Here is a 141,575-nt window from a genome sequence, read left to right as displayed (position 1 = left end):
GGGAGCACGTTATGCATAACTCTCTTTCAAACCCACCCGGAAAAGAATGTAGCAGACACCAGGCTGGCAAATCGTAAGCTTTAGGATATCGGTGAAAGAGAAGTAAAAAAAATAATCCCTTGTGGCAGTCTGCCTTGCACGTGGTGGTGCTTTTCCTTGGCTGGAAGTGCGGGCTGGGACATGGGGACAAGGCTGGCTCAGGCAGCCCTAGGCAGGGACTGACGGCCCCGAGCTTAGGTGGGATCATGGGTGGGGGTACGAGGTGGGGCTGCTTGGGGCCATTGATGCCCTTCAGTGCCACCAGGGCCCTGGCACTTGTGACGTTGGTGTATTCTCCAGTGGAGCCACCACGGGGGCTTTGGAAATGTCCATCCCTGCGGCCGTCTCCTCTGCTTGGGGCTTTGCCAGTGGGTTGCGGCATGAGGTTGGATGTGCTCAGGGAGGACAGTGGTGGGCCCGATCCTGCTGTGTCAAACACACCCATGGAGCTGGAAGACCTTCACAGGATAATGCTGGAGGGCACTGGGTGATGCTGGACCTGCTCCTTCCAGGTTCTGCTTGCAAGAGGAGCTGGGTACTGAGACTTTACAGGTCTGGAAGAAGGAGACAGGTTATAACCACCCTGACAAAAATAACCCCCAAAGCCATCAAAATCCCTGTGCAGGCACAAGGGCTTTCACCCAGGGATCATTCCTGCTCCAAAACCAGTCACCAGCTCCAAGCACAGCCGGCTCTAGCTCACATAAGGCTTTTCTCTCCATGTTGTCCCTGCTCCAGCAGAGATTTTGAGTCCCTGACTCAGCCGGGATTGCAGGATGCTCAGGGGGGTGGTTTCAGTGGGGGACCCCAGGGCATTCCAGCTCTGCTGGCCCATCCCTGGGGATGTGACATGGGAGCAGACCCTGGTTCAGGCTCCATCCCTGGCTCCCTGGAGCAGTTCCCACCTGAAGGCTGTCATTCCAGATGTCCGTTTGATTCAGGATGCTGTTTTACCAGTTTCTCTGCTCCCACTCTCCCTCCCTCCCTCTTTCCCTTTTGTGTATATAATTATTCCCCAGCACTCCAAGACAGGGCTGTATTATGTGAGGGGAAAATGATTATTAAAATCTTTGATTGAAATCACACACTGGAAGTAGAAATCAGGCAGGAGGTAGGCAGGGAAGGCGCTTCCGCCAAGCGCTTGCCACGCTGCCTGCCCTCCCACGCGCCTCCTGCCAACCCTGCCCTCTTCCCAGGGATAAGGATAATGCCACAGGGAAGAAAATACCCCAGGAGATCTTGGCCATCTCACTGCAAGGCTGAGCTCCTTCCCAACCTTGTGTGGGATTAGTGCTGGGGGTCAGAAACCATCCATGGGTTATATTCGGAGGTGGGAAACAAACACAAGTATCTGTGCAAGTGTCCCTATGTGCAAACCCTCCAAAATCCCACGGGAAGGGTCCTATCGCCCCTGCATTTCCTGACATGGGAGCAGTGGGGTCCCACCACCAAGGGAAGCAGCACCGAGGGGTCCCCTCCAAGCCTTAGGCAGGAATAAAATCCTCCCTGCAATCCTTTATGATTATAAATACCTTAATAATGTTGTAATCAATAGGTGATTAGCTGGGAACGCTTGGGAAAGTTCACGGCGAGAAGGCAGCTTATTATTCTAATAATAACATGTTTTAGAGATCTGTGCGATGATTTTGAACTATTTAGCAGCTGATGATCTAGCAAATGATCCCGAGATCCACGGCACGCTCATTTATAAGCATCAGCTCAGGGAAGAGAGGCCCCTGTAACCCAGCTTCACTTTGCAAGCTCTAATTAATCATTTATTCCTTATTAAATATTTACTCACCTTGCCTGTGCTGGGAAATGGTTTGGGAGATGCAGGAAGGTCCCTGCTCCCGGAGTGTTTGGCTGTGGGGTCGTGGGGTGGCTCTTTTCCCCCATGGAGGGAGGAACTGATGTTCAAGGAAATGGTGTCAAATGCCTTCGGGATGATTTGATGCTTTGGGAATAGGGTTGGGGATTTTTTGCATGGGCTACATGGTCCCGTTGCACATCCCCTCCATGCATGAGCTGGTAGCAAAGCACAGCGCAGGGCCAGGCGGGTCAGATCCAGCAGCTGCCTAACATGGGAAAATCCCTGGACCCCAACATGTGCTGCTGCAGGTGCGCAGCGGGGCGCTGGGGATCCAGCCAGCAGCTGAGGGAATGTCGGGTCTGGGGAGGATGCACGAAAATCCTCACTCTTCTCCCAACCCGGCTGGGGATGAGATGTTTGGCTCTGGGTGGAGAAAACAGTTGCATCTTGCAGGAGGGCAGCTGAGGGGACACACACTGGTTTCCCTCCAACATTGAGGCAAAGACAACCCTAGGCAGCGCAGTGCCCCATCCCCCCACTTTGATCTTCCCCCCCTCGCCCCCCCCTTCACCCAACAGTACCTGCCCCGAGCACCGATCCGCTTCGCCCATCTGCTTCAAAGGCCGCGCTGGGATGAAGGGGCTGTTAGATTGCACCACTTTGATCCCAGCATCTTCCAGCTCCTTCCCCAGCCTCGGGAATATGCATTACCAATTACTGGCCACGAAGCCTTTGATGTCCCCATCCTTCGCCTCTCCAGCATCTTCTCGAGCTTCCAGGAGGTTTCACTCCTCGATAGGAAACAGCATGGCCAAAATGTGGAATCTGGAGCCACCAATCCCAACCCGGAGCCAGGGATCTCGGTGCTTCATTTGCAGCCAATAACCAAAAATCTCATTAAAAAACAACGATGTTCCAGATGTTCAACATCTGCCTTAGCTGGGGAGGTAAACATCTAATTTGGGGCACCCAGGCTTTTATCTGAAAAGCTTCTGGCTGCCAGCAAACTCCACGGGTGTGGGTGACCATCTGCGGAGCAAGGGGAGCACCCAGCACTCCCAGCTGGGCTGAATGGTGGGAGCTGGTTTTTCAGGTGGGGGTGAACTGGTCAGTACCGTGGTTTAGCACATCCTTGCTCAGTGCCCACGTGGATGTGGGCCCATCCCACTGCATCACTTCAGTTCATCCACTGGCTGCTCAAAGCTCATCCCTTCAGGCAAGAGCTGAGAACCCTTGGCCACCCAGCACTTGCTTTCAGGGCACCTGGGCACAGCAGGATGAGGCCCCTCAGTGACACCCCACACGAGGTCAAGGGGAATTATTTTTGCTCCCTGTTTCCCTGCTGCCAGGTATTCCTGGTTTGAGCAGTGATGCTCTGCTGTCACCAAAAAGGTGGCTTCTTCGCACCAGGGTCAGACCTAAAGGTGAGGGAGGATGGGGACACGTCCTCTCTTGGTCACCCCTGTGGCACCTCCAGCACATGCTGAGGACACCCCAACCCTCCTCACCTGCTTATAGAGGGACAGAGCCATCCCCAGTTCATGGGAATGATGATGGCAGCATCACCCCACACCACCCGATCCCAGGTCTGGTCCATCCCTCCCACTCTTACCCCGGCTCCCTCTGCCAGCAGTGATGGCCTCAGCTAAAAAAAGCTTTGACAACCTGCCTCGGGAAAGAAAAAAGTCCAAATCCTACTTTACATTGAAATCCTCAGCGGGGTACCAAATGTCACATAGGTATTTAACACCCCATCATCCCCCCGCACCACCACCACCCGTTTAAAATAGAAAGCATTCCTAAAAATAGCCCGGAGGGAGCCACCGCTGATGTGACACTAATCCCCATGTGCTGCGATGGGGACGAGGACCGGGATGGGGATGTGCCTCCTGCTGGCACCAAGCAAGCCCAAACTGCAGCAGGTCCCTTTAATGAGGATGAGGGAGAAGAAGAGCAGGGACCCTGGGTGACAGAGACCCAACTTGAAGGCCAGGGAAATGCTGGCCCTGAACCCTGTGCTGTAATCACCGAGTCTTTGTGAAAACAGAGGTGATCTCATTTTAGCTGAGGGTTTCAGCAGAATCATTTGCTGCCTTATTAAAAAATAATAATAGCCGGGTGTTTCCCAAAGACAGCTCTTTTCCTACCCTTTTCCCTAATTCTTTCTTGTCACTGAGAAAGAAGAGCTCACATCTTATTTTTTCCTCTTTTCCTTGAGTTCCGCCCTTTCTCCCCAGCCAAAGAAAGAAAAAAAAAAAAAGAAAAAAAGAAAAAGTGGGGGGGAGGGGGTGTCTGGTGGTGCATTAGGAGCAGACAAAAGCATTTTTTCTAATTTCAAGACTTTCTCACGGATGCTGATGCAGATGCTTCCAGCTCACCTTCTGCACCCTTCAAAGCCAAAGCTCAAAGGATGGATGGGTCCCTGCCCACCCTCCCTGGAGGCCTCACGTGGGCAGAGAAGCAGGAGCAATAAGCAGGAGATCATGGGCAAGGAGCTTAGGCAAAGCCCATTGCCTTCTGCTGCCTGAGGTGAGAAGCGCCCAGCTCACCATCCCTGGCACTCCTCTGGGGACCCAAAGTCCCTCCAGGAGACAGGGACACAACGTAGGCACAAGGTCTATCCTGCAAGCAGGACCAGAGCTGGGCTTCAAGGGGTCCATCCAGAGACAAACAGCCCGGGGGGGGGGGGGGGGGGGGGGGGGGGGGGGCACCGCATGGAGCTAGGGACACACTGTCAGGCAGCACAACTCAGAAAGCAGCTTGCATCTCAGGACTGAGCTGATATGGGCTCCTGGGCCATGGGTGGGGTGGGGGTCCCAGGTGGGGCTGATCAGGGCTGTTAAGCTGTATTAGTGTCCATCCCTGTCTGCTCAGGTCTGATGGTGGGAGCACTCGTTTCTCATTCAGCTCTTTTTCTCTGGAAAGTTGTTTTTTGTAGTTAACGTGTCCAACATGCTCCTGGGCAGCAATCCCCAGCCCTTCCACCTGCATTTTCCTGGTGACACGATCTGGTCCCATCTCAGAAAGGGTCTCCTCATTCACAGGTGTCCCTGGTTGCTCTGCTCCATGTTTGCATTGGGCAGCAAGTGTGCACATCCAACCCCACCACCCTCACCCAAATCCCATCAGACCCCTGTGCCCCTTGGAGTTGTGCCCCCATGGAGGTGACACTATTTTGTCCTCCAGAGTTGCCCATCCTGATTGTCCCCAAGTTGTCACACAGCATTTGGTGGCCCAAGAAATGGTCCTGTCTGCAGCCAGAGCCTGGAGATGTCCCACAGGGATCTGCAGCTGATTTAAAAAGGAGGGTGCTGAGTGCCCGTGGCTGGAACCCCCTCAACAAGCAAGTGGGGGTTGGGGTCCCTCATCCTTGGTGTTGTCTCCTCAGGAGCTTGGCAGGAGAGCTGGATGGGCAGGGTTGTCAAAGAAGTGAAATTTGGAGCTTGGATATGGGAATTTTATTAAAATTAGGACAGCAGAATGTAACAGAGCAACTTTGGCTGCTGGCAGCATAATCATCCCCGCGGGCTCCTGGTTTCAGATGCCCAGACACACTAAATTACCCTTAACTCTGCCCACGCGTCCTCACCCACAAGGGCTTTGTGAGGAGCCTGCTCTGCTGAGCTCTAGTTTATGGTGCCTTTAGTGATTTATAGCGGTGACCCACACCTCTGCACACCAGCATCCAGCAAAGGGATGCAGAGACCAAGGGCAACCTAGCACCGTGACAGCAGCTTTGAAGTGCCCCCCCTCGGTCACCCCATAAGGATGGGATGAGGTGTCCGGGCCTGAGGACTCAGTTTCCCCCAACAAAATGGAACTCAAAAAAATGGAGTTCTAGAATAACAGCAGCATAAAAATGACAGAGAAGTGCCGTGCTTAATTATGCTCGGTGGCTGAGGAGGTCCAGCACCCGTTGATGACCCGTGGGACTGGTGGAGATATGGCAGGTCTTTCCAGTGGCATGAGGAGAAGGGAAGGAAACATGTCTGGCAGGATGTTGCCCATTGATTTTTCTTCTCTCCCTCGTTTTGGGAAATTTGTGGCCGATTTCCACGAGGAAAGGACATGTGGAAGAGCAGTGGAAGGAAAAACAGGTAGAAAATGGCAATAATGAAAAATAACCAGGAAAAACCATTTATGCATGGAAAAACCACCTGGAAAAAAACAAGCAAAGGGGAGATTTTTGCTCCCAAATGCTCTATGTGCAGGATGCGGGGGCCAGGGGGAGGTGGAAAGGACACAGCCCCGGGGTGCCACAGGCACCCATGGCCACAGATGCCCATGCTGAGGCGGGGGGGAGTGGCACAAAATGCATCAGTTGTACAAGGGGTATTGAGGGGTTCCCCATAGCCCCCCCCCGCCCCGTGTCTGCCGCTGCCCACCTCCTGCTTGGCAGCACCGGGGCCGGTCAGGCCCTCTGCCAGCTCCCCCAGAGAGGGGGGGAGGCAAGCCAGCAACCCTGCCAAAAATACACACTTCCAACTGCTGCGGAGTTGAATTTTTGCATCGTGCTCTGCCTCCCACATAAAATAAAGCCACACACACCCCCGCACACGTATATACACGCAGAAACATCAGCCAAGAAATACCACAGGGAAACAGTGATGACTCCAGCTGGATGCCACAGCAATGGGTGCTTGGGTGGGATTGGGGTACCCTGGGCAGGATTAGTGCTGTGCTTGGTGCTGGGCAGCTGTTTTGCTGGATGGGATTAAAGACTTGAAGGTGGGTGATGAGCCTCTTGGATCTGAAACCTCAGCAAGGTCATTAGAAGTAGAACATAGGAGGAAGGAGACCCTTCCTCCCTTCCTTCCACCCCTGCCAGTGGCTTGAACATCAGCTAGGACATTACATTTCTTATTTTTAACTTTTTTAAGGGCTTGTTTTATTCATGCTCCATGTGGTGTCCATCCCCTGCAGTGTGCCGGGGCCATGACCCTGTCCCCAAGCCACCCCGGGTCTTGACATACTCAACACTTTGGAGGAGATGAAGGATTGGGGACCAAGCCCATCAGCATCCCAGTCAGGGCAAAGATGTCCCCACAGACCCTGCACCTGCTTGTGTAGTTTGTCCCATGACCACGGGACATTTTCCACCCCCTGCCTCAGTTTACCCACCTGTGGAGCTGCCTTTTCCAGGGGGAGGAGGTGGCGGTTGATGGTGGGTCCCCATGGCCAAGTGCAAGGGACCAAAGGACACCATGTGCATGGGGATTTGGGGTGGCATTCATGGCCCCAGGGGACAAGGCAGACCCCAGGGCCACCCTGGGGAAGGCCCATCCTGCTGCATCGAGCACCCAGGGGCACCCAAGGCTTCACCACCTGCTTGGGACCTGTGGGTGCCGTGCCGCCGGGTGGGCTTTTGCCCCTGCCAAGGGGCTGCCAGAGCAGTTCCGTTGAGCCGAGCCCTCCCAGCTCATCACACTGGTAGTGCTGGGGGAAGTGGCAGTTATTTAGGGATGTGGTGTTATTGCGGAGCAAAAGCAGGAGAGCCCTGCCCAGCAGCTCCTCTGCCCGTCCATCCATCCGTCTGCCCGCAGGTGGTGAGCCAGATCGACCGGCTGACCTCCGACTTCGAGTTCGAGCTGGAGCCGGACGACTGGACAACGGCAACGGCCAGCAGCACCTCCAGCAGCGAGAAGGGGGGGGGCACCTTTGAGCTGGGACCCCTCGATTTCACCACCTCCGACATCCTCTCCGACAGCTGGGAATTCTGCTCCTTCCTGGATGCTTCCACCCCCTCCGACCCAGGCGATGGTCCCGAGCCCCACCGGCCGCAGCCGCAGCCCCCACCAGCTCGCCAGCTGGATTACCGGCTGATGAACGGGGGGATCCCCATCACCAACGGTCCCCGGGGAGGGGGGACCCCGGATTCATCCAGCGAGGAAGCCTTCAGCACGCCGGCCAGCCAGAAGGTCTCACATCACCGGCCGGCTGGCACGCGGGAACGGGTCCGGTTCAGCGACAAGGTGCTTTACCACGCTCTGTGCTGCGATGACGACCGGGACGGTGACAGCACGGCATCCCCCGGGGATGATGGCCCTGAGGAGCCCGGGCGTAAGGTGCTGGCGGGGCCACCCTCAAAGCATCCTTCCATGAGTGGCGGTGGGGGGGGCGGGGGCGGACCCCCAGCACGGCGGCTGATGAGGAACAGCAGCACCCAGACCGTAGCCGATAAAAGCACCCAGACGGTGCTGCCTTATATCCCGGCCAAGCAGAAAATTAAAAATAAAAACTGACGCTGGCTCCACCACACGGATTTGGGGAGGGTGGGTGGATGGGGGGATTCCTGGGGAGGGACAGAAAAGAAAATATATAAATATATATAAATATATATTTAAATAAATCAATACTAATAATAAAATCAACATGAAAAGGTGGCAAGAAGACAAATGTCCGAACTACCTACCCGTCATTTTTGAGGCTCAGGGAATTTTAAACTGTTGTTTTTTTTTTTTTTTTTTTTGTGGACAGACGCTTCAGATCAATAAACCGTCCATCATGGAGAAATAATAATAACATATATATATTATATGTATATATGTACCAATAGAGGGAAGCCTATATGAAGGGGAGAACCAGTGCCTCTGAGGTTGTGGCTGGGAGATGGATGGGGACATGGGGATGCTGGAGAGGGGAGGTGGCTGGACCAGACAGGACAAATGTCCCTCCCTGGGACATTTGATTCCTGTTTGGCTTAAAAAGATCTGGTGTGATCTGGTTTGTCATATCTGATGTCTGAGTGGAGCGGGGATGTCACCAGGATTGTCACTCCCTTGGCCAGCATGTGGCCCCTGAGGGCTGGAGAGGGGCTTGGAGGGAGCCAAAGCACACCAGTGCCAAGGAGCTGGGGTGGGGACCTGCTCCCACCCCCCAGTTTCCAACCTTTATACCAGGTCCAGGGGAAACATTAGTGACCTCCAAGTCTTGCAATCACCTTAAAATGATGCAGGAAATGTCTCCAGCTTTTCTGTAGGTACCCACATCTGGTTTTGCATTTCAAAAGCCTCAGCCCCGATTTGGGTGTAAAAAAAAATTAAGGAATCTGAACCTCCAAATCCACCCTTGGCATTTTTGCAGCTTCCAGGTTTTGCCGAAGCCTTCAGCATCCAAAGGGGTTGGTGCAGCACCTGGTCCTGGAGGCAAACACCCCTGTGTCCTCCCCATCGGCTTTTCTTCCCACAGAGATGCATTTGCACCGCCAGCCCCCAAGCATCCCTGGCATGACAGTGTGTTTTTCCAAGCCTGGCAGCCAAACAACACCGCCTTGACTCCTTTATTTTCAATCCAGGTCAGAGATGCTCTGTTTCAAGCCTTTTCCCACAGTCACCCTGAGTGCCTGCCCGGAGGCAGGACCCTTGCTGCCTCCCAGCATCACTACCATGGGCAAGGGATGCTCATGAAAAATGCCCACCAAAGAGGAAGTGGCAGTGATCAAAACACTCTGAATCCAACCCAAATCATAGTAGGAGAAAAGTCTTTCACCCAAATCATGGGTGAATTACTTTTTTTTTTTTTTTTTTTTTTTTTTTTTTAGTTTTTAGGACCCAAGGGACATGGCATCACCTGGGTGATCAGCGTAGGATTCCACCATGTGCAGAGCCTGGGAGGGTTCAGTGCTTCTGATCCAGACAGCATCCATCCGGGTCCCCACTGCGATAACCCAGCTCTGGACAAAGCTGGGAGAAGGAAGAGCTCTGCAGAAGGGACTATGGGGGGGGAAGATGGTGTTGATGATGCTGATGCATCATCTTCCTCTGCATCTCTCCCTACCCCAAGGCTGGGACCCCAAGGGGAGCACCAACCCCTGGTTTTTCACAAGGGATGGGATGTCCCCATCCCACATCCCAAAGAGGGGGCAGCCAGACTCACCCAGTACCAGCACTGAGGGATGTGGGATGGGACAACTCCTCTCCACTCCCTCCATTACCCTGCATGTCAACAGCTGGTTATTATTTATTTTTATGAGCTTTTTACAGCCTGGCCCCATTGTAAAAGCATGATTAATAGATGTAGCTTTGTTCCTTAATAACTCCTCCCAAAGGATGCCAGGAAGAGCACAAAGCAAAAATTCAGAGCAGCGGGAGCTGCATGAGGAGATGCTTTTCAGCTGATCCGGATTTGGGGCACCTGCAATGCCTGCAGCCCCAGAATGAACTGCAAAAGCAGCCAGAGGGAAAACTGAGGCACGGCTTGGGGATGCAAAGCTCCGGCTCCTGCACAGCTCAGGGCAAAGCCGCTCACCTTGGGGCCAGGGATTTAAAGCCAATTGCTGTAGCCAGGGCCATACGGACAAGGGGTAATAGCTTCTTCCCTCACATTTCTATTAAGAATGAGTTTACAGCCGTGCGAGCTTTATTTCCTACTCTCCGATAAATCCAAGTGGCGGCAGCAGTAAGCACTGTATGAACCTTGCGGGCCCACGGATAGAAAACCTCCATAAACCAGGGGTAAACAGAGATGGGGGCAATTCCTCCACTCCCCTCTGCTCAGGGTAAGGGGTAATAAACCCCAGCACTGATATATGGAGAACCACGGATGCTGCCCTTGCTGCTCCTCCGCACACCCAGAGGGGTTTTGCTATTATTATTTAGGGGGAAAATCTGCTGGTTTGGGGGTTTTTTAGTGTAAAATTCAAGAGGATGGGAATAATTATTGACACAAATACAGAGAAACCCTTCATACTAGTAAAAGCGGCTTTGTTACATCAGTAACAAAGTTATTAATTATGTTATTAATTGTACCACCAACGGAATTATTAATGATGTTGAATTAATGGATTTTGTTCTTGCAGGGACAAGATCCAGCTCATCAGGGTTAGCCCACGGCTGCGGGGAGGGTGATGGGGAATAGAGCTGGAGCTGGCCTGGGAAAGCACCTCATCTTTCTCTTGACATTATGTAGTGAAAAATTAACAAGGCTTTCCCCCACAGCATCCCAGCAATGTCCCTGTCCCCCCACCCCAAACCCCTCTCTGGACCCCAAAACCTGTTTAGCAACACCTGGAGTGGCAACCAGAGAGCCACCAGAGCTGGCAGAGGGCTTGTGTTTCCTCCAAGAAGCAATTAAAAGAAACCATCAGCAAATAAAAAGAGGACACAGCCCTGCCAGCAGCCCAGAACGGCTGGTGCCTCTGCCACGCACCCTGCTGATCTTTGGCTGGGAAGGATGCTCAGCGGCTGCTCCGGCCGGGGCCAGGGTTCGTGAGGTTTAAAGCAGAATTTTGACTTCACATTCGAATCCTCCAGCTCTTACCCTCCCCACAGCTCCTGTTTGAGTTGACCTGAATTACAAGAGGCTCTGCTGGGGTTTGTGTTTTAAAGAAACTCCTCCGAGCTCACCCAATCCCTCTGGCTCACTAAATCCAGCTGGGAAGTTTCCCCCCAGATGAAGACATCTTGCTACATCTTGCTTCATCGAGGGCTGAAAATAGACCCCGAGTGCCTGGAGACTTCACTTCTGAGCTCGCTGACATGAAAGGCAGCCATCAAAGTGGGTAACGGGATATTATCCAGCCTAAGGAAAAGCTCTGGCTCCAGGTCGGGCTTTGGGAAGACCAGTCCTGCAGGGGATGGGATGTGCTCAGGAGCCCAAACTGCACCTGCAGGTCGCTGTGCCCCCCCCCAGCTGCCCCAGGAAGCCAAAATCCATGTCCCCATACACAGATGCATCTTCTTTGCTCAAATCTATTACAATCTGCTCCCAGAGGACTGCGGCAACCTCTCCCCCCGCAGAGATGGGCTTTATTTCACATAGCCCTGGCTCAGACCAGGCTACAACCAGCCCCCTTGTAGCTCATCAGCCAGTAAAAGCATCCCTGGGCTTTGGTTGCCCCCCCTCGCCCCCCGCACTGCTTGGGGCTGGTTGCTCACTGCGGCTGGAAGACAAATGCTTTGTTTTCAAAGGGAGAGGCTATGCCTCCTGCCTCTGCTAATGTACAGCATCTTGTCTTATTTGTTCCTCACTGTTCCACAGCTGAGTTACTGCAAGCGATGTACCAGCGCTTCATACGATGCTGCTTCTTTATAGCTGCAGGAGGAGTGCTCCTTCATCCTCAATTTCCAGCTTTCAGGAGTTAAATCCATCTTGTGTCCTGCAAGGGGACCTTGAAGGCCCTTCCCACCTCACCTTCATCCCTCTGGCCAGGGTGCTCCACTCCATGGGGAGAAAAGGAGCATCTCCCCCAAAAGCTACAGTCCCCACGGGCCAGTGCAGCTCAGCTGCATCTTCCCAGCTTGATTTTGCTCCATGGTGCAGTGAGCAGGGGGTCGCATCCTCCCTGCCTCTGCTTATCTCCAGCCTCGAAGCCAGATAACTTGCTGGCGGCGCTTATCTCTTTGCAAGAAAAGGCTGCATGGGGAGGAGGCAAGGAGCTCTGCACCAAGGAGAGCAAACCCAGCTGCTCACAGCACCCTGAAACTCTGCCCATCCCAAGTGCAAACCCAGCCCCCCTTCCCCGGGGTGTTACTGCAGCATCCTGCAGCATCCCACATCCTTCACCTTCCTGGCCCTAGCCCAGGACATCTCCACTGGAGGAGAAAGACAGGTTCAGGGGCACCCCTGAACCAAGGGTCAGGGCACTCAGTGGCTCAGCGCTGGGTTATGGATTCACCCCAATGCAATTTGGCAATAAAACCCCAACCAGGGCAGCTCCCCTTCTTGTGCTCCTCTCTGGGCTCTGCCAGGCGAGCCCTGACGGCAGCCGCGGGATGGAGATGTATAAGCCGAGCCTGGCCAGACATGGGCCTGAAACAGGTGCTCATGGCCATGGAATGCTAATTAATCCTCATTTGTGCCTGGCGCTTGCCAGCCTGTAATTTCACAGCTTGCTGGAGGCCTCCATACCACAGGATGGCTGCCAGTCACTCCTTGGCCTGGGCAGATTCCCCATGCTTATGGACAGAGCGGTGGGCTCCAAACTTTTCCAGGGCTGATAACCCAAGGATGGAGTAGTGTTGGCTGGACACCTGAAGAAAACCTCCTCTGCCAGGAAAGAGTTGGGGAACTGGGATGGATACTCAGCTGTGGGGCAGGAGCTGTCACCCCATTCCAATAAGGGGGAATGAGGGGCTGCTGGTGTCAACAGGGAGCTCAGAGCATCAGACAAGGTGGTGAGGATGAGGTAAGTCCAAGGCAAGGTGGGAATAAGTTTGTGGTCAATGGTTGGAGAGCAGCATCCCTGCAGCACAGCTTGAGCAGGGACCGATAAACCCAGGCTGAGCTTAAAAGGGCTCCTGGGGCCGTGCATAGGGTGCTGGTTGGGGTCCTAGGTGAGGCTTCCCAGGCCATTTAATGTCCCCAGGGTGGTGGGAGGCCAGACTCAAGGTAAGGGTCTCTGCCTGACATGCTGAGCTGTGCTGCAGCTCTACCACCTCCTCCAGCCCAGCAAAACCCTCTTCTCCAGTGGCCACCACTCCAGGAGCTCAACCCTCCAGTACCTGGATATGGCCCTTGCCATGCCAATGGGAAACATATATTTATTTATTATGTCATCTCACCTTATCAAATGCATTTGGCCGGGTGCTGGCTGGGTGCTCTCCCACCACTGGGTGGCAGTGGGCACACACACGTACACGCATGCACATGCACATGCACACGCGTGCCCCACGCAGGGGCTGCCTCCGTCCTCGCTCCCCTTTTGGAGAGCGGTGCCAGGCACCGAGGCCACACTGGCCCCACGTCACATCACCTCTGTGGGTAAATGTTGTCATCACCCCATGCTTGGTGGCCGCTGAGGACATGGGGACCGGGCAGCCGCAGCCTGGCTGCATCCTGCTCTCAGGAGGAGAGCATCCACCCCAAAATGCAGCCAGAAAGGGCAAATTCGAGACCAAAAGTACTTCTTACCTCCATACCCGGAAGGCAGCAGAAATCTGGGTCTTGTCTTGACCCTGGGACAAGGGGTGCTTTGCTGGAGCACCCCCTGTTTGCAGAGCAGCACCCCCCCCAGGAAAGCCCCAGGCCCCCCAGAGCCGTCGGGTCCAGCTGAGCCTGCCGCAATACAGCCGCGCTGAAGGAGCCCTGGAGGTACTTGTAAGACAAGGGATGACATGCTTGATGGGACTTCTTAATTAGATCTTGCTAAACCAAAATGTACCGGGGCTCCCCTGGCAGAACAGCGTCAGACAAAACATTAATCACGCTCCAAATAAATAATTAAAATGTTGGGGCTTTTAGAAGGGGAAAAAAAAAAAAAAAAGAGAAAAAACAGGAAAAATCAAAAGCATCGGTGCCAGCCCATAATAAGTAACATTGTGGCTGGGTCCAGCAATTCCCTGGCCTCAGGGAGGAGTGGAGCTGTGTCCCCAAGACCACTTGAGCCAGGTGGGACCCAACATGTTCATTGAAGTCGGTGCCCAGAGTCCCAGGAGGTGTCAGGATGAGGTTTGGGACCTTGTAACCTTATGCCTGGAGTTGTGAGATTATATTCCTAACTCAGCTTTGCATTAGTACGTGTCTTTTCACAACTAACACTGATGGACTAAGCAATGGATTAAAAAAAAAATTATTTCCCCACTGGTTGGCTCGTGCAGTGCCCTGAGACATCATCCACCTTTGGGTGGTGCTGGACGATGCCCAGAACTTGGGCTCTGGCAGGTGCCTGGTGCAGCGCGGGAAAATCTGTTCACCCAGCACTTAGGAAACACTTTAGGGAGAAAACAACACAAAAAAAGGCTTGAAAAAAGAAAGCTCTCCCTCCCCATCCCCCCTTAGCCATAGTGGAAATGATTACTCAGTGTAAGCAACACAAAGCTTAAATTATGCATGGAGTCATTTGCATCAAAGAGCACGACTGAGGCAGAGCCGGTCCCATCCCTCCCAGCTCCCCGGCCATGAGGCAGGATGGCAGGATGGCTCCTTGGGACTGAGCATCCCCCATCCCAGCATCAGCCTTGGCCCAAGCCACTGGGGCAAGTTTATGGAGGAAAGAAGATGAAAAAGAAGTGTGAGGGGCTGCAGAGCAATGTTTTCCCCTGCATGGCCATCAAAGCCACTTGGGTACCAACCTTCAGAAATGTGTCACCTGTGCTCTGCTTTCTTCTTCTGTACCTTTCCTACAACGTATTTATTAAAAAACAAGCTGCATTTACTAAAAAGCAAAGCCAGGGCTGTGGTGGGATGGAGCTGCTCCCCTTGCTGCGCCAATGATCCAGCAGCTGATGATGGATTTAATGCAATGACAATATTTTTAGGTTCTGGGTTTCCCCCCTGTAAGACTGCAATACTTCAGGGAAACGGGGTGTTTTCTGCCAAGGACTGGGCAACCACACAGCCCTTGGACGTGGTCACCAAGAGATGATGCTCCTCACCCAGAAGTGGATGGGAATAAATCCTCACTGTCGGGCAGCATCCCTGACCTTCCTCCCCCTTCTCCTCCTCCCAGCTCTTCCCCAGCACATCACCTGGGTGCAAAGCTCACTGGGAAGGAAGGACTCCACCAAAACCTTCTTTATTACATTAATATTTGCCAGTAATGAAGCTACCTAGCACTGAGAGTTCCAATCAAATTAGGAAAGCTATAATGAACAAGAAGCAGTGCATTAATTCATTAGCAGGGAATTACACTAAATTATCTCAGCAAATACAGCAAAACTTTAATTTACCGGCGGTGTTTTCAAATGGCTTTTGCTCCTTCGTCTCCATTTACACCATGGCGTATTTTTTTCTGGCAGCAAAAACACGAGAAGTGAATTAACTCCAGTTCCTTGGGGAAATGCTTTTGTCTCTTGGATGCAAATAAATACCTGTAAGAGATACCACAAATTTTCCTTTTCAGCTGCTTCTCTAAGTCTGCACAGAGAAAATGGATATTATTTACAATAAACAACTTAAGTGCTCTGAAAACACTGTTGCAAAGGTCACTGCCTGTAAAAGCTCCACCAGCAGCAGCCCAGGGTTTAGAATAACGTGCTGCTTTGCTGATCATCACAGAAAGGGGAAAAGGAGAAGAAAACAGTATAGCAATTTTCTTGAACATATGCAGGCAGCATCCAAGGTTTAGAATAATCTTCTGCTTTGCTGATCACCACAGAAAGTGAAAAAGGAGGGGGAAAAAATGTGCAGCAATTTCCTTGACCATGTACATTAATAATGTACATCATTGGGAAATTAGCCCTGATACTCAACTGCCAGTTCGTACATGCTTAATGCATAAATTTGGGCGGCAAAGTTTAATGGCCTCTAATGTCTGCATGCAGAGGGCTGAGAAAGGCCACAACTCATGTCACGTCCTCAGCCTGACACGACTCAGGAAATAAATCCCTGGACACTTCACATCCAAGCACATCACACCTGGGCGGTGCAAGGGGCAGCCCCCCCCCCCCCCAAACGTCAGCAATGGAAATGCCCCTCTCACATCCCCTCTTCCCAAACCTCTTGGCTTTAAGAAGAAAAAATGAAAGATAACTTTTTCAAAACACCAGAAGGTGTTTTTCCTGGTTTTTTTCAGTACAGGGAATATTTACTTCTTTTTGATGAGCCCCCTGTGTGTTCACAGGACTCCGGGAGCTGCTGGTGCTACCTGTGCAATAGGAGAGCATGGCTAAAGCTACCGAGCTGGGGTCAAAGTGCAGCCAAAAAAGCAAGGTGAGATCCAGAGGGCATTTTGGGGCAGAAGTAGCATCCTTGGGACGTCAGGGAGCTTATGCACAGGGGTAAAATGAGGGTAGAAAGGAGCCCCTTACACACAGGGCATGGGTATCAGCAGCCTCCTATTTAAATAGCCAGGTTGACAGTGATACACATGAAACATTTAAGGGAAGAGGGCTCTTGGATTGGGGCAGGGGAGGGGGTGGGGTGGGGAGGGAAATATAACCAACTAATAAATAAGGCTGGGAAGTCCCCGGCCTGGCAGCTGTGCCTGCCTGTGGCTGCAGGGCTCCGTGAACCAGGTTGTGTTTGTGTTTAATTGCAAGGCAGCATCTCAGGGGTAACAGTGGAGGCTACTTCCCTTCAAAACTGGAAAATAGCCCCCTGCAATGACACCCTGGCCGCAGCGCCCCAGAATTTTCAATCAGGTTTGGAAATTTTGGCTGCCGCTTTTTTTTTTTTTTTTTTTTTTTTTTTAAGCTATCTACATTATGGACCAGGAGTCTTTTGTAGAACAGTCCCTCCTGCTGTAGGATGGCTGGCAGCGCTGTGAAGGGGACAGTCCCATGGAATGAACTGAAGCACCTCGAGTCTTGCCACATCAAATACCCTCCTTAAAAATAAACTGCAGCCCTTGGAGCTGGAGGAAAAGGATCAGAGAGAAGGATGCCTGGCTGCACAAATTCTGTGGGTGCTGTAAGAAGACATTAAGGAATGGCTGCGGTGAACACCTCCTTTCCCCTCAGTTTTCCCTTTCCCTGGTTGCTGCTGTATCTCTAAAGAAGGTCACCTCCAGCCCACCCTCAGATGCCACAGCAGCACAAAAATCTTGTGCACCCCTCCCTGGTCACCCAAGCGCCTGCATCCAGGCTGGTCCAGCACTGCTGCTGTCTCTCCAAGATCAGTCCCGTGGGGATGTGGCCAGGCCACCCACCAAGGCACAGGCAACAGGACCCCCAAATCCACCCAGACCCCCTGCAGGCTTGCAAAGGTGAGCTGTTACAAGCCTCAGCTCACTTCTTGGGAAAGTCTTCCATGAATTATTTGGCCCTGTCTTTAATTGTTCTTACTGTCTAGTAACAGATGGGCCATGCCCAGAGAGGGACAGGGCAGAGCAGCTCCTGCTGCACAGAAAGGAGGCAGGCATTGATGTTCGTGCCACTTCCATGGGACAGTGCAAATTTGCAAATGAAAATACCAGGCAGCTCACTTTTACCCTGAAACTCCTGTGAGCACCACTCGATTGCTCTCCTATGTGGTAAATTATTTTTCTTTTCCTTAATTGCCTTGAAGGCCACGTATAGCATATCACCAACATCTCCATATAATGGGACACTTACAGCAAGCTGGAGACACATGTGAATAACCACGATGCATCCTTGGTCATATTATTAATTCCCACAAATTGATTGTTCTGCCAGCATCTTACAGCTTTCTAATTATGTCTTTACTCAGATGCTCATGTGTGTGAAAGGAATGAATGCTAATAAAGTCCAGAAGCAGTAGTTACAGGACTGGGGTTGATGAGGCTCACAGGTGGGGCAGAGCAGGCAAGTTGGCATCCCCACCAGCACATGCCATGCACTTTCTCTCTTCATCCATCAAGGAATTGCACAGGGCTGTGTTAAACCAGGCAGGAAAAGTGAACCAGCAATATCACCTACTACAACTCCAGCAAGAGGTCTCAGTGCCCTTGAGGACAGTAGAGCAGCATCTGTCCCTGCCCAACTCTTAAGAGCATTCAGTGGCAAATTCCTGCCTGGTCCCATAACCTGATAACACTCCCTCATGCTCCATGAGACACCTTTCCTTCCCTGGCTCCTTAATCCACCTACAGCCATCCCAGTTTTGGGAACCTTAGCTCAGGGCTGGATATCTGGGAATCATTTCTCCACTGAGACCATCTCCTCAACCCTCCTATCAAGTTTTTCCTGGTATATAAGGGAAAAAACAGATTGCTTTAGGATTAATAATTTATTAAAGAATGAATAGCCGTTTCAAGGTACAATACTAAATTCCACAGATACGTTGGTTACCACGGGGGAAGCCAGTGTTATAAGTACAACAGTAGCTGATGTGCAGCCCCTCCTGGGCTGGGAAAGGGGTTGGCAGGAGGGGAGGACAGCCCAGAGCACAGCATCTCCCAGCACAAATCCTTCCTGCTGAAAATAGGCCTGGAAGGAGGATCTGAGCACAGGCTGGGGGAATCAGTGCTCATAGGACCAGATCCAACAAGGCTCATAGCCCAAGTCAGGCTCCTCTCCCCTGGGATGCCCACCGCTTGGGCTGCTGCTGGCATCACAGGCACAGGTCAACAAAAGGCAAAGAGGGTTCAGGCTTTGGGCACAAATTACCTGCCAGCTCACTAATGAAGGTTTGGCTTTTTTGACTGTGATGGAGAGAAAACAACTCAAGAGGGCATTTCCAACACTGGCCAGACTGAATGTATGGGTCAACAAGCATCACACGCAGCCCTGCGTTTGGCACAGCTCAGAGCAATGCCTTTGCATACTGGCATGAGCCCAGCAGCTCCTCAAGTGCTCCCTGCACATAGCATTTCTGGGAAACCACCATGGCAAAGGAGGACTTCCATGCCTTAACTCAGAAAACCCAGCCACATTTCCTCCACGCATCCTAGCCTGGATACTGAAGTCCTTGGAGGAGAGAGGAGACATCCCATAGCTGATGCCTGCCTCCTTAGAGCCTGTACCACAGGGGATCACAAGTCCATACCTTGAATTAACAAGAAATAACCACAAAAGTTGACTTGTTTATTAAGCTCCCTATGGGTCCGGAAAGGGTGGTGGCACTGGAAGCACCTGCCCAGCATGGGACTGGGCTGTGATAGCTGCAAGAACTTGCAGGAGAGATGTAGTACCCAGAGAAGCACAGGTCTCCATCAGACCCCTGTGGCACAGGACAACAGCGACGGGAACAGCAGAACCTGCTCGGGGGCAGATTTCTTTAGAGGGTGGGAAGAGAATGGCTTTGTAAGTGAATAAGCCTTGAGACAGATTGTTAGAAGATGACCATGTACGTGGGACTGCCTGTGAAGGACAACCTCCAGCTCCCACCCAGAGGACACTGCTGGGTCTCCCTGCCCTTGGGAGGAGCACCAACACCCTTTGGGAAGGGTAGCACCACAGCCTGGCCACACACTCAGCCCAGCCTCACCGTGCATGTCACGCTGTCAAGGTAAAAATTAAGAAAAAAGGAGGTTTTAATCTTCTGTAGCTCCTTCAGGAAGGAGCTTGTGCATAAAACATGAAGGCTGACAGCCTGATCTGGGAAGATTTCAGCCAAAAAAAAGCTTACATGGCTGCCTCATTTTTCCACCTGATTATTTCAGCTCAGCTGCTTAATTCATTGAAAACAGAAGCAGGAAACATTTGCCCTAGGCACATCATCCCTGGGCTTTCAAACCGAGCTTGCCCGGGGAGGGGGGTCCTGCTCCACACCCTGCCAAGCCCACGGGTGCCAAGCTGATTTCTCAGTCAGGGAAGGGCCATTTGCAGCACTGTAGCTGCACACAGGCTTTGTTGGAGTCCGTTGCAAGAAGAATCAGCATGGCTAGATTGCAGCCTAATGGCATGGGGATTGCAGCCCAAGGGCTTCAGGGCAGAAGCGCTGCTTCCAGCCTTCAGCTGCCAAACTTTGGTAATGTCTTTAACAGCATTAGTTTTCAGAGGACACAAGCAAAAGCAAAGCACCAAACATCTGAGAATTGGGGCTGCTGGCATTGCTTAAGGTCAGCCGTACTGCTTTTCCCCCTTTTTACTCTTTATCTATGGCCAAGTGCAGTTTCCTTCGCTCAGAAAAAGCGGTTGCAAACATCAGGTCTTTAACTTCTCCCAGGTTATAGAAAGTAAGAACATGAGGCATAAGGTCACTCATAGAGTAACATGCTGGGGGATTCTCCCTGCAAAGCCCACAAGGGGTACCAGCACCAGCCAAGGCACATTCATGCTTTGAGGAGTCCGAGCCCACTGCTGTGCTCACCCAGGGGTGCGGGGTCCCACACCACACAAACAAAGGTGATTAGCCCACCCAGTGCAGAGCTATGATCTTTATACCAGGTAATGCCTCAAAGCACATGGCCCTCCAGCCACAGGGTAATGAAATCCTGCAGCCTCCAGGTTGGTCTGGAGGTGACCACTGCTCCCTGGGGCACATGGCTGCAAGTGGCACACAGCCCCAGGTAAGCAAGCCAGGGAGACAACTTTTGAGAAATACTTGTGCTACTCAAGCTCCCGAGAAGTGCAACTGATGTTCAACTTGCCACATCAGGAGTCAAGACACCAAGAGCCCATACCCAACTGGAATTCCACCAGGCAGAAGACATCCCAAGCCTTCAGCAGCCTAAGCCAAGAGGTCAGGATAAGCCTATGTATGTAGGAGGGAAAGCCACAGAGCGAGAAGAGCAATTTAACACAGCTTTAAGGCCCACCTCATGCCTATTGACTCTCAACTTAAGCATGATGAGGACTCCTGTGCCCTATAGCACAACTCCCCCAGCACAGCAGGGACAGAGCCCCCGAGGCTGCTGCAAGGGGAGGTGATAATTTAGGCAGGCCTACTGGCTGAGGACACCCACACTATACTTAAAAAAAAAAAATAGATGTTTGGGGTGGGTGGACCAGTAGCTTTCCCTATTTGTCCTTATTCCCTTGATTAGGCACTGGTTCCAACTCCCCACCCAGCCATTGGCCCCTGCTCTCCATACAGCTAGAAACAGCATCCATCTTCAGCCCATGCTCACCTCCAACACCAAGCTTTTCCCAGTTCTCCCAGCAGCAGAAGCCATACTCAGCCCCAGCACCCACAAAAACCCCAGAGCTAGAGCAGCTGTGTGTCCTTCAGGAGGTAGTGCCTCCTCACCCAGGCAGGAACAAGCCCAAGACAGACCTGTGTTATCATGTCCTCCAGCATCACCCCCACTAAGAAGGGGTGAACAGGACTTCCTGAGCCAGGAATCCATTTAGCATTTGCTCACAGCATCAATTCTTTCCTCATTTACCTGGAAGCAGGAGCCATACGTTGTTTGCAGCCAGGATTTCAGATTCCTTGCTGTCAGGCACAGCATTGCATGCCAGGCGTACGACAGGAGCCTTGACAGCAGTGCTGCACATTGGGAAAGTCCTCCTGCAGGGAGCCACCTTCCATCCCCAGGTGCCATGGCTTGGGAGATGCTCCGCATCTTTGGTCACACCACCAGCAGCTTCCCAAGGAGCTGTGGCCACCCCAAGAGATGGCTTAGTTGGGAGATTGTGCACAAACACAGCTCAAACTCCCATCCAAGCAGACCAGAGCGAAGGCCTACCACTGTCCCTCCTCCCCACTGAGGGCACAAAGGGAGGACAGACACGTTTCTCTTTATTAGGACTGGGAGTTACAAGGACACCCCAGGAGGGCAGCTACATTTTTCTGCACAGAAGAAACAGCCCCAGAGCAGTTAAGCTCAGCACAGTGGCTGCTGCAAGCATGGCAGCTTGGACCAGCACAGGAAGCCCTTCAGCAGCACCTGGAAGAGACAAGAGCCACTTACCACACATTTAACATCTTTCCACCATCTGTCAGTGAACAACCTTGCAGGCAGCTGTGGAAGAAGTCCCCCAGACTGCCTTTTGGTGATTATATCAGAAGGTCTGTCCGGGTGTGAAGTCATGGGGGATTCACAACCAGATCAACCTGGAGTCACCTTCAATTGAGACCTGAAGACAGTCAAAGACCCCATCACATACCATGTGATGTCTTCCCTGCTGTTGCAAAACCTCCTGAGGAGCTCCATAATCCCTGAGCTGGATCAAGGATCAGTAGCGGCCCAACTGAGACTTCAGCCTCTGCTGTCTTTGAGGACCCACCTAAGAAGAGATGGACATGAGTAGAGTTCACAGGGGGAGGTAATTCCTGCTTAGTCCAGATTTCAAGGCTTACAGAAAGGTGGACTCTGCAAAAGCAGCTTTCTAGTAGTTTTAGATATAAGGACACAAACACAAGGACATTGGAGAAGAGGTGGACTTGCCCTTAAGACGAGATGCATTCGCTCAAGACCCTCCAGCATCTTTGCCATCCCAACCTGGAGGGCCACCCTGCCCTGCAGGTACATCTTGGGCACAGAGCCCTACCTTGCTTGGAAGGGACGTCTCTCTTCAAGCGCCTCCCTGACCACCTGGCCAGAGGATTAATTCTTTGTGAGTATCTTCCATACAATGGACAGTTGCCTGTCTCACAGCAGCTGCAGATGTCTCCAGTACCCTCCACAGGAGCCCACCTGAAACAGAATTATCTGTAAACCCTCTTCTCCAGGCTGCTCCCCTCTCTACATGCACCAGCTACTCACAGGCTGCTGGCTTTGTTGAAGGAACAAGCTTTGTTCAATGGATTTGGGGCTTGGTCAGCTGGGGAGACCTTCAAGTGGCAGGTGATGTAGATCTGGAAGGGAAATTAAACCAGCATCCAAGGTTTATTACATCTCTTAATGCAGAACAGCTTCTGAACACACTGTGGGAGGAGGGGTGGGCACCACATCTCACCAAATTTCTGTCATCTCCTGCAAACTTGAATGCATCAACCATGAACTGCAGTGTTTCCTGCCTTGGCCTTGGAGAGATAAAGGCTGAAGTGGTGTCATCTGATCTCCCATCCACCAAGCACCTGGACGAGGGTCAGGAGTCAGGGACACCCCAGGCAGCTACAGCAGCAGCTCCCAGAGAGCACCACACCCCTTACCCGCTGAGGTCAATCAAGGCATACTGGGGAGAGGACCTCCTGCCTGGACTCAGAGTAGCAACACACTCATCCACAAAGAGCCTTAGAGGTACATGGTTCCCAGAAGCAACATCAGCCTGGAGGTGCAGGCTTTCCCCCAGCTGGAAGCCATTGGAGAGTCTCTCAGCACTCCAGTCATCTGGAAGGTAGACCCAACACTACAGGTCACTTTGGAGAAAAGCACACAGCCCTCCCTTGCACGTGGGACCTCTTCACTGAGCCAAAACCCCATGGGTCCCTTCTGCAAGATTTGCTTTCAGCTCAGACTGTGGCTCCATCTGGGCTCTCAGCCTGTGGCCAGAAGCTGGCAGGAGCAGGGACCAGAGGGAAACAGGGCTGCACCCACCATTCATGAGGCGCAGGGAGAACATCAACTTCTCCTCTGCCGACAAGGTGGACTGCAAGGGAGCCCACGTGGGCTGGACAGCATTGCTGCTCACATTGCTCTTTCTAAATAAAGAAAAGAGCATTAACAAAGATGCCACCATCACCTCAGGTCCGTAGGAGGAGAGCAGAGCCCCCATTTGCTTACCTGGGATAGTGACACTCTATGGGAACCACAGCTGGGCTGGTCCTTACAACAACCAGGTTGGCAGAAGGAGTAGGCTTGTAGGACAAGCTTGTTTTGTAGATCAAGGATTCTGCTGTCACCTGAAAGAAAGATTCAGGAGAGCTGATGAGTCAGTAAAACAAGTCAACCAGAAGCTCAGCACGATCAGATACCCAGCACTGATTATGCTGGGACACACAAGTCCATCAGCTGGAAAGGCACAGGCTGCCCTCCACATTCCCAATCCAGTGCATATAGGATATCAGGAAGCTTTGTACTGGCATCCCAACAAGGTGCCAGACCTGCAGGAGGTCAGTATCAAGGACTTTGGCACACCAGCAAGTACCCACACCAGGTGGTCAGGGGCTGGAGGACAGTAGGTCTGCAAACCTCCTCCCCAAGGTGAGCTAGAGCACACCAGCTCCAGGCAGCCCTTCTCTCCTGCCAAGGTGGTCGTGAAGTTCCCTGCAAGTCCCTTTCTCTGCTTCCTCAGCAAGTCAGTGCAGTTTCAAGCTGTGCCCAGTTCTTCCATGGACAGATGCAACTGGCTGCACATGTACAAATCATAAAACCACTACAAAGCCTTGCTCGCTGCAGAGCATGCACCTCATCTAGGGCTTGAGGATGGTACCCATACCACAAAGCCTAGCTCTGCCCTGGTCACCCCACTCCTCACCAGGCAGCTGCTGCAGCTAGATGAGCCCCTCACCCCAAACCCTGATGTCACCTTCACCAGGTCACTCCTAGGACCGAGAGCCTTCCCAAGATGAATGAGGCAGCATGACAGCACATTGCTCTTTAGCTGTTAGCGCTGCCCACAGTAATTCCCATTTACCCATCCAGCACTGCTCAAAGCCCATAGAAGCTCCATTCTCTACAAGGGATGGAGCAGCCCCTCACCCCACCTCACCTGCAAGGTGCTGCCACACTCGTGCAGTCCAGCCACAAAGGTCACGGTGCCCTCAGCAGCACTCGGGGCCACAGGCAGGCAGCCAGCCGAGCCCAGGGTCAGCTCCACAGCCCTGACCAGCCGCCCCGTACCAAAGAGGTCCCTGTGCACCGTGACCACCACCTGCGCCTCCTGGCACTGCACAGCCACGGGGTGCAGCGGGGCCACAGCCTGGAGCTGGGACACATCCACCCATGCCCAGGGGGAGGGCTGGGAGAAGGAAGGCACACGGGGCCGGCTCCAAGCAGAGTCCCCCCAGACCCTCAAGACCCCCGGGTCCCTTTGAGGGAAACCCCAGGGGCTATAAGATGCTGCTTCAGCCAGCACCCAGCAGACTAGAGCAACACCCAGGCTGCCTCCCAACCCCATCCTGACCCCAACAAAACCAACTCATACCAAAGCTGCTGCTCAGCAGCCTTTTATACCAGCCCAGGTGGGGCACACCTGGGGGCTGCAGGCAGGCCCCCACCCAGCAAGGAGCAGCTCAGGGTAATGGGACCCAGCTGGGACTGTCCCTCCCTCTCCAGGCGCTGAGGGTGATTTCCCTGGACCTGATACCTGGGAATTGCCCTGGAGCAGTTTGTCCCGTGTCCCTCTGTCTTGCTGTTTGGGGTGACGCCAGCTGTGGCCACCTCGGTGGCCAACTGGCCACAAGCCCTCTGCTTTGTCCCTTGTACCTCTGCCTATGTCCTCTTTTCTGTATGAGATGGAGCCAACTTTGGCCACCAACATGGCAGGGGAGCAGCCGGGCTGCCCCAAGCATTTCTCCCCTGGTCTTCCCCACGTCAGCAGCATCAGCAGTTCCCCAAAACTCAGGTACTGAAGCATCATTTGAGGTGGCACATTCAGAAATGCAGAGGACTTTAACTGCAAAATCCACCTGGGCTCTGGCCCGAGCGTGTTGGCAATCTGTCCGTGCTCAATTTCATGGATATCTGTGCTGGGTAATTGTATATTGAGTAATGAAGGCATCATAACTGGCCTATTTGCATAGAAAGCAGAGGTACAAAAGCTGATCTTCCCATAATAGCAGCTGATAAGTGAATGGCAGGCATAATCAAGAGATTAATTGGCCCTCGTGTGTTAATTATGTTAATTGGTATAGCTGCTCATGTGTATAGTACGATGACTAATGGCTCTACATCGCCAAGCTGGATGAAGAGGTCGGGGGTCACTCAAAGCTGCTTGCTGCAGTGGCAGGGCCTGGTGAGTGGGGTCCCCTTGACATGGGGGTGATGCCCTAGGCATACCCGTTCTTCAGTGGTGTGGCTGAACAGTCTGGGAGGGTTTTTTTAGCCTGAGTGATTGTATTCATGGCATGTTTCTAATGGTGCTTTACATGGGTGTCCAGGGAAATGGGGTTTATTGACTGAAGCATCTTCCACCTGGTCTGCTAAGGTCTGTGGGATGGGTTTGGGGTGGGGTGACCTGCACTGTTTGCTTGTATGGGAGACTGCAGCTATGAGCTGGATGAGCAAAGCTCCCACCAAGACCATGGGGGTGCACCCAGATTCCTGGTGGGATCCCCTTTCTTTGCTGGCCCATGCATTAGGCATTGGCTGCTGTTTCCCCAAAGCATGAATAATGCTACACACGCACACCATCCTTTTCTGGCATGATCTCCATGTCCCAGCCTTGCCCCTGGTATTTTTATGAATGATGAATAAATGATACAACAAGAAAAACCTCTCTGGCGGCTCAGCCTTCTTTATTAATTCAGCAAGCAGCAGGTTATCTCCAAATCCAGCTCATCCCTGTGCTAGGTTGGTGTCTTTTACCCCGCAAGCCAGGTTTGCTCGGGGTGTCCCCTGCCGCCAAAAGCAGGCAGGAGGATAGGAGGTGATGCTTGTGCTTCCCGCAGCCACACCACCCGGGCTGGCAGTGGGACAAGACACTGAAGGTCCAGGGGTTGCTTCACGCAGCCTCCTGCAAACCAGCTCCGTGGGGAACCAGGTCTGCACGGATGGGTGCCTGCACCCCACACACCCCTGTTCCTCTTCCAAAGGGAGGGACGCAGCTCACCTAGACACCCAAGGATCCACGTAAGCCTGAGGCCCATGCTTCGTGCTAACACAGCCTGAAGTTGCTCTGCTCAAAGGTGGGTTTCTCACACCTTGCAATAGCTCCGGCCAGACGTTGGCAGGTCAAAGCACTGGGAGTGGGACGGTGGGAAATAAATTCAGGCATCTGGGATGAAACGGGAATGGGAGATTCACTGGCCATAAAGGCCTGAACCTATTGGGTGAGGAACAGCTTTTGTTCTTGTTTGGGCGTAAAAGAGATCAACAGGCAGCAACCCACCCCCATCCACCATCCCCAGCTCTCACAGTGCAGCAACTGCCGCATCCATCACCGTAACCTGTATTTAATAGTGCTGAAGGAATAGCCCTTTCCATCTGCACAGTCCCCTGACTACAGATTTCCTCTAGGAATGAAGGACATTGGGGGCCATCTCCTTTTTGCCGCAGTGGCCTCTCCTTCCCTGAGCTAACAGGAGCTCAGGGTCTTCACTGAGCCCCTGCTAGACAAGGAGGGCCAATAGTTGCGTATGCCCCATCCATGCTCCTTGGAAAGCCTTCAGAGGAGCATGGATGAGTCCCACAGTCCCACAGTGGAGGTCTTTGATGCATACTGTAGGAAGCAATATTACATCCTCCCTTTGCGATGGGTCTTCTCCTGAATTTTCCATTTTCATACACAACTTCACCACCTGAGATGAGAAAAATAATTTCTATTGGGCATGGAAAATAACTGCGCTGTCAGCACTTTTTTCCTAGATGGCTCATCTGAAGGCATCTGTTTATTTACCAGGGTGCTTTTTCACTGGAGTGTTAAATACTGTATTAGTAGGGGAAATGAATACTTCTCCAGCACTGTTTAAGCAACGTCTCCTTCCCTGAGACACCACATGCTTCTCTAAGGCTCATTAAACAACACCAACCTCTCTCCACCAGCCCCAAGAAAATGATGCTATTGCTGAGCCTCCAGGCACGGGCTCAGATCCGGCTTGCAAAAGCATTGCCGGGGCGTGTGTGTGTGTGTGTGTGTCTCACCCACCATGAATAATGATGGTGAAATGACATTGAAATGCCACCCGATAGTAAAATAACATTGAAACGTCACCCCAATTCCCTCGTTCCCACGCCACGCTTCAGCTGCGCGTCCCAAAGAGAAACAAACCCCGCTTGACTAATGCAGAAAAAGAGCGGAACTGAGTTTGAAAATTATATTGCTCATTAATTTTCCTGGCTGGAGACAACTTCTTAATGCCAGGTAGGGTTTTTTTAAACAACATCACTGTTTCGTTTCAAATCTCTCTTAAATGACTTCTGAGTCACTGCGATAAATACTCCCTGTGCTTTCTTTCTGCTTCAGATGCCTTATAACCGCTGATGGATAAATTGCTCAAGTTACCCAGGATAAATCATGCAGGATAGCCAAATCTGTAATTAAAATGTCTTTCAACCCCTCTGTTAACTCTGACTTAGCGGGACCAGATGCATTGCGGCTCTGGGGAATAATCTGTTTGGGATTGGGCTCTGAAAATGGGTCCTGGGAGGGGGAAGCTGGCTCTGGAAGTGCCAACTCCACGCAGTTCCCTTGCGAATACCATGGCGCTCTTCATCCCCCCTCAAAAGGATTTGGGCATCAGGATCGATGGCACAAGTCTGAGAGTTTTTCAAGGCCTTTTTTTGCTGAAAAGGAGCTTTTGAGTGCACTGGTGCTTTGCACAGGCTCCAGCTTGCTCACGGAAAGTAAACTCCCTGAGCAGAGCTGGCACAGAGCTGGATGTTTTCTCCATCCCAGTTGTTGCACCAGGAGGAAACAAAAGGGGGTGGGGGGTGGGGAAACCCCACCTAGTTGTTCACAGTAAATCCTAGATTTTTAAATCAAATTATATGTTTTTTGGATGTTGCTGCCCAGGAAAAGCTGCCAGCAGAGGTAGAAAGTGATTTTTAATTCCCTCTGCCTAAGTACCAGCTCTCCTGCAGGCTCACAGCCCTGGCCTCGGGCTTTGTTCCTCACCTTCAGCAGCTAAGTGGCAGGAAAATCCAGCCCTGGGGCTGTTTCTGGGCTCTGCCTTCCCTGGGAAAGTCAGAGATTACATTTGCACTGTTCTTAAAATCAGAAAGCAACTCAGCCAGGTTGCTCTGAGATTTCCAGCTGAATTCAGGTCTGGCCCAGCAATTTTGAGGTCCAGAACTGGGTATCCGGGGGCAGTGTAGGAGCTGGATCCCATTCATCCTGATGAAAGGCGTATCACCCTAGGGAAACAAGCCCATGTAGAAAATGGTGCTTCTTGCAAATCCTTCACCTCTGGAAAACAACACTGACACACACCACAGGGCAGAGACACGCACGGGTGCTGGGCAGCTCCTGGGTCCGACCCAGCTCTCAGGGTTTCCAGAGCATCCCTGCTGCCTGCAGGGACATGGCCCCATCCATGAACCAGGGCAGCACAAGGGGACAACAGGGACAAGCAGCACTGCAGGGGCATCATCCATCCCGTCCCATCGCCCATCATCCAGCCCACGTGGTCCTCAGCGGGAGGCAGCGACAAGGCTCAGCATCTCTATCCTCCCCTCCCTTTGGAATTAGGTCAATAGAAGAAGCAGGAGCCCTTTATCATTGATGGAGAGAATCAAGCCGCCATCAATTGGTGCTTGGGAGAGACTCGCCCTGGCGCTTTCTGAAATAACCTGCCAAATGTGATTTTGGGCTTGGTTTTTTTACACATTGAGGGTGTTTGGACGAACTCGCGGTCTCGCCTGCTCCCAGGAGGGATGAGAGCAAACATGAGCGAATTCCAGCAGCTGAGCTGCTGCTAGCTCTCAGTGCCAGGTCCTTCGCACTCTGCATCCCTGTTAAATCCCACTTTCCCAGCTGCCAGCTTCACTATTTTCTGGGAGCAGGTGGAGAAGGATGTTGGGGCTTTTGGGGAATGGAAAAAACCTGCACAACAGCATCACAGCCACGAGCCTCATCCCTGACTGGCTTTCACCCATAACACCCATTAAGAGACCCTGAAGAAGAAGATGGATGGTTTCCTCCCCCAAAAAGACCCATCATCTGGACAGCCCCAAAAGCAAGATGGCACTTGGGGACAAGGGGGACAACTAAGCTCTTCCTGGGGTGCTTTATCCTGTGCCAAAGCACAGCACACCCTCGCGGGGACAGCAGTGAGCAGCTTTGCCCCAAGCAGAAGCTCACAGTTTGGGACAGCTCATCACCCTGGGCCACCTAAGCAAGAAGTTCCCTGGGCTGCTGCAGCTTAATTCTGATTTTCTCCCTTACCACCCTCAAGATCTCCCTTCCTTGCGCAGCACAGGCTGCATTTTGCCAAAAAAAAAAAAAAAAAAAAAAAAATCTCAAATCTGCCTAAAGGAGTGCCCCAAAAAGCTCCCAGCTGAAGGAGACATCCTCCAGGATGCTGGCACCATCTCAGGACCTTTAAAGATGTCCTCAACATGGGGACAACTCATCCTGGTGCCCGACAAGGAACTGGGGGTGGTTAATGGCTTCATTCCCCCAGCCCAGTGTCTGGGTGCTAAATAATATTAATGGTACCTCCTGGCACCTTGTTAAAAATTGTGCTGGCATTTAATTCAGGCTTTAGATCAAAACCACTAAATGAAATCACCATCCATCCCCTTCCTAATAAGGGTTTGATACCAGCATGCTTTTCCTTGTCTCACTTTTAGAAATATTTTCCTATTAAAATTAAGAGCCTGGCTTTAAGCCTGGGGAAGGACAGCTAAAAATAATCCTCCTCAGGTGATTTAGGAAGGTCCCTTCCCCACCAGCCCCCATCAGACCCCGCTCACATCCCAACACTGGGATTAACCAGCCCCAATATCAGAGCGATCTTAGACAGATGACAATGTCTTCTGGGATTTTGCTCTTCGTTCTGCTGCTTGAGGTATTAAAATAAAGTGGAGGGATGAGGGCAGGCATCTCTCCATCCCTGAAGCGGTTTTCTTCCCGTGCTGGGTGATGGATGAGGGTAGCACAGTGTGAGGTGCTGTGGCGGCAGCAGGGGACGGAGGGACAGATGGAGCTGGGCTGACTGGGTGGCATGAAGGTTTTGCTCTGGGAATTTTCATATTCAAACTATGGCCAAAGCTGCATCCTGGAGACCATGCCAAGCCTGGAAAGCATTGTCCAAAACAACCCCCAAATTTATTTGTCAAGGCACAAAAATCCCCTTCAGATTCTGGATTTTAAATAACAATGAAAACCAGCAGAAGAGCCATTGAGGGGCACGGCAGGGACTTCTCCACCCACCCGAGTGGGACCAGGGACACACCACCTTGTTCACCACAGCACTTTGGGTGCCCCCACGTACGCTGCAGGTACCCAGCAGCAGGGGGAGGACTCCCAGGACATGCACAGGGGCAAAGGTCCCTGATCCCATGGGAAACATGAGGGCTTGACCCCACACACCAGCCAGGTTCAGCCCCACCAGTGCTTCAGCCCCCAAAGCATCAGCTTTGTCACCTCAGGGAGGACAGGGGGGCTCCACCCATCCAGCAGGTAGCCCCCTAAGTCCTGCCTTTCGAGAGCCTCTCAAAAAATCCCCCGGTTTTTTTTTTGAGGCAGGGGATAACCACCCGTAAGGGGGTTTGCATTTAAGGCAAAAATAAAAGTCCAGTGGGAACCACAGTGGTGCAACGTGAAAAAATAATCGCGCCCATACATCTCTGGAGCGGTGCATCCATTGGGGCCAAGAGCACCAGCTCTGCCCCCCCGTACCTGGGGGTCCCACAGGTCTCATCCATCTTCCCAGAGCCTCCAGGGCTCCACTGGTCACTCCCAGGGATCTCGCTGAGCCCATCACCCCTCTCAAGGCCTCTGGGCTTGGAAAGGGCACTGAAATTTGCCCTGGAAGGCACCTGGCAGGTGGATGGCTCAGTTGCAGCCACGCGGGAGCGGGCATAGAGGGTGCTGGGGGGAACGGTCAGCCCTAGCTGTTCTCAGCCCCACGTGGGGACAGAGAGATGGACAGTGGGGAGCCTGGCCCCATGCACCCCGTCTCCAGGAAGGATGCACCTATCTTCAGGGCTCACCAGGGATAGAGAGACGCAGACTCTCTCCAGCCCCAGGGCGCCCCGAAGATGTCACCAGGGAGGGAGGAGGGTGATGGGGCCCGGGAAAGAGGGGTGGTAGCAGGTCTGTGCCCTCCCCAGAGACCCGGAGCTTGTCCCCGCTGGTGACATCTTGGCTGGTCCAGGGCACAGGGTGCTGCTTGGGGGTATCCCAACTCCCGTCAATCAATTTCTTGCTCATTATCTGGGGAGAAAAAGAAAAGACTAAATAAAAATTGTCAAAGACGTTAAACAAGAATAATAATTCACAGGTCCAAATTAATGAGTTCATTAGATTGCCAGCAACTCTGGACTCTCCTTGCCCTGGAAAACTGGCATCCCCAAACTCAGGGCTGATGCCACCACCCTCAGGCAAATACAACCAGGCACATGTAGGTGTGATTTTATCCCTCCATCCATCCTCCTGGCTAGAAACACCCCCGCAGCTGACAAACCCCGTGAGATGTTATTATTCAAGCTTTGTTTCCGCTGAAAATTGGTCAAGGAGCAAGCAGGAGATGTCTCACACATGGGGTTAAGCAAACAGGCTGCACTTGGGATGAGAAGCCAAGGGGCTGGGAAGCCAAGCATGGTCTGCGGCAGCTTGCAAGGGGGAGATAAGGGCAGGAAGGAGGGGGAAAAAAAGGAAAAGTGGAATCGATTGATGCTTTGCTAAAGGTGTGAAGGGGAAGGGAGACAAGGTTTTTATAAACCTATCGGGGTGAGGAGGGAAATGGCATTAGAGAAAAATCAGGGCTGTTAATAAAAGAGGAAGGGAGGGTTTAGCAGTAATTCACCAGCAGCAGATGCCAAGCCTCTGCCTTTAATATAAAAGGAAATAAATTAAAAGATTGAGATCTTGGGACGAGGATGAATCAGGGAGGAGCGGAGCTGACCAGGCACAGAAAGTGCTGGAGCCCATCACCGGGCTGGGATGGGTGATGGGCTGTTGGCAGCACCAAGCCAGGAGGCTGGGAGAAGATACTGAAAGGCAGAAACAGGAGCTGGGACTCCAGTTTTCATGAATTTCCACCAGAAATTCAGCACCAGGCTGCTGCTGGGGAATTCTGCATGGGTTAGGGATGAAGCTCATGCCTCCCTCTTTGCAAGATGAGGAACCAACCCCATCAATTCCTCTCCTCTTGGCAAACTGATGGCAACGCTAAAGAAAAAGACCCAAATACCTCTCAGTGACCTGGGCTGGTGGCAGGAGGCTTTTCTCAGCCCCAAATTGCCCAAGAAAAGGAAGGGTAAGAAAAGAAACACCATGTCAAAGGCATTGGCCACATCACTTCATCGCTGCTGAGAGATACGAGCAGTGGCCAGGGCAAGTGCAGCCCAAACTGGAGTGAAAATGAGCGTTAGGAAAGAATTGATGTGGGAAAAATTGATTAAAAACTAGGGGAAAAAATGGAAGAAAATCCCCAAAACCCAGTGATGGGTGATGGATCTGCAATAGATACTTTGCACTTAGATCTCAGCATCATCTCTAGTGTGCTTAGTAAGAAACCTTCACCATGAGCTGGCTCATGCTTCTGTGCCGTAGCCTGTCACACACACTCACCGTCTCTGCTCTCCTCACTCTTCAGTGGCTGCAGAGCTGTGAAAAGCACAACAGTACACGGTCAGTCCATACCATGTGGGACGGGAGTTTGCAAAGGAATGCCTCTGCAGAGGAAACAGCTAATACCCCCATTTTGCAGAGCTCACCCCAATAACTGCACTCACCAGTTTCCATTGCAAGCCAAGCCCTGGTCCCTAAATCTCCCCAGCAGCAAAGGAGCTGACATCCCAAGAGGGCTTGCTCCTGTGCCAGCAGATAAAGGCAATTGCTGGGCATATAATTAACCCGTTTGATAACAGCAGAGCATACGAGTCTTTTTTATTAAGAGGTAGGGTGGCTTAACAGTGAGCTGCCAGCCTGAGGGGGTGCATCAAAGAGTGGGCAAGCGGGGGGCAGGGGGGGGGGCTTCGCATCGATGGAGGGTGCAAAGAATGCCAAGGTGTTTGCTTGTGTAGGGGACAGTGGCACGAGCACACGCTATAATACACTCATGTGCATAATATGCATCACGCACCCACCTGTCTTGGGTTCTTCCCCCTCCTCATCCTGCTCCTCTGTCCCTGCAAAAGAGCAAACCAGAGCACATGAAGCATCTGCCAGGCTCCACCCCAGCACCCACCCCGAACCCCACCTCCCCAGGCAGCTGCGTTTGGTGGGTGCCCCTTGGATTGCCACCACTCCTGGCTACTGGGAGCCACCCACAATCACCACATAACCCAGTGTCTGGCCAGGACCAGGTGCTCGGGACAGTGGTGACTGGTACCCACCTGCACCCAGCACTCCCCTCCAGCACGCCGCTGGGGGTATTTCCCTGAGCACAAGGCTGTGCTGGGGTGGCACAACCCTACGAGCAAAGCAGAAAAAGCCACAGCGCCGGGCAATGCAGCACAGCTGCTCTCCTCCCTATTTATAGCACAACCGCCATCTGGAGCAGCACTTGGCAAGGGGCTTAGCAGGGAGACCATGGATCCCCCAACACCTCCGGGACACCCCATCGGCACTGAGGGATGAGCATCCCCTTCTCCCTGCCACAGCACCCAGGCTACCACCCTGTCCTGGAGCCTGAGAGCTTTGCACCCCATGGGTAAGACCTGCCATGATGTTGTTCCTGCCCAGAATGACCAGCAAAAATTGCTGCTCCTGCCTCCCACGGCTGCCAGGTTTGTGGGCAGGGTCCCTGCCTGTTTTCTGGCTGACCAAAAGCCATAGCAAAAGGTTGTTGCTAAGGGCATGTAGCCATTGGTGCAAAACATCACGGGCTGGGAGCTGTGTCTTGATGCTAAAGGACTGAGGTCAGCTGGCCTGGGGCCACAGCTGAGCATCACCGCACTGCAAATCTGCTGGCCGAGGAGAAAATACTCTGTTACAGAGGCAGGGGAAAAAAAGTATTTTTATATGTATCTCTTGCAGACAATTTCCTGGGTTCTGCTGGGGAAAAATCCTCTTGGTCCCCACCACTGGGGACACCCAACAGCCAGGCATCATGGTGGCATCAGCACCAACTTCCTCCCCGGCAGAAAAAGGAGGAGCGAAGTGGGAGCACCCAGGGAGGGAGGCTGCGGGTGCCAGCCCCGCAGCACGATGCTGGCAGGGGAAGGCTTTGGCAGAGCAAACGCCTCAGGAGGCAGCGAGAGAAAACAAATGGGGAATGTCAGCAAAGCTGCTTCTGCAGCCATTTTCAGAGTACGGCAGAGTTTGTTTTTTAAAGCAACAAAGCCCTCCTTTTTGTGCCAACATCTCCCCATAATGAAAAACAAACCACAAACAGAAGGATGCAGAAAACAAGAGCACGGAGCATCTCTTTCATGTTATTTCTGCATGTCAAAGAGCTTGGCATTTCCATGGTGGCAAATGCTAGAAGCACCTTCTCAGAGGAGATGCCCCAAGTACACCAGGTTGTGGGTACCAGACATGCAGGGGATGCTTGGAGCAGAAAGGTGAAAGGGGGACACATGCTGGGTGGGAGGAAAACCAGGTGTATGTTTGACAGAGCTGCCCGGAGCAACGCATGCAACCAGCACAGGCTCTCCAGTACAGATCTGCTGATGCCCACCAATCCCAGCAGCTCTGAGCTTCATCCTTTAAAAGACGCTACCACCAAGACAAGTGCCCATTAAAATTTGCTCCTGCTTCCCTCATCCATCACCCTCTGCAAACCCCATCCCTTCTGGGGAAAATAGCCATGACATTACCTGCATTTTCTTCCTCTTCCTCACAGCTCTGGCGGATTTTCTTTTGGCACACATATGCCAGGACAGCTAGCAGCCCCACGACACAGATGGCGAGTCCCACTGTCACCCAGAGAGCCACGGCAGGGAAGGCGAGGTGTTGGCCTTGCAGCAAGAGGAAAGAGAAATACCACCGTCGTGAGAATCGCTGCCCGACCAGGGGCATGTGTGCCCGGTGTCCAGGACCCCACGGTGGCAGGGGTATGTCCCCATGGAAAGAGTTGGTGGCACAAGGGGTGGCTTTGGAAGCAAAACTGTTGGTGCCTTTAATTATGGCCTCCCTCAGCAGGTCTGGATCCAGCCAAGGAAGCAGCAGGTTGAGTCACTCCCTAAAATACTTCATTAACCTTTAAATAATTGCACTAATAAATTCAAATGGCAGCTGACCCCTTGCTTGCTAAGAAGCTCAAAAGAAGTGTTAGATGATGCTGCACCCACTCTCTTTCCCTCCTCATCTCACACCATGGAGCTGGGAAGGATGGGAATGCTGTCCCCGGGGCCTGGGATGGCCTGGCAGGGACCACCAGGGCTTGCGGGATATCTCCTGGAGCACCAGGAATCCCATTTTTCTCCATAATATTGCTCCTTCTTCAAATAAAGTTTTGCCCCAAACCCTGCCCCTCCACAGACGTCATCCTAAGGCTGACTATTTGTTCGCATGCTTGGGAGCCCCTGCAGAAGTCACCCCTCTGTCCCCACCCAGCAGCATCCACACAAGTTTTCCTGCATGAGTTTGGTGCATCCAGCCATAAAGTTTATGCTCCACCAGGGACCCACCTTCCCAACCCAGCAAATGCGGTACCAAGGGTAATTAAACACTAATTAATGCTACCAGGGAGTACACAAGGTTATAAAGAGCTCTGGGCAGGCAGCAGGAGAGCTCGGAGCAAAGCAGTGAGGCTGAACATGCTTGATGAACTCCTCCAGCCTGTATTTCTGAAGTAGGATTGCTGCAGCTGGCATGGAGAACCCCAGACTGAGAGCATCTCATGGCCACACGCTAAGGAGAAGACAACTACCATGCCCTGTGCTGGCCTTCTGGGGTGATTTATACTGGGATGGGGCAACTGGCAAAGCTAGAGACTAAAAACTAAGGTCACTTGTTCTAGCTGGGACGCTGGCGTGTGGTGATGGGGAGGACAGCACAGCCTCAAGTCACCCTTTTAGGTCATGGGGGGACAAGCAGAGCAGAGGTATGGGGTAACAACCCACAAAGTGGCTCTGGGCCACAGTAAGGATCCCACTGCCACCACAATCACCTTCTTCAGACACAGCCCATCGCTTTCTTCCCCCAGTTTTGGCCCTTGCTGGCTCACCCGTGATGGTGACAGAAGCGTGGGTCTCCTGCTTCAGCACTGGGTTTCGCACCAGGCAGGAGTAAGTGCTGCTGGGCTCCACCAGCACCTGGAGGACGCTGTGCACATCAAAGAGACCTTCCTCGTTGGCCACCTGGGATGTGGTAACGTTTTCTGTGATGTTGCTGCCCCGGCTGTCCTGCCAGAGGACACTGGCCTCAGGGTAGCCGTGGGAAGCATGGCAAGTCACAGCTGCCAGATCGCCTGGCTTCAAGTCCTTGTTGGGCTCCAGGTTCATATTGGGCTTGGAGTAGGGAGCTGCAAGGGAGAGGACAGCCAGCATGACGTGATGGAGAAGGCCAAAGGATCAGGATCTGGAGAAACCCAATGAGGCTGGGCAAGTCCCAGGACAGAATCTTCTAGCTGATGAAACCAGCCAGCTGAAGCCTCCCCAGCTCTGGTTCATTTATGACCATGCTTCCAGGTGCCCTCCCAACTGAAAGCCTCTCCATCACGGCAGGGAAGGCACCGTGCCCTGCCCGCCCCCCCCCCCCTCCCCCCCCCCCCCCCCAGCAATCCTATGGAGAGATGCAACTAGTTGGTCTCCAACAGAGACCTGACTGTAGGGAGATCATGGCAAAGGTGGAGAGAGAAAGAGGCTCCACAGAGCCACAAAGCATGATGGAAAACCCTTCTCTTTGGGGAGACATGTAGGGACACCCCAATCCTCCATCTCTCACCTGCCACCTGCAATGTCACAGCTGCACTGCTGTAGTCCCGGACCCGGACAAAGCAGGTGAAGCTGCCCTCATCTGAGATCTCCACACGTCGGAGAAGCAGTGACACGTTGCCCTGGGCCAGCTGGTCGTAGAAGAGGGCTGTACGGTTGGCGTAGCCCCCACCCTGGTCTGCCAGCTGGTCCCGGCCACCAGAGAAGCTGTGGACCAAGCGCTTAGTGTCTGTCAGCTGCCAGATGAGGCTCAGGTCGTTGAGGCTGAAGTTGGCCTCGGGGGAGAAAGAACAGTGCAGGGTGGCATCTCGGCCAAAAAGAGCCACCACGGGTTCATCCGGGACCTGGATCTCCATGGCACCTGCAGAAAGGTGGCAAGGGCAAAGCATGTGGTGGTGAGACCCTGCAGAAGCATCTCCTTAGTGCTCCACCTGGATAACTTCTAAACAAATCAAGGGATGCCCATAGGATGGACCCATGGACAGGTGGCATCTCAGGACCATCCCCAGCACTGACTCCCAGCCAAGCCCACCCTGCTGGCAGGGAGACTGTGCCACATCCAGCACCAAACGTGGAGAACTACTGCCTTCAGCTGCCAGCTGCGGCCACAGGCACCCAAACCTGCACCCCCCGGACATGCAGCCCAGTTCTCCCCATGAGGTGAGGAGGTCAGTGGGTGACAGCAGTGGGGACACAGTCCCATGTCACCAGGATGAGCCAGCTCCGGGCAGCGCCATGGCCAGGCTGGCAGGCACTAGATGGCACCAGTGCTCCAGTGCCATGCCAACTGGCATGCCATGGCGAGAAGCCATCCTCATCCCAGTGCCATGGCACAATGCCAACCACACTGCTGAGCCATGGCAGGATGCCAACTCTGCCACGGCATCAGGAGGTAATGCCAACCATGCCAGGGCTGCCAGACCCTCCACGCTCAGAGATGATACTGGGGCACCAGTTGGCAGCGAGCAGCAATGTCCCCCAAATCAGACCCAGGGCACCATCATCACTTCGTTCACCAGTTCCCCCAAACCCCAAAACAGGGAGGGGCAAGGGGGAAAAAGTCTCGCCTTGGACCAAGGATTTGCTTTATATTCCAACCTCAGCACTGCTGTGGAACACAACAAAGCCATTACCCACAGCAAACACCTCCCTGGGGACAAGGGGAGCAACAAAACATTAACTGTTAAGCAAGAGCCCGAGCGTGGAGGATGAGGAGCTGCGGGAAGCAGCTGGGCTGGAGTAGACCTGCCAGGTGCTGCAGACGGGCAGACAGGCAGGAGAAGAGCACTCCGGCAGCCTGCCTGGCTCTAGGCTGACTCGAGAGCATCATGTCTCCCTCTGGCTAATAATAAATGCCAGTGGGTTTTAGGAACGTTACCCAATCTGGCTGGAACTGCTACTGGGCATCCCAAAAGGATTCAGCCCTGAGGTCTCTCCCAGGAGCTGCAGTGTGTGGAGACAGACTCGGGTAAGTCAGAAACCTTCAGGACTTAGTCCTCCCGTGGCTTTGCCATTCCGCTGTAGCAGGCCGGAGGTGGTGTCCCCTGCTATGAGAGTGGCCCACATGCACCAGAAGCCATCACACCCACGGGGTGATGGCCTGGGCAGCTGGAGAACCATGAAACCAGGACAAACACCTTGCGGGCACTGCCATCAGGAACCACAGGTCAAAAGCTTTGTCAGAATGAATGCGGCATCTCCTTTGGGGTAGTGACACACAGACCATGCCAACCCCAACCCCCCCAGCCCCGCTCACCTGCCAGGCTGAGCACCAGCACTCCCAGGGCAAGCAGTGGGCAGAGCATCCTTGCTACGAGCAAAGCCTGGGTAATAAAGCAGAAGCAAGCACGGCCCCGGGTGTTCTTTTCACAGGGAGTCTTCTCTCTCACAGCAAGTGCCCTGAGCTGCGGAAAAATAGAAAGAAACACTGAGATGGCACTGGGGACCAGGGGCAAAGAGTAAGAGAGGGGAGGAGACCGGCATCAGGCAGGGGATCCCATGCCAGCCATCCTCCCCAGCTGCCATGCAGCAACTGGAGCACCCACCCCGTTGTAAAAAGCAGGAGGGGTCTGCCTCCGGCCTGGCGCTGGCCAAGGGACCAGTGCACCCCCTGCATCGGGACATGACAGACCCAGCAGCTCTTGTGCTGGAGGTGTTGGCTGGTGCCCCAGGGAAGCCATGTGAGCCTCTTCCCCTCCTCACTGGTTCTCCTCCCCTTTTGTTTCTCTCTGCCCCAGCTTTTCCCTGCAGCGTTGGGCTGTTACATCCCTGTCCTCCAAGAGGAGGCAACTCACACCCAGTGTCCAAAATGGCTAAAAATTAAACGTAAGAGGTTTGCAGACTCCTGGCTCCGCCAGAGGCTCCAGGGCTGTGAGATTCATCTCTGCTTGCGGCAAAAAAGTCTCCGGCATGAGGCTGCCCCGAGAAGCAGGGAATAAACCCAGAGCATTATCAGAGCTGGATGTAGGGAGAGGCAAGGGCAAGCTGCCCAGCACCGCTGGCTACCGTGGCTCGCTTCCCGAGCATCCCTCCCCAGCCACGACAGGAGCTTGCCAGGCCCCTCGTGACCCACGTTCCTCCCTCATAGCATAAATGCGCCCCAGATACTGCAGCCAGCACTGCTGCTGCCATGTCCCATCCCTGTCCCAGCACATCCCAGAGCCCCACTGCTCTGCCCAGAGCCCTTAGTGTGACAAGTTTTGGCACGATAGCTGTATTTGCTATAAATTGGCAGCACAGCACCAGTTTCCCAGGCACAGCGGGAACAGCTTTGGCCATCAGCTCCTTCCTCTTCAAACCCCCTTTAATGGGGGAGATGGCAGCCCCGAAGCTCTGCTCTGCTCAGCTCCGATGGGGGAAACTGAGGCACTGGGGGGTGGAAACTGAGGCGCAGGGCAGGGTGTGGAACCAAGGCACAGCTCTGTGCCAAGAGCTCTGGGAAAGCACCCCCTCTCCTTCCCTCCTGAGCACAAGGCTTCTTTGGGGAAAACAAATTATCCAGCTTTTTATCTTAAACCATATTCCTGACTCTTGCCTTTTCCCAAGCAGCCAAGCCTGGAGCCAAACCTGTGCCAAACCTCAGGCAGCCAGAAAGGGAGGGAGCTGCGGTGGGAGAGGGTGCCGGGGCATCGCTCAGCTGCCCGGGCAAGGGAAACCATGACTCATCCCCCTCACGCTCACCCTTGGAGCTCTTTCCTTTTCCTGGTGATGCTAAAATGAATTACATTTTCTAGGTTTCGTGACTTACGAGTCCTGCCAGACCATCTGAGAGGTGTCACAGGAAGGGAACACCCGTGTCCCCAACCCTCCCTCTGCAGCCGGGAGTTTTCCAGTGGGTCTCTCGCTATTGCGTGACTCAGTTTCCCCATCCTGGCAGCACGAGCCCCAGCTGAAGGACAGGCTGTGCTCCAGGCCTGAGCTTTCATCGCCGATCAGGATATAACAAACCCCACGCACGTGCCCCTTGGAAGAAGGATGCCCCCGCGCAGGGCAAGCCAGGATGGCTGAACCCTCCAGAACCCCAAAGAATAATTAAACCCTCTGTTGCAACAGGACCCTGGAGACCACACATCACCCGTTCCTTATTTAATATTCACTATCATGCAACCAAAACGCTGCTTTTTTCTAATATCCACATTATCAGCTGCCAAATCACCGCCCCGAGATGGGTGGAGGCGTACAGAAAACATCTGCTGGTGCAGGAGAAGCCCTCACCCACCGGGCCGGGTGGGTCCCAGCTTTTGTGGGCGCCTGGGCTGAGCCCCCCTATTTGCTCCTCTCCTCCCGGGGTTTGTGCCAGCAAAGAGCCTATCTGCTCTGGACTATTTTTAGTCCCCGCTTCTCGGTGCGCAGCAGAAGGCCCCGCTTGCGAAGCGGGACCCGGTGGGGATGGGGGCACGGCAGAAGAGGGGTGCAGCCCACGGGGTCCGGGAAGGGACGGGTGACCCTTTCGCTGGTCCCGCCGAAAAGGGGCGCGACCGCTTCCCCTCGGGCCGCGGGTTGTGCCTGGCGGGGGGGTTGGCCGTAAATCGGGCACTTTAAAGCGGATGATTTATAAGCAGCCGTGGATGCTGCCGCCCCGCAGAGCCCGGCCCCGGGAAACAGCGCGGACCCCGCCTGCCCCCCCGGGAGGCCGCCGCACCCCCCAGCAGCGAGGGGGGGGAACCCCGACACCCCCCCCGACCAGCACCCCGGCTCTGCCCGGCCGCCGCACGCCGCCCCGGCGGGGCTGGGCTCGGGTGCGGCCCCATTCATTCCGCCCGCCCGCCCGGAACAACGGCCCTTCCGAACCCCGTCCCGCGGGAGGGGAAACGAGAGCAGCGGCCCCTCCCGCCGGCCGCCGCAGCGCGGCCCCGCTCCCCAGCCGGCACCCCCGGATCCCGCCGCGGCCCCAGCGCCGCCCCCCGCCGGCCCGGGCCGCGCCGGGCACTTACCGGGCAGGCGGCGCGGGACGGGCGGGAGCGCGCGCTCCGCCGCGGGCGGGCCGGTCCCGGGGCGGCGGCCCCGGCCCTGATTGGCTGCGGCCGCTTCCTGCCGGGATCCCGCCGCCGCCGCCGGAGGAGGAGCCGCGCCGGGCCCGGCCCGGCCCGGGGTCCTGCGGGGGCGGCGGGCCTGGAGGTGCGCAGGGCCGGGGCACTGGGTGCGCACTGATCCAGGGCATTGGGGTACACAGAGCCGGGGAACTAGGGCGTGTGGAGCCAGGGGGCCGGGGCGCGCAGAGCCAGGGCATTGGGGTGCATTAAGCCAGCAGACTGGGGTGCACAGAACCGGGGAACCGGAGTGCACCAAGCTGGGAGATGCTGGGATGCACAGAGCCAGGGATTTTGGAGACCTCAGAGCAGGGGGACTGGGCATACAGAGCCAGGGGATTAGAGCACTCATATCTGGGGTCCTTGGGGTGCACGGAGCTGGGGCTCTGGAGCCCTCAGATTCAGGGGACTGGGGTAACGGAGCTGGGCCGCAGGGAGGCAGGAGGGCTGAGCCATCTCCTCGAGTGAGAACAAAAGGCAGCTGGAGTTCCCTGCGGAGAGGTGCAGGCCGCTTCCTGGGGAAAAACCTGGCTAATGATTTACCCACAGCAGCTGCCCAGAGGCACCAGCAACCACACACCACACTCGGTAGAAAATGCTGCTGGAGGGTTAAAGGGGACCCCCAGATAGTTGGGAGCTGCAGTGTGGAAGGGGGTGCTCATGAAGGTCCCCCATGTAGAAGAGGAAGACCTCAGACACACAAGGCATCAGGGCAGCCTCCTGCATCGGCCACCCAAAGGGATCAGATTCCTTGGAAAAGCCATCTCACCACCTTTTCAGGTTTGCTTCTCTGGGGGTGCAGCCCAGCTGGGCTTTGGGGGGACACCGCCATCACTCCCACAACTCATTGGGTTGCTCTTGGCCGGGGCAGGGCCATGGCACTGAGCTTCCTCCCACATTCCCACACACAATGTCTCCTTTTATACAGCCTCAGGCAAGCAGGCACCGCAGGCACCCGGCGCCTCTCCCTGACACAGGCCGCGGGAGGGATGCATCGGGACCAAGACTAAGGAAGGGAGCACAGCAGGAAAGGAAGAAGAGGAGGATGAAGAGCAGGGCACTGGGAGGGAGCCAGGCTCTTTGCAAGGGCAACTTTTCAGCAGCACATGCACAGCAGCTGTTTCCCAAAGGAAGCAGCTTCTTGTTTTTAACCCGTTTTTCATAGGGGGCCCTTCAACACCAGCAGCTCTTGCCATGTCCCCAAGGCTCCAGTGGCTGCAGTTTGTGCCCTGGAGCCAGGTGCCTGTGTGGGAGGTTTGGGTCCTCCATTGCTCTGGAGCAAAGGAAGCTCCTCACCCTTTTGATTATAGAGGAAAGCTGGAACAACCAAACCTGGAAAGTTTAAAATTAAAAGGCAAATAAAAATAACCCAAAACATGCTATATTTAAAACCACTTCTTTTTTTTTTCCCCCTTGCAGGCAAGGAAAGATTTTGCAGCGACAGAGCTGGTAATAAGGCTGCATACCTTGACCCAGGCACCATGGGTGACAGCAGCAAGAATGAGAAAGGATGAAGCCAATATACTTCAAAAGCCTGCGACTAAATTGGGAGCCCTGTGCTTGATTCACAGATGTGCCCTGCAAATCAAGAGAATTTCTCTTTCTGTGCCCAGCTTGGCGTGGGTAGTGCTGGATGTGCAGAACAGCTGCACGATCCCACCCTGTGATAGCTCCAGCTGAGGAACTCTCAGAGACCAGACACAAGCCATGTCAACCCTGTGCACTCATTGTCCCCATCCTTTTTCAGTGACTGATGGAGAAAATCCAGCCATCAGCCCCCAATGCTGCAGCAGGGAGACAGGAGTGGGTTGCAGGAACCTTCTGCATGAGATTATTCCCTCTCCCAGGAGCAACAAGTCCATGGGCATCTCTAGCGTCAAAGCTCAGCAACCCAAAAATACAGGTGGAACCCAAGGGTTTCATGAAGACTCACCCCCAAGAGCCACAAAATCCCAGCACTGCCCAGGGCAGGACTGCATACCATCACAGCTTCATCACTTTGTCCTTTCTCCCAACAGTTCACATGATAAAAGCAGCATCACAGCTTTGATATCTTAACCACAAGTGCAACTCCACACCTGTTAGTCTTTGAAGCTACAAAGCGAGCATCTGAGCACCAGGAGCTTTCTTAGTGTTAAATAGAAACACCAGGAAAAAAAAAAAAAAGTAAAAACTAAGAAGCTTGGAAACAAAGGCAGATTTTTCAACATCAAAACTAGCTAAAAATTAAAATCCATGCTGCTTGCAAGTCTGCTCATAATTAACAATGAAAGGGCTTCCAGGGAGGAATTTAAATAGTAGACATTCTCCGTACCAAATGATTATTTTTGGCTAATTTTCCTTCCTCAAACCCTGCAGTATCCAAGGTATGTACATAATAATGACAAAAAAATACAGAAAGGCAAAGAAAAGGGCTGCAATTTGCAAGTTTAATTTCATGCTCAGGCAGAATTTGATCGAGGGGAGAAGGAATAGCCAGAGAGGATGGATGCAGGTGCCAGAGAAAATCTGGAGCTTCCCAACAATGTGTCTACAGTGTGCAGGTCAGCTCTGCACATCCCAGCGAGACTTGCATGGCTGCTTCTCCTTCCCATCAAGACCACAGAAATACTGCACAGTACCAGCAGTTTCCAGCTGCTAACAATGTAGAAATCAAGTACGTGATGCCCAGGAGGATCCTGTATTTCCTTCCAGCACAGGGCATCTGTCACACATCTTCACATTTGATTCAGTACAAGGCAGAGAGGTGGAAGGTAAATCCCACCTTGGCTACACGCAGACTTCCATCCCCCAAAAGCTGCCAAGATCATCCATTTTGGAGCACTTTGGAACTGACCATCAGCTGAATCCATGTGGTGGTAGCTGCATTATCTCTATGGGTGGGTGCCTGCAGCTACTACATTGCAGGATCCTTGGACATATGGAAAACAGCTCTGGCTCCTCTCACTGCAGCCTCAAATGACTGCAAGGAACATCACGGTGGCAAAAAACAAAGAAACTGGAGGAGCAGGAAGGGTGTTTGGGGGCTGCTTTGAACCAAGAAGCAGAGCAGCAAGCCAGTCCCAAGAGAAAACAATCACTACAATGCTAACCTGGGGCTCCTGAGCCTTTTTTGATGAGTCTGCATCTGGATAACCTCAATCCTGCTCACTCAGGAGGAACAGAGCTAAAACACTTCGGATGTGGCCATCCTGAGACACAGGGTCAGGGCTGGGGATGGTGAGTCACTTGCCACCACCCAAGTGCAGATGTTTTAGGTCTGTGCATGTGGCAGGAGGCTGCTTTGGAGAGAGCTCAGCATTTTTGCAGCACACAAGGGTCATTCATAAGCAGAGAGCCCAGCAATGGACTCCAGATGCAGAACCACCCCAGTGGGAAGCTAGCAAAAATGGGATGAGTTTCCAGATGCAGGTGCATGCCTGGCCAAGCCCTGATCCTGCACGTGGGTGGCACCCAGGTACGTACCAGCCCTTCAACCTCTCCTTTCCAAACAGACCCAGCAAGTCCCCACCACCAGCAGATGCTCAAAATGGGAGCTTGAAGCCTTCATCTGTCCTTCAGTTCAAACCAGGTGCCACAAATGGTTCCCCTCTAAATTCAGAACTTCACCTGCTACATCTGCACTATCCTAAAATGTGGATAGGACTCAGGATGATAACAGCTGGAAGTGCTAGAGGTCTGGTTTGCCAGTGCTAATGCTCCCACAACCACAGATGAACCAATCTTGCTGATTTTTATTTAATAAGTTAATAATTTATTGGGATCAGCATGCCAAATTTGCCCCGGGGGGAGTCCCTGTGCAATGGGAGGGGTAGTAGCATACACAGTGGGGAAGGGGCCAGCTCTGCAACAGTCTTTCGTTTTGCCCACACCATTGCAAAATCGCCCTGAGGAGTCTGCAAGGGGTAATGAGGGAGGGTGAGCACAGGGTCACCCCATGATATGGGGATCTACACCCCATGGAAAACACTTACAAAAGCCCATGTCAGGAGAGCCCTCCCAACACACGTGCATATCAAGGGCAGGTATCTATCTGCTGTGCCCTGCAGGCAGCCAAGCCCACACAGCCTTCCTAGTCACAGACCCAATGGTATTTATTTTTTTAAATGGTGTTAAATTCGCAGCAGTGGTGGAAGCAATCCTTGCACTGGATCCCTTCACTAGACCTTGCCAGTGCTCTGCCTGGGCACAGCTCGGGTGAGATCATTGGTGGGACTGGCCATTCCCCAGAGCACAGCCAGAGCACGTTAAGTGTTTTTTGCCCAGATCTGGGCTCCAGGGATGTTTGTCTGCCATTGACACCCCAAAACCACATCATTCTCTGCTTCCTCACTTCACACAGGGCCTCTCAGGAGCAGGAAGATGAAGCTGCCCTGTTTGCAGAGGTTTTTCTGCAGCCTGCCTTGGAGCAGACGCAGGATGAAAAAGCTCCTCTTTGTCTCAGCTGCATTGCCTTTGAGGCCCAAGAGCAAGCTGTTAGGCTGAGCTGTGCACCAGGCCATTGGAGAGGACTTCCCCTCCCCCAGATGTGGAAAATGAGGCTTTTTTCCTCCCCCTTTGTTTCCACATCCTTCCCAGGCATCCCTCAGTCCTCCCACCCAGCCTTGCAGACATCGGCATCTACAGCATGAAGCACCTTTCCTGCAGCTACCACCTCTGCTCTCCAGCAGCCCCACTGGACTAAGGAAGGCTGGGGCTCGTCATCACCGAAAAACTAGCAAGGAAAGTACGAAGGAGGAAAAGAGGTTTTCCCTAAAGAAGTACTCCCTCCAAAGGCATTGTCCCTCTGCTCATCTGTCCCTGCAGCACGCTCTGCTGTCCCACAGCCACCCTCATAGCAGGACAGCCAGGGGCTCTCCTCCTTCATCCTCCTCCACCCAAGCTGTGGGTGCCAGCCTGGAAGGCAGCAGGCAGGAGCATTGCACCCGCAAAATCCGAGGTCAGAGAAATGCCCCAAGTCCAGCACCAACAGCTTTTCAAAAGACATTTCCCCGGCCTGCAAGTGACTGGGACTACTGGGCACCCCCAGCTGTGGTCCTGCCATGTGTCCTTTTCAGCGTAGGCTGAGCCAGAGATGAGGGCAGGAATGTGAAGCTGTAGAGTCCACCCTAACAGGTGAAGTTCCCATAGCACTGGCAGCTCCCTCCCAAATTTCACATCACAGAGGCAGGAGGAATTTCCCAGCAGGGATGTCTCACAGATCACATCCATGCATTTCCCCCTCTTACCTGGTAGCGCGCCCCCCCCCCCCCCCCCATTAACCCCCACAGCTTTTATTGCTTTCCAGTGACAACAACCAGATGCAGCTTTCCAAACACTGCCACATGGCCACCTCCTGCCTGCTTGCCATCATCCCTAGCAAGCACACTTACCCGGTGTCCCCATACCCATCATCACTGCGTCGTGGGCTCCATCTCCTGACCATGCCAGATGAATTGCCTGTTCACAGAAAAGCAGGCAGGAGCACAGGGTTTTCTCGTTCAGTTACAAAGCATGTACTGCATTTTGATCTCCCAGGAAATTAATTCAGTTCAGAGCAGGCTAGCTATCTGAAAATATTAGGAGGTATTTTCTTATCAGAGAAAAGTCACAAGGCTTTTATTTTCCCCAGTAACACCTCTGCAAGATTACTTTCACTATGGCTTTCATCAATTCATATTTTGAAAAAAAAAGTTTTATCTCTAAAGCCTTTCCTTAAGGCATTTTCTTCAATAAACTCAAAAACCCACATTGCAACAACAAGCAAACTCCATGTAGGCAGCACAGCAGCAACAGCACCGCCAACCTCAAGTACATACACAAGGGAAATCTAGTGGAATAAATAGCTGGGCAGTGCCAAAGCAGAGCCGCAGCACTGTGGGACGGGATCACCGCGTCTGGAGGTAAGCGGTGACATCACAGCCCAGCCGTGCAGAGCTTCAAAAGATCTTGCACAAACGATGCCTGGGCCATTAGGTACTCAGTCGGCTTACACGCAAGATAAGCTGCAAAGGATACGCACTGTTCCCAATTTGTCTGCACACAGACACTAGTTTGCCTAAAAGCTGCACAGACTCTTAATGCAAATCTAACAATTGACTCAACATCTCTATTTACAATTACAAGGTATGTGAAGTTGGTCAAGCCTTATAGCTTAGCAACTGAGCTAATGCAAAAGCTTTATGCTATTCCCCCCCAAAATATAACCTTAATCATCCATGGGGCTGACTTGATGTAAACAGCAGGGAATCCAAGGCTGCATTACATCCTAATACTCTTTGGACCCCAGCTCCTGCCTGGGAGATGCCCACCAGTGACCATGCAGGACCTGGCAGAGCCATGGGTGGCATGTCTCACTTGGCAGCCTCCCCCACCCCACCCCGGTCATTGCTCACCGTATGCTATGCGAGCTCTACGGCAGAGCCTGCTGTCAGCCCACAGATGGACACACAGCCCAGACCTCTCCTGCGCAGCATCCCCACCACTCCAGCAAACACCTCCACAGCACACCAGCATCCCTGAAGTAAAGCAAGCATGATGCCATCAGCGTCCCTGCTGTTAAACACACCAAATATCCCTTTCGAGCTCAGTTCTAGGGAAACTAAGTGCTGATCACATCGCTGGCTGTCCTCTTCTCCCCAGGCATGCACGAGCAAACTTTAACCTAAGTCTGAAACAAGGTCAAAGCCTAAGGGGTCGTTTGGTTCCTACCAGCTTGGGTAGAAATGCAACAGCAACGCATACAGCCTGGGTTGGCAGCCAGCTGGCATTGCAGCACATGTCCTGGCTGCTCATCAGCTGCTCCATCCTAGCCATAACCTGTGCCATAGCTGTCCCCAGAGATGACAGGGGAGAAGGAGTTATTACAGCAGTGGGAAAGGCATGATCTGAAGGAAAATGAAGCCTTGAGAGGGAATAACCCCTATGCTGCTGCTTCTGGAGCAGCTGATTTCAGGAAGCTGAGTGCTAGTGCACCACATTTCCAGACTCACCCACACATTTTTGGAGCCCACCTTGTGAAGCACAGAACAGAGCTTTTTCCAAGAAAAGCCCTTCCCAAAGCAGCTCCTCCAGCTCAGCACCGTCATCCTCCTCATTCTCCTCTTCCTCCAAGGCAGCTGCCAGCAAAGAAGGGAATATGGCAACTGCAGAAGTCACTACGAAGCTTGTCGGTGGCTGATGCTTTAGGCTTATAAATTGCAGCTGTCCCGTGGCAACGTGTCAAATGTATCATGGACAAGATGCCACATTCACACCATTATCCCCATTGCAGTCCTCCCCACTGCCATCTGTTTGGAGCTGGGCCTCCTTGACAGGTGGCTGGTGGGATGGCAAGACGAACCGTCAGCTTTTTAGTGGATCTTGCAGCACAGGATACACTGACTTTCTCCCAAATATCCTGCTGCCTGCTTAGGAACAGTCCCACAAGGAGATTCCCACTCACAAAGCCAGGCAGAGACATTGTCACGACAAACTGAAAGCTGTTTTCCCACACACACACACTTTTACAGCAGCTTGGTGGGCCTCAGGGGAGGTTTGCAGCATGGACCCCCTTGACCTGCAGCAGGGCCCACCTGGAGATGCAGCCACATGTCCTACCTGCCCTTCCTGACCCGAGCAAACTGCCTCAGCGAAGCCCTATCAGGAACACAGGTAGCTTCAGGACAGTTATTTGAGCTAATGCAGACACACTCCTCTAGCAACACTGGGTTTTTTTTAACCTTTAGCCTCTGTTTTGTTTGCACTGTGCTCAAATCGAGCCTGAAGGGCAGATGTCAGCAAAAGCCTAAAATAACCACATACCTCTGCACCCTCCTCATGCTTTTTCTGGAGACTGCATGGCCTCTGGACCAAGGTTTATCTGAAGTTTGGAAACCATTCCCAAAGCCCACCAGCATCACAGGATACAACACTGTGTGCTGGAGCCTGGAGACCCTGGGGAGGGGATGGAGGGTGAAGAGATGCTCTGGGTCACACCTGCACAAGCACCCACCTCTGCTCCTAGCACCCCAGCCTTGCTGGAGCACAGCCATCCTCCACCACCCACCCAGCCACAGGCTTTGAAAGACAAATGAGCCAGGACTGCTGGCAACAACCTCAGGAGATGAGATTTCCAGCCTTCCTGCCACTCTTCAGTCTTTCCCAGACTTGCCTCTTGCTCCTGGCAAGCTCAGAGCCAGTTCACTTTCCATGCATACATCTCCAAAGCTCAGCTTCTCTATAAGGCCCCTTTTAACACATCCTTTGCTCTTCTTTAAGGGCCGCCTTGCCCAGTTTATCATCTTTTTTCCAAAACTACTTCTGCCTTCTAAAAGCACATGGGAAGGAGGTTTCAGACTTTCCACTGAAACTGGCTTTTTCCTCCACCCATGCTTCCCTAAAACTGTAATTCAAACAACTTTAGTTGTACATTATTTTCTCTCTGAATTGCCCCTATGGATAATTTATCTTCTTTTAGTGTAGCTGTAGGGAGTACAATCTTATCTTTCAGCTCCAGCAATGCTGACAATTTCCTATCTTCTGATGCCTTCTGCTCTTTACTATGTTGGGGCTTTGTTATATAGTTGATTAAAGCAAAATTGCTTTTTGCTGCAGTTTTACTGCAATCTAACCCAGAAATGCCCAAAGAATCATAGTCATTTTTCACAATGCTCATCTGTTCACTGCTATAAAAGTCCTCCCTGCTCAGTCTGGAGTGTCTCTAATTCTGTACCAGCCATAATGTTTGCCATCAATTAAACCTCCCCTATTGACACCCCTTCGAGCTTTTGCAGGTGAGATACTGAAGATATTGAGGTGAGCCCATGGTCACTCACTGCTATCCCCCATTGTTCATTTTTTCCTATTGCTAAAAAATTCTTCTGCTCAGTAATTGCTTTTCTTTTCACATTTGCATCCAGAAGCTCTTCCCAAGCCCTCTCCACCGCAGCTTCCTCAGTTGCTTTTGCTTCTCAAAGGTGCAAAAAAGTCTGACGCCCAAACGTTATCCCCAACTCACAGCCTAAAGCCTCCATGAGAAACTCCTGATTCTCCCAGTTTAGCTTATTTCCAGGATTTAGCAGGGCATGGCACTGACCAACAACACAGTCCCAGCCCTGAATGCAGGGGTTATGCTCCAGTTCTCAGGGGTTATAAAAATACTTTTTGGCTATTCTAGGTGACTCAAGGACTTTGGCTATCCCCAGCCACCTGGGAGAAGGTTCCTGCATAGTGCATTACATGCAAGTTTCTAGAAAGTTTTTAGCTGTCCCATGCTCCAGCCCTCCTCTTTCAGCTCCCAAGGAGGGGCGGCCAAACCCATCGTGTTTTCACTGCCCTGACAATGCCTGGGAGGCTCACTGGGGAAGCCCATGCTTGCTGTGACAGGGAGCCCAAGCTCCCACCTCCAGGCACAACGGGCCCCTTCCAGCTACATTGGGGGCACAGCTTGCAGACCAAGAGACAGACTTGGCACTGTCCCAGGGCAGGATACCTGTGAGACCCTACCTGCTAGGGGAGGACATGAAAACCCTCATTTCAGCCACCAGCACATTCCACCTTGGTGCTCAGGCAAAAAGTCAAGTTCAAGGAATAGCTCCTGTGTCAGGCAGGAGGGCTGAGGCTACTGACAGCCCCCCAACCCCCACACCAAGGGGTGCCCACACAGAAGAAATCTGGCCTTTGAATGACAACAGACCCACTGCCTTCCCCAACGGCCAGCGAGGAAAAGGAGTGGAACTGAACCAAGAGGCAAAGGTGACCACAGCACAGGCCTCACCAACGGGGAGCATCCTGCATGATGCAAGCAGCCCCTGGGAAGATACCTGTGTCAATGGTCTACCCAGGCAGCAAGACAGAAAATAGGGCTGCCTACAGGAGATATCTAGATCCCACCCCAGAAAGGCCAGTCCGGGAGCCTGAGCTGGAACAGACTCACCCACACTCCAGCTCAAGCAAACCAAGAGTGATTATCCGTCTCTGAGCTTATATGGATCAATGGGCAGAGGGGGCGCAGGTGGGGGTCCCAGTTGAAGATGCTTGAGGCCGTTAAAGCTATATTAATACCCACATGGCTAGACACAACTCTTTATCATGACTGACATTTGTTTTAGGTGTCATACTCTCAAGGGACAAGGAAGCCTCAGGTTTCATCAAATCACTTTTATTAAACCATTGCATTATTGAATAAAATAAATATGCCCCAGGCCAGCACAGACAGCCCCATCTCAGAAAGCCTGACCAGAAAAAGCCAAGAGAGCCGTGAAGGCTAGAAAAACCCACATGTCTAATCTGACCTGCATCACACAGGATTAGGAAAATTGTATCATTTGCCGTACTGTAAAGGCCAGGTAATACCTTTAATTTTGATTTAGCTGGTAAAGGACGACCTGCAAGGGATGTTGAAAATAAGTATTACATACAATAGATATGATAACCAGTACACACGACCTGTACAGTCCTGTACTGCCCACCATCACAAGCAATCTGTGCTGCTGCAGGCTGTTTGTCAGCTCAGTAATGAACTCCTAGCTGGGTTGTTCCCTCTGTCATCCCTCCAGCGATCCAAGCCTGATCATCTTCATTTCATTTTAATCATCAGCGTTTAGTCAAACATATCGGCATTTCTGCCTGGTTGGCTGCATGCAGCTGGGAGCCAGGGGGAGGCAGCGAGAGGACCGCAGTCAATGCGAAGCCATGATAGCACAGTTGTCATCGACATTTGGGTCACTGGGCTGCCTCCAGCCCCCCCAAAACAGGCTTAAGCACCCCTGCAGTGACACCCATATGTGGGTGCTCTTTTAGGAAGAAATGCATGTTGTGGGGGAGCTGGGACCAGGAACCACAAGCCCAGGAGAGAAGAGCAGAAGCCAGGGTGGCATGGCTAAATACAGCTCTGATGAGATGAAGGACCACATAGCTCACTGAGGTGTCCCTTGATGTAAAAAGCAGTGCACAGCACTTTGGGGATGGCACAAGTTCTTCTACCTCTTGAGCAACCTAAGCCTGCAGGCAGGGTGACAAGTCCCAAGGGCACTAACGGCCCTGAGCAGCCCCACCTGGGACTCCCACTGACACCTGCCCATGGGGCTGGGAACCCATTTAAGCTCATCCCAGGGTCCTCAGTCCTTGTTTGTGCTGTGCCTCTGAGGTGCAGGTATATAGTTCAGCCCCTAGCTATACTTGCTCTTAACTATGGGTGCTGTTGACCTGAATCCTGATCCACTGATTTCTCAGCTTGAACTGAGGTGTGTTTTATATCACATGGGACCAGCCTGGAGATCACCTGGCTGTGTCTGACCCTGGTTGCCCTCACCAGGATTGATCCTAAGCTGTGGATTGATTTTTGCAGCTCGATCTCAAGCCTACCTTATTTCTGTGAACGTGCCTGGGGCTCTTGGCTGAGCCTGGCTGCCTCCTGCTCTCCTTTCTAGAGTACCTTGGGGCTGGGCCTTCCCTGCTAGCCATGGTGTCCCCCTTGCTCCCTCATTTCTTAGGGAGTGGTGCCGTTGCTGCTCCCTGGCACAATGCCCCTGCTTGCTCTGGGCACCCCTTGACCAAAGCCAAGCTTAGTCCCCAGGCTACCAAAGTGTGATGGGAATAGTCTGAGTGGCCTGTGGGGAATAGCCCCAGGACACAGAGATGTCCCTGCATGCAATCAAAAGAGCCCATTTCCCTGCTCTTCTACCTCTTCAAGGAGATGAAGCTAAACCATTGCTGCAGGCGTTGCCCAGTCTGGCTCACGCTCACCCTGAGCAAGCCCTGCACTAATCCATGGGTGCCACCTGCCGTCTACTTCTGATGGCATCACCCACAGCTTCACCTTTGCACCATGTAAATTGCTCCAGATGTTCAGGGTTTTTTGCCTGTGCCTTCTCGGAGACCTCTCGTTGGGATCCACAGCTTGAAAGAGCAAGGTGGGGTGCAGCACAGCTGTCCCCATCCATCCTGCCTGTGGCTGGATGGAGCTGCTCCCAGCAAGAGCGGGACGATAATGTTATCCCTTTCCTTGGGGTAATGAGGTCAGGGAATAGCTCTTATGTGTCTGTAACTGGAAACTAAGCTATTGGACCCAGTTCCTTAAAAAGTTGGGTGGAGAAAACCATTACTGCATGGCTGAGCTGGATGAAAAATGTGCAATTGAGAGAAATAACTTTGGAGTTGGGTCAGAGAGGGAGAAAAGCACTTTCTTTTTGTCCTCCTTGCTGCTTCTCTGCAGAAAATAAGGTTAGACAAACTTCAGATTTTTTTCACAACAGAGATGAAATCAAATATGCTGGTATTTCTCACCGGACTGTTTGTTTACATTACAAATCATTCTGACCAAAAATTACTCTTTCTGTCACAATGTTTGCTTTGCGTGAAAAGACGTTTCTTCTCAGGAAAAAAAAAATTTAAAATAATCAGTTAAAACATTTTGACCAGTTCTGACAGGAACATTTGAACATGTAGGAGGATGGGAGATTGCTCAAAATAACCAAACTGCCATCACCCAATGGGGTTGAGATATGTAAAGCCAGCTTTCTGCAAAGTAAGTAAGTACATCTATATTCTCTTCTTATTACTACCCTGGGATCTTTCCTCCTTTTCAGAAAGCCCACTTCCCTATGATTTTAGAGCTTTTCCTTTGACTCTCATTCCTCAGAGCACATTTCTTTATGATTTTACAAGCTTTTCCTTTGCTTCTCATTCCTCAGAGCACTACTTTTTCAGTTCAATCTTTCTCTGGCTATTTAGGATGATAGCTGGTAAGGAGTCCCCAGTGCAGTACACCCTTTGTCTGTAAAAGAGCTAGAGAGCTTTTCTGGTGACTCTCTGGGGGCTGTCACCTCTGGTGACTTCATTCTATTATCTGATTAAGTTAATGGTGTTCCTCACTTGCCATTGTGCCTTTGGGGAGATGAATATACATTAATCATATGTATAACCCAAAGGCCAGAGCTCCTTTTTGGGATGCTTTACCTCCAGCAGTACTGCTCACTGCAGAGCTGCATGCCTCTACCACGCTGCAAGGCAGGCGAGGACTGCCGAGGGCCGGCAGCTGGAGTTTGAGGCTGGCTGGCTTTATATAATGTATATATTTGCACACATGCATTGCACTGTTCGCTCATTCATCTCTTCCCCGCACGCACAAAACAAACACAGCACATTATCTTGATCATGCACGTAACAATGCAGTCTTACAGTGCCAGGGCATTCTGGTTTGCAAATATACTGCATGCCTGTGTCTGTCTACAAGGTGATGTGAGCCTGCTGGATATGGATCTGTGTTTTCCCTCGCGTGTCGCCCTCAAAGTATTAACTGACATTATTCAGCATTTCTCAGCCCTGAGAACAGCTGCAATAGCTGAGTTTCGCTGCTAGACGTCAGCGAGTGTATCATGCTCTACCCTACATTTTCAACTTGCCAATAATACACTCAAAAGAAGGTGACTGCAAGTGAGGCTTCTAGAGGCAAAGCTTTCTTCAAGTGCCAAAGCATATCAATAAATACATCAAAATAACGGGGATCTCTTAAACCCTTCTAGTTGCAAAAAGACAGTCTGAAAGATCATACAGAGAAAAGGATGCTGCCTCTTTGTTGTTCTGCAGTGTGATTTGCTGCTGACTATACATTTTTTTCCTTCCCCTTTGCTTCTTTTGAATCCCAGATTTTCTGTCCCTCTTTTGCTGAAGTCCTAAGGAATAATCAAAGAATAATCAAAACTGTGACATCCCATGTGAAAAGAAGATGAGTCTTGACTGAAGGGAAAATGCAGGGATTTTGAGTTACTGTGTTTGGAAAGTTTGACGTGTCTGAGTTCCCTCTGCCACTCACGAGGTCAGCAATCACCACACTCTCACAAAAAAAATGCATGACCCATAAGCATGGAAAGCCTCAATCTGGTGCAATACCAGCCTTTGTAAGAAACCTCCTTCCTTACTACCAAGCCACTGTGTTGAATCCATTGCTGTCGAATCTTCTTTTTCTCCACAACCCTAAGTGCAACCTGTTGCAAGGGGATACCCTTGTGCATGGCAGAACAGGTTTTTACCCTATACTAGCAGGAACTGATCTCACTATATATTAGGGATCTGTAGGAACCCTGTTTATGTTCCCCAAAAGACTCTTGAAGGCCACAGCAATCTTCAGATCAGGCGTCTCAGCACAGTCCTCTTCTGGCCATGGTGATCTGCTTTGGTTTCTTGTGTCGTATGTTCACAGCACCTCTGTGTCAAGCACAAGCCCACAGGCTAGCACAATCTGTGCAGCATCTTCGTTAACTGCTGTGGGTTAACCATCTCCGATCAGAGCCTTCGAGGGAAACCCTGGAAGCTGTGGCTCTGTGCTTGGGCAGAGCAAAGCTCCCCATGAGCATGCGCACCAAGGTGAAACCAGCAGCAAGCAGAGCAGCGTGTCCCGCAGTTGTCCCCAGGACAGAGCCAGAGCAATGTGAACATGACAGGTGAGTTATGCAATTGTGAGGAGAAGATCTAGCAAAACAACAGTGTGCTGAACTGGTTACAGAGGTAAAAAAAAAAAAAGCCTTCTGCTAACTTTGGCCCAGGCCTCTGGCAGCATGAGTCACTGTGAGCTGCCATGGTTACAAAACAAGTATTACTGTGCAGATACAAACCATGCTCAGAGGCAAGTACATTGCTAACTAGTTCCAAACTTGGGAAACTGTCGAGTGTAGGTAAGGCCTAATACCGAGTGGGTGTTTGCAAAAAGGAGAGTTATGGCAAAATCCTCTGGAGCTAATATTCAGCAGGCAAAACAGCATGCAAAGAGCAGAAAGAAGGACACCACTGTGTGAAACCATGATTTCTGGATCTTTTTGCCTATTCCTTATGGTTAGGGCAACTGTCAGAACCATTCCACAGAGATGGAAAAGGAGGATGTTTCTGCACCATGGCAAGAAAACAAATAGTAGTGTCACAGATGATTCAGCTGGCATGAACAGTGAGTCATGGAAATGCACCATGGAAATCCTCCAGCACAGGATGCACAGCACAGTGGAATATCTCTGATACACATCAAATCTAGCACCATGGCATCCTTGGAGAGTGAGGGGCAGCCAGGATTATGTATAGCACCAGCGTATGCCGAGATGTTTCTCACATGTGACCTCAGTCCTGTGAAACTGCAGTCATTAGGCCTAGGATCGTCTGATCAGAGTCTTGAAGTGCTCAAGCAGTGATTTCACTGGCTTCAAGTGAACAGTAGTTTTCACAAAAAAAGTGTCCGATCTTCCTCTCGTCTTTGAGTCACACCAACAACAAAAGGACTCAGAGTCTGTTTGCTAATGATCAGCTGACAGTAACCAGGCCAGGGTAAAGGATGAGGGATACAGTCAAGCAGCTGCTTCCAGGGATGGGGAGGAGTCAGGGCACGATGTGTGCAGCTGCTGCAGACTGTGCCCTGGTCAAACAAGCTCTTACTGCCGCGGTAGCACAGTGAGAGGAATTACAACTGCTTTGGGTGTTACCACCACAAGGCAAGCAGGCACTGCACCCGCTCCCCCTGTCCACCCCACTGTGGTACCATGGCCTGCAGAGATCTCCGCATTGGGAACTGAGCACTCTGCAGAAAGCAGAAAAACTGGTTTTGAGGGATTTTTTGCTTTTTATTCCAGCACCTTTCTCTGCTGGTCTGTCCCACGGTGTCCTACAATTCTTGTATCTCCCTACTTCAGGTGTGTGTTACAATGATGGGCTTGTGTTCAGCAGCGGGCTGCAGCCGTTCGTGTCGTCCTATGCAGAGAGCAGTCAGAAATGTGGCTTAAGTAGCTACACTGGGCTTACTTTTGGCTGGGGTCACCAGTGCAGTACAAAGCAACCAGAGTGTACGAAGTAGATCAGACCTGGTATCTTGTTTTACAGGCATGAAAATATAGAGAAAACTTGTCCAAAGCTCATCAGCATCCATTTCTCAGGGCACTTGGCAGATCTGGTGAAGCAGGCATGAGCTTTAGCACTTTTTGCCCCCAATACCACCATGAACCTAGGGCAAACACCTTCGCTTCTTGCAGCCTTGGTTTCCTACTCATGCAAAAAGGACAGGGCTCTGGAAAAAACTTTTTTTTTTTTTTAATATTGGTGGTGATTGATAAAATAGTTTAAGATCATTTTGGTGTTTCACAGGTGTGTGGACCTAAAGTTGAAGACTTTGGGATGGATTTGGCATTCCTCTGACATACCCTGACCCCTGCAGAATGGCACATAAACTCCTAAATTACCCTTGCAACTATGACAGGAACCAAAGTACTGGCTCATGGCCTGCCTTCCCCTGTGCCTGCTGGTACGCTAAGCCTATGAAGAACAGAAATGTGGAGGTATGTGGTGCTGCTCAGACTGCAGCTTTCCGGGCAGCAGTTGGGACTCTACCATCCCACCCGCTGCACTCCTGAGGTGACTGCAGCCTCAGGCAGGGTCCCCATCCAGCCCACAGCACCCCTGAGCCCAGCCTCAGGCGGGGGTCGCAGCACCCCTGAGGAAGGGCCCGCAGCGCCGGTGCGATGCCCCGGCAAGCCGCCACTGGCGCAGCAGCTGGTCGCCTCAGGAGGAGAACGGCGGCAACATGGCGGCCGCGGGGGGCGGGCGGCCGTGACGCGTGACACCCCCTCCCGCCAACCCGCCGCCGCGCGCGCGTCGCCCCCCTCCCCGCGCGGTGCCTCCCCCCCTCCTTCGCTGCCCCTGTTCAAATCTCGCGAGAGCTGGCGGCGGCGTCGCGAGAGCGGGTGCTGCGCTGCGGTAGGAGGTCGGCGGAGAAGGACGGAGCCGGAGCCGCTTCGCTCCCGCCGCCGCCCGCCTCACCCCGTCGCCCCCTTCCTCCTCCCGCTTCCCCTCTCCGGCCGGGGACAGGAGGATGTCGCGCTCCGGGCCGCTCCCCGCCGCTCTCTCGCTGTTGCTGGCGACGGCCGCGCTCCTGCCGGGACCCGCCGCGGCGCAGAACGGTGAGGGCGGTGAGGCGAGGCGGGCCGGGGGGGCGCGTTGCTGTGGGGGGCGGCGGGTCGCGACGGGGGGCGAGGGTCAAGCCGGGGTCTGGGCCCTGGGCTCCGCGGCTGCCCTCTCAGCCCGGGGTTGGGGGGCGAGCCCCGGTTTGGGGGGATCCCCCCCCCGCCGTGTTTTCGGCTCCCTCAGGGGAAGGGGGGCTGGCAGGGCCGCGCCGCGGCGGTCGCTCCCCCCGCTTCTCCTCAGGCGTCTCGTGCTACCGGTAATATGGAACATCTCCTCCCGCCTACTGAACCTGCATCTGCTGGGCTGCCTTAAATCATTTATAATGCAATAAACCCGTAGTTCCTTAGCAACTAAAGAGGTCCTCTGATAGGAGAGTAAAAGGAGAGGAAAAAAAAAAAAAACAACACTCCACCCTTCTTTCTTCCTTGTAGGATAGCATGAGCTAAATCCAGCGCGGCATGCCTCCTCCCTGATGAGTTTGCAGCCAAGTGCATGACAATTAGTGGCAGAACAAAGTGAGGCCAAGAGGCTGGTCTAACCGAGGGCGAGCCTCCTGCTTGAAGGAAGGTCCTGCAGTGCTCATAAAAATACATGTCTTGCCGTGCCATCTGAAGGCATGAGGGAGCCGTAAAGGCGGGTTTCATCTGCTCTAGAAGTGCCTGAGCACAGTCTTTCTGGAGGAGCTTCTTATGCAGCATCATGATGAAACTAATGTCAGGGATGCTTTGGCCTGTAAGTGCTGTGAAGGACAGGGATCTTGGCTCCCAAGGGGCTCGGGTCTGTCTGCGTTGGGGAAAATTTACCTGGAAGGAAGGGATACCTTCCTAATATGCCAATCGCACACAAGTTTTCATTGTGTTGGCCTCCCTTCTCTTTCCTTACTTTCTGCTCTGTACACTTGGTCCTAGTGTTTTCATTCTATTGAGGTGAATTGTGCCTTGCAGCATGAGGTCAGCTTTGGTGGCTCTTTGCTCTAGCAGAAGCATTGAGGCTTTTGGCATATTTCACAGTGACGGGAGGGATGTAGATGGAAGAAATAATGTCCCAAAGATCCCAGATTAGAATTGTTGCCTTAGTACATGCAGATTTTCAGGCTCAAGTCTGTTTTCAGACTACATCTTGGTGTCTATTAACCAAACAGAAGCAACTTTGACATCCACACTGTACGAATGAAAACTGTAGGCTTTCTGCAGTATGAGGGACTTTTTTTGTGAGCTCCCAGGAGCATGCTAGTTGGCTGAGTTGCAGATAAAGCTGGTTTTCTGTTACAGTGATGCTGTCTGCTTCCAGTGATAGCTGTGCCTTATGAGCATCGTCATGGCAGGGTTAATCTGCCTATGCTGTGTTTCCCCTTGTATTTGGGCGGAGTGAGGTGAGCAGCCTTCTGACAAGCAAGTTAAATGGGTTGTGTGCCTGAAGCTGTTCCTATGCAGAGTTAGCAGGCAAGGTGTCAAATGCTGGCAGCTGGTATAACAATTCCAAATAGCTGGTAGGCAGTGCAAACATTTGGTGTTGGACAGTAGTTATATGTCTGGAGGTCAACAGTGAAATAAATTTTTGGGATAGGTGGAAGGCTTTAGCCTTTCAGTGTCTTAATCATGATTTCTATTCCTGACATGAAGCTAACCAAGCAGTAGCAGATCTTGGCATGAGGTAAGACTGCAGACCCCAGGTGTATCCTGAAAGCTCATTAATTTTTATTTGGTTAACTAGGGTCATCCAAGCAATTAAATGGTAGGGGAGTCAGAGTATCTGTACTGCTGTAAGAGTTTACACAGGTGAGTGAAAATATTCTTGGAAAGGAGTAAGCACTTTCAAGCCAAGTGAAAGGTGGAGGTCCTTCTGAATAAGGCTTACTGCTTCTGTTGAATTTTTACCCTAATTGGAATGCTGTTGTAATGGAGGGAAACAAATTTAAAGATGGTAGGCCCTGCCACAGAGGAACTGTTTTCTTTCAGCAAATAATGGCCAATGAGATGCTTCATGAAATGGAACAATTCCTCTTTTGCTTTGGCATGAAGAATAGGTACAGCCATTTTCTGAATTGTATATACTTCTTGTAAGTCATTAGAAAAATTATGTGGTTTGAACGGGCATGTGCATGTTAGGGACAACGTCTTTAAAGACAAAACACATCTAACACACATGCGTGCTCTTTGAAGGTATACAGAAGGATCCCACAGTGTGTATGCAAAAATTGTATTATCTATTATTGATATGGAGCAGTTGGTGTAGTGAAAGGTGATAGTCCAGGTGCTGTTGAACGTACAGTAACACCATGTGAGTTTAGGATGATAAAGGAATGGCAATGTACTTGAAACTGCAGGACAGGTCACCACTCACCTGGCACAGAAAATGCCCAGTGGAATCCTGAGTGTCTGTGGGGAGCAGCTTTTTTTTCTGCTTCTGACAAGAGATCACTGTTGAATAGGCAGTGATATTTCCAGAGTTAATGTAATTCAGAATATTTTGAACCAGACTCACCTATGGACTTAAGCTTACCAAAAGTGGAAGTGGGTTTTTGACACTTGCATGGATTGTTTTTAAAGCTCTTGCATAAACACCTGAAGATCACAGAAAAATTTAACTTTCCTGAATATTGTTCTGAGAAGATTGTCGGGTTCTTTGGGGCTGCATTTCTGATGCATGCTAGCTTGTCACTGGTATCCAGAGGATAGTTTAGATGAAGTGACAGAAAGGAGGGTTAGAAGAGACATGAGGAAGGATGAGGAGGAACTGCTGGAAAAAGCCAGTCTGTCAAGGTGATCTGTTAAACCGTAGTTTCCAACTGCTATTTGTTGGAAAATCAATTTAGCGCTTCAAAATGGCATCTTCCCTATGGAGTGGTGCTTGACTTGCTCTTTGGTGATGAATAACATGCCTCTTCCAGTTGATGTTTTTTAACCTTTGCAGTATCTTTGTTTCTCCAGCTGCTTGTTAAAAATAAAGACTTAAGTGTACTAATACTTTCACCTTAGAGTGTTTGGATCTAACGGAGCATGGCTGTATTTTTACTGTTTGAAATAGATCCTTAGACTGCCCCCTTGCAATCCACAGTGTGTTTCTTCAGCACGTTAACGTGAGTTGAATTGCTAGCAGTTTTTCAGAGTCTTCCCTTTTCAAAGTTTTTGTCTGGCAAAGTGCGGTTAAAACCAGACTTCATATATTTTGTAGAGGAGGGAATTAAACATCATCGTCATTTTTTAAAACTGAAAGCTGACTTGATAAAATTGCTAGGGTTATTCAAAGCAAATAAAAACAAATTAAGGTAGATGGTACTTATTTAGCTGTGCTCTCTTCATCCTGTTTGTATGAATGTGAAGGAACTAACTAGCTGGCTGAAAAATAGAACGTGGCTTTTCTGTTGGCAGAAACCAGTATAGAAATGACTGTAAAATCAAGAAAGAGTAGCTTCTTAAAATTAGTTTCTTCTTAAAAGAGTGAAAAACCTTCCTTTTATCCTTGTAATGCTATTTCTGACTGCTGATTCTCATCCATTTTGCACTGATTGTATTCTGACATGATTTTGATGGTCCCCAGATAAAACTGAAACAGTTTCATGCAGCATTTATGGAGCGTGAGTGTGGGCTGAGCATCGAGGAAGATGTTCAAAGTTCTGTTCTCTTTCCCACCATTGCTATTCTCCTTCCTCCTACAACTCCCGCATAGGAAACTTAAATACAAGCAATACACTTGAAAATTGCACCGAATTCAGACAGATCTCAACTAACAGGTAAAGAGGTAGTAACTGCTAGTACTGACATTTCAAACAATAGTTTTAATTATGTTGAGAAACAGTTCAAAGTGAGGGACTACTTTTCAATAATGAAATACACTGAGAGTGTTAACTCTCCTTACCACATATTGCTGTATGAAGACTACTTCTTGTTAAATTCATGAATGAAGTGCATTCTCTCCTGCACAATGAGCTATTTCTTTTGCTGTAAGCACTACTTTAGAGGAGGCAATTGTAAAAAAGTTGCATTGTAAAGGACAATGCTAGCCTGTGATTCATCCTTGGGTTGTAAAGACAGAGTGTTCAAACTCTCCTTAGCTTCAAGTGCTGGAGGTGCTGCAGCTCCCACTGTTAAGATTGGAAATCTGGTAAACTGTTTCTGCTTATCAGCTGGAAATTTCTTCTGTAAATCTAACCTAAAGCTGCTTTCCTGTTGTTTTAAGCTTTTTATTCTTTTTATCTGTGCAAATTGAGCGGGAAAGTGGGTGTTAACCTTCTTATCAGCAATTACCATCTGTACTTCTCTGGATTGTCATGGTCCTTCTTGGTAAGTTGTATTTTCCTGACTATTCCTGGTGCTTTTCTGTGGATTTTCTTCAGTCACGTTTTCTGGAGTGTGATGTGTAAAACTGGACACACGTCCAGTTGGGACCAGACCAAGATTCAGTGGAGTGGAAGGGATCACTCAATGTGTCTTGCATATGGCATTCCCGCTTATGGTTTCTTACAGTAAAACATTTTTGACTTGTGTCCCGTGGGATCCTTTATGGTGGTCAGATCTTAAATTGCAGGATTGCTACTTTGCATTCCTTTACTGCCTAAACCAAGTAGTTCTTAAATGTTCTTAAGTGGCATCTCATCTACTTCTGATGTCTTCCCTCACTTGTCAAAAGACCTATTTTATCTTCTTGAGCATGCACCCCTACTTCAGCTTGCTTTGGCTTTATCGGCTTAAGAGACCCTCTAGCCCATCATCGGCCTTATTTCATTCTGTTTTCTGTCTACTTGTTCGTGTACTGTATCTCAAAAAACATGCACATGGTACACCAAGCTACATTAATGAGATTTTATTTTTTATTCTGAGGCTCTTGTATAGGACAGTATTAAAAGCTTTACTAAAATTAGGAAAACTGCGTCTGTTCTTTCTCCTCTACAGTCACCTTTAGGTTTTAGTAACTTTATAGTATGAGGTCAGATTGTTGTGTCAAGCCGTATCAAACTACGGGTAGGCAGTGCAGCTCTGTTCTTCCTTCCCCTAAGCCATTCTGTATTTTTGAGCACTTCCAAGCAGCTTCTGTTTTTTCTGGACACTGAAATTGGACTGACTGGTCCCGCGACTCCACAATTGTTCCATTTAAGTGTTTTAAACATGGGCACTGTCTGCCCTTTTCTACTCACCTATCTTCCAAAAGTACTGCAGAAGGAGTTGAATTAAACCCCGCAGCTTGACACTCCCATACTTTCCAAAGCAACCTGTAATCTGGTTTTAGAGTTTTTCCCCAAGGCTGTTTATCACTATGGTCATACTTTGTTTGGAATGGTGTATGTGATAACAGGTTCTCTTTCCAGTCTTTTCCGTGCACCTGAGCTTTCTGCCTGTGCTGAAGTCCTGCTGAGGTTGTTCATAGAAACCCACCAGTGGTTAAGATGCTATTCCTGCTGCCAGAGCCAGGGGATGGATGTCCAGATACAGAATATGATCTTGCACAGAGTCAGTTAGATGCTTGAGAACAGCCTTTATGTGTCAGTCAGACTTCCTAAAACAAGCAGCTTATCAGTATTTCGTAATGATTATAGTGGCTTGTCGTTTTTTTCCCAGTTAATTCTAGAATAAGGGACATGACTTGTATAAAGTTGGAGGGAGAACGGCTGTTAAAACATAACTTGGGAGTTATCAGAGCTCCGTATCAAACATAATATTCAGTTGTTCAAATCAGGTTAATTATCTGTAACATTATTTCTGTGCTTTTAAAAATCTTACTCGATATGCTAGATTTATTTTCACTTTGTTACATGCTTTTGATGTCTTGTACTGTGTGGTCATCTCTTGGTGTTGGAGATTGAGTCTAAATAAAATTTCAACCTGGATTGAATATCTATCTGTGTCAAAACTTCGAAATATTTATCCCCTAGTAAGATAACTGCTGTAGACTTTTAAAAATTCATGCCCTTTTTTATAAGCTTGAAGCTTATTTAGATCACCTGTGTGGCTGAAGTCACCATGCACTAATGCAAACTCATTCAAGAAACAAGCCAGGAACTTTTGAAGTTGTGAAGGGTTCTTCATCATACGGTGTCAGAAGCGGTAGAACTCTGCTATAATTAAGAATGAGAAGTTTTTTGAGAGCGAGATGGGGATTTATTTCCACCATTTCTGTTTCGGATGCAGTAGAAAACAGCACCATCATGTCAGCATAGTATTTTGGCTACTGGAAGGTGTGTATGTGTGGGGGAAAGTGTGAACAGTGGGCTCTAATCCTGGGAAGAGGATGTTGAGTAAATATGACCCCACATGGCACGCTGTTGAAGAGTTGTAGGAGAGGAGTGCCTTCATCCTTTTCTTAATGGCTTTGATGTTGAAACAGGGTAGGGTAGTAGAAGATCTCTGCTTTGCAGCTGCTTTTGAAGGAGGGAGGAAGAGGCATCGTGTCTGTCTTCCGTTCTTTGGAGGTGTAGTTGGAACTTCAGTATGTAAGATGGAGCCTCAGGGACACAATGTTTGTATCTGTTGTGTTAGCTGTTGATACCAGGTTGCAAGCCTTTTGATGTATCAAAGAAAAAGCAGGGGCAGGGATGTTATGAAAGAACAAATTTTCCAGATGATGATGAGGAGGAAAGTGCCCAAGACAGTAGGTGACTAGCTAAATGGACTTGCATTGTGAGGCCCGTTTGTAGGGGAAAAGTAGATCATAATGTCCTGTTCTGGTCTGAATAAAGTGTGTGGGGGGAAGTCTTGGATTGCTGTAATTCATATAGTCTTGTTTTACATTACATGTTTTAAAATGCCACATTAACAAATCTATTGAACTGAAGTGCTACTTAGTGTAGCTAAGCAGTGTAGCTACTTACTACCCACATTTTGTGAATCATCGCTAGCGTTGTAGGGGCCACAACGGCTTTCCCTATAGCTTGTGCATTTGTTTGGAAACCTAAACTAAATGCATTTTCTGAGGGGCATATTGAAGACCTGAGAAAATAAGAGGAAGGGGAATATAATGGACTAGAAAAGGAAAGGCCTGAAAAGACGCAATCAGTCCAAAACTGTGAGTGAGAAAAGGATTTAATTCTGGGAGGTTGGTAAAACTGATAAAGAGTGTATTTTACATTTAAAAAGAGAAAATTGAACTGAAATGCCTAGAAAAGAGCTTGACAAGGATTTTGACAATGCAGTAGGCTCCCAGCAGACATAATGGCAGACCAAAGGCAGACCGAAATAATTTCTTGAAGGTGTACAGCATGAGTTTGAAAAAACAGATGCTTGAGTGCATTTTTAAAGTCAGAGTAGATACCGTATTGACTGATCACTCTTGGATTTTTTAATTTTTTTTTTTTTTTTGCCTAGTTTGTTAGGAAAGCTTTGTGGTAGTTAACTAAGGTAATCTACCTTAGCAGGTTCAAGTTGTAAATGTGCAAGTATTTTAATTCCTGTCATATTAATTCAGAACTCCTAATAACAAATTAAATTACGCTAAATGATTTAAATGCAATTATAAATTGGAGTTCAGCTGCACGATTTCTGTTAGTCTTGTTAAATTCATGCAAGTGTTGTAATGTTAAGAAGCTCTTGTCTTTCTGTGTTGCTAAACACTATGTAATGACTGACGTAAGTGTTCAAAATGTTATGTGATACCTTCTTTCTTGAGGAAAATCTGAAATTAATATTACAGTCCAGAGCCTAAAAGAGCAATGCTCCAGAGATGGTTGTGTAAATTAGGGTTGCTTGGCTGGGCAAAGAAAGGAAGATGCCTTGACACAGGATCTGAGATCGTAAACACATCCAGAGAGTTGGCTATGGGTGCGTTTGGTTTCTGTTTAGGGGGTTTTTTGCAAGTTTAGTTGCTGGGTTTTGTTGTTTTGTTGTTGGTGGTGGTTGTTTGTTGTTTTTTTTTAATTCTCAGTACACTAAAGGATAATTAATAGAATGTAGTTGAAAAGGACAGAACGAATGCTAGGTGGGTATTATTTGATCTGTGATACACAGCTTTCCATGGCATTGTGAAAGCTAGTTTCTGTAAGTCTTGGGCACAAGACTGAGAAGATAAGCCAAGCTACTGTGTGTGCAAGGATTATCTTTTCCCGTGAATTATTGGTGGGTTGAGGGTGGCCTAGTGCTAAAAATTCATAGTGTTATAGAAGATGGGCTTGATTTTAATTCCCTGTTTGAGCAGGTTAGAATCATTGTTACCAAGAGGTGTAATGCAGGCTGACTGAGCAAAGAATTAGAAGATCTATAACATACAGTTTTGCAGTATGTGGTTGATATTGTTGTCTATGTACCTTCAAGCAAGGACAGCAAAAATCTGTTTGTCACACTGGTGGTTAATTTCTGCTTGAGGGAGTCTAACCTGTATATACTGACAGTTTACCTAAAGCATCCTTTTGCAGGGAACTTAATATTATTTTGTCCTCTCCTCTTTGCTTTAAGCATCCAAGGTTGCAAGCAGCTGAATCCCATTCTCACATATATTTTTTTTTTAATGTATTGCATATCTGTAATTTTTATAGAAGTATGATGACATATTAATTCATGTTTGGGGGGGGTCTAATTTGAAGTGGGAAAGACTCATATCACTGTGTGTAACTTGAAATGTTTTAGTTCTGCGCAGATTCTTACCCTGTGCAGTCCTGTATAATCTTTATTTAGAAAGGAGAGGGTATAGCAGGAAAAGATTGAAAACTGTTCCAGTGAGGTTTGAGGAGAGTTAAGAGGCTAAGATCAAACAAAGCCAGAAATAAATGACATGGAGGACAGAAATTATATATTGTGGTGGTTTGACCCTGGCTGAATGCCAGGTGCCCACCAAAGCTGTGCTGTCACTCCCTTCCTCAACCAAGACAGGGGAGAGAAAATATAACAAAATGCTTGTGGGCCAGAGATAGGGACAGGGAGATCACTTGGCAATTACCGTCATGGGCAAAACAGATTCCACTTGGGCAAAATTAGTTTATTACCATTCAAATTGGAAAAACACCTTCCCCCCACCCCTCCCTTCTTCCTGGGCTTAACTTAATTCCACGTTTCTCTGCCCCCTCCCTCCGAGTGGTGCAGGGGGATGGGGGTTATGGTCAGTTCATCACACATTGCTTCTGCTGCTCCTTCCTCCTTGCACTCTTCCCATGCTCCAGTGTGGGGTCCCTCCCTCCCGTGGGAGACAGTTCTCCATAAACATTTCCAACGTGAGCCCTTCCCACGGGCTGCAGTTCTGCACACTGCTGCAGTGTGGGTCCCTCCCACGTGGTGCCGTCCTTCAGGAACAGAGTGCTCCAGCATGGGTCCCCCACGGGGTCACAAGTCCTGCCAGCAAACCTGCTTCAGCACGGGCTGCCCACAGGGTCAGCCTCCTTCAGGCATCCCCCTGCTCCAGCATGGGGCCCTCCACAGGCTGCAGGTGACTACCTGCTCCACCATGGACCCCCATGGGCTGTGGGGGGACAGCCTGCCTCACCATGTTCTTCGCCACAGGCTACTGGGAAATCTGCAGCACCTGGAGCACCTCCTGCCCTCCTTCTCCACTGACCCTCATGTCTGCAGAGTTGCTCTCACATAGTCTCACTTCTCTCTCTTGCTGGCACAAAAAAAAAAAAAAAAATTTTTTCCTTCTTAATATGCTATCACAGAGGCGCTACCACTATTGCTGGTTAGCTCAGCCTTGGCCAGGTCTGTCTTGGAGCCAGCTGGTGTGGGCTCCATTGGACATGGGCGAAGCTTCTGGCATCTTCTCACAGAAGCCACCTCTGTAGCCCCCACGCTACCAAAACCTTGCTGTGCAAACCTACTGTGTATATATAAGGCAAGTTTGCTGGTCTTAGTATACTAAAAAATGCAGTAACAGGATGTACAAATTGTAGTTTTAAGCCAGGTAGTCACCAAATAAACTTCTACGCTGAGCATGAGGCATTATTCTGTTTCTCAAGTTTGTAGCTGAAGACTTGCAGTGTGGGTAGGCTCTGTCAGGCAGCTTAGTTTACACTTGTGATAGATTACCTTAAAGAGTCTAGGAAGTGAATAGGAAGCTCATTATGTGGGGATATCACTTTATTTGGTGTTTGCACATGGTAAGACAAGTTCTGCAGCTAACTTCTTCCTCTTGTTATGACTGCCAGGCTGCATAAACAGTGAATTTAGTTGTTTCTGTTGAGGCTTACCACTTCACTAGGAGAGAACTGCCTTGGGGAGGTGTTTTCAAAATGCCAAAGCAGCTCAACATCATGGGTTTGTGACTCGGTTTTGTGAGCCAGGCTGCACCTGGTCTTTGGAATTTGGAAGTCTCCTCTGAATGGGCTCTTCCCTGTTTATGTATGTTGGGAAGCTAGGGCTTGTCTGGCCTGCCTTTCCCCCCTCCCTCCCCTTGCGTTTTCATGCTGGGGAGAGCGTTAAAAAAGGTAGTGAACAGAGCTGTTACTAGCTGCTTATGATCTATCCCGTTAGACACAAGTGGTTTTTGTTTACCCTAATGGTAAAATCTGAGCATGTCTCAGGCATACTGAAGGACTTGGTGCAGATACTTCCAAACTGCAGGTGAAAAGATTATTTGGTAGTTATTTGAACAAATAGACATTTTGGTTATACTTGGAGAGCTTTTCTTTGGTACGATTGCTCTAAATCTGCACGAAGAGAAAAATACATCCGGGTTGCTGCTCCCTTTATGCTTCATTTTTCTTTAAAAAGTGGTACATTTGGTGCCTGTTTGGTGCCCAGAATCTAGAAACTGACACTGCCAGTTATTTCTGTTTATCTTTGTTTCATTTGGGGACTTGCCCTTTTGCTCTTACAAGCTTCACCCCTCTGCTCAGGCCTGGGGATGACCATCACTCTCTGGTCTGACACCAGTGCTTTCAGAACTGCCAAAAAGGTTACATTTCACAAAATTGTGTTCTACTGTATTTGGGTTTGTGTTTCTGTTGATGACTAGCATCCGTCATAGAACACTTTAGGTCATGTTCACCTTTGGATTTCCCCTTCCAGTGTAGGTGCTATCACCTCTGACCCTTGTATTTTTGGCAGTATTTGAGCTTTATCCTGTTAGTGCTGATTCTTTCTTTATACAGAATGATTAGGAATGGTTACCTGGCTGTAACCATTCAGCTCTGTGAGGGCTTTTCTGCTTGTTGTCAAACATGACTGTAGTATAAATGTTTTTATTTCTTTCTGTTGTGTTGTTTGTATTTAGATCAGTTATGGTGCAATTCTCCCCATTTTTTTTCCCCCCGCAACTTCAGCAGAGAGGACACTGTGTGGTAATGCAGTGTTCCTTTCCTGGCTGTTTGCTTGCAGAAACGAACTGCTTGTTGTGGACAGGACAGTTCACATCTATCCCCAGTTTTGAGGATACTGAACCTAATATAAAATTTAGATATACAGTACTGATGGTCTACTTTCAGACTTAATTTGTTAAGTTTTTAACGGACAGATTTTTTAACACTTTGCTGCAAGTTCTGTAGTGCTCAGTAGCAACTTAGGATCTCACTTAAGGGTGTAAGATAGTTTTAAAGCAAATCTGCATGTTTTGGGTCTCAAGATTCTCAAAGCTCCTATTTTTAGCAATAGCAGGACCAGTTTAGTGACCCCAATCTTGAGCCATATGGAGTAAGAAAAGAACAAAAGTTGGTTTTGGTTTCTAGGAAGTGAATTAGTTGGGAGAATGAACAAAAATGACAGGATGGAGAGAAATAGCTTTTAAGGAGCTATAAAATAATGCCCAAGGCAGTAACAGTAAAAGGGCATGGATGAATACAGTACTGGTTAGAGTCTTCTCCTTTCCCATACCTCCATCTTCATAGTCTCAAATCTTGCTTTAAATAGATACAATGAAGTGTGTGGCTCTTTAGTACACGGTAAGTGTTTGATAGTTATAGTTGCTTGTCAGTAGCCTCCATTTACATTTTTCAGCAAAGCATTATCACATTCTTTTTTGTTGTCCCTTTATTTATGCCTCTTCTAGGCAGCAAAGTAACTGCAGAGATGATTTATCCTTTTAACAGCACCTACCAGATGTTAATCTGGCATTGGCTGCCCAGTCAGTACCAGTATGAGGGTGCCTTGTCCTGCATTGCTGCTCTCCTCTTCTGGGACCTCAGTGTGACAAAATGAAGTGGATTTATAATTCCCAAAGGGTTTTCCAAATATTATACTTTTGTCCTCTTTTTGCAAACTGAAACAGAGCTCTTGCCTCAAACAGATGGAAAATTACTAAATAAAGCTTTTTGGTTTCTTTGTGGAAATGTAAACTTGCTCTAAGATGGCAATGAAAATGTCACCTTTAGTTTAGGAAAACCCTCAGCAGCAAACTCTTGAATGCTGACAGAAGATCACAACATGTTTGCCCTATTCTTACATCCTTGCTGCAACCACCACTGTTAAAGGCCTGCTACAGGATAAATTTTTTCAGTGCTTCTGTCTTGTCTGTAGTAAGGTATTTAAAAAATGTCTTCTAATGCTGTTGTAAAGTGACTGTACAATGGAAAGTGGTCTGTGGTTCAAGAGCGCGTGATGGACTTCATAGTGTTGTCATGTTAAGTATGACAGCTCTTTACCAGCGCTGTGATGTAAAATAGAAGTAATACCTTTTTTACTGGAGTTTGGGGAGATGATTCAAACTAGGTTTTAACCAAATTGTTTACCATTTATACCATTCTCAAACACCATAAATCTCTAAAACGTAGTCAAACGCACTCTTAAATATCTCTCAGCTGTAGGTCTGGATTCCCTGTTATCTTGAGGAGGCTGGACTTGAGTTCTCTTGATGGTTCAGGCATGCCAGATCCTGCCACAGACGTCTGTGTAGTACTTATTTTTGTTTTTCATATCTCCTCAGTTTTATAGTGAAGTCATCTCAATCCCTTGCCGTTCAAGCTTCTAGTTCTCACTCCTGTCAAGCTATCTGCGTAAATGCATTGTATCAGTCATGTGGTGGTACTGCTGCTGAGTTCAAAAAATAAGAATTGCCAAATTAATGTTTAAAGGCTGCTTAGCTAACTGTTAGGGGGCTTCACTTCTTTAATGCTTGCAGAACCCTTATAGTAGATACAGGTTTTGGGTTGTGTCATCCCGTCCCCTCATTAGTACTGGTGGCGTGGTGGTGGTGGTCTGTAAATTTCCTGAACAAAAGAACAGGTTTCTTTCAGTATTTTATGTCAGCTCCCTTTTATGTTGCGTATTTGAAGAGTCCAGATCTGCTTGGCCCTTAATTGGATTGCTGCTTTTGCTGTAAAAGAAATAGTAGGGGAACCAACTCAAGAGGGCTCTAGGCTGCGTTTAAAGCTGTAAGGCTGACTCTCTTAGCTAGAAAACCCAGAAGCTCAAAAATGGAACCCTTTAACCATGACTGGCGTTTTGGGGGATTTTGTGGCCCTTCAGCACATAATTTGTGTGAGGCGTGAGGACAAAGTCAGGAGATCCGAGTGGCTTGGTTCCCTGAGATGAGCAGGCTTTGGCTGCAGGAAGGCAATTTCTACATGTGGATTAGGATGCACAGTGTGTGTAATCACCAGTTAGGCTTGTGTTAATCTTGGCTGATACTGAACTTGAATTTCATCTCATAAATAGCAATACTTGATGGTGTAGAGGAGCTGCCCTCAGAAGTTTATTTTTGTCCTAATAATCTAAGTGGTGTCAGTAGGCCGTGTGAGATCAAACCCCCGGTCCAAGAAAGGATCTGATCTATGATGTAACTGATGCAGCTGTGGGTACTGGCACAAAGCAGTGGGAAGGGCAAGGCTATTTCTATTGGCATGTCCTATATACAAGTCTGTGTTGGTAGACAGCTTGATGTGGATGTCTGAGTTAGCAAAGCCTGAACTGCGATGCAGAAATGGCTTGGGGAGAAACATTATTTAAAAATGCAACTCGGAACAAAGGTGTCTCAATTTGCAAAGGAACAGAAATCTGGCAAACAAATTGCAGCATCTCTGCCACTTTCTAACACGTTGCCTTTTCCTCTGCCACAGCCTTCCCTGTAACTGGAATGCTATAATGGTGTTCTCCGGGAGATTACAGTCTTTGGGCTGTCTGCTGCCACTTGTATACACTGCATAGCTTGTCTGACCAGGGAGATCAAGACCTGACCTTGTAGAGGTGTGTTGCTCTGGAGTTAGTAGGCAGTAATTCTCTCCAACTATGGTGAACATAACCTTTTGAAGTAAATAAAGCATCCCTCCTCAAACCCCGTCTCCTGCAGCAGGGCCAGTATTCTTACATATTGTTATTAGGCAGATCTTGCTCTGTTAAAAGTTGAACTCTGATTTACATCTTAAAATGTATTGTACCTAAAATGTAGTACACCTTCTGCTAATAGTATTTCTTGTGCACATAAAGGAATATATTTTTTTCTGAATTAGTTGTTCTCAGCCCTGCCTGAGACTGTGTGACCTGTTACATAATCCAACAATTCTGCAGAGGGCATTTCTTTTAAAGGGTGGTGTATTGAAATGTCCTGCTTCTTCATCGTGGATGAGATGGAGCAGCTCATACATATGCAGAATGCGCAAAAGGGAAAAAAGAGGTTTGACGTTTAGTGTGTGCTTCCTTAATGCTAAAGAGAAATGTAATCAATCTCTTTCCAGACACACGTTTGTTGGATCAGGAAAGGTCAAAGCAAAAGTGAGGAGTACTGTAAACCTTTAGCCCTCTAATGGCATAGTCTGAGGATTTTAAATAATTAACCTGAACACAAGATACTTATTGTTATCCTCACCAACATTTTATAGCGTTTTCAGTATCTTTAAGTTGCAAATCTAATGATCTTAAAACTTTTATGGGATCTTTAGCATGCAGGCTTCGATTGCTGTTACATGTTAACACTAGACAAATTTAAATTGCTGTCTGCTGTAACTCTGCTTTTCAGTGTTGTGAAGCTGCATTCCTTCCTGCTTATTTCCAGGGAGTGGGTTCCTCGTTGTTTTGGGGTTTTTTTTTTTGGCAATGTACAGAAGCCTTTCTGTCTGCTCCTGTGTCTTTCTGCAAACTAACAAATGCTGGCCTTTTTTTTTTTTTTTTTTTTTTTTTTCTCCCTGCATGGATGATTATAAGTCTCTTTGTCCATGAGTTGTGCCAGGGAGAAGCATAAATAGAAAGAACAGGAGAATAATGCCTGTCTTTCCTGAGGATGATACAAGTTTAATCTTTGGAAAAACATTTGAGAAACTGGCCTACAGATCCTCCATGGAAGGAAATCTCTTGTAATATACGCTCCTTGATGGGTTCAAACCAGCTTCCTGACAGCATGCGCTCTTCAGAACCACCAGGCATGCAAAAGCAGCATTTCCTCACAATTACATGGTTTTAAAAAGCCTTGGCATGGCATCCTGCACTATGCCAGCATCAGACAAGCAATAGTCCCAGCTCCTTCAGGTGATTAGGTTGGGTGCCTGATACCAAGTGTTTGTTCTGTAAGTGTCTGTAGATAAGGGGATTTTTCGCCTTCAGATTAGAATATTTTATAGCTCAAGGTTGTACAAGAGGGAGAGCATGGGTACTTAGTGAACCTGATTACCACTTGTATGTCTGCTTTGAATCCCTAATCAGTTGGCTAGAGAATGAAAACTGCCTTAAGTCACTTGACTCTTGCATCAGTCCTCCAACGCTGAGCCCCTTCAGTTTGTAGTCGGCCCAGGGGAAGGTTTTCTAGTCATGCATGTAGCATTCAGGAGCATGATGATGAGAAGCCTCTTTGGAATTTTAAGGTATTTTATTACTAAGACTGGCTTGTGTTTTGCTGGCATTGTCCTGAACAGAGATGTGTGCCCTCTGTGAGGAGCAACTTACCATTTTCCTGGAATCGCTGGAATGGCTTTGTCATCCACATTTAATTGGTATTATGTAAGTTGTTGGTCTACATGAAATGCTGAATAATGAAGTTACCCAGGCTTGCTTTCTTTAAAGCACATGATTGAAATGCCACATAGCTAAATATAATTCTGTTTAAGATGTTGTCTTCTGTGCTACTTGTGGTGTATGTGAGCTACTTCAAAGATGGATAGGAGTAGCTCTTGACTCATGTCCTTTTTATATTTTCTTTGAAATAAGAAGAAACATGCTTTTTATGGCACTGAATAAATGCATGCACTTGCTGTTGATCTGGATACCATTAACTGTTTCACAGGGAAATTAAAATGTGCTTCAGACTGATCAGAGTTGGTTTTGTAATGTCTCTGTCGATCTGTTGTTTACTTGGAGAGAGTTGGTTGGCGCATCATAAGTAAATGGGGGATTTTTCCATACCTCCTATAGAAGTGGCTTCTTTAATTACATGTCTGCAGTGATATTTAAAAATGTGTCTTGAACCAGTATGTCCAAAACAGAGAGAATTGCTTTAACAGACAAACTCACAGGGCAGAGACGCTTGGAGCTTTCTAGTTCACACTTCTTCAATGCGTATTAGCAGATAGGCTTGAGACAAAAAGCCAACTTTGATAAGGAGGAAGCTATAAACTGAAGATAGAGCTTGCACTCAGTAGAAAATGAGCTATGGTAGGGACTGCAGAATTCATTTTGGGGACAAGCTTGTGCAAAAATTACATCTTTTTGCCCCATGTCTGCTCCTTGTGTCATTTGAATAGTTAGTTTATACATGTAAACCACTGCTTTAGTTATCAGCGCTTTTAAGTCCTTTGCAGAAAATACAGGGATTGGCAAGTTAGAGATCCTTAACAAAGACCAATTAAACGTTGATATCAAGCTTTGCTTACTGTTTCAGAAGTGCAACATATTTCAGTTTTGGTCTATCATTTTCTCAGTAACTAATTGAAATACCATGTTTCCCAGTTGTTAGTAAGAGACCCACGTAAGTGTTCCACTTACTTCTTTGGACTATGCTCTTTTATAGTACTCGAGAAATAAGAACTTTATTCTTCCCACCTAAAGAACTGGGAAAAAAGATCTGCCAACTCCTACACTTCAAAATGTGACTATAGCCAGCAGGCTGACATCTACATGGAGCTAAAATGCGGGAGTAGATACCAATTCCTTATTCTGTTCTTCTTTAGCTGGATATGCCAGGCTTTAATCATGCCTTTTTCATGCCTTCTACCTTATAGTATCAAACATACTGGTACGGGGTTGTTGCAAAAGTGGAAGAATTGTAAATACTTCCACAACTCATGAAATTGTGTGTGAATATGAGAAAGATGTCTGAAGAAGGTTTCTGAACCCAAAGGATTTATATAATGAAAACTTATATGGGGTGAAAGTAACTTCCTGCAATTGGAAGTGCATAGCTGCAATTGCTGTGACACACCAGTGTCTTTTCTACCCAGTAGTGTTTCTATGCACTGTGCTTTGTGTTTTTTTTTAGTGAAATGTTGTTACTGAGATCCTTTTCTGCACAATAGAAGTAACCATAAAATAATACTTGCACTTGAAAATCATTGCAGTGTGAAGTTAAACATTGCTTTTTTTATTCTGAGGAAATTCTTGAACAAAAGCATGAATGTGAATGTATGTGGAATAAGGCCAATGGGCAGCTTGAGAGCCTCAACTTGATCTAAGGGTTTTGTGTTTGAGGGAGGCAGTTGGACTAGAGGACCTTCAGAAATCCTTTCCAGTCTGAATTCTCTGATTATAGCCCAGAAGCTGATCACTGTGTGTGTCCTTTTTCCATCCATCTGTGCAGAGAAGTGTCTCTTGGCTACATGGGGCATATTCCCAGGATGGCCTTATAACTGTGAAGACTCCAAAGCCATTTACTTAAGGTCTTTGAATTTTATTTCAGCAAACAAATGTATTAGCTTGTCCATAAATCTTTTTGCATGTCAGATCAAGCAAGTTTTCTAATGCACAGAGAAATGAGGAATGTTGGTTTGAATCCAGAAAATGTTAATCCTCATGTCTGTGGACCTGGAGAAAGTAATCCTCAGGCTTCCCTCGCTGTGAAATGAATCTAACGCTGTATCATGGGCTCATGAATTTTAGATGATGCTCTCTGGGTAGTGTTTTCCTCTAGCAGGTCGTAACCTACCTTCAGCTATATAAAGCTGCATGATGAGATGCAGGAATTAATTTCATGCATTGCTCCAGTTCTCAGTATACTTGTAGACAGCATAGGCTCATCTGGATATCTGATATGCATGTCACAGTACTGCTTTTAAAGCTGTTTCTGCAGTTAGCTGAAGAATAGGGCAAAACAGACAAGAAAATTAATGCCAGGTTTTTTTAGTTGATGGGACTGGTTTGGCATTTTGGAGACTATAACCAAATGTTGCTGATGCAGCACACAGTGGTGCTACTGCAGCTGGTGAGGTCAGCAAAGAGGACAGGGAGTGCCCTGTAAAACTTAAACCCATCTCTTATCAGGGAAGTGATTAAGACCAAACCCATTTCTTATCAGTGGTATGATTAAAACTCATGCTCTTTAGTGATGAAAGAATAGGAAACCGTGAAACCTACTAGATGATAGGTGAAAACAGGCAGGATGCTTTAGTGCCTTCTGTGGAATTGAGGCCATCTTCATCCTTCTCTGCCTGGCATGCTGGCTTCGCTTTTTTGTAGATTTGACTAATTTCAGGTATTTTGGTTTAGTAGAGGTGAATATTGGAAAGAAACTAAACATTAAATAGGTTGCTTTTTTTCCATCCTAAATGAAGTAAAAATGCAATACTTTGACAAAGTGATAGCGGGGTTTTTTCCACCCTCAAAAAAATTATCGCTTAATTAACACCCTTCAGTGAAGAAGAAAAAAGGTGTTAATTAGAGTACCAGTCTATGTAGCAGACACTTGGTGCATGTTTTCAAAGTTTGGATGGGTGCAATAGGAAAATGAGGAGGGGAGAGGAGGAAGGCAGCTTCTTACTGTAGTTTTCTTTGATACTCTGATGCAAGTTAGAAGTGAGACTGTTGCCATGTAAATAAAGGTGAAAATAAGCTAAAGTGAGGGCAAAGCCAGTTGAGAAGTGCTTTGTGGACTGCCCAGGATCATCTGTTCTTTCCTATTTTAATGAAGTCTTTACAGCTAGCACTTGTTATCCTGTTCCCTGAAGCTGCAGTAAGTGTGGTTATTCCCTGGAGCTCCAGCCGTGCTTTGAACCCCTGAGTCCTGGTGTCCCGAGCAGACTTCCCTTGGGAGGAGGTGGTTGTCTCTGAAGTAGTACAAGTGCAGCGTTTCAGGAGCCTGTTCAGGTGTTTGCCTCTGTCATATTACATTCTTCCCTCTTGAATCCTCATAACTGCAGTGGGTTTTTAACTCCACTGCAGAAGATCAAGCGATTTATCTAGTCACTCTGAAGCATGTGCCAGTGATGGTAAAGCTTTGTTCTGTTTTACCTGTGCAGAGCCTTGGGTACTTGGAAAAGCTGGAAGAATTTTTTAAAAAAGAATTTTAAAAAAATCAGACTGTATAATTCAGAAATCCAATTAGGAAAAAGGTGTGAAAACGGTTTAACGAGGACATCACTGAAAGCTTCAATCCTAATGCCTATTTTTGGCGGCAGAACTTCAATACCAAGAGTGATGGCATTTGCCAGAGTAACATACTGATATTTCATCTGGAGCATTTTGGATAACACTGGTCTATAAAACAGAAAAATTAACTTTGGCAAAAATACTTTTTGCTATTCCATTTAAGAAAGACATTCCTGAAGGCATGTATTTACAAAAATGGATTACACTGTATTAATAAGGAGATTTTTTAATGGATTTTCAGAGACAAAAGGAAACAAAAAAAGGGCTAGCTTAGCTCTTACTTTATTCAATCATAGATAGGTGGAGTTGCAGGCAAATTTCTCAACCAGTGCACAGAAATAAAGTCTCCAGAACTGTGCTAAAGGCCTGAGAGCAGTGGAGAAGCAGTGAAATGCAGGCGTATGGCGGGCTAATAGGACCAGTAGGAAATACCAGCTGCTTGCTGGTTGTGATGGTTTTAATTGTAAATACAGAAAATGTAAAGCATTCCATCACTAACTAGTCTACATTTCATCAGTGTATTTTGGCTTTATACTGAAAATCAGGTTTATTCTTGCACTAGCTTTGCAGATTCTTTTTTGAGTTTTAAACTGTTTTTTCTGTCTTCGTGCAAGTAGAATTCACCACTGCTTTGAACCTCTGTAAACAGGCCCTTGTAGTCTTGGGCTTCATAGCTTGTTTCCTGATCTTTGCAGACTTTTCAAGATGGTCTCCTATTGCTGTTCGATGTGATGGTCTTGTGCTTGTCTTCAGCTTTAATATTCATGCTTGACATATGCAAACCTGAGAGAAATTAGTTTGTTCTGTATTGCTGGGGCTTTTTGCAATACCTGCATTTCAATTAAACCTGTTTGTTTCTGTCTTTGCTGGGACTGGTTTAAAGTTTTCTTTCCTCATCTAGCACTTATGTATGTTTTCTTAAGGCAAAACATAGTTTTATTTTTAAAATCCCTTTATTTAGACTACATTTTAACTTGAGGAGATCAGTATTCTCCCTGCTTTCCTTCTCCGCTGCCGTTGTCATTGATTCTTTTGCAGCCTAGTGCATCTTGTGTTAAGTTTCAGTACAAAAGGATACTTAAATTAATAGTGCAATCATTTCTGCAACTCGGGGATGATTTTGTCAGGTACTGCTTTCTGTATGTTTTTAGACTGGTAGATCACTGCTAGCATATCTTATAATTGCTGATATCTCTATCAAGATCCAATGTTGAGTGTTCATTCTAGCAGGCAAGGAAGTTGGGAGGCTCTTCGGTCATTGCAGTTGTAGTATTAAGCTGTTCAGAGGGACTCCAGCCAGGGTAGAACAGAAGCTAGTCAGAAGTTGGTCAAAAATAAATATTTCAACACAGTTCTAATACAGCATTAAACTAGGCATTTATATGTATTTAATCCTGCAGCCCCATGATGATGTCAGCAAGAGAATAAACCTTGTTCCTTCTCCCACCCACACCTCTTCCAGAGGTACTTGGTTACAAACTCTTCTCTGGCGTCTGTCGGTGAGGGAAATAGCTGCAGTTGGAAGGGGTGCTGCAGCTGTATGAGGTTGAAAAGGGTATTGCTAGTATGTAAAGCTGTGAGTCATTTATATGCCAAAGTTGGAATGTAGCTTGGCTTTGCCTTGCTTGCTTTTGGCCAACAGATAGCTCATAAATATTGGCAGAAGAAAAATTAATCTGAAAAGGTGTCTTCCATTGATAAAGCCTCACTAATGCAAACAGGTTGCTCAGGAGTGGTAAAGCTAAGCTTTTATGCCCATTTAAACTCTCTATCTTTAGGCTTCTTGTCCACTGTCCTCTTCTGAACTGTGCATTTGTCTGATGTGGAGCTCTTCCGGCTTTCTGGCTCTGGGAGTCTGCTGTACATGTTTCTCTTACTGCATATGGAAATTTTTGGCTGTCCTTTTGAATAGCTCTTAGCTTCTCCCCCCACTCCCAGTTCAAGTGCACCTGTCTTTCAAAATGCTTTTTTTTTTTTCTTCTTAATTTGGATCTAGTGGTTCTTCACATTTCCAAACTCTTAAAATTTGTATTGCAGTGAAGAGCCCTGCTGCACGCTGGATTTCATTAGTCTTTTGCAGAATTATATGTGACTATCAATTGTATGAGACTAATTTGTTTCTCGAGTTCTCTAGAGCAATTCATCCATTGCTTTCCTTGCCTTTATCCTCAAAATTGGTGAATGAGATCAAATCTTCAATAAACATTTCCAAAGTGATCCAATATTACTGCCACTTGTTCTTCATTCTGTTCTTCAAGCATATAACAATCAATTAATGAGAATTAAAAAAATTGTTGGAAACATAATAGGGTACTTGAATAGCTACACCTTCTGGACCATCGTGTGTTATTTTTCTTGCATTCTGGTATATTATGAAGACTTCTTTGTGAGGGATATTTAACAATAGATTTTCCCTTGTTCTTTCATGCATGACAGTAATTAGCTTTAAAAATATCCAAAACCTGAACAACCCTCCCCTTCAAACACCTTTTTCTTTTAGTGAGGAAAACTCACTGTGCAATAGAATAACTTATTGATGACTATAATGAAATAAATACGACTGTCAATATCATGAAAATTTACAATATCAAAACTTCATAAGAATATTTTCTTGTAATCACTTGAAGGTGCTTACTCCTATTGTATTTGACAGTAAGGATTCACTTAGAAAGTAGCAGAATAGCCCAAGTTGTGAGCCTGTATGATCTCTAGATTATTGCTCCTTTCTTTCAACCTCCCAAGAGCCCTGACCTTTGAAAGCTCCTGAATGTTGGTGGCAGTTTGGCTGTGCTGTTCCATATGGGGCTGATGCTTGTAAGCTGAAAATGGTTCTTGCAACCAGTGCTTCCTACAGGTTACACTTCAGAAGTAAGACAGCTACAAATCACAATTAAGGGCAAGTGTACAGTTTTAAACATATAGAGTATAAATCACTTTAACAAAACCTTGACTTCTTGGCTTGATCTGTGTTTTAATATGCATTTGTTCTTTTGGTGCTCCTGTCCCTAGAATTCTGCAGAACTTAGTAATAACAAGGCAGTGAGTACTGTTCTTGGAGAAGACCAAGTAAGGGAACTGTTGGGCTCCAAAAGCCTCTTATGTAAGCAATGAAATCTGTATAGTGTCATTTTCTGTTTGGTTTTGCACAATTATGGAAATTACTCACTATTGCCAAAAAGCAGGAGTACTTAAATTTCCAGACTCCTGTTGTGTTACAGGGAGCGTTCTTTGTAATATTTAGCTTTCCCTGCCCCCCCCCTTTTTTTTTTTTTCCCCTCTTTTACAACATGGCTGCTTGGTACTGGCAGACTTCATCTCTTTGTGCAGCTTTTGGCTAGAAACCTTAATTGGAAATGGCCCCCTGGCAGATGTACAGTAGCTGGAAGCATTGCCTGAACTTACTGATGATGTTTGCTGTATTGCCTTTGCTGTTTCTGAATGACTGAAAATGCAAAACAATAACCTGAGACTCTTGTGTAGAGTTTTTAATAGCACTGCCAGTCCTTTATAATGCAAAGTTTTTTTATTAATTTCTATATGGAGTCTTTTCTACCACCTTCATTCTCATTTGTTCTTCCAGGATTTTATTCTAACCTGGAATACCTTTTCAAAGAGCATTTTTATCCCTTGGTGGGGTGGAGAGGGCCACCAAGTTCAGTTTGTGTTTCTCTTTGCCATCGTTATGGAGTTATCTGTGCTGATGACATGATTACTAGGATGAGGATAGAGTGCATTGAAATATATTGTAATCTGAGACATTGTTTTTCAAGAGGATTTGAAACTCATGGAAATGGAGGGTTTAAAACTTAAACCCAGAGAATATTTACTAAAGAGACCTTTTGATGCAATTGTCCAGTTTAATCTTTTTAAATTATTTTTAGGCTTTGTGCAAAAGTTGTAATACTTTCAACAGCTTAGTGGTTGCAGAATCAGATCCAAACCTGAAAGCTTTTGACAGCTTGTTTTATCCAAATTACTGATACTTCTTTTAATAAGAGGATTTACAGTACTTTTTCATACCACATATGTGTATTGTGTAGCCCCAGCAGCAGTGCAGCTCAGTTATTTTAAAATACACAATTACACCCCTTCATTCCTGCTACAAAGGCTAGGTTAGCCTTTCTTGCAGTAATGGTTGCTCAGTGGCTGGGGCAGCTGTAGAAGTAGGATTGAATTGCAGCTTTAGGGTTTTTGGTCACTTGGCCTTTGAATTCAGGGATGTGTTATACGACAGGGGAGTTCATCATCTTTGTCAGTGTGTAATGGAAACTGGGAACCTGAAGCGGAGGATCACTTTCTGAGCAGTCTTCCCTGAGCAACTGTCATCTCTTCAGCTGTGACTGGCATTTCAGTATTATGGTGGAAGGCTACAGTATAGAAGAGAGAACCACTAAGCCTTGGAAATAAGCTAGCCTATGCCATATGCTAGTGCTTTAGCCTGTTGTGTTTAGTAAACCACGCTGAGATAGGTGCCAGTCTTGCTGTTTGATTTATGCCTCTACGAGAATACTAAGTCATCCTTCTTCAGCATCCCTTGAAATGGGGACAGTCCAGCAGAGCAAGATCATAACCCGGTCTCCTGTGTTACCTCAAGCAGCAGTGTTGAAAACAGCGTGATCCTTGTTAACCTCAAGGGACAACAATGGTGGTTGTAGTGCAGTTTGTAACCCCTGGTAATTAGGGCACTTCTAGTGCAGTAGCTTTTCCTCTCTCTTCCTGCAATGGATTACTTGCTGTAGTATTTCTGCTGAGCACAGAGCTCGCTTACTTTAGTGTAGGAGTAGAAGGCTGGCAAATCCTTGTCAAATGAGTTTGTAAGTGAAACAATTTCTGAGGTTAATATTTTTGAGTGTTTGTTCTTGTAGCTGTTACTTGTAGCTACAGCACAATTGCTCTTCAAATGCGACTGTGCCAGCAATGAACGGTTTCTCTGCATGCTCTGGAGACTCTTGGTCTTGTTTTCTTGCCCAAATGATTCTTCAGGGATGCATCTATAGTGCAAACTTCCCACGTAATTGTCAGTCAATGTACAACTGTTTGTTTCACTGATTCATGAGCGTGGTCAAATGATGTGTGTGGGGAAGTGCTATTTGATGGGTGTACATCAGAAATTTTTCCAAAGCTTGAAGTCCACCTTTCAGTTTTCTAAAATCCGTTGAATTGTCTTTCAATCCTCTTCCTGGAAATAAGCTGTGAATTTGAGGAGAGGGATAAAACAATCTTGAGTTTTATCAGCTGTGTGGCACTCTTAACTCTGCTGATGAGAAGTCCTGCTGCCCATGGAACACAGCAGTATGATGGGTTTTGCTGCATAATCTGTCTGGCCAGCTGTATTCTAATCTTTTAGGGGGGGGCCTGGCGGGGGAAGAGACTAGCTTTAAGGCAACACTGTTTTCAATAGATAGCTTTGAAAATAGGATTGAAGGACAATTTAGTATGTCTGTGCTCTTAACACAGCTCTGAAGCTGGTAAGTATTGAAGGATTTCATGCCATAATAAGGGTATTTTGGCCTGACCACTGAATGTCAGTATGGCATCTCATTTCAGAAGGCAAAAATCGTGTGGTCTGTTCAAGTACCTTTACTGTCTGTTTCCTAATTAATGAAACTATCTTTTGGCCTGTCTGCGTATATACCCCTACAGTTCCCTTTTACCTTAGAAGGTAGTGAGGCTTCTGGAGCTGTGGCGATCTAGCTACTTCAGGAAAGTAGGTCACTTGCATCTTGGGGAGTTCCCTGCCTCAGAAGTCCAAAATAGATGGAAGAAAAGGTCAAAACAGAGTTCACAGTTGTGAGCTGTGTAGGGCCCAAGATTAGGGCTTTTCCCTTTTTTTCCTAGGTAGATAGGTCATATAAAACAAGAAAACTCTGATTCAGAGAAAAGACATCTGGCCACGAACACTGAACACTTGCCAATTACAAGGTCCATGCAACTGTAGAAGGCTTGAAAACCCATCAGTCTGCTCTACAGCTCTGAGCTGGCTGGTGTGTGTGGCAGCCGTGGCCTGGAGTGGCCAGGGCAGGCGCTTCATGCCGTGAGGCTGTGCCTCCTGTGAATACTCTGAGTGGGGGTGCACTGCTTTCAAACTGTTGTTGACCTCCATCTGCAAGTGGTCCATGTTGTACTTTTTCTATGAAAGTTGTGGTATCATAGATGCTAATGTCTTACTTAACTCTTTGTTTTCTGCACCTCATTGCTTTGTTCTTTATAAGATCTTTTGTTTTCTGCCGCTCTGTCACTGCGTTTCTGCTGCCCCTCCCTCTAGCTGGGTTTGTCAAGTCGCCCATGTCAGAAACTAAACTCACGGGGGACGCCTTTGAACTGTACTGTGATGTGGTTGGGAACCCCACTCCAGAGATCCAGTGGTGGTATGCTGAAGTCAACCGGGCTGAGTCTTTCAAACAGCTGTGGGATGGCGCTCGGAAGCGCCGTGTCACCATTAACACTGCCTACGGGGCGAATGGGGTGAGTGTGCTGAGAATAACCCGCCTTACCTTGGAAGACTCTGGGACTTACGAGTGCAGGGCCAGCAACGATCCCAGGAGGAATGACTTGAGGCAAAATCCCTCCATAACGTGGATTCGAGCCCAGGCTACTATAAGCGTCCTTCAGAGTGAGTCCGGCACCCTACAGTAGTGGCACTGTAGTATCTAGAGACAGTCTAGTGACCCTTACCCTCCCATTACCCTGATAAAACCCTCTGCTACCTTGTCCTGTTGTTTTGAACCCAAGACTGCTCCTCTACCTGTAGTGCTGATGTTGTCTGCCATCTGTGTCTCTTCTCCTTAGGATCAAAGGACTCGGGGAAAATCTATGGATCTGTTTTATAGCTTCCGTTTGAAAACAAGCCCTGTGTTGAATTTGTTTATCCCCTACTCCTTTTAAGTTTTGTAGTAGGTTTCCAGCCACCATAATGCTGGCTTCTCCACGAGTGCCTTTATATTTGTTTTTCTGTTCTTCCCAGGTCTAACTGTTTTATTTTTATTTCTTCTGTTTCCTTGGAATTTCTCTGAATGCCTTCTCACGTGGTTTTGGTTGCATATATGCTTCTGTTCAAATCCTTCCCTTTTAGTTATGTGTGATGTTTAATGTTTGGATTTTTCCATGAAGTTGTGGTGTTTCTTTTCCTTTCTGAGCAGCAGCATGTTTCTAATGAGTTCTCTGATGCAGCAGCACTGAACTGATGCAGCTATTCTTAATCCAGCCTATGAAAGGGGGGGGGGGGGAGAATATAATTTGTTGAACTAATAACTTTAATAACTTTAGCTAGATGACTTTCATCTGAGAATGTAACTTTTGGCAGCAGAAAAGCTTTCAAAAGCAGAGAATGTGGTTGACCCAGAATTGCTTTTTGTTCTTTATTTTGTTACAAGACTTTTCTGCATTCAGCTTGCTTTTAAAGTGGTCCCAGACCAATTTGGAAATCCGCATTGTCAGAGAGTAGAGAAGAATCCTGTTTCGTTTTGTGTAAGATGCAAAACTTCTGCATTTGCTAACAAGGTGAAGCAAATGTCTAAGGAGTTATAGGTAGAGTCAATTAAATTTGCAACATGAGCCTGCTGCATGGAGGTACAGGAGATCTTGCTTTCTCAATGATTTTTTTCAATGTCCTAAGGTGGCAAAGAGTAGAGCATAGGTGTTGTTTTGCTACTGTACTCTGTGCATAAATAAACCCTTTATGTACCACTTAGAGCTTTGTCTGGGTACAAAAATGTCAAACTCTGTAATTACGTCTCAGTTATGTTTTTGGATACATTAAAACCAATCAGCCAAAAAAAAAAAAAACCCACAACCAAAAAACAAACAGAAAAAAACCACAAAAAAACCCCAAACCCAAACAAAACAAACCACCCCAAACTCCCTAAAGCTTGATGCTGCAGTTGTCACTGCTGGATCAGAGACCTTCCCCTGGAAAATGGAAACAACATTGATATGTGTGAAGAAACAGATAGTGAATCCAATGAGCAGACTGACTTGAAAACTTAAGTGCCATTGGGTGGTTCAGCTCAAACCTGCTCAGCTTTCAGTCCTAATGCTTGATTCTTCCTTTGTCCTTTGAGGTCCCAGAGAACTCAGATGCATAGATTGCTTGCATGACCTACAACAGCAAGAGCTGGGTAACTTCAGGAAATTACACTGCCTTCAGACAAAGCAAAAGAAAAAAAAAAAAGGTCTTCTAGGAAGTAATGTCTTCTGGAAATCCCCTCTACCCCTGTTAAGACATTTAGGCACCTTTCTTTGTGTCCAGTCAGTTTTAGTAACCTACTGAGGGAGAAAATCCTTTTCATATAAAAAGTCACCATTTGGGAACGAGTTACTGTGAAGATGTCTTCGTATGGAAAGTGGATTTTTCCCCTCTCAGGGCATTGATATTAACCTGCTCTGGGGTCTGAAGTTTAACCTTTTGTCTTCCTCCTCAGTTAACATTGTCTTGTTGCATCTCGTGCTACTAACTCTGAAGTGTGTATCGTGACTTCATTGCTAAGTGCCTTGTGCTTGGGATAATGCTTCTGCTTCAGTGTTTTACTTGTTGGGGGGGGAAATGTTGAACCAGATACTTTAATGCCTTCACTCTGTAATATTGTGTATGTTAAGAGATCTGACCAGCTACTGCTTGGGAGACAGACCACTTGGACATCAAACTCCTGCGTGACCGTGCTGGACGTGGAGATAAGGGGGGGACGCAGGTTTCCAAGCTGTCCCTGGAAGGTGGACACCATCTTATCTGAAGCTGCCCAAAATGCCTCAGCTGCTGTATTGTGTGTGTGAACACAATTTGTCTTTGGAATGGGGATTTTCTGACTAAACAGTGTTGGAGTTTCCAGCTAATGCTGGCCATTTTGCTGCTGGGTTTATTTGATCACTGAAAGGGAACATCAAACATACCAAAAAAGCACAACCTCTTTTCACTGCCCTTTAAATCACAGCTTGTCTTCAATACCAGAACTGAAGTGTAGAGAGGTCAAGTGCAACTTGACTTTTAAGTTAGTACCCAAGAACTAGCATCTGGCTTCTATCTCATTCCTAATTTGGAAAAAGAATTTCACTTATTGATGGTTGGGGATTTGATTGTTTTTTAACTCTAAAACCTTGATCTTGCATAAAATGGGCAATTTAAGTGATGTATAAAAAGAGACTGTTCAGCATCTTGCTCTTTTAAGTGGATATCCTTCTTTGGATGTCACTGTCCTGGTAGTATTCCATTTGCAGTGTGTCTTCTAGAATTAAATCAGGCTAGGACTGCCAAATCACTTTTTGAAAATATAAACAAATTAAAGAAACATAAGTGTAGTTAAAAGATGTAAATGAGACTGCAACTGCCTTTAATTTTCTTAACCTAAAACTCAAAAAGTTGCAAGTCAGACACAAAAGGCCCCAGCAAACTTTGCCCCAGGCGAAACGAGCTCGAGACAACTGTAAGTATTTTCTGGACATCACACCTTAGCAGAGGGGTAGTTAAGAAGAGGTGTCAGTTAGCAGGAATAGTCATTTGGAGCTTCAGGCAGTTTTTTTCTATATGTTTTGGTTCATCAGTGTTAGAAGCTGAAGAGTCCATTATCAAAAGAATCTGAAAGCCATAAGATTACCACTGTCAAAACCCTTCTGGATTAAGTCTTTGACTTTACAGTTTTTGTAGGGACTAGATTAAATTTTTTTGTGACTTTTTTCCTGTTGCTAGCATTTGTATAATGCTTTCTGATGGCCACACTTATGCTTTCCGTTTCTAGGACTGCTGCAGGCTGATCACCACTTTAGGTTGTGTCTCAGCACAGCACAGACAGCATTAGCATCTGTTAGAATGGCCCTTGCTAGATGTGTTGCAGTCTCTGTTAGAGTGGCCTGAAGCCTGTCTTGCCAACATCCTCCTCCTAAAAGGGAAACACTGCGTTTATTTTTCAGGCTGCAGACTTGAAGACACTGCTTTTATCATCAAAGAAAATTATTAAAACAAAAACCAGTATGATCAGTGAATTCTAGCAAAATTTTATTTCTCTAACATGCGGACACTGAATTATTATTTCAAACATATTGTTAAAAATATTTCCAGAGCTCTGTTAGTATTTTTGTGAGAATGCACACAAGCTTTTTGTTGGGGATTGAAAAGCAGACAGAGCAGTCCAGTAATGGTATGGTTGTAATAAAACAAGTTTGTACCCTGTAGGACCCAGATAGATTCTTGCATGCATAAAATTCCCAGCATGGGAAAAATGAAGCAGAAACACAGTTGAAAATATGCGCTAATAGTGAAGTGTCTAAGAGAAGTGTCAAAAACCTTCTGTTACTACAGTACTTGCTAGTTTTTCTGCAGTCAAATGATACTCCTAGGTTTAAGTAGCTGAGAAAACAAACTGTAGACAGTCTACTGAGGAGAGGGGGAAAGGATATGCAAGACTGGAATGGCTCTGTTGAGTTATTATAGGTAGGTGTATTTTATCCCTGCCTTTCTGGGCAGTAAGTACCGTACTGTTGGATAGATGAATGTTTTATATGTTGAAAAATGCAGTGTTTCTGATGATATTGGTATTTTCCACTTCCCCTCGTTCTGTTTCATAATTTGTGTTCCAAGTGCTATGCAGATGAATATCCAAAAGACTGCATGACTGTGACTAAATTTATGTTCTAAATACTACAAGGCATAACAAAATTTACAGGGTTAAAAATTCTGTGCTGACTTGCAAAAACAATGAAGATGTCCGTTAGTGACTGACTTCCTCAGACTCCTGCCCTTTCCTGCTGACGAGAATGCAGAGGAGGCAGCCCTTGCATTCTGAGAGGTTGGTGCTGCAGGAGAGTGGCTGGTGAAATGAGCAGCTACTTCTTTGGAACTCATTTCACCCTTTAAAGTAAGGAGATACATCAAAGATAGAGGGCACACAGCAGCATTTACACAGTAAAGACTGCTCTAGTAGTGGTCTTTAGTTCACGCTGAAACTATAGCCAATGCTAAATCTAGATATTTTTGGAGGACAAACAGCAAGAATTCTTAAATTTCCTTTAAGCTCTGGCATCCTGTGTTTGGATGTTTTTGTTGGGTTGTTGGGTTTTTTTACAGAATACTTGAAGCCAGATGTGAGCCATGAGACCTTCAATAGAAAGGTCTTTTTACCAAGTTTGGGGAGAAACTTGTCTCTGAATATTCAAAGAATTTGTCAGCCTTATTTGACAGACAGTAATAGCTGTCTGCATGATCTTAAGAAACTGTGGTTATCAAATGTAAGGACAGTGCCCTCATACTAATCTTATCACTTCCGTAAGGCTTTTCCCTAAAAAATGTGAATTTAATGTTACCAGGTAAGATTATAATGTGAAATAGCCTGGGTTCAGTTCTAGTGCAAGCAGCAAAGCATGTAACTCTTGTGGTCGGTTTATGCAATGGGGCTCACATATTTATTTTTTTTCTTCATAAATGTTTATGTTTAAGGTTACTTCAGAAAACAAATAGTTTCTGACTCTTAACATGGTGTATATTCTCACTTTTTATTGCCAAGAGTTAAGGGCCACTTTCAGGTATTCTTAATCAGACTTGTGCCTTACTCACACTGGGTGTTTGCTTGAATTTCAGACACCAGGGAAGTTGTGCTATTTGAAATACCTTGTGTGCACAGAATATTTTCCTTACGTAGACATTAGTATTTTTGCAGGGGGAAGTCTGGAAATAATATTCAGAAGACTGTCTAACTTTTCTATACAGAAGATGAGTTTGTTTTAAACCTTGAAGTAGAGGAACAAAGTAATAGAACCAATAGAAAGAAGTCGCTTCTAAAGGACTAGCTGATCTCTTGTGTATAATAGTCACAGGATGTGTGTTTTCCCATGTTATGGCCAATAGTGTGTAAAAACTTATTAATAATCTTATGTAGAAATGTGTCGTGAGGTTAAATATTAAAATAAACAATCTAAAATATATAATTCTCTTTTTTCATATAGGAGTGCTGATCTGTAAGGTGTTGCCTTCACTAGTGGTCAGCTGTTTTATTGTGACTTTCTTGATGTCTCCCAAAGTAGTGCAGTGACATTCCTTGTGTAATCTTTTCCCTTCCTGATTCCCCTTTGAATTTTAAACTAGTGTGGCACAATTGGCAGTGAAGATTTGTTGCTATTTAATGTATCCTTTCTTTCAGAGCCCAGGATCAATGCCAGTGAGGATGTAGTGATTCATCTGTATGGTCCGGCTGTCACATTGCAGTGTAATCTCACCACAAGTCCCAGCCCCCTTTCTGCCAGTTACTGGGTGAAGAACGGAGAAGAGATCCCTGGCACTAGAAAATCTTCCAACACTACAGAATACAAGTAAGTCTCCTTGGGATAACCTTCACGTTACACTGGAGAATGGTAGACCTACAGCTTTGGAATAGGTGATGAGATGTCGGGACTCCAAGGTCCCTGGTCCAGCTTCACAGTGGTCACACAGATTGGGTTGGTCTTCATTAAAGGCTCCACAAAAGGTACATCTGTGAACAGCATTAGAAGAAAGAGTCTGGAAAGACCATTGTCTACAGCTGTCCCAACTGGCTCACGTAAACATAATGTCAATAAAAACATACTGTAAACATCTCCTCTCAATCTAAACTTGTTTAGCTCTTCTCTAGAGTATACATGTGTGGACATAGGCACAGACATGCAGCCTAGTTTTCTTTTCCTCTGTGTTGTGCAGTCTCTATCCTATTTATGTCTGCATAAAGATGGATCTGCAGCTGTGCATCTTTGTTGTGCAGGGAAATGAAGCACATAAACCAGCCGATTTCAGCAGTGATTTAGTAATTTTCTGGCCTTGGGAGATAAAAAAAGTGTCTTCTCTGAGTTGTTACTGATGAGTTGTCAGACCACTACTATGAAACGATGCCAAATCTTGATTAAACCAGTACAGCTGTATCACTTGTGCTTCTTATTTGTCAGTACATCCAAGTTTTTCAGCATTAATCTCGTCCATGTGTGGATTCTCTGGGTTTGTCTTTACTTTCCATCTAAGGGTGTGAAGGACAACAGAGCATGTACAGCCACCTGTTCTGGTGCACTGTAGCTTGCATCAAGCAGAAATCTTTTGAGGGTTTCTGTGTTCCTGAAGTGAGGCTTTCTTGCCACGGAGTTGGTGAGAGCATGTGAAGCTTGCGCAGTGATGCCAACAACAATCTGTTTTGTATGTGTGATTTTTGTGTTATTTTCTTCCATTTTCTTTACTTGATGCCAGTGTGGATAGCAAATACAACTTTCTGTTCAGTGCTGAGCTAAGATGAAAGAATGGTTTAACCACTGGTGGTAACTTACTCTTTGGAGACACTAGACCACTTCTGACTCTCCTGCTCGGCTGTTACACCAGAAAGAGGTGCCTATGTCTGATCAAGGCCCGCTACATTATAGCACATCTGGTTTACTGTTCCTTGCTTGTCCACTAAAGCAAGGAAACATGCCTACACACTCAACTGGCTTCTTTCTGTGTCTAGCACAGTACTGTGGGCTCTTTACCGCACTGATGTTGCATACTGGCACAGGATTAAGAAATATTAATGAATTATTAATTAATTAAGAAAGGTTTTTGTTGCCTTAGCAAAGCATCGTTTCATCCACAGTATTATGGAAGTTGTGTTTGATGCTGATGTTCAAATTTTTCCTTTTGTTCTCTGCTTTAGCTCACTTTGCATTATCTGTTCCATTTTGCAGTTAAAAAAATAGTCTCATTTAGTTCCCAAATTACATCTTGTTACTTTCTCAGTACAATGTTTGACACTGGGTCTGAGTTTTAAAGGCTCTACTTTCTTATCTAGCAATTAACTTGATGAGCAGTCTTGTCCAAAAGCACCAGCTTGAGTGGTAAAAAAGGCGCTTTGCATCAAGGTTACCGAAAATTGCACATTATTATTTAAGAAGCCAGGTTTTGAGGCTGACTTGTCTATAATCTCTTCCAAGCTGCGGTGGATTTTTCCTTCCAAATTCCTCTGTAAAGGAAGAATTAAACTTGGCTTCAGTTTTAACTTCCTGGAGAAGAAGGAAGTAAGGTGGGCAGACTGTAAGACAGGCTCTCTATTCCCAGAGAATGAAGGGGCTGCTAGAGCATGCCGCAGTCTCGGGGACAGCTTGAGAAATAGTAGATTTGCATTTGCAAAGTAGATCTTGAATTCCTGATCATTTTTAAGCTGCTTTGCTGCATGTTGTGGTTTCAGGCTTTCTGTGGCATTTTTTTGTTGCATATGATCACACTGCATTTGATCGGTTTGTTAACGTCTAGTTTGATTTGATCACTTGTGAACATGGAAATACCAGATTTTGTCAGTGAGGATCCATGCAAGTAGTGGCAACATAGTTGTGGTTAACAAGAGGATGTTTCACTCAAGCACTTTTTAAATACTTTGTTAATCTTTTGTGTTCTATTTATTTTCCTTAAAAAAGCTTTAGGTTCTTGGTTTTTCAGTTATTAACATGTGTTGGTCTGCTATAAAATAGTTAGAATGTGAAGTTCAGCATTGTTTGCTATACAGAAAGCTTCAGAATTTATAGGTTAAACTACTCCTTAAAAATCCTGCTTTATACAACATTAGAAACTGAATACATCTTTCCTCATTCTTCATTCAAACTTGTTTTAGCTGCTCTTGCTGGAAGCCAGCTGAAATCAGAAAGCTCAGAGTTAAGTATAGCTTTTTAGTTCACCATTTTAATTAAAAATGGGCAAGAATTATTTGTAGTGTATTCTTTTACAGCAGAAGGTGCCGGGAAGTGGTTCTGGCCATCCTGTCCTGTCATTGTAGAGACCTGTCCCCTAGTCTACATTCATAGTTTGGAGGAAATAAGGAGTGACTTATTTGGCAATTCCTCATCAGTTAATTCAGAGTTGTGTAGAAGGTTGCTGAGCTAAACTGAAGAAAATAGTTGGTGGGTTTTTGTTTCTGTTTCTTTTTTTGTTTGGTTGGCTTTTTCTGCATCTGCTGAAAAGTCTACATGTACAAAAAGCTGGGCTTTTACTAAAGCCACAGGACTGGAGGAAGTTGTTGGCTGCACAAACTTGTTTCAGGTGCTTGTTTGTCTTTAAAACTTTGCAGCTGTATCAGTTTACACTTTTTTAATGATTTATGGTAATAATACTCTAGTACTGGCTGTTGTCAAGCAGTCTGTGTAGAACTGAAAGAATACAGTGTCTTACTTCCTCACCACCCTCCTGAAGCGTTGACTTAAGTGAATAAAAAAAGAAGTGGTCAAAGTATGATTCCTTCACTATTAAGGACCTAAATGCAATTACAGAAGGCCAGGTATTCTCTGCCTTCCCTCTCTATTGCAGAGTCGCAAGATAGCCTGGTGATGGGAGCAGTTGGCTGGGGTTGTCTCACTGCAGCTCTGTAGAGTGCACCTTTGCCAGCGGTGTCGGCAGGCATTAATGTTCAGCGTTGCTGCGCACTTCCTAAGGCTGCTTCGCCTGCCTACAGTTTAAATGGCAATTATGCCTTTGATGCTTGATGATTCTTAAGTAGTTGTTCTTTCTGTCATTATGATAATCTGTAATTCTAACTCCGTGAAAAGTGGGTACATTATTGCTTATCTGAAAGACTTATTAACTTTATAACTAACTTCAGACTTTCACTGGTCGACTCCGGAAAGAAGTGCTGTAAACACAGTGAAGACTTGGGTCAAAGTATTGTGTTAAACTGAGTGGCTTTTTCCATGTGTCTAAGCAGTTTCCATGCTTCATTCTTCTTCTTTTTTTTTTTTTTTTAAAAATTAATAATTATATTACTATATATATAATAATTAAATAAATAAATCATATAAATAAATAAAATATAAGTGAAATAAATCAATTTAATAATTAATTAAATTATTTTATTACAGTGCTCTTCTGCACAGTTTCTGTTCATCTGCAAGCTATTTACTTAATGTGTTTTTAAAAAATAGTAATAATGAAGAAAGCTAAGAAGCCTTTCAGTAAAGGGAGGGAGGGATGAGTAGTACTCTGCCTTATTCTGTGCTGTATGGAGATGTGAATTCTGCGTCACATCATTGTATGCTTCTCTAGTCTAAGATGTCTTTTGTAGGTAAATATTTGAAGAACATACGCACAGAGCTTTTTAAGTCATTTGTATCCAAAAGCTTTTTGAAGGACAGCAAAAGCTGGTGAACTTGAAGGTAGCACCATCTTGAGTGTAAAGTTATCTTGGGCAGTTTTTTCCTGGCTTTTTGTTTGGTTGTTGGGGGTGAGGTTTTTTAGTATTTCTTGTTTGTTTTTATTTTGCATTTGTTGCAGCTCTGATTTTCTTCTGGCTGGTTTGCACCTGTTTTCCCCTCTACTAGTTGTTATTGCGTTAGTCTTTCCTAATTTCAAGTGGCAGCAGATTCCTGTGTGGTGTCTTCATGAGTTGACCAGCTTTTGCAGTTTTTCCACTTGCAGCTTGAATCAAAGCCATTAATGGACCAGTCTCATATCTCGTAAGAGAAAAAGAAAACAGCTTATGAAATGACAGTGTAAGCCTTGATTGTGTCTGTTGCTTTCCAATTGGCCATGCTATGATTTTTTTAATGCAGATAGTACATACAAATCCAGTTTCTCCCTCAGTGGGAGGTGGTATCTGCCTAATAGCCTAGCAACTGGAGCGTGACTCACATCAAACTAACTGTAGTGCATAATTAACAGGTATTGGGCTCCTTCTTTGCTTTTAAACTAAATGCAGTGTCTCTAGCTAAATTGATACTGACTTTCCAGACTAGAGCTCACCCTTTTTCTAGGCGTACAACATCTCTTATTTCAAGTAGGTATGTCTGTATAACATACCTTCAATTAACAAATGACAGCTGTGAAGTATGGGGGGTAGGGAAATAAATTCCTAGCCTGCTCATTTTTGGTTGCTAACACAGTACTTAACACGGCTCATGTGTTCTCTCCCTGTCTGCAGGATTTTGAAGCCCAGAGCAGAAGAGTCAGGGGAATACTTGTGCGTGTTTGTGTTTTCAAACTCTCCTATAGCCAACGCCACTATAGAAGTGAGAGGTACTCTTTTTTTGTTGTTGTTTTATTTCCTCTTCCTGAAAGTGTATGCTTCCACTGCCTCTGCCATCGTGCTCGGTGTCTGTACGAGAGAGCCAGCTCAGGAGGCCTCTTCTCATGATATATAATATGTGTCCAATCCTTGGTTATAATTTCAAGGGAAAGTCTTGCACACAGTCGTAGGGGAAAGATCTCACAGATAAAAGATTATGACCATTGCATTTGTGGTCCACACAAGAGGTACTAAAACACCTTCTAGCACACTTCTGCACTCCTTTGGTAAATCTGGCTATCACAAGAGACCATACCTGTCCAGCAGGATAAAGATTGCTGTAGAATGTGTTTGTGCTTATGCAAAGACAGCTGCTGGTTCCTCCATCTTTCACCGTAAATGAAGCCATCTGAATGTATTCAATGTACTTTGTTGTGAATAGGAAAAGAGTAAGAACCAGCATCTCTCGCGTGGTAGCTTGGAACTGTCTTTTTGTCTGCAGAGACTATTTCAGTTGCTGGGAAAGCCTGGGTTCTGGTTGGGACAGATGTCCTGTACCAGATTGGGGTTTTCCACTTTTGCGCACCATTTTTTTCTGTCTTGTGTATGTTAGTAGTCTTCTGACCTCTTTAGGACCCTAAAATAGTGGATAGAAACTGCAAAATGTGAAAGGTTTGCACCAAGCTTTATGGTAGTTCTTGAACAAAAGAATAGTGTTTCTGTTGGATGTACAACATAGAGGTGATGGTGTTTTATACAGTATTAAACTACTGCCACAATACAGTTGTTCGTTTGTTGAATAACTGTGGAAATTACTGGCCCACTGCTCTGCAGTAGCTGTGGTTTGTCCCTTATATGCTGTAGTAAGATGGAATTGATGCAATATGGCAGCTTTGTTGGTCAAAGGCAGATGAGTTTATAGAAAAAATGTGTTAAAAAGTCTTGCAAACAGCCTATGTGCATCTGGGACTATACTGATGCTGGTTTTATGAAGGTGTACTGTAAACTTGTTTGAAATCTACGTTAGCATTACTTACCATCTTCCTTACACATTCAGCTTAAATATGGAGCTTCCTCTACTGCTGTTTGAAAATAGCAAATGGGAAGGAGGAAGCTTCACACTATCTCTTAGCACCCCTGTGCCAGTGATGCAGCCTGTCCTGATCTATATTGTGATCATTGCTGTTTAAATTGGGTATCACAGATCTGTAGCAAAAGCTGACAGCTGACCTCTTTCCTGGGAACTTCTGGTGCCCCACTGCATGGTCAGGTTCCTGAATCTGAAGTGAGGAAGTGGGGGTAATTCGGCAGTCTGTGTGAAATGACAAATGCAACAGTATTATTCTGAATGCCATCTTTCCTCTCTAGAGAACAGCGCTTTTTGAACCATACAGTTTCCTGGGGAAGAGAAATATTGCCATATACATAAGCATTCTGACAGATTGCTGTACCAAGAAAAGCTTGCTGATTTTCTGTATCGATTTTAAAAGGTTTTTTCCCATGATTTTGCATAAAACAACCTATCAAAATATACCTAGTGTTTAACCAGATCTGGCACAGAAGCTATCTGTGCAAGGGAAGAAGGAAATTAAAATATGTGCGCGTGCAAGTGCACCCCAATTTCCTGTTGGCCCAGCTAAGAGGTGTATGGCATGTGAACACGTGAGAAATGGACTTACTGATTAAAAATCTTGACTGAATCTCTAAAAGTAATTATTGCCTTGCTTATAGCAAGTTGAGTTCAAACTTACATTGTACTTCTGGTCACCATGTCTTCTGGGTGTTGAAGGTATATTGGTGTAGGGTCGGGGTTTTTTTCTTTTTGGGGGGGCTTTTTTTGCATTCTGCTCTTACACTGTAGCTACTAAATCTTCTAATATCTCAATTAACAACTTATAGTCCTTTCTGCCTTCTCTAGGTTGCTTTGGGTGACAAACCACTTTTAGAGACAGGAAGTTTAACTTTGGTAATAGATGAAGACCTTTTAAAGCTTTGTATACATCTCTGCTGTCTGCTGCCAGACAGGGACACTGAGAGAACTTGGCAGAGAGGTTTCCAGGGGCATAGGATTTAACGCTGTAGAAAGAAAGAATCATATCTGAAGTATTGGCACAAAAGGTAGAGGGAAAATAATAACTAACAACTTTTCACAGGTAATTTATACATAAATACAAATGAATAGTCATCAGTTAGAAGCTAATGACTCCAGCACCACTCCTGGGAGGTATTACACCTGCAGCTTGCTCTGCAGTCGCAATCTGGGACTCAGTAACTATTCACCTGCTCCTCCATAAAGCATTGCAAGAGTGGCTGATGTGCCTCAAATTCCTCCTTGGCAGAAAGAAGTACCAGGGCTTGTCTGGGGTGGGAAGTACTTTGTCAAGTCATCTGCAAAGCAAATTGGAATGCATGTGTACTTTTAAACTGAAAAGATGCTTTCCTATTGAACTCCTGATATTTGGAAACTTTAGTAGTAATAAATTTGGGCTGCATTTAAAAGCACAAGTTGGAGAACTTTGCAGTCTTTTTGCAGTCCTAGTATTGTACATGAATTCATTCCGATCAGAGAGTACTCATTTAGTCACTGCTCCTGGAAGAGCCATACAGCTGAACTTGTATCGCACATGCTTTCTTGGATGTAAATGTCTCTGAATAATATCCATGCTAGTGGCAAAGAATATATGGGCTTTTTTTTTTTTTTTTTTTTTTTTACTTTGCTAGGGAAGGCATTCTCTGAGACTCCTGCAGTTTGGTGTAAATATTCTACATATTCTGCCAAAGAATTCTTGAAGCAAACAGATTTTTGATACTGCTTCACGTGTGGAGATGTTTCCTAGTTGTTAATCAAGGCATATGTGATGGCATTGATGCATGAATCTTGTTTGACCTTGCAGCTGCCATAATTTAATGCTTACCTGCTTGTGAGGCCTGTCGCAGTATTTGTGGTTAAGCAATTGTACATAGATTTAATGGCTTAATTGTGAATTGTAATTATACTGCAGTTTTTAACTGCTGATGCACATAGAAATGATGGTTTTGAATATGAAAGTGCTTGTAGACCAAAATAGTGACTTTCTGACAACTTGTGAACAGCTTTAACAAATGCCTCGCAGCAGATGTAATCCAGGATATACCAGTGCCATTTGCCTTTTATGTAATGTTGCCTGTTTTCTTCCTGAATCTCTACATGTGCTGCGTAAGAAGCTTAAAAATTCAGAAACATGAGCTTCGCGTTAGAATTGCTAGGTGTGCTTGCATATTGAAAGCAGATTTTCTTGGTAAAAAAAAAATGACTAGGGCAGTGGTAGTATGAAAATACTGGGGTTTAGTGTCGTTCTCTTGGAGTTCCCAGGAATGGCTTAAGTCTGCTTCCCTCAGACAGTCCGGCTGTCGGATAAAGTGTCTGGTGGAGACTGAGTATTCTTGCTCAAGTTCTGAGAGCTGTTAGGGCATTGTGTGAGTGCAGATCTAAGCCTGAAATAACAGGCTGGGTAAATACAAGTATTAGGAGGATTCTGCCTTGAGGGAGGGATCTTTTTCCCACCCTTTGTTTTTGCAGTGAAGTCAGCTGGCTGAGAGCGTTGCAGGTGACCAGGACATGATGTATGACGTGGCTATTTTCAGCAGGAACAGTGGTGATGATCCTGCCAGGCACTAGCCAGGATGCAGCGTGTGCTATCTACCAAAAAAGTATGCTTTTTTTAATTGTTTTGTTGCCACATGGTGGAAATACCTGCAGTGCTTTTGCAGTGTTGTGATGCGAGAGCTCTGAAAACTTGAAGATTAAAAGAAAGCAGAAAAAGCCCAAAATACAACTGTGAAGACTTCTGCCTCTGCAATCTTTTTGCTCTTATCAGGATCTTGGGAGAAGGAGGATGAAACAAGTTTGTCTTTCTATCTTCTGATACTCCAAACCATTGTCCAGTGCAGAGCAGCTGCAGTGAAAACCAGATGGCGAGGAACATGCTTCCAGTTCCCTCTGCTGCCCAGATACCAATGCATGTAGCATGGCTGATGGGGGAGTGCATCTGTTCTCTTTCCTTTCAAGGCTCCCTTCTTTCTGTGCACCTGTACAGGTAGTTTTTTTTTAATGCCTCTTCCTATAAGGCCTTTCTGCCATTATCTCATCGAGGGGATTCTTCTGAATTCCTTCCTCATCCCTCACTCATTTTGCACTTTTCTCTTCTTATCCTCCCCAGTTGCTATAGATTTCCCAATAGCAAGTGCTCAGACCAGTTCTGTTGGCTGCTTCCGAGAGACATAGAACTTACCACTTTTGAAAAATCCTTTTGTTATACCCCCTAATTTGAGCTGAGCTAGGGACTTTTTGTTTCGCATGCCATACCTGCACTCAGAATGTTATTCTTCCACTTTTACTCTGGCTCCAGGCCAAGCAGCATGCTGGAAAAGGAGTGGTTATTTCAGCAGCCTTGGAAGATCTTGGTTTCTTGACTCCTGGCTGTCTTAAACCTCTACTACGGTTTCACAGTGCTGTACCAGAAATTAATTAGGAAGTTGGGCATTCTCTTAGCACAACTGTATTTTGGAATGATCCTAAGCATTACACCGAAAATGCATGTCACGTTCTCCCTTCTCACAGTACCCAAATGGTGTCTTAACTCTCTGCTCAGGCTATAGAGGTAGACATGGATTAGAATTATAATGCAGAAAAATAAATCTCGCAGAGCCATTTTACTAGGTCACCCATAAGACATAATAGTTTTTACATGCAAGAATATTTTTAGGTGCTTTTGCCCTTGCTTTAATTTTGTCTGTTAATGGGAAAACTTGAAGGGGTTTTGTTAACTGGGACATGGTTTGGAAGTATTATGCATTATTAGTTTTCCTCTCCTCTTTAGCAATGCTAGTAAAATACCTTGAAAATACCTGGAGGAAGGGCTGAATATCTCCTTTTTATCAAGAAATGACATTGTGTGCCCTGTAACATGAAAAAAACCCCACCCTCTTTTCAGAGCTGTATTAAAAGCATACCATTCAGAAAGCTGCTACACAGTATATTTTGTGCTTATTGGGCGCTTGAAGTGTGGAGGTCCAGTGTTTACTCTGGCACAAACCCTCTTTCTGATGTGATTTAGTGTAAAACTATCAAAACAACGTTGCTTTTCAGAAGTCAAAAATGGCCTAATTCTGTATTTATTCTGATATTTTTTTAGCAATTAATGTAAACCAGCCCTACCTCTTTTTGTTCTTCCATGTGCTGTTTCAAACCAACCTTCAGTGTTTAGTTTTCCTGTTTCACAATGTAAGAATAAAAAAAATTTTGCTTTCTTTTATCAGGGGCAATATCTTGGTTTCGTTGATGTAGGAGTTGACGTAGCATGTTGTATCCACGTCTCCACAGCCAACTGTATCTGAATGGAGATGTGGATTCTGCTGCTTAAAAGGTGAAGTGAAATCCTAAATCTTTTCTGAACAAAACCTATTTCGATTTGGTGCTTTATCTGTTACTGGCACTAGAGCAGAATGGTGTAAGAAAAATCTCGACTTGAAATGCTTCACAGGAAAACGTATCTCTTGGCTACATCTGTGACTGGGGTCAGTTGCAGCGGTATTTTATATTTTGTGTAGCAGAATACAATTTGCCAAACAGTTTGGTTGAATAAGTGTACTGGATTAATGTCTCAGCTGTATCTTGAAAAAGACTAGCATCATGCCTTGAAATATTAATATTCCATGTAGCGCTCCCCTCAGACTGCATACAAAAATAGCCCCTGCCCTAGCAGAGCTGGAAATGGCTGCTGCAGAGCCGTGCCCAGCAAGGGAAGAGAAGAATGTATTCTTGGCACTTATGCTCTCATTGGGATAACCTGGCAAAATGTCCTCCTCTTAAAGAAATATAATTATCACTTGGCTGTAGGAGAACACTAGGTCACCCTGCGGTAGAAGGTAAGGTGTCCTAGAAAGCTTTCCTTCTTTCTTTCTTAGCAACCTTACAGGAAAAAGTGGGGCAGCTGCAGTGCTGACTTTTACTGTACCCTTTTCCCTGCAAGGCTCTGCTTTGCCTCACTGTCTGCTGGTAGATGGCAGTGAAAAACGGAGTGCTGACAGATGGAGACTGTGTGGGGCTTCAACTTTAAGCTGTTGGATCCTATTTCTTCTTTTCCTAATGGGGGTAGTTTGTAATCGCTTTTGACAGCCCCTCGGTGCCAGTTTGGAACTGTCGCCTTGCCACCTTAAATCTTTCTCTTGTGCTTTGCTTCTGCTGGCCTTTCGTTTTCATTACGTTGGATGAGATCTCTGCATATCATCCTCAACTAAGCAAAAACCGCAGGGAAGTCGCTGCGCTTACGTAGTTCCTGCGTAAGAGAACTTTCCAAGCCTAGCAAGGAAGAGATGATGCCTTTCAGTCGATCACAAGATGAAATTCACTTCTTGTTGGAACACCATCTTTAGGAATAAATGTTTTTATTCCTCTTTGAAGCTGCAGACGATGGTTTGAAAGGACGATGCAGGTGCACATTGGTGCTTAGTATCCTGAAGATGTAACGCAGCATGCTCAACTGTAAAGCTGATATATTTTCTGCTTGGAGACCTTCAGCTTGAAAACTTAATTTCCTCCAAGTATTATTGCCCCCTGTAGAAATAGGTAATGTGATCACTTAGCAAATATGGATTGTTCTTGCTTCAGTTTATATATAAACAGTTCATATATTGTTTCCAGCTTGCTTCAGTTTCTATAGCTGGCAGCTTCTTTTTGCACAAGACCAGAGAATTGTTAGGATTTGGTGTCTTCGTTCAGTTCATGTCTTGTGTTTCTCAAAGTGTTTTCGTGTTTGATGTGTGAAGATACATTTGAAGTGTCAGTTTTCTTAAAGATAAATAAAATGCCTAGCGCCTTGTTCTTACATATCATGGTTATGGTTAGCATCATCTTGCAATTAGTTGGCATTAGTCTAGCTTCATCTGTCGGTCCTGCTGTATGATCATGTATATTCAGTGTCATTAGCAAAGCCGTTATTTGCCTGTGTGGATACTTACAGACTCTGTTCATGTACTTCCTTCACCACCTTCCTTACAGGATGATACAACCATAGTATTTTTCTTAAGTAACAAGCTCTTTTTCAGCTCCCTACTGAAAAGATGTTTACTTAAATATCGCTGGGGGGTGGGGAAGAGAACTTTTAACATTAAAATTATTATAAAATGACATAACTTCCTTAAGGGATCTACCAGAAGTCCTGGATTTAGTTTTAATTTCTGGTGGGCAGTTATCTCTGCTAAGAAGCTGGCCTCTGTGTCCTCTGCAGCAGCATCCACTGTGGAGGATCTGTTCAGCCTGTCAATGCATGCTGACAGCTCTGGCTGCTCCTGAATAGGAGCAAATCAGGTGTTTAAAAATGCAGCTGAGTGTAATAATTCTGTAAGTGGTAAGTGCGTGTTTCTTTACATGTCAAATGATCAGAACTTCTGCAGAACTCACACGTGTTGGAAATCCTGTTTGAATGTACACAGGCATTTTGAGAAAAGCCTAGGTTGGTCAGCATCTCCTGATGGTGGTTTTTTGGGTGAATATGCACATACTAAGGAACGCTGTAGCTTAGGTATTCTTACAGCCATGATTTTTCTGTTGTTCAGAAGCTTATTTTAATTCTGCCTCTAACAACATTGTCAATCGGCTGCATTACTGTCCAAAAAGAATCTTGCAGGAATAAAGCATGGGGTGCCTTCTGCATCTGAAAAGCCCTTGCCTTTGAAATATGATAATTCCTTTAGCTTTTAAACTTGCTGAACATTTTCCCAGAGTTGTGATGTAATTTTTGGGAAGAGCAGTTTCAGCTGATGCTGTCTGGGTGCACAAGATGTTTTGCTTGGTCTTAGCTGCAGCTGATCAGAACTGTGAAATCTGCTTAACTCCTTTAGCTTGCAGCTGCAAGATGAGCTGCCAAAACCCCCTACCTGCTTGTAGGGGTTGCGAGTGGTAAAGGGAACTCTCCTTGAATAGGCCCTTGTAATAAATTCCAGTGTCTGGGGAGCCTTTTCCTGGAGCGCTCTGGCTGGACTTTGGCTGGATTAACAGGTCAGTATCCTGCGATCACACAGCAGGCCACGTGTGGCATAATTAGCAAGCTAGAAAGCGAATGGGCTTTAAAGGTGGTCACTACAGCACCAAAGCCATCTGCTTAAGCGAAGGTTCAGCTCAGGCAGTCCATTGATCCATCGTAATCTCTCGTGAGGTATTAGGCTGCAAGGGGCTGCTGTGACAAACAGCAGTGACGTTATTTATAGATGAATCAATTACAGAAGACCCTCTGCTGGTATTCAGGGCTGTGTTTTCCTTGCAGTTGCCCAGCTTCACCTGTAACCCTCCTTAAAATATATATATTTGTATATAGGCTAAACAAAATGATTCTGTGTTGGAGGGATTTTGCCTTCTGATTGCAGATACCCAGGAGTGGTGTCACTGAGGCGTAACAATCGGAGAGCGTTCACAAGTCACAGCATGTCTGTGGACCGAATCTAAAATCTTGCTGCAGGGAAGGATACCTTGATTCATCTTTCAGAAATTCATGTTAAGGCAATATCAGTTTGGCATCCTGGTGCGATGGGCAGGCTGTAACCAGAATCTCTGACAGCTCTGTTTCAAAGCTGAAAAGGTACTGCAGAGCTGCAGGGACCTCCTGAGCAGTGGGGACGGGGACGTCAATGTTTCTCGGCTTCCTGCACTAGGGAACAGCTGGGCCGTCAAAATTTTGTAGGGTTTTGGTACATAAATCAAGTTCGATGTTGAGATTCCTCCCTTGTCCGTCAATTTGTCTGGCAAATCAAGTCTGAATGACATTCTTGCGGTTGAGATGCTGTTTGGAGAGACATGGGAATCACAATTTTTCTTCTGTAAGATCGACTCAGTGTGGGAAAGGAACAGCTTCCAGGGAACTTGTGGCTTATTTTCTATTCACATTCTCAGCGCTTGAAATACCTCTCTTTAAAGAGCAGCTTGTGAACACAGGTTTTTTTCTTTTGTTTTGTAGCTACTCCTGACATCACTGGCCACAAGCGAAGTGAAAATAAAAATGAGGGGCAGGAGGCCCTTATGTACTGCAAGTCCGTGGGCTTCCCGCATCCCGAGTGGGTGTGGCGCAAGAAGGTCAACGGAGTATTTGAGGTAAGAAACCTGGGGAGTCAGGTATGTATTAACCTGCCAAACCCACAGGAAGGAAGGAAACGAGCACCTTGGGTTTAGGGATATATTCTTTAGGGTGCCTTGTAACTTCTGGAAATGGAGTTCCTCAAAAGTCTGATACCTTAGTGAGTGAAGCGAAGGTTTTTCAGCAGCAGCAAGTACCAAGTGGCTATTTCTATTGCTGTTGTGTGAACAGAGTTGCCGACTGCATTGCTGCTGGGCAAAGTTAGGAACTGTGCAGAGAGGTGTGGTGTTCAGGGTATCTGCTACAAATTGCAAGATGTGAGTTATGAAATGTGATTTAAAAATGCATTTGGTTATTAATTTCTCAAACTGCTTTCCAGTTTTACTGGCTGAGCTCACAAGACTTAATATGAGGAAGTTGCAGTGATACCTGTTAGTGTTTAAGTGAGGATATTTTTTCCATGTAGCAACTGATCTAGTGAGCAAAGAGAATTTGACTAGTAATTGGAATAGCAGAAGAGAAGCTGGAAGTTGCTAAACCCTTCAGCCCACCTGTTTTGTATGTTGCTGCATGATCTGCCAGAGGTAGAAATTTGATTGACAGATGAAGAAAAAAATGTTAATCAAAAAACAGTTTGGTTTGGTTGTTCACTGTTAAGTGTGAGCTTAAATTTTTATAAGACAGTGCTATACAAGTGATTTAACAAGTGCTGTGAGTCATCAGTCCACTGTGGTGGTATGCAGGTTTCCCTTCACGCCATCTTTCTGGTGAGGTTATTCGATAAGTTCATCCAAGATTAATTTTCAGGAAGATCAGACATCCATACTTCGTAAAAGTTTGCTCCTTTTTAATTCTCTAAGCATAAGCAACTCTGGAAGTCTCTTTTTCAAATGTAGGACAAATATGGCACCTTGAATTCCAGCTTCTCTAAATATTTTTGAAGTTGGTGGCCTAGGCTGCCCTGACCACAAATCTGTGAGCAGTGCCTCTTTCTTTTAAAAGCACAGCAAGGGGAAAATTTTATTAGGGCCGCTGTACCTTAAATAGTTAGAAAATACTATCTAAGGCAGTGTAATCTAAACTGGTACTGCTTTTCTTTTTCCTCTCTACATTGAAATTGTTTTGTCCTCTGCTAGGGAATGTATCCTCTCTCCTGTTACTTCTCTCATCTGTTTAGGTCGACCTGTTTCATCTTATTGCTGTTAACTGGTGAATGGAGTGTAACGGCTTCTCGTGAAGCAAAAGGCTGAGAACACAACATGGTAGCTTAAGTGATCACAACTGCTGGCTTTTTATGGCTGATACTGTTTAAGTAGGATGAAAATACAGGTTTCAGTTAAGCTGGCATTTTTTGTTGTTGCTTTGAAGCACAGTTCACTTTAGCAAGAGATACAGAATAAACGCTAGTAGTGAGCTTTTCTGGTGTGTTAGGGAACCAGCCTCTATGCAAGAATCCCTCAAATCTTTTCTAGTTTCCGTGACATACAAATGAAGGGGCACCAGAACTTAATAAAGTTCTTGCTCTTTTCCTCTTTCACATTTCTCCTTTTATCAGGACATCAACAACTCCTCTGGCAGATTCTTTATTTTAAATAAAGACAACTACACTGAGCTCAGCATCACAAACCTACAGATAAATGAGGATCCTGGCGAGTATCAGTGCAATGCAACCAACCAGGTCGGCTCTGTCTCAGTCACAACCATCCTCCGTGTCCGCAGCCACTTGGCTCCCCTCTGGCCCTTTTTGGGGATCTTGGCAGAAATCGTTATCCTCGTTGTCATCATAGTTATTTATGAGAAAAGGAAGCGGCCGGATGAAGTCCCAGACGGTAAGTGTGCTCAAAGCCGCTTGTAAGGAGGAAAAACCCCAACCCAAACCAAAATACATAGTGAACTTGTGGAAGCAGGACGGAGTGGGGCTTTGGCAGGAAGGACCGGCAGCCCAGTTTGTTCAGCTCAGAGATCTTTGCTTTCTCATCTGTTCCCTCTCCAAACATTAAGCCCAGGAGGTGCAGAGGGTCCCAGTACTGCGTGGATTTCCCAGAGATCTCAGACTGTGTGGGGGGAGGGCAGTTGTTTCACTGTCTTTAAAGCTTTTGTTGCACAAGGGGTCTAGTGCTCCTGTCTCTTTCCTGCTGTATTAGCCCTGAGAAATCCTGCCCATCAGCCCAGTACGGGGGGCGGGGAGAGAACCAGAAACACTCTAATCCAGGATGGCACTCACTCCGTATGGCATTGGGATTGGACACTGGGCAGGTTTTGTGATGGAACATTATGCTTAAAGGGATTGGGACTGCAGAGATGCTTCAAAAATAAAACATGTTTTCAATGTTAAAAGAGTAGGGGTAGGGCTCTTACTTTGGTGTGTAACTGAACTTGTATTTAAGGAATGCTCTGGAAACCATCCAGTTGTAATACCCACTGAGTTATAATTTCTAAAGATTAGGTTTTTATTGCCAGGTTTGATGGTAACACTAATTAGTTAAACTGTGTTTGGCACACAAAAAACCAGTAACTGTTTCTTTCATCTTTGAGCTGCTTCTGCATACCTTCCTCTTTAAAGGATAGGGGAGGGGTCAGTTTGAGGCTAAAAATAAGGATTTGAAAGAACCAGATTCAGAAACAGGTTTTAACATGACACCCAGCTGCTTACTACAGTGTTTATCAAGAAAACCTGTCCAAGGAATCCATGTGCGAAGTGGCTGGTGTGCCATCGTGCTGGAGGAGCATGATGCATCCAACTAATGGAGCAGGTGCTTTAAAGTACATGGAGGGCAACGTGCTGAGTCAGTGTGGGAAGCGCTGAATCACTGGTGTCTTCCAGGGTTGAATGAGCCCTCTAGCGTGGCAGGTACCACACGGCTGCCTTCGGAAGTTAGCTTGTGCAGCAGTGACTAGTCAAGCTGTGCAAGGGATTGGTAACAGTGCAGCATGACGTTTGCCTTTTGAGATGAAAATACAGGTGCTGCAACAGTGACCTGCTTGTGAAGTCTGGGCAAAACCAACTGCGTGGTTCCTGAGCTGTGTTCCAGAGAATGAAAAAAAATAAATCTTGCATAACAGATAATAAGTGCTTATATTTTGAGAATGGCTGAGGCTTGGATCACTTCTGTAGCAGATCAAAGCAGTCTTAAGTAGTGCATACCTAGAGGAAACTAGCTTTTGATCTTAACCACTTGAGTAGCATTTACTAACTGCTTATAGAGCATGCATTGAGACTGGTCTAGGTGTGTATCCAACAAAATTTAAACTGTGTAGTGCATGTTCCTCTGCATAACTAACAGCTTCACAGTGGCTAAGGGGTTTATACCGCCAGCAGTTGTCCTCGAAGTGGCTCTCAACCAGCCCAGAAAACTTGAAAAAGATAATTTATGGGAGAAAGGCAAGAGAACACTTATTGCTAGGCTGCACTGGCCTAGCTTAGCTCTCAGGGTGGCTGGGGAGAATCACACCTCTGTGGTGGTGGCTGGTCATAGTTCCCTGCATTTCAGAATCTCATTTGATAAAGTTTCACGAGGACTGAAACAAGATACCAGATTGTAATTTGATGTGTAAATATTTACTGCAAACAGCCTCAAACAGACTTAATGCAATAGAAATTGGCTTTGACTTGACCAGACGGCAGCACAGCCACCACGGCAATGTGGGTAAGCACACGTTGCTGTGAGGAGTTCACTACCCGTTTGCTTGAAAGGCTGAAGGTTTCCTGGTTGGTCTGGCCACTCCTGAGGGAGCCAGGCTCATCATCTCTGACGGAAGTGTCCTAGATGATGGGCCAGGTAGCTGAGGTTACTAAATCTGCTTGCTCGGTCTGCTGTTATTGTGAAGGCGGCTAAGCTTGAGTCCTGGAGAGCGATGCACCTCTGTGGTGGACAAATAGTTTTCCCTGTCCACTTGGAGGACAAAATCTAATACTGCATATCACAGCCAGTATCTGTGCATTAGGTTTGCCTGGATGAAGAGACACAGTCGGTATAACATGTTCTCAGCTGAAGGCCGACTTGAGTCCCTTGGGTACTCTTGCATTTTCTGTAATGGCATTTGGAGCTTTCTGTGATACCGTGGTGGGAAACACTCTCTTAATAAGCAGGAGCACTTTACAAATGCATATGTGAGAAATCGTTGATAGTTTTGCTGATTTTCACACTTGGATGTTTTACTTAAATTATTCTTATTTCAAATACATTGTAACGAAATGCCAAAGTTATTGTTTTAATGCAATGGCATTGAAACTCTCTGCTTGCAAAATCATACATCTGCCTCCGCATGCTGTGGTGATCTGTAGTGGGTAACATCAATGAGTCTATAGGTGAGCGAGCAACTCATGCAGATAGTATTCTAAGCACTGTATTACTTAATAGCAATCTTATTTGGCAAGAGCAGTGATCTCTCAGCTATCAGATGGTTTTCTGATTTTTATTTTTTTTTTTTTTCCAGAAAAATATTGGTTTTGATGGGTTGAGCTTTTAGGACAAGGGTTGTGCTTGTGCCAGATCTTCATATGAAGCTGCTGCAGCAATAATGGTTGAGATTTTGGGTCCTCCTTGCTAACAGGGTAAAAAGCCTGGTAGCCCCATCAGCAGAGTAACATCACTGAATGGCTCTTCTTCCTGGGATGTGAATTTTGTCCTTGGACCACTCCAGATTTTTCCTTAGATTCCTTCATATTCCCCACCATCACCCCACTCCCCGTGGCAGAATAACTCTGGAGCTTCCTTACTCACTAGACTTCTCTGTTCTTCCTCTGCTCTGGAGTAGCAGGTAGAAGCAGCCAAAAAATCCCAGCCATGTCTGAGGATGGATGGCCATTTTGCATCTTTCCTTGGACCACTGCCTAGTGGATCGTTACCACTGCGCTTGGTACATCCTCCTGCTGCAGGCTGTCTGTTGCTGCAGATACGGTGTCTGCTACCAGTAAACAGCCTAAATGTTGGGGTGCAAGCTTTTTACCTGTAGTCTCGCCCCTCTGCAGTGCTTCAGAGTGGCCCATGGGGTGCCCCCAGATCCTGCCTTACGGAGACGGGGTCTCCCTTCAGTCAGGTATGCTTTCCCCTTGAGAGTCCGCTGACGTGCCGGCTAATGTCTGTCCTGTTGGGAGGATCTCTGGAGTGAGGATTTCTGCATAGACCTAGTGCAAAGGTGACTTAATTCAGGACACTTTTAAGGATTTCTTTAGAAGTTTTGGAGAAGAACAGTGATGCTAAATATGGTAACGTCCACTGTATAGATACAGAAAAACCAAAGCCTCTCTGGAGCTGAAGAAACTGTTAAATTGACACCTGGAAGTGCACCCGCAGCCCGTGCGGAGCCTGGCTGATAACACTGTAGGATGGAATGCAGCTGAACTGTCTTGGGTCTTGCTGGGAGATGCTGGTGCCCACACTGGGCTCTTCCTCGTGCAGTACCCGGTGACATAGTTTCTAGGGCTGGATTCATTAAGCCTCTGCAAGTTACAGGCAACCCTTCGGGGTGTGCTGTGTTCATTCCCTTGGATGAAACCAGCCCAGGCAGAAAGCTGGAGTGGGATTGCTCCAGGCCTCACTAACAGGCATGCTTAATTGGAGTCCTCTTACTTTTCTCAGCCCTACTAGTCTGTCTTCGCTGGAGTGCTGCTTTCCAGCCCATCTTGCTGCTCTTTCTTGAGAAGCGTATTCAACTATTTAGCATTTCTGCATCTCCAAAGAATCCTCCAGTTCAATGTAGCATAAGGCAGTGAGACAGGAAATCCTGCGGGTCCCTCCCACTCTACCCTGATGGAAGAACTGTTTGTAGAGAAGTATGACATTCTCAGACAAACCTCAGAAGTATTGATTAAAAAAAAAAAAAAAAACCTCAACAAACCAGAGAAGTAATTTCAGTGTTTGTATTTGCAGTGTACTTGTATACGCACAAGAGTGTATTTGTAAGAACTTCAGAGAAAATAGAGTGGTCTTACAGCTACATCAGGGGAAAAAAAAAAAGGCAAGGCCTGAGGGCTGTACCTTTTTGGTGAGTCTGAACATAAGTGCCAAAAAGGACTTTTGATAACTGATGCTGAACAGGAGCACCCAGTTACTGGTGGGAGATGTGACTTCAGAGAGAAACATTATCTGTGTCCTGGAAGGTGTCTGGGATGCTTTCCAGAGTGCTTGGGAACTCTACCTGGCCAGCCAAAATAAAGACAATTGAATTCCCTTTCCCTCTCTCTCGTCTCCATGTTACACAAGCTAAAAATTACCTGCCTCAGCGTGCCAACTACCTCATCTCTTGGCAGATGGGTAGAGTGACAGATAACCTGGTTAAATTTGGAGCAGTTCTCAATTTACTGCTCAGCTGCAGGGTGAGGCTGCTTAGGTTTCAGAGCTCGGGGGGACAAAGGGCTGTGTGTTACAAGACACGATATATTCGCTGGCTGTACAAAAGGTGTTACCTCCATCTAGAAGTGCTGCCATGCTGGAAGAGCAAGAGTGCTACTTTAACTTTGGCATTTCCTCACTGCAGTTTGTTGTCATTTGTTGTTGGGGTTTTTTTGTTGGTTTTGTGTTTTGTTTGTTGGGTTTTTTTTGCATGGACCTTGCTTTTTGCGTTTAGTTGAACTGCTTTTTATGCCATGGAACAGGGCTGCTCAGTAGCTCTTTTGCTAATGTTTCCTCCTTCACATAATTCAGATTTGTCGGCTTACTCTTTTTTTTTTTTTGATTGTTTTTTCTTCCTGCTGCTGTATAGCAGAAGAAGGAAATTTGCACCCGTGAAATCTGTATTTCCACCAGAAATGGTGTGAAGATGGCATTGGTGGGTGCCCAGTGCAGGTTCTTGCCGTTGTGCCTGTGGATTAGGGGCATTCTCATCCTCCTGGGAGGGGAGGTGACTGCAGGGAGTACGTCCAGTAACCTGCCCGCAGGTGTGAGCCCCCCTGCATCCAAATTATGTACTGAAAGGAGGAAGGGAGGGCAGATGGCCCTTGAATTCCTGCGCTCTTTCAAAATGAGAGTGTTGACTTGCTTTACAATGGTGAAGCAATATATGGATCATATACCTTCTCCAGAGAGCAGCTAGGTTTTGTAGAATGAAGAGTGGGTGAATAACGTGCAGCTTCCAGTGGCTTTTGGTGATGAAAGCTGCATGACCATGGCATGTTGAGGCCAGAGACGCTGGCGCATCACTGCATGTATGATGGGAAACGGTCTCAGCAGGGACTGCTGATGCATTTTGCTCAGAATGCAAGTTGCTTGGGCTTCCCTTGACAAGAAAAGGAAGCAAATAGCTTTTTATTCCTCTGTCGTATAGCTTAAGCTGCTTATTTTTGATAGACAGCCATGAGCCATTGTGACCTGAATGTAGTATTTCAAAGATCCCTAAAGAAAGTAGGTTTTGTTGTTGTTGGATCGAATAGCCTGCAGTTAGCAGAGGCACTGTTTTAAAGGGTGTGTTCTGGGGTAAGTAGAAAGTAAAAACTTCTTGGCTACATTCCCCTGTAGGAATGTTGACAGTTTTTACTTTAAATTCCGTGTTCTACGTGATCTTCAGTTCAAAGCCGCGAGGTGACTGTGTTTATAACATGTCCTTTTTCATTCTTCCCTTCTCATTTCTCAGCTTAGTACAAAGACTTTCCATAAATGTTTTTCTGCTCCGGCTCTGCAGAAGCTCCATCCATATCCCCACATTCTTTCTAATACTCATTCTTTTTTTCTTGACTTTCCCTGTTCCTGCTATTACTGTAAGTAATTTAAAGAACAAAATGTTTTCACTGAAATGGTTTACCTTATAGTGAGTTAATTTTGGGGTTTTCCCCCCTGCCCCCATTGCCTGCATCTTTCTCTCCCATCCTTAAAATTCATAAAGGGGAGAAAACTGTCAGAGGCACATGGCGAGGCTGTGCAGCTCCCGGCCATACCTGATGGCAAGCATCGCTATGTCACAGCGGTAACTGAACAGCCTGGCTCCCCTGGGCCATTGTGTGCTGCTTTGTTAGATGCTGTTATGGATCCAAATTCCTCCAGTCTGATGTAAGTAGCCTTGGCCAGGGAGCCTCTGCTGCCGCTCGCCCGTGCCCTCGCTCCGCTTCAGAGCAGCGGCTCGTTCTTACTGGTTTGCGTTGTGGAGCAAGGCGAGTGTCTCTGCTCACATCTTCTTCCCCCTCCCTCCAAAGCATTCCGGTTAGGGAAGGCCAAGGTAAGAGCACTGCTCCAAACCCAGCGTTCGTCCTGGTGGTAACTGCCACCTTTGAGTGTGCAGCCGCAGCCCTAAGTGGTTACTGCAGGTTGTAACGTGTGTGTCCCCGCAAACAGCTGCCTCCTGCGAAGGCGTCATGGTCCTGCGTGGCTGTGGACCGCTTCGACTGCTCCATGTGGAGCCTTTTCAATGCTTTACAAATTAAGAACTGAAAAAAATATTTTAAAAATTGATTTTTTCCAACTTGGGCAAACACATCTAAATTTTTATAAACGTTCTCAAAAGTTTTCAAGCCACTGTCAAATTTTCTCTTCCCAGAAAGCAAGATCTTAAGCAAGCTTTTAAATATAAAAACTCCCCAGTAGGCTCTGTGATGGCTCAGGAAAATTACTCTCTGGAGGCTGTAAAGTTGTAACACAGGACCCCAGAGATACCACAGATGCTGGCTTTTCCTTTCGAGTATTTGAACAGAATTTGAACTTTTATACCATGGGCGACTTCCATTGATACTGCCCCGCTCGCTGCCGAGGGTGAGGGCAGGCCTGGGGGCTGCCCTGTGGCCAGGGCTCCTGGTCCGGCTCCTCTGGGCAGGTTTTGAAGCACGAGCAGAAGCAGAGTCCCTTTGGCTGCAAAAATTTGAATGTTAGTGCTGGAAGGACCCGTTAGCTTTTCATTTTTAACTTCTACCCATCATAAGAGGCTACACAAGATTAATTTGATAGTAAAGGTAAGGCCCGTAGCCTTCCAAAGGAGGTGAAAGCAACTGTGTCACATCTAAAATGCCTTATAAATTAAGGCTGAAGTTGGGAGGGGCCACAAAACACAGCCCCCTTCTCAGACTGCCAAAGCGTGACTTACGTTCCCAGACAGTTAATACAAGCGGAGGAACTAAGCAAATCTGTTTGTCATCATCCTGCAGTTCTAATGTCCAGATATTTTTGCCTGGAAGGCTTGATTCTGTGTGTGACACGATGTGTTAAAGACAGTAGCAGTTCTAACCTTTCGGGTCAGAAATGCACAGGCCGGGGCAACGCTGAGCGAGTCATCGCTGTACTTGCGAGAAAGTCTTGGCTGGTTGGGTTTTGGTGGTTTGGTTTTGGGTGTGGTGTGGTTTTTGTTTGGGGTTTGGTTTTGTTTTGTTTTAATCTTGTATAATACAAGTAATGGGGGTGTTGGAGCCTGCAGATCCCCTCCAAATTCAAAAGCAAATGCCTGCAAAGGGGGGGTTCAGCGTGATCCATTACGAACTTTGCAGCTGACCCGCAAGTGGTGCGGGACGGAGTGAAGCAGCACGCTGTGGGGAGGGTGTTCCTTCTCTGCGGCCGTAGGCTTCACGTACTGTTAGAGACTGTCGGTTGCTAGTGCAGGTCTTCTGGCATAAAGGTTTTGAGTTACATTGATATTTGTCGGTTACTATGACTTCTTTTTTTTTTTTTTTTTCCCCCCTTCAATTGCATCATACCCTTAAAAAAATGGTGGTAAGTGTGAGATCTGCATGCTTTGGAGTTTGTTTAATCTCCGCTTCAGTCTATACAACGCACAAGTCATAATGTTAACACTTTTTCTTAAAACTTCTTCATTCACGTTCACAACTAATTTGGATTTCAGTTTGCTGTTTTTAATCTTTATTTAGTCTTAGTTTTCTTATTTTTCTGTTGTTCTGTTGCCCCCTGGTTTTGCTAAGGTTTCGGTCTCTGTCTGTACTGTTCTGGGGGTGCTTTGCCAGCAGGTGAATGGCTGACCAGGATAGTAATGCACAGAGAAATTCTCCCTCCTCGGGCTTACTTTATCTGTTTAGGTGATAGATGGGAAGGGACGAGTGGTGGTGATCCACCGTATAATCTTAAGTATTTCAATAGACATTTTTGTTGGATCTTTGTTAGGAAAAACACCCCATGGCAGCCTTTATATATATGAATCTTTTTTTTTTTTTAAACACACAAAACTACTTACCTGAACTAGGCGTTGAAATATTTCAACAGAGAAGGAAAAATGGTTATTTTCTAGCAAGAGAGAGCTTGTATCTTAATGGTGCAGTCTGGTATTTCTGAAGTCCACCCAAACAAACTCTCAAAGATGTCGATGATGCTTGTTAGAAAGCTGAGGCAGCAGAGTCTTAAAGCAGAACGGCATCGGTAGCAGTACTGACCTGGGGGACAAAGGGCTCTTCCCACCCCGCGTGCGGAGGGCAAGCACAGCCTGCTTTAAGATCTTTTGTGAATCAAAAGATACTTGTGGAAGGAAGTTCTAGATTTACTCTACCGTGCTCTGTGTTTCAGTACCTGATGTGTGTCTGTATATCTCCACTGTATATACAACAGCACATTGATGTCTGGTTGTCCTTACTAGTCCTAGTTCTCTCTGTATCTTGTCTGATAGTGTACTGTTGCTGGTAATGGACTTCTGTGGACACTGGTGTGTCGCTAGTGTGTTATTTTGGCTGTAAAGCTCTTGATTTGTGGTTAGTTCTTTTATTTTTTTGAAATATTTTTTTGTTCCGGTCACTGTCTGTGCTAGCGGTGGCTTTGCCTATCCGTTGCCTTGAAGGTACAGGTGGAGTAATGTCCCCTCTGACCGACATTACTCCTAGCGTGTGCTCATGCGGATGCCTACACTGTTAAGACTGTAGTTTCCATAACTGCTTCATGTGCACTAAGCACCCTTGTGGAATCCTGCTGAGAGTTTCTTAAAGACTTCAGTGAAAAACTCCCTCTAGCACAAGGAGGGACGGCAACTGTTGAATGTCAAAAATGGCAGGTCCTGAGTTGGTCTCCCCAAAATACAGGAGTGTTAACTTTCTGGATCGATTTTTGTACTGCTGTTCAAACGCACTTCTGTCTTCTGTACTGCAGCTTGAGAGCAAAATAAGGTGTGTTAGCCTTAAAAAAAAAAAAAAAAAAAAAAGTTCAATTGGTCATGAAAGAGCTAATGTGAAACCATACTCATTGGCAGATATTTTTTTTTTTCAATTCTTAAGCGAGAACGGTTTTGCCAAGAGCCACAGACAGAACAATGCTGTCAGTCTCCTGTAGCTGAAGTCTGGTGTCTGGAGGTATTGCAACAGCCCCGACTTTTCCTGGTGCTTTGAGCCCTGTGCTCTGTCGGACACACGAGCAGTGCCTGCTGCTGCCCAAGGACTGCCTCTGGATACTTGAATCAAGTATTGCACCTCCGGCCTCTGCCTAACCTGGTCCCTTCTAATTAGACACTGAGAAAAATGGAGTATGTAGAGGTTAAATCATCCATGGAGGAAGATAAGCATATGGTGTATATACCCTGTGGTGTATATACCAGTAGTGACCCATCAGCAGTTGAAGAATGGCTTTAAAAAAATATAAGATACATTTAACAAAAAAAAAAAAAATGAATGCAAGAAAACAAACAGCAGGATTTTACAACTGAAACGTTGGTTTGTCTTCTCATCTATTTTTTATGAGATTGAACCACTGGAACTTGGGGACAAGATGAGTCTGACCATATTGCAACAATCTGTCCGCTACAGTTGCAGTTCTTCATGACAAGCATTCAAAGTGTTAACTAAAACCATTGAAGCAACATACCTGCCATTAAAACTTGAATCCAGAAAAATAACTTCATGAATCTTTGCACTACCAAGTGGAATGGCCTTTAACGCTGTAGATAGATCAGTTTGCTGTTTGCAGTTCAGCTGGCGTACGGTGCAAAGACTGACTCTCTTTTTCTTTCCTTGTCTTTTCCTGGATTGCATCGGAATTCTTTCTGCAGATGATGAACCAGCTGGGCCAATGTAAGTGCATTTTAAGAAAAAAATATTGCTTGGCTTAATCTGAGGGTTTATGGGAGTTCACGGTACGTAGGATTGACATTTTGGGTGACACCGCTGATGGTAGCGGACCCTTTGGTTTGTGGGTTGTTACGCTGGAGTAAAGAGAAGTGCTCTCTGCAAGGGCCTTGCTTGGAAAACATCCGGAAGGAGTAAGAGAGAAGTATTTGTGCTGAAGTGACATGTGCTTTCCCCGGCTGCCTGCTGTAGCCGGTTTGATACTTACTTATAAAATCATAAGCAAAAAAAAAAAAAAAACCCCAAACCCAAACAATCTTCTTCAGTTGTAAAAAGGCTGCGGTGAGCCTAGGGAGCAAAGTGATGGGCGTGGGGGTGCATTGCTCTGGGCAAGGAGGGGGCAAGACATGCGGTCCAGAGGCTGCATTGCCTTCAGCCACTGAAGAGGTGGAAGGATGAAATGGTTTCACGCGTGTGCAAAGCTGTTGTTCCCTACACTTGTGACTGATTTTGGTGCATTCTTTTATTATTTCTTTCTCTAGGAAAACCAATTCTACAAACAATCATAAAGATAAAAACTTACGCCAGAGAAACACAAATTAAAAATGCTTATCATGTAAGTATGGCTCGCACGCATCTCCGAACCGGGCAGGCTAAGCTCCTCCTTTTTCTGTAGTGGTTGGGGTGCGTAACAGTCACTCGTTCTGTGTATTCCCAAGCTACCAGGCGCTCAGGGGGCAGCACTCCCCTTCCTGCCAGGCTTCACCACGCACTGGGGGGTTATCAAAAGGTTGTTTTCATAAAATATGCAGGTAGCTTAATGATCCAATAGCTGTCGAACTGTACATAGTCACTGCTACTGCTAATAAAAACCCAACCCCCAAACCCTTCCTCATTCAACCTTAAAACCTGGAAGCCAGCCTTGGTTGGGAAGCCTCTCTCTGCATTTAAGACCGAAATGGATGTTAAGCGCTTTGATTGCACGTTCTTAATGGCACGGGATGTTGAAAATGCTGCCAGGCATTGACTAGCACCTTTTCTCATTTCTTTTTTAGAGCTTTAAGTTTCTGAGAGACTGATGGCAATATGACCTGCTAAATTTAAGGGTTGGAACTCTTGGTTCTAGAACTCCAGTTCTGTCTTTTTTTTTTTTTTTTTTTTTTTTTTTTCCTTTTAAAGTGAGCAACAATATGACTGTCTAAAGCATGCCTTATTTAGCCTCTCCTGTAAGGATGACCTAGCCAGATCAATTTTAAATAATGCTTCAGTGTAGAAGGTGTAAACTATTTTGGGCTTGATGTGCTGTGAATGTTGCTTTTTTTTCCCCTTTTCATCTATTTAAACAGTAGTAGTAGTAGTAAGTCAGTTCAGCATGCGCCATTTTTTACTTCCTGTAGCTGTTAAATTTGGCAAAGCTCTAAAACGCACCGCTGCCATCTAGTGATACTTTTTGTAAAGTACAGCAAAACTTAAAAATATATACAGTATATATTTATATTTTGGGGGAGGGGGAGAACCAAACTACAGTAATTGTGTTTCATTTTTAAGCTGCTGATATTCATTCCTTACTGTATGTCTGAAAGATGAGAGAATTATACTGTTCTGGTACTTAAAGAAGTAATATAAATTGAAATTATCTTAAGGGCTTAACCTATATAGAGAGACTTGGGTGTCCTATAATCAGACTTTAAAAGCTGGAATGGTTCAACGTGGTGGAATGCAGTTAAAAACAAAAACAAACCTTCAGTTTATAAATATATATATATATGATTGCTTTTTAAGTGATTTTTTTTTTGTTAACTCATGTAAATTCTCAAATCCTTTTGCACTGATGTGTTCAACATATTCTTGTACATTCAATTCAGGCAAACTTTTATAATTTTTTTTTTGTTTAAATGATGAAATGTTACAGCATGGTGATATTCTATGCAACTAGTTATACTCTTTTAGTTTGACACTGTAATTTCTCATGATTTAAAGATTGTAGAAATAGACCTAACAGGGTTCTCATGATGTGCGTAACTGTAGATGCATGAACTTGTGTTCTGTGTATTTGTTGAAGTGCAATGATGTATAAAAAGTGGATTCACCTGTTTTTAAAAATAAAACACTAACAAAAAAACCATATGAGACTCTTTCAACTATTTAATGACACACAGTCTGTGTGTGTGATCACAGAGGTATCCTTAGTGCTTGGCATCCCGGAGTGTCTGTTCCTGGGGCAATAAGCTGGTGTTTCTCAGCCTTCTGTGAGTTTTTTCAATTCCTTCTCCACGTCTTCCACGAAAGCTGGGAAATTCTGATCCAAAAGACATAAGCGAATGAAGGGCCCCAGCTCTTGCGCACGCCACGCGGAATGCCAATGGGCAGCGGGGAGCTCCGGCTGCTGTTCCAGCACAGACTGTGGAAGCAAAAAACCAGGCGTTGCACTCACCTTGGATGTGAGAGGTAACGCACGCGGTGTGTGTAGCGGTGCGGCCCATGGGAGGCTGAGCCGAGTCCCGCCAGCGCCAGTGGGGAGAGGCCAAGTGCTGTTGGCTCCAGGCCTGACTTCTGCTGCTGGAGCCTGGGACAGGGCAGGGCAGCTGGACCAGCACGCTGGAACCTGTAGCTGTGTTTGGCTTGTGAGGAGGGGAAAAAATAAACAACAAATTTTATTGTTGGTTCCTCTTGCACTATTGCTGTCTTCCTGGTGGAGAAAAAAAAAATAACCTTTAAACATTGTTGAGTATATTTTTTAAAAAATCTGCAAGAGAATGCTTAAAACCAATGCTTCTGCTAGCTTCCTGGGGTGGTGGAAACGGAGAAATCTAGCTCCAGTGTTCCAGGGCACCAGCTGAAAGGGCATTTCCAAAGTTAAGTGGGGAGAAGCAGCTCAGCCCTGAGCAAACTGCAGCGAGCCTGTGGGCCTGGGCACAGGAGACCCCAGCCCAGAGTGCAGCGGTGTTAAGCTGATGCAGAAGTAGAGGAGGATGTAGGAAACTACTGATGTCAAGGAGTCTTTGTGCTGGGGAATTTGTTGGTGATTAAGCGAGGAGGAGTGTGTACAGCAAATAAAGACCAGGCCTTGCTGGTAGAAAGCTTGGTTGAGAGCAGGTATCGTGCTCCCATCTTGTACAGGGACTACAGAAGAGCAGGGGTTAGAAGGGGTTTACAGCGGTGTTAATTTATGTTTCCTAATATTGCCCCTTAAAACAGTAACTGGTCACGAAAAATAGCAGTTGCTAAAGGTAAACTGCCTTGTCCGATCACTCCTGCTTGTTGGAGCAGGCTCACTGCGTTGTACAAGGACAGTAACAACAGAACTGTTGGGAGTCACACAGCATAACGTGTGCTACGACTCTCGGCACTGGCTGGCGAGTACAGGGAGCTCTTCCTGAGAACAGGGGTGTTGAGCAGCTGTCCTTGAGTTTAGAGGATAGCAGATTCCTAGTAGGGAGCGTAGGAATTGTCTCTGATACCACTGGTGGGACATACCCTGTGGATATGGGAAAAGGGTGAGACAGACCCATAGATGCAACGGCAGAAGAGCAGAGGTTGGAACGAGCGGCATTTTCTCCTCAGTCATCTGTTTCTGCTGTCCCAAATTCACAGTAAACGACTTATTTTTAAATACGGCTTTACGCTGGGCTTCCCAGTGAAGCCACCAGCTGAATCGGGGATCTTGTGCTGTGGGGCAGGGAAGATCGGTGGTTTCAGACTTCAGCTCTGGCTGCAGAAATCAGTTCTGCAGAGTCAAGAATGACAACGCCGTTTATTTGGATGTGGCCTCTGGGTATTTGTGTGCTCTCTGTGTGGTTTGTTCTTATGCAAACGGAGTAACTACACCACCAAATACCTGGTTTTGCAGCTTATTTCCTAGCTGTAGATTGTTACACAAGATCCTGTGGTTTTGCTGGTATAGATGATGGCATCCTGATGTTCAGTGAAGACATTTACCAGATGTTTACAGAATATGAGACAGCTTGCCCTCTGTGCCCCAAAGATTCAGTTACAGGGCCTAAATAGTAATTAGTATTTTTTCTTTTACCTGCGCTAGCTGTGTTACAGGTCTTCTTTTTCCGAGGCTTGTACAGGAATCTGGTAGAGGCTCATCTGGCTAGAAAATATCAAATGCAAATAAGGGCTGGTTACCAGGCAGAGTGTGGGTATGTGCAAGAAGGGAAGTAGTTCCATTTTTAGAGATACTGGGAAGAGAATGTGCTCAGCTACCTTATGCAGTGAAAAGGCATCTTTTTATGGAACCTGAACGCACATCTGCTCAAATCTTTAAAAATGAAAGACATTAAATAATTAGCCTGTAGTTAAAACTGTCATGTCTAAACTAAGATAACTATTAAACTACTGACTGGAAGTAACTTCAAAAAATACCATGTCTGAACGCTCGCCAGGAACATGCTTTTTTCCTTCCCATGGGCCACATCACTGAAAAGACTGTCTAAGCTGTCAATTCTGTTTCCTGAGTGAAGTTTTCAGCCCAACTTGTAGAGCAACAACATTATTGGTACCAACAGTACGACTGTTGCTGTTCAATAGCATTCTGCCATGGCAAACTCACCTTTCATTCTTGGCTTTAGCTTCTCAAGAAGTGAGCAAAGCCCAAAGTATAAGTAATCTGCTTAAAGAACAAACAATAAATCTTGACTATTAGCTGTGAAGGTCTGATGCTAATAGCTGATTATTTTTCTATTTTTCTGTCTATATGTTCAAGCTTACTTACTATGTAGAGTACTGATGCTTTTTGTTCCGTGTCCTTCACTTGACTTTCACCATTAGCCTGCTGACTGAGACTGTGGTAGAGCTTCTGGCTTTGTTCATCAGTTACTTCAACAGGTACGTACTCTGTGAGTTTCTGAACGCAATTGCAGCAGTGTTCCAGCATCTGTTCTTTTGAATCTCCACCAAACTGAACACGTAACATGCGGCATTCATTCTGCTCAAAACCCAAAAAGACATGAAAAACTGTGAATCCCCTCAAGCTGTTTTGATTTATTAAATTCCTATTCGTTACAGTTAGGAAGAAGGTGATACGTTTTTGCGTCACTGCACCCATTTAAAAACAAAGAAACAAGTTTTCCCTGCTGTATCTTTATTTTTCCCAGCAGCAGGTAATCCAGAAGACTATGATTACAGTTCAAAAATCAGTTAAAAAAAAAACAAACAAAAAAAAAAACACCACCAAAAGAAAATGGTAAGTATGCAGGGCCACTTGTCAGCTAATTCAAGGTCTAGCCAAGTGAACAAACCTCACCCTGACAACAGAGTTTTTACACTCATAGCAGGGAAATCAAGTTCTTGTTGCTGCAAGTAGCACCCTATAAGCATATGTCAACTCTGAACAGTTGTGTGTGACAAAAAATTAAATTACACTAAAGCAGGCAGAAGTTAACTTTGGAATCTAAACGAAAAGTTCTGGGAATGGGATGTTCCATGTAGGATTTATGTTACTGCGTGCATCAAACCCAGCCTTACCTGCCTACCTGGTCTGCTGTGCAGAGCTGAATATAAATTCACTTGGCATTCCAAATGAATGCTGCTGTTCCTCAAACTAGCTTACACAGTTGATTAGGAGCGTCAGAAACTCAAATGCATTACTTACTATAGTGAAATAATACTAAAAATACCCCGGATAGTTTGGACCCCTCGGTGTAGATTGTGGGGCTGGTACTGTATTTTATGTCTCCTGAGTACATGAGGTTCAGCAAACTGCACTGAAGATGTGACTGAAGAGCCTGCTGTGCCTGGTAAGCTCATCCTAAGCACATCGAGCCAATGTAAGGCAGGTGTATGCTGAATCCTCTTGTTTAGGAAGTGAATTAATGGGACTTTCAGTTTGATCTTGAAATTCCAAACTTAAAACAGTTGAAGTACTAGAAAAGAAGCAAGTTTTCCTTGGACTGACCTAGCTTATTTAGGTCTTCATCTTTCTGAGATTTCAATGTCAAAACCATTTTTTTAAATGACTAGACATACTGCAAGGCTGCTGATTACATGGGTACAAGGACATATTTCACTTTAAAGATTTTGCTCTCTAAGATGAGTCAGCTCTTTGTGATAGCCTATATGTTTACATGCATGTTATTTTAAGATGCTTGTGTTGCATAAATTGATTTTTAGGGCGTTGTAAGGATAAAAAGCTTGTCAGTGCCTTTTAAAGGGAAATATGTCAAAGCAATCCAGACTGTAGCACTTATTTTACCAGTGGCCAGTTTTTAATTAACCAAGATGTCAACTTAACTGGGTCAGCATCATGTAACCGAGAACTGATCTGGATACGCCAGACAGGCGAGTTCTCATTATGACAGAAAGGTAACTTCCATCTTAATTTGAATTCCTTTGGAGACTTGCAGGGACCACTTGGTTTAGTTACCCCCTAAAATGCCCAAATCACTTTTCAGTCTGAGCAATTTGTATTGCCCTCTGCTTTTTCACAAGGACCATGAAATACTTAAGGTTGCTGTTTATAAACAATAGACTTTGTAAATTAAACATTTTTTTCCTTTATGGGAAGAGCACGCTCAAATTCAGCTAAGATGATCTCAAGTTTTAGCATAGACTGACTATTGGGCAGTAACACCTGCACCATATAAGAGTTGAAGTATTAAAGAACCTTGAGGTCACTCAGATGGTCAGATCTGCACCTCCTCCCACACTGGGGCAGGGGACAAGTTCAATGAAAACAGCGTGGGAAATGATGTACTAGCAGAATTTTAAGAACATTTGTCTTGCTACTACAGATTGTTTCATGTAGAAAGGTTTTTATACATAGAGGCACATCAAAGACTAATGTGAGATAAGTGATTACTAGAGATGGAGCTGCATAAAGGGCAGTCACAGCCACGCAGCTGTTGCTTTCAGCTGAGCATAAGACACAAGCGTGTATCTGAGCGGTACGGCTTCAGAATTAGACGCTTGTGCTTTGCTGAATAAAATTTCCACTAGTACAGCTGAGTTTCAGTAGTGATCTGCAACAGGTGTCTTCTCTATATGTCTTGTTCCTTCAAGTATATTAATGCTAAGTTTCTCCAAATACAGTTTAGAGATTCATTCTGCTAGCTAAGAGTCCACAGTGGCCTATTAAAATCATGTTTCTTAAGTAATGATTAGTTTCACTATAAATGTAATATTCATGACTTAAAAAAAACAGGAGTACAAGATAAATGATGGTGTAATATTTTGTTGCCCATGCTCCTTGGTTGCCACGTGTGTTCAGATACAGGAACTGTTTTTTGAAGGCCTTGCTTGTTTTCCTCTGCTTAAATGGCTTCTGCTTGCCTTTTTCCTTACTTAGGTCTAGCAGGGTTGAGGTGTAACCCCTTACACAGTGTGGCTGGCTTCCTGAATTTTTAAAAATATTTTTGAAGGTTAGCAAGAAAGCTATATACACTGACAGTATTTAAGGAATCACTTCAGCTACAATTTAGGATTTAAAGTAGAGAAACCATAGGATATGACCACTGCAATGCCACTAGATCCAGTTTAAGTCATGAGAATTTATTGTAAGTAAACATTTAGATGCACTGAATTAATGTAAGACTATGTTAATATTCCTCCTTTTCTGAACTGTCCCTCAGAGCTTTGTTCAAGCCTCAAAGTGATTGTGATGTTGATTTTGTTTCTTGTGAGATGCCGCAGAATCCCTTAACACGGTGCTGGGGAACTGGTTCTATTAACTGTAAAGGAAACTGATGATCTCCTAATTCATCAGAACTAATTACTCCAACAACTTGATAGTCTTCAGTGATACTCCACATTTTATACGAATCTGACAAAAATCAGACAGCAAAGGCATTTTGGTTTCAGGCAAGCATAACCCATGAATTTAAAACAGTTTAAGATAATTATGCAGTTCCTAGTGCCACCATTAGACTAGGCTTATTCTGAAACAAGATGAGTCCTTATATTTAAACAATGTTTATTATGCCTCACATCTGCTTTTATCTTGCAATTAGCGAGACATTCTCCCCTCTACAAACTATATTGTTTGGTTTGTAGCATCCTATAAAGAATATTTATGCATCTTCCATAAAAGAAATCAGATAAAGGATCAAAGTATAACTAAACAGGAATTTTTACAGTTTTCAGCTATTCTGGATATTGCTATTATCTGCAATTACTATAACTCGGTCTGTGACACAGTTCCTGTCAGGGGAGAATACCAGAACATCTCAGAATACTTGAGGTGTTTGTATGCCTTAATAGTTCTGTGAATGGGGCAAACAGTTAAAACTGGCCTCTAGCAGTTACTGAACAAGGGGCTCATCATCTTTCTCTAGAATTCCTGTTTCTGACTTAAATGAATTCTCTTGTTAAGTAGAGAGAGTTAAACTAGAGGCAGGTGTTTCTGCTGAAACAACAAAGCCCAGAAACTATCCAGGGAAAAGGGAGAGTTCCTCTGCTTTTGAAACAGGCTTTGTTTCTGGAAATCCCGGTGAGTGCTCACTGCAGAGAAGTAAGAAGCTTCTCTGAGTTCATCTAAGAACGAAGAAAACCGAGATTTGTAGGTAAGCTGGTAACAAGCAAGTGCCATTTCATTATTTAAAGGCTAACCAACCACTTTTCATGAGATCTGAGGGGAAGAGCAGAAGCCTAGGCCTCTTTCCTTGCCTGGAATACTAAATGCCTGAATCACCAGCCTGCGCTACTCTGCCACGTGTTAGGGGCCACAAAATAGCTAAATAATTGTTTTAGATACTCTGTTTGCCAAAGTGAAGTATGACTTACGGAGGTAGCATGCTTCTGTACATGTAAGAGAATTGCTTATCTTTTTAATTGTTAGCCACAGCAGATAGACTCTAAAATAGCTACTGGTCTAGCTGTTTTAGTAGCTGATTCTCAGAAAGCCATCTAAAAGACCTGAATATTAGCAGTTATAAGAGACATTAGGATGATTCAATTCATTCTTGTTTAATATTTAGAGAAAAAAATCTTTTCATTTATATTGGCAGTTTACAGGATCTCAGAACTTCTGGTTAAATCTATTCAATGTTAAGAAATCTTACACAGAACTGTGTTAGCTATTAGAAATATCAAAAGCAACTCAGGTTACCTTTGACCGTGCACAAAGCAGCAGGCAGTCTGCTCTTCTTACTATCTTTAGCCACTTGCAGGAATCAATTAATGAAAAGCCTTCCTGAAATAAAGCAGAACTCAAACTACTTACACAGCAAACATGCAACATTCAGAGGTACACAGAAGTTACGTGATGTAATTTAATCTCTAATGAAGGTTAGTCATCTGCATACATCAACCTTTGCATCTGTCAAACGATTGCCAGCGTGTAATTTTTACACCACTAGGGGATTATATCTGAATCTGTAGTTCCAGTAACACCACTATGTCAAGGTACATTCTAACTTCTCCATTTGTTTTACATTTATATTTGTGCATGTTATTAAAGTCTCCATGAAATGCTTAATAAAACTGCTGCAACAGAGAGCTTTAAATTCTTCCGCATCCCGTGAAGTTGCCCGAGAGGGCAGCAGAGGGCAGGCAAACCTGAAGAATGGAAGAAACCTGAAGAAAGCAGTTGGTTTATCTAAGGTCCAGAGAGGCATTTCCTCCAGATGCAGCTTAGGTAAACAAGCAGCAGCTTTGATAACTTTATAAAGATGTTCTTACACTCCAGCTGCATTAACTGTCAGTCTCTTCAAAAAAGAGGGACTGCTTGGCATTCTCTAAAAATACACTGAAAGCTGAAAAAGTCATATAAAAATTTCAAGGCAATGGACTGTGTCTCCCAAGGTACTTTCCACAGACTGCCACACAGTCATGAGTTAGCAAAGTCTAGGGGGAAAAACAACCCAAACAGATTGAAGGGCAGGGCGCAAATCACCTACCTGTTTTTATCTGAACTCCTAATGCTTTCAATGACCGTGGCTTTTCACACAGGCTGCTTTTCATAGGTGTGCAAAGGGTCAAGAGCCATAAGCTATGTCCATCTCGGACTGCCAGCAGTTTTTGCCAGAGCTACTACCCATCTTGGGCCGGTCCAGGCTGGGGAACCATCTGCCGTTCTATTTTGGTACAAGAAATCACCTCAGTAAGATGCTGCTACTCTGACATGCTGGCACTGGCTTTGTAGTCCCGTGTGACAGTTGCATGTAGATTTTAAACTGAACTTTTACAAGAGGAATGTCTGGAACTGATTGAAGAATTGAATCAAAGGCAAACTGGATCACAGACACGTAGCTGATTAGACACGTCCTGTGGGAGACTCCAGCACAGTAAGGCCGCACGCAAGTATCATTCCCAAAAGACTTGAGGTCAAGAGGAGAAACTAATTTCCCTCTGCGCTGTAAAAACAGGTGCTGGCAGCAGGTAAGACATGCTGCAAGTGACTGGCCTGTCTGTAGGCACTGAACACACTCAAAATGCCTCAAGGTAGGACTTGCTAAGACCTCACTTTATGACTGATGGGAAGTACCAAGCTGTCCTCTACTTTTACAGGAATTTGGATCTTAAGAGGGACAAATGGCAAATGATAGACCTTACAACAGCAAAGAGCGCCTTATCTGGTAAGTCGGTGTTCTCCAGCCATAGTACGTGATGCGGCTGGACTGCTGAAGCAGTGGAGCAGGAGGCTGTGTCCAGCATGCTGAGGGCACCCACCCGCCACATAACAAAATCTTTCTGATGCCAGATAGCAGGAAGTCTCTGAAGAAGGTCAGTTTGTTATATAGTCAGAATTTATGCCTGACGTAGTGAAGGAAATGTGAAATAGCCTTACTGTTCTGTACATCTGGCATTTTAGCACCCCTGCCTTCAGGGTGTGCTGCGCTAGCCTCTTTCAATGGACCTGCCCAATGTGAGCTTGGTATATGGACATTAAAGTTGCGGGGAGATACTGAGCAGAATGCCTGAGGAATGAGATGAGATTAGTAGGCTAAGAAAAAAGTGCAGCACTGGTAGAACACTTCTAGAATAATCAGTAGCACTTCACATATAATTTTCAATTGCACTGTAGAAAATATTACTTTGAAATTTGGCTGAGGACATTCATGGCCGTGCAGAGTTCAAAATATTGTTTAATGCTGAAAATCGAAAAGCATCAGCAAGTTAAGCTCGCAGTTGTGCAGAGCAGAAAGTTACATCAAAAGTCAAGAACTTCCGTGATGCCAAAAGCATGGGAATAGCAGCATCTGCAACAGCAAAAAATCAGCATCAATTGTGCATGTGGATTGCAAAGAGGTCTTATTACATGGCTGTACAAAGTACAAAATGCCGATTTGTTTGTGTACAAGAAATACTTTAGCGGAGGCGTGGAGTGACATCCATCTACGATGCTTATCAGCTTGTGCTGTGCTCCTGCTGCCGTAGTTGCTAGAAGGGATCTACTAAGGAAGCAAGCAAGGAAAACAGACTTGAAGTGAGAGTAGTGAGGTACAGCCAGCAGCGTGTTCAAGAAGGGAAACAACTGGTTGCACAATGAGTCTGAACGGGACAGGGGATAGGCTCTCAAGTCAGAACAGAGAGAAAGATGGGGTATGTAGAACTGTAATATATAAAGCAGAAAAAAAATTTGAAGTGTCCCTTGCAGAAAGGTTATATTCTTGATGTTCATACAAATATTCTGAAAGTAAGTGTTCTTAACTGTTTGGAATGCAATAGACCAAGTGCATTATATTTATTTTTTGTGAAATAAATTCAAGCTAACTTCAGGTGAGTTTCATCTCAGCACAAGGACTTATTTCTGTCATGTAAAGCTGTAAATGTTGAACATCTTTTAACTTACTTATATTGGGGGGAATATCCATACTTTCTCAAAATGTATGGGCCAGTTCAGAACTGCTCACTCTAGATAAGCAACCAGGCAGAATCCTGGACAACCAGCCAGCCTAGGAAATTATTTTCATGTTTGAATACCACAGCTGCTTGTGCTTACATGCTTACTGCTTCCTGTCATAGGGAGTTTCTCCACTGACACTTGGTCATCCTCTGATTCCTCTGCCAAGCCCCAAAACACTGTTAGTGGAGCAATTCTAATACCCCATTCTTTTTTCACTAGGCCATTTTTATCTTGTAGCTACTTCTGCTTACTCTGTTCATTTAAAATAGTTCTTCTTTTTGATACACACCAACTGTGTTTGTTTAAAAAGAGCTGTCCCCATATTGTCTATTTTTATAGTGGTTTTCCTTTCACTGTAAGAGGTAGGTTGAACAAATGTTGTCTCCTTAAAATAATAACTGTTTTCAAAGAAATCATAACAGGCAGCCAATGTTTAACTTTCCTACCAACTATTTTCTTGATGTTTCCCAGGCTGTCGTCCTTCTACATGTCCTGTTTCTGCAATAAAACAAGCTGGGGAAAAAAGAGTATTTGAAATTTTTATTTATGTACTCCTAATTACTCTGCTCCAACCCCAAAATTTGATTAACTGAAATGTAATTTACTTCAAGTTTAATTAACTGAAGAACAAAGCAGAAAGTATTTCCTTTCCTCTTGTACCTTTGGCTGACTGTATACTACCCAAGCAGAAACAACTAACTAAGAATAGCTAAACGAAATAGAAGAACTCTGTGCAGTACTTGAGCAATACAACAGACTTGGTTTGGCACAAGGAAGCTACCTGAAAAAGGAGAGGGAAAACTCTGCAGACAAACTCAGGTCTGCAGAAACACTCAAACTGAACTCTATGGTTACATTGTTTACATCAGTAATTGTCAGTACACTCCGGAACCACTAGATTTTCCACAATTCTACGCAGCAAGTAAGACTGATTTTGCACCATATTAAGGTCTGCTCTGTTCCTTATGGCTTTTCCATGTTACCTCAGTCAGCACAGACTTGTATTTGAGGCTGCCTGAATTAAGACAAAATAAGATGACAGTTCTCTCTTTTTGTCAACAGTGAAATAATTATAAACTTGCATATTAAGTCAGGTAAGTGAATTCCAAGTAACAAAAAGGAAGACTGCCATCAATATGCCCCTTGTTCGATTGCTTGAAGTCGAGAGGATCTCTGCCAGCACCCAGGAGGCACAGGGAAGATACTGGAAACTGCATGGCAATATATTGAAACTGTAGTCTATTATTTGTGCCTTTCTAGAGATAATGAATTAACTTTAAATCTGTCCTGGACATACGTGCTGCCAGAGAAAAAAAAGCAGTAGTCCCTCTAGACTGCTGCTGCCACCATGCTGACAGCAATACAGAGCACAAAGCAGCTGTGGTCACTGTTCCCCTTCAGCAGGCAGCATCCTTAGCTGCTTTATATTCAGTGGGCAGTGCTGAGCAGTACTGAGCATGAGCAAAGCCAGATGGCAGTATAAGATTAATCAGGAATATAGACAAAAAGGCAACCTAGAACTGGGTGGGAACTCAAGACCTCCAACGTTTACAATTTGAAAAGATAAATGGCAGTGCTTTTCGAAGTTACATCATTAACATTCAATCATGCATATACTCCCTATGTCATTCTCCAGAATCATACTTATAACAACACTGTATTAAAGGAAAACAGTTTCATACATCTCTGGCAAAAATCTAAGTCTCTCAGATTAAGAACCCTGAGAGGAATTAAGCTGAAGCAGAAAACAAAGCGACATATTTCCCAAGTATTTTAGAAGCAGGCAAGATGTGACCTCACCTCAAATGAGGCAGAGAAGCCAACAATGCTGGCCTAGCCTTACAGCCATCTAGTGCATCATTAATTGGGAAATACTTTTGTACTGATTTTATATTTCAGCATTCACAAAGCTGCTGGATGATGAGGCCTGTGAACTATGTTGGAAGGTATTGCATGTTATTTATGAATATTTTTATTATTGTATCATCTAGAAACCCTGTGGTGCTAAGCAACATAGGAACACAGGAACAGACTACCCATTTTACACGAGATTGCAAGGCTTTTAGGCAACCGTATCATAACTAAAAATTAATATGTATTTAAGAAATGTCATCTGTGTAAAAGTTCAGCTCTGCTGGCTTGCATCAATTAGTTTGGATTCACTCATTCATGAGACAGATGGTTTTCAAATTAAACTGAACTATGCATAAACAATAGGAAGAAAACCAGAAAAACTTTTCTTTTTGCCACAAACATTATATACTTTGCCCTTAAATTACAACCCATATTTTAAAAAGACAAACAGAGACCCAGAATGCCACACACAAAGACACATTCTCCAGTTTTGGCTGCCACTTATAATAGGGTCAAAAAATGCAAGTAAAACAGTTTATTCTCAGAGTTCACAGTTCCAAATGAATGTACGCATTGTATAATGGAATGGATTAAGGAGTCAGCTGGGTATCCCACAGACTGGGAATGTGCACTTGCAAGAAATGATGAGTTCAGCATGAGATCAAAGGAATTTTATTGTATTTATTAATATCCCAGTGCATAGCTGCCAGAGTGGTTCTGTGTGAAACCTGAAGCAAGATGGCAGAAGAGAAAAGCTAAAGGCCTCAGACATCATCCCACTTGCACCATTCTGATTCAGGCTGGGCAGCATCGTGGTACAATTCCCCAGAAAACAGAGCAATCTTTAATTCCAAAGACCATGCTCTGTTTCCAGGGAGGCACCTGTGTTGGTTCCTTAATCCTTTCATTTCCCATGGTAAGCTACCAAGACATAACTGGGGAGCAAAACTAGCTCAGTACCCCTCACGGGGCTTTTGCAGGATGAAGTAACAGATTTGGGGAAAGCACTTTTCTGGTGAAGGATAAAATGCTCTGCTGCTCCGAGCGCCCCACCTGCAAGCTCGTCCAAGACTGCACAAAACCAGTGGGGATGGCTTAAATAACCCGCCGTTTTCCTCAGCCAGAGAGAGGCGCTGCCCAGATACTGTGTCATCCCATCTCAAACTCCACACCACGGGTCTACTCACCACACTAGGATGTAAGGTACAGTGAGAAATCTTTTCAGAAAAAAACCCACGCTTCAAACCTAGATAGTGAATATTGTTACAAATACTAATGCTTTGGACCTTTTTATTATAGGTACTACTATTATTCAACATATATACTGAAAAACACCTTACTTTTTCTTAGAAGTGACTAATTTGGCAACAAAGGAATGGTAATATTATTTCCAGGTATCTCCACAATGTGGTTAATATATCAGATAAAAGTCTGCAACAGAAATACTGTAGTTCAGAAACTGCTATTAACTATTATCTCAAGAGACAGTAAAAGTAAGAATGTGAGAGCAGGTAAGTCTGAAAAAGCTCGTAAATTATGTTCCAAGTATTATACAGAACACTAAAGGACAGGCAAAACAGGCACTTTCAGAAAACTTAAGCAAAACTGGAAAACATTTTTACAAGTAAGTGTTTTGATAGTGACCTCTTTGATAGGGATTTATTAATTAAGTTATTAATAGGTTATTACAACAAGAGAAACTGCGCATGCTTGAAACTTCACATATAGATTATAAATCAAATGCATATAACTGAAAAAATACCAATTTTTAAATCATTGCCTTCCCAAAAGAGAATGCGAGTTGCCGTTTTACACTTTTTTATTTAGAAAGCTGCTTATTCTATACAAAACCTGGAAGTTCTTTTCATTAATGACTATAAAATAAAAATGTAATTCTTGAAGTTAGAAGCTGTGAAAATTGAACTTTGAAGACAATTCCAATCAGATCTTCATTATTATTTTTTTAAACACACCTAGAAGTAGAAATCTGCCTTACTGGTATCTTTTTCTGAGATCTAAATAAGGCCAAATACAATAGTGTTTATTCCTGCAGTATGAGCCGTCTTGAAAACTGAAGTGAGAAGAGTATCAACATGACCAAAAAAATAATCCCCAAACATGACAACTTGTAGAGTGGGGGAAGCAGAAAGTTGTCCCTGCAAAAATTTCCAAGCTACATGTCAGTATCCGAATGGGTCACATACAACATTGTTGGGATGACACCACAGCAGAAATCATGGGCTTTCCAGGCTATATGTACCTTAGCTCTTAGTGTAAGCATTAGCCATCTCAAATAGATCCGCAGAATATAGAATAGGAAGTGGCAAGAGGTGAAAGGCAAAAAAAAAACCCCAACCAAAATGAACCAAGGGAGACAGACAGCAAGCTAACTGTAATAAGGAATAAAAGGATGTTAAGCTTTGCATTATCTTTCTACATGCAATTTTTTTTTTTGCCCCCAATCTCTTAGAAGCCGGATCTTAAATCTTGCTATTAAGCTTGTTTGATTGTGGAAAAGAACACATCAGGATTGAACTTGTTAAACAGAGTGCTCTGTCTCTACAGAAGCAGGAAAGCTAAATGACATAGCAAATACAGGACACACGCAACACACGCAACACACGCAACACACGCAACACACGCAACACACGCAACACACGCAACACACGCAACACACGCAACACCCCCCCCCCCCCGAGACAGCCTGCCCAGGGGAGTCAGCAACCAGTGAATGTCTTTTTCCAAAGTGCAAAGTGTAGGGTGCAAGAGTACATGCTGCCAGATGTCAGTTTTCTAGAAAGACTCCGTCCAGATAGGTAAAAACTACAGCCCCTTGAAGGAGTGAATAGGGAAGATAAGCCCCTAACTCAGGGCAAACCTTGGTATTTCATTATGAGAACCTGAATATTTTTTTTTGCTAATCTAATCTTTAGAACAGTATACTTGATCAGGGACTTAGAGAGGTGAGCTGGGTGCTCATGGATTTAGTTGGCTAAAGCTCTTCAGGGCATCCCATCAGTAAGTCAAGAAATTTCTTTTCCAATTCCCAATACAAAATATATACTTCCCTAGACCAATACCTTAAACTCTAGGGTAAATACATTTCATTAATACACATCGCTACTCTTTAAAAGCTGTTCTAATAGTTAGGTTTAGAAGAATTGGGGCAAGAGGAAAGTAAAGGTCAGAACCCCTTAAAACTCTGCTGCTGCCAATCGGCAATATGTAATCATTATACAACAGGAATGTATCATTATATCAAAGAAACAGGCTAGCTAATGCAGAAAGATATTCAGCTTATCCAAAACAATCATGTCAACAGCACATGTTAAAATAAACTAAAACTGAAATTTTTGAACTATGGTTGTGGTACTGAATAAGTCAGTAAAACTAAGATTCCTTCTGCTCTTTCAAATAGCAGTCATAGGACCTTTAATAAAAAGAACCACCTTCCTCTGGCTTTGCAACTACCACTAAGCAGCATTAGCAACCTGCTCACTTCCCGAGGTTTCCATCAAATGTTCTTATTTATTGCCCAGGGACCTTCATCTTCCCAAGGCACTGTTGTGAATATCATCTCAAAAATCTGGTGCATAAGTTTTAGCACTGCAAAGAGAGCATCAGGAACATCAGAATGTCTGCTGAATGCTTGCCTAATTAATGAGTTAGAATCTACTGTATCCTAAGCACTGTTAGCTTATGAGAAGTCATGACGGGACCAGGAAGGCACTAAGGACATTGAGTCTACACTTTAAAAGATCAGGTCACAAATCAATTACTCTAGATAAATTTTATCCTATTAAATAAGTACTCTTCACAATTTCAATTTGTTTAATTTATAGTATATTAAGAATTCTAGCACCAGAATTAATTGTATCAAACCACTAAAATAGAGTTTTCATGATGTGTTGATTTGAAGGAGGGATAGGAAATAAGAGTTGTGTTAAACAGAACATGGTGTATCTTGAAAGTATGGCCAGAAATTTACAGAGATGCTGTTGAGATATTCCTGTAAAATTCCATTATCTACAGTATGAGGTTTTTCTACCATAAAATATGCAGTCTGTTAGGCAACACTGCAGCAAGAACGGGTCCTAAAAATATGTTATGTAATTTAATTCCAACTGAAGAACGTTGTTTAAAGAAAACCAAATCAAAACACCCTTTGATTTGCATTACACATCGGGAATTTTTATGTTCCATTTTCTGAAGTTCCATTTACTCTCCTCTTCATTCCATTTGGCTGATCGTGAGAAGTAGATTGTATTTTTAAAGGAAAGCAGTCATTTCCTTGTTAAGATAGCTTCAAGTATGTCCCTGGCAGCGTCATTAAAGAATGTTTAAAGTGATCTTGAATGCATACCCCCAAAATTTAGCCATTAAAATAAATACTTTGGTGTCCTTGAGCAACTGATGGAAACACTGAACATGTCCACAATTATTTGTTACAGTAGCAGGGAAGTACTTTAATAAGCAGTTCTGGAGCATTCTCAGATACCATAATCAATTGTTTCAAACCTATGGCAGCTCACCAGAGGTGTGTACACAGAGCAGTGCACACAGCACAAGGTATTTTAATAATGTGCCTGGTTTAAAGTGTAGCATTCTTTTTGGCAAGAAAGTAGTATTTCAACTTCCATTAGTAAAAAGACTTCTAGAAGGGACTTCATTATGTTTTCTCCTATTTTATTGCTCATTAAAATAACTCTGTAGTCTTCTGCATGTCTAAGGAAAAAAAATCAGTTGTTGGAATGTGTGACTATTTTATTGCTATTTTATAAAAGTCGTTCTTAGAAATGGATCATAGAAGAGTCAATAGTCTCACTTGGCTCTAAACAGCTACCATTCTTTAAGGAAAAGGTTTCTTAAGACTCTTGCTTTAAGAAAATTAAAAGGACTAAGAGAATACATAAATATATCCATTACAGAGAAAATATTTTGATACCAAGTCAGGAACACTTGAATGTTCTTCCTAGAATGGATCATGTTAATCCAACCACCAATGAAATAAAGAATTCCATTTCTATACAAGTCTTTTACCTCAGTTTTGTGCAAATGGTGTAGTGAACATTGTACATAGCTTTTGACTGAGTTTTTACTTAGTGAATCCTCTTCTTTGGTGTCTACATTTCATCTACCTCCTTTTGTTTTCACACTGACAGGAGAGTGCCTTACAGAAAATACATTTATTTTGGTATTTCATAAATCTTCACTTGACATGAATAAGTTTGATGCAAGAACCACTAGGCAATGCAACAAAATATGCCTTCATCCAAAAAAAGGTATTTGTTGGACCCATGCTTGCTAAGAGAGCAAACATTGGGAGCTATCATTAGCATATTGGCCAACTGATACTACTTTAGTGGAAAACCAACTATGAAGCCGATCAGCACTGAGTTCAGGCAAGCATTAGTTCAGTTAACATCACTACTCACTGCAGAATGAACAAAGAAAAGTTCTATGTGAAATACAGAACAGCTGAAGTCTGGAAGTTCACGCTTTTCAGTATGCAACACTGATTTTTTTTTTGCTGGACTTTTTAAAATGCATTCACCCACAGTATTATCAGCATAACGCAGAGCTTGCTGGCAGCTAAAATGGTTCATTTTGGCTTTTGTAAAATGTACACACCACTGAAGAACAGATGCACTCTGACTTTATCTTCCTAAAGAAAACAAAGTACAAACCAAGATAGTTCATCTATTAATGCAGTGATTTTACTACACTGCTTGCCAATTTTAAACCAGAAGAGATAAGAATACATTATTATACTACAGTTTTAATCATTTTAAAAGCATCCAATTAATAAGTTTTCTTCGTTACAGATGTTGGATGACAATTTTCTTTTTTAAAACTCTTACTTAGAATGTTCATCTTAAAATTCTTGGGGTGGGGGTTCCTGCTCTACCATTACTGCTGCAGTAAAAAAAAAAAAAAAAAAAAAAAAATAAATGATTAGAGTTAGGAACATTTACCACTGAATGAATTCTTGAATTTGGTTAGCAGTTCAATTCATTCTTGGATTACTGTTAGAGGGGAAAAAAATCCCTTAATTAATCCATGGAAATTTTACAGCAATACAATATAGCTATTCGAATTGAGAAGGAAACGGTGTCCCTGTGACACAGATCTTGTAGCTCACTGTGTTCCTATGCAGAGGTACAAGGTACAAAGCTATGATAATTATTATCCAGTTCCCTCAAAACCAGGAGTCTGTAGTACATCAAAAGGACTGAAAAGTAGGGATTAGAAGATGGATCTTCTAAAAGACTAGACATCAACAACTTAAAGGATGCAGTTAACTACATAGCAAGAAACAGTAAGTACATCAGAGGGAACTTCAATGACAGTAAGTAAGGCAGCATTTATGTGCTGGAGAACACCTTGGCAATAAAAAGAAAATATTCAGTAGCCTAGGCCAGCAAGTACAAGTAAGCGTACACAGTAAAACCACAAACTGAATCATTCCAACAATTGTGGCATTCTATCAAACTTGATACATTCCTTCTGGAACAGAAACTTGCACATTATCCTCTGTGACAAAATGTCCATTATAACGGACCCCCAGTGAGAGGATTTGGTCTGTGACAGATTCAAAAGAGCTATATGTACTTAGTCGTGCAAAGCCTGTTTCAATATTGTGACAGGTTTCTGACAACTCCTGAGAGCTGGAGGCTAGAGGGAGATAGAACAAGTGAGATTAACCATTTCTACAGTCTGATTATTTCTACAGCAATAACACAGACTGCACAGTACCACAACTTTTTGTTACGTGGCATCTCAGGAAGGAGTTTGCAAAATGTTACCAGTGGCCTGTGCAGTTTTGGCTAGTTTTGAGTCTACTGCATTGTAAGCTGTTACTGGCTACTGACCAACAGCATCACTGCCTGTGCTGTCTTTTTCAGCACAATTCCTGTGTGTTACCTTTCTGCTGATGATACTGGCTGCTTTACTAAAGAGATTCCACAGACTATTCTTCAAAGACTGAAAAGATACCTGGAGACTGGGATTGTCCCAGGAAGAATTTGATCGCTACATATCAGTCTTGGATAGTGTTGGGAAAAGGGATGCATTTCTGGGAGGGCATGTGCCTAAGGAACAAACCTAAGCAGTAAAACTAAGCCAGATGTGCTGGACCAAATCCCTTGTAAATAGAAAACCTAATACAGTTCTGAAGATGCTGCCCAGGTTCAGAAACAGCAGACTGAGTATTTGCTAGATTTTTCAGCTAGTCAGGTATGTTTAACAGGAATGGTTGGGAGGACTGCAACTGCTCCAATCTCTGAGAAATGTAAGAAGGCATACACACTAGTTTAATTCTGTATTTACAGAACACACCTGCAGCATGATTCCAATTGCACGCACTCAAAGAACGGCACCCAAAGGATTTAACAGTCAGGTTTTAAAATGCGTATGACACCTGTTTTGTATAACTTTTCTCTAACACTTAATAAAACAGTGTTTGTTTTGGCCTTAAGGTTGGCATAGAAGCATTGCCAAAATAAATACATGGGTTGGGGGGGGGGGGGGTGTTGTTTGTTTAAAAAAAAAAAAACAAAACACAACAACAACAACCACCACCACCTCTTTTCTTTTAAACCTTCAGTGTTCTATTTTGGTCACATTTACCAAGCATGTCTGTTCCACCTCTATTCTGCACTGTTTTTAGGCTGTGATCTTACTGCAGTATCTTAGTGTCTCTTAGACCTGACAGATCTCAGCAGTTCCTCATCTGGCATTTCAAGCAAGGCAGCTGCCTGAAAGCTTCACTAGCCACTAAATCTAAGAGTTGCAAGAAAGTGCTTTTCTCAGCTAAGTCTTCATAAAGCTTTTCTTATACTTCCTGCACTCATCCCTTACAACAGCACACTTTTATCTGCCCATTGTTACTTGCCAGATGCAGTCTTTGCCAGATGCAGTCTTTGAAGGGCTACAGCTTTTGTCTGCGCCTTTTTGCTCATTAATTAGTTGTTAAAACTTTCAGTTAGCCTTTAGATTGTTATTTCAAGGACATTCTACACAGTAACATAAGTCTATTAGTTACTAAATAGTTACAGCCATCTGATCAGGATACTGAAAACAGGACCAATGCCAGGAGAGGTGCATTCTGCACCAATTCAATCCAAACAGAATTCGGTAAGAGATGGCAGCAAGTCTCATTTCAGCTGTGTTTCTTTTAACTATTTGGATTTTGGATACTCCATACCTTTTTCTTACACAACACAACTGCTAAAATACTTTCTACTTTCCATTTATACCTTGACCAAGAATACTCAACCTGTCCTCACTAAATATGTGAGTCACATACCACATCTTGTATGAGGGGTATTCAGACTGACAGCTGACAGCTCTCTGTTAGCTCATTCATTATCTATTCAACATTCTTAACACACAGACAAAAAAAATTCAAGGGTATCCTTGGTTGTCCCCCTATAGTTACAATATATTTATGTAAGTTTAAGACCTTTTAAGAGGTACAGTAAAAACTAATTTATAAGTTTATACATATTTAAAGCGACAACATACTCTCTTATACATTCTGTATTAAAAAAAAAAAAAAGTCTTTGTTATCTTAATACTGCAGCATCTTTCAGTGCTTTGTAATAGTTTTTTTAATATATTTATCAGCCAATTCCTATTTATCACCACCGGGTATTGGCTATATGCTTGGAACACACTTGATTCCACTTTCCAGCACAGGCCTTCTCTGTCATGAGTATCAAACCAGCTCCAAGAGAGAGTGCTTCTTTTAACCTCTTTGGTCTCCTTGCGAAATCCTTATGGTTTAGTAGCTGGTCATACTTAGGTTAAGTACAGGCTAGAGAAAAACCAGTTGACACAACTTTGAGGCTGTTATTTTGTCTCCATGAATATAAGTTGTATGTTAGATCATATTACTCAACATAAAAAAACCCCATACCCTTTCCTAAACCAGATTATCAAAACCAAAATACTAACAGTTCATTGACAAGAAACTAGCTGGATCATATACTAAATCTGATAAGAAATTATATTTTTATCTGTTTCTTAATGGTGTGTTTTCCCTGTTTTCTTAGGCAGAAGAATCACAAAAAAACCCTGTGTCTCTTTCAACATCAGCAGCGCTTAGCATTACATCTTAATCTAGATTTTGAAAACTACAGAAGAAACACTTCCTCAGTATGAAATAATGCATTTAGTAGTATTCTGCTAAACATACAGAGAAAGCAGCACATGAGAATTACCATAAGCAAAACAAAATTGGCAGTTTCCTTTCAGTGGGAGAAAACATGAAGCTCAGAAGGGAAACAAAGTTAATACTGATGCCAACATGAAAGGAGAGATGTGCTTTGTACATAAGAAACTTACCAGTACTGTTCGCCCTTGGGAAATAAAGAAATGGCCAGATACAACAATGGTGAGGATAAGAGAGCCTGATTCTTCATTTGATTCAAAAACCTTTAAAAAGGTAGACAAAACAAAAATCTAGCCTTGGAAGCACAGGATCTACATTTCCCATTTCTAGCGCAAAATAAAAGATTTCAAAGGTCGGTGTTAGAATTCAGGTGTATAATTTACCTCTTGTTAATGCAACTTGCCCTCCTCTCCCACAGACAGGCAGCACACTTAATTTTTTTTAATAACTATAACCCCATATACAGATTTTAGTACTTTAAATGACCATCTGGACTCTTCCAACTTGATCTATAGTTTTTAATACCACAGATCACTGCTGAGGGAAGGAACAAAAAAAAAAAGTGGGCCACTATCATATCATTGATGTGTTTACATTAATAGTTCATGAAGTACAATCTCTCCCGATTCCTGCATTAGCTCTGGACTTGCAAAGCGATACCTGCAAAGGCCTCCCTTATTACTGCTTGCCACACAGCGGCCTCCGAGACCCCCCCTAGAGCCAGACACAGCAAAACCAAGCAGTACACACACACACCCCCCACCCATCCCCCGTCGCCCGTCACCTTCCAAGAGGAGGTGTTTTGCCCTTCATAGTCGCAGTCTGTCGGGGGTAGGAAGCGGCCGTAGCGCTTCAAGAGCCACGTTGTGGCGCTGCTGAGGAGGGAGGTGTCGCCACCACCGCCCGGCGCTGAGGCCTGCCCCGGCTGGCAGCTGCCGCCACCGCCCTTCTCCGCCATGGCGGCTCTGAGCGGACTGAGCAGCGCCTCAGGGGGAGGCATCGCGCCGGCGGCTCGCGAGCAGCTGAGCGGGAAACAGGAGCCAATAGGAGGGGAGAGAGAGCGCCTGCGGGGAATTTTCACCAATCAGCGGGCGGCAGGGAAACGAGAGCCAATGAGGCAGCGCGCTGGTTTGCACTGGTTTCAGTGCTGCTGCGTGCCTCGTCCATTTTGAGGTCTGCTGCATCCCTGAGGGAGTGTGGATACTGCCTTGCTGAGGGGAGTGTGACTGTTGCCTCCCTCGCTTCTCTGAGGGGAGCGTGACTGCTGCCTCTCTGAGAGGAGTGTGACTGTCGTCGCCCTCGTCTCCCAACAGCCTTTGGGTGTAGCTGTGTGGTGGGACAGCCCGGTGGTGCCAAGGGAGTGAGGACCGTGGGCCCTGGGGCACGCATGACCGCCATTTTGTGGAGGTGAGGGAGCGCCATCAGGGCAGTGCAGCGAGGTGGAGATATAGCTGCTTGCAGCCTGTTGCTGAGATCAGTGAAAAGCCTGCGGAAGCTGGTCATGATGTCAACGTGCATCCTTCCTCTGATTAAATATGTCTTGAGTCCCTATAGAAAAGCGGTCCTAAACTCTTTAATTTGCTTTTTCGTTTCTGGGTCCAAGGTGATGTGCTTACTTAACAGAACTTTAATAGGACTTTTGTGGTACCTGAAGTGGGATTTATATTAAACATCAAAAAGCAGGTGTTTTGGTTTTTTGTTTTTTTTTTTATTCCCCCACCCCCAGTGTGTGTTGCATGTTAGCAAGTCCAGGTTTGTACAGCTGGATTAATAACTTGAAATTGTGATCCCCATTTTGCTTCCTCTCTACTATTTGGTTGCTTCTAGAATTATGTAATGCTACACTTTCTCTAGAAAAAGAGTGGTGATGAAATGACTCATAAGACAGCAATGTTCTATTTTTAGTACATATCTTGGCCCATTAGCAATAAAAATGTGCATTAGCCAGTCAGGGTCATTGAGCGGACATGGGAGAGCCAGTTACCGCTTGGGAAGATGTGCATCGAGTCTCCTGACCTGAATGGCTTTAGGGATGCCAGTGACCACTAGCTGCTGTTAAGTCATCTGCATGCTTGAGGGTACTATACCAGTAGCTTTAATCCCAGTTCTGAGCTTTGTCTACTGCCCGCAACTCGTACTTGACCAAGATGAGGTTTGACTGAATCGTCACACTTAAATTAAGCAGAACAAAGAAGTTTATACCAGTTCTTTTGCCTTATGTTACCTTTGTGGTTTGCACTTGTGGTGCTGGCTTGGCTGGCTGATATGAGTAAGGTTAAAATGGAATGTGTAACTACTGTCTCATCTGAAATAAAACCTTCAGGTACAAGGTTAGCCTATTGCTTAAACTGCGATAGTTTAATCTGTTGGAGAATATTGGATTGACATTTGTATCCTT

General features: G+C 45.9%; 5 protein-coding genes across 10 annotated transcripts in view; 2 read left to right on the top strand and 3 right to left on the bottom strand.

The window, feature by feature from the left end:
- The window catches only part of INSYN1 (inhibitory synaptic factor 1), a 12,551-nt gene extending 4,343 nt beyond the window's left edge, over positions 1-8,208 (top strand). For both annotated transcript variants that reach the window (XM_055717373.1, XM_005437460.3), the window contains exon 4: positions 7,393-8,208. In XM_055717373.1, the coding sequence (XP_055573348.1) occupies positions 7,393-8,091 (699 nt within the window). In that variant the 3' untranslated portion in view covers positions 8,092-8,208. The remainder of the gene's footprint in view (positions 1-7,392) is intronic.
- Positions 8,209-21,855: 13,647 nt separating this feature from the next.
- LOC102052687 (zona pellucida sperm-binding protein 3-like) lies at positions 21,856-25,077 on the bottom strand. Its single transcript, XM_014286765.3, has 9 exons — positions 24,670-25,077; positions 23,742-23,860; positions 23,556-23,659; positions 23,171-23,348; positions 22,975-23,095; positions 22,782-22,873; positions 22,567-22,712; positions 22,183-22,302; positions 21,856-21,962 (listed from the first exon to the last, which is right to left on the bottom strand). The coding sequence occupies exons 1-9, from the start codon at positions 25,075-25,077 to the stop codon at positions 21,856-21,858; spliced, it is 1,395 nt and encodes a 464-aa protein (XP_014142240.3).
- A 5,789-nt stretch (positions 25,078-30,866) lies between these two features.
- Positions 30,867-42,221, bottom strand: CD276 (CD276 molecule). Of its 3 annotated transcripts, none has more exons than XM_055717095.1 (8): positions 42,044-42,221; positions 39,367-39,514; positions 37,621-37,971; positions 36,902-37,198; positions 35,550-35,690; positions 33,876-33,917; positions 33,358-33,393; positions 30,867-31,998 (listed from the first exon to the last, which is right to left on the bottom strand). In XM_055717095.1, the coding sequence occupies exons 2-8, from the start codon at positions 39,413-39,415 to the stop codon at positions 31,976-31,978; spliced, it is 939 nt and encodes a 312-aa protein (XP_055573070.1). In that variant the 5' UTR covers positions 39,416-39,514; positions 42,044-42,221; the 3' UTR covers positions 30,867-31,975. The 3 variants fall into 3 exon arrangements, with proteins under 3 accessions (XP_055573070.1, XP_055573071.1, XP_005437567.2); XM_055717096.1 differs by having other exon boundaries at positions 30,867-31,995; XM_005437510.4 differs by lacking the exon at positions 42,044-42,221 and adding an exon at positions 40,858-41,669.
- Positions 42,222-58,775: 16,554 nt separating this feature from the next.
- On the top strand, positions 58,776-118,485 carry NPTN (neuroplastin). Of its 3 annotated transcripts, XM_027802798.2 has the most exons (9): positions 58,776-59,031; positions 84,650-84,997; positions 90,507-90,675; positions 95,259-95,353; positions 104,333-104,466; positions 106,005-106,278; positions 116,345-116,366; positions 116,903-116,976; positions 117,416-118,485. In XM_027802798.2, exons 1-8 carry the CDS (start codon positions 58,944-58,946, stop codon positions 116,961-116,963), a joined length of 1,191 nt encoding a protein of 396 aa, XP_027658599.2. In that variant the 5' UTR covers positions 58,776-58,943; the 3' UTR covers positions 116,964-116,976; positions 117,416-118,485. The 3 variants fall into 3 exon arrangements, with proteins under 3 accessions (XP_027658599.2, XP_055572251.1, XP_055572250.1); XM_055716276.1 differs by lacking the exon at positions 84,650-84,997; XM_055716275.1 differs by having other exon boundaries at positions 58,782-59,031; positions 116,903-118,485.
- A 61-nt stretch (positions 118,486-118,546) lies between these two features.
- On the bottom strand, positions 118,547-140,135 carry REC114 (REC114 meiotic recombination protein). The gene is made up of 6 exons (XM_027802807.2): positions 139,962-140,135; positions 139,351-139,440; positions 125,410-125,493; positions 121,120-121,293; positions 120,391-120,459; positions 118,547-118,761 (listed from the first exon to the last, which is right to left on the bottom strand). The coding sequence occupies exons 1-6, from the start codon at positions 140,133-140,135 to the stop codon at positions 118,600-118,602; spliced, it is 753 nt and encodes a 250-aa protein (XP_027658608.2). The 3' UTR covers positions 118,547-118,599.
- Between the last annotated feature and the right edge of the window lie 1,440 nt (positions 140,136-141,575).

Source organism: Falco cherrug, chromosome 7 (assembly GCF_023634085.1).
Source record: "Falco cherrug isolate bFalChe1 chromosome 7, bFalChe1.pri, whole genome shotgun sequence".
NCBI classification, from domain to species: Eukaryota; Metazoa; Chordata; class Aves; order Falconiformes; family Falconidae; genus Falco; species Falco cherrug.
The sequence above is the reverse complement of the archived record's forward strand: the minus strand, read 5'-3'. Positions and strand labels throughout refer to the sequence as shown.

Excerpts from the sequence above, each read along its gene's own strand:
- LOC102052687 (XM_014286765.3), bottom strand. The coding sequence starts at position 25,077 with ATGGGGTTGGGAGGCAGCCTGGGTGTTGCTCTAGTCTGCTGGGTGCTG. Across the intron at positions 23,349-23,555 it reads CTCCCTGCGCCTCATGAATG|ATGACTGGAGTGCTGAGAGA; the intron begins GTGGGTGCAGCC and ends TCTACCTTCCAG. Across the intron at positions 21,963-22,182 it reads AGCAGGGAAGACATCACATG|GTGCTGCTGAAGGGCTTCCT; the intron begins GTATGTGATGGG and ends TGTCTCTTCCAG.
- CD276 (XM_055717095.1), bottom strand. The coding sequence starts at position 39,415 with ATGCTCTGCCCACTGCTTGCCCTGGGAGTGCTGGTGCTCAGCCTGGCA. Across the intron at positions 37,972-39,366 it reads GCTGGTGCTCAGCCTGGCAG|GTGCCATGGAGATCCAGGTC; the intron begins GTGAGCGGGGCT and ends ACCTTTCTGCAG. Across the intron at positions 31,999-33,357 it reads GAGTGAGGAGAGCAGAGACG|ATAATGAGCAAGAAATTGAT; the intron begins GTGAGTGTGTGT and ends TTTTCTCCCCAG.
- NPTN (XM_027802798.2), top strand. The coding sequence starts at position 58,944 with ATGTCGCGCTCCGGGCCGCTCCCCGCCGCTCTCTCGCTGTTGCTGGCG. Across the intron at positions 84,998-90,506 it reads TACTATAAGCGTCCTTCAGA|AGCCCAGGATCAATGCCAGT; the intron begins GTGAGTCCGGCA and ends CCTTTCTTTCAG. Across the intron at positions 106,279-116,344 it reads GCCGGATGAAGTCCCAGACG|ATGATGAACCAGCTGGGCCA; the intron begins GTAAGTGTGCTC and ends TTCTTTCTGCAG.
- REC114 (XM_027802807.2), bottom strand. The coding sequence starts at position 140,135 with ATGGCGGAGAAGGGCGGTGGCGGCAGCTGCCAGCCGGGGCAGGCCTCA. Across the intron at positions 139,441-139,961 it reads AAAACACCTCCTCTTGGAAG|GTTTTTGAATCAAATGAAGA; the intron begins GTGACGGGCGAC and ends ACCTTTTTAAAG. Across the intron at positions 118,762-120,390 it reads CTGTAACACAGCTAGCGCAG|TCTGTGCTGGAACAGCAGCC; the intron begins GTAAAAGAAAAA and ends TTGCTTCCACAG.